The sequence below is a fragment of the Streptopelia decaocto genome (assembly GCF_964273445.1).
Source record: "Streptopelia decaocto genome assembly, chromosome: 1".
In the NCBI taxonomy this organism is placed as follows: domain Eukaryota; kingdom Metazoa; phylum Chordata; class Aves; order Columbiformes; family Columbidae; genus Streptopelia; species Streptopelia decaocto.
Genome location: NC_138663.1, coordinates 134,210,919 through 134,351,014, shown reverse-complemented (window position 1 = coordinate 134,351,014; position 140,096 = coordinate 134,210,919). Strand labels below are relative to the sequence as shown.

The following is a 140,096-nucleotide window of genomic DNA, read 5'->3' as shown; positions in this document are numbered from 1 at the left end:
GGTGAGGGAGGAAGGGAGGGAAAGAATTGTAAGGAAAACAAAACTAAACATTCACACAGACAGCTGAGACACTCTTCTTCTACAGACTGTGCCGATATTGACTTCCACATAAAGTCCTATTTTTTTATAGAAAAGGTTAACCTTCCACAATTTACTTACTCATGAAATATAAGGTGAACAGAGACACTGATGCAAACGATCCAGTATATTAAAAAATGCATTGAGCCAGGAAACATTCAAAGTTCTGTTATAAATTATCTTTTAAGGTCTGTGATAGTAGACATAGTGGCTGTGCCAAGCCCTATTAACTGGAATAACTGGATTTAGAAGGAATCTGCTTCTGGGGTTGGTCTCTAAAAGAGAGAAGGGCTTTCTGTCCCACTCATCCTTTAAAGATTATTTTTTTAAAAAAAAAAAGTTTATAGATAGTCTATCATGTTGTTAGGAGCTCAGTAGCAAAGTAGATATGGACAACTGGAATTACATATTTCAAAGAAGCAAGGTATAATAACAACTGTTTGATCCCTTCCTATTCTACCCTATAAATGTTATTGCTATCATTTTTAACAGTGAGGGAGAAAGAGGCTAAGTTGGCTTGGTTAGCTTTTGGTATGAACTGAAAATATTAGGCTGTGGTGTTCTCCTTCCCCTATTGCCCTCAGACAGCAATCAGAGAAGTAACCAAAGACGAGCAGGGAAGAACTGAGTTTATACGCTGCTGATCTGAATAATAAAGTTTTTCTGCTTCTCTCTCCATCCTAGGACACCAGACAGATGCGTTCACACCCCCTCCTTTATTTTTAACTACTATTCCACTGAGTCAGAGAATCTGTGGTAATGCTGGGAGTTTGAAAGAGCAGAAGCCTATGAAGAAATTCCCCAAACTTCCCACTTGCTGGGGAGCTGAAAGGCTTGTAGGTGAAAGGTTCTAACTTAAAGCTTGATTGCATGAAATAGCCCATGTGGGGCAGTAATACTGTGCCAGGTCTCTGCGCAGACAATTTTATCCTGCTGTAATACAGTAATTCTTTCCTCTTCATGAAGAAACTGGGGTTATGGGGGAAGGTTTTGTACAGATCAGTTCCATTTAATCAAAATGTTAATGCACATATTTTTTGGACGAGGCAAATCTTCACAAAGAGAAAATTGCTAAACTCCAGAATCAGAGAGCTTAGAAATGGGATGAGTCCCTCTCCCTATAGAACTCTCCCTTAGTAGTTAGGTTTACAACTTACCAACATTTGCTGAGATGAGTGGAAAGGTTTTGATACAGAGTGGAATGGTCTTCAAAATGAATTGAACTTTTCCTTTAAATATGAGTAATGTGCCTGCTGGTGAGAAGTGAAAGAGATTAAATCAGCAAGGTGAAAAATATTTTCCTTGGGCACAAGATCTGATATAAAGATATTTTCTAGGCAGGCTGTGCTGAAAAGCCTCTAATGCTTTGGAGGGACCATTCTTGTCCTGCTTACCTGCTGTGATTGAGGTAGAACAGGGTTAGCATTGGGATAGCAAGAGAAATTCCCTGGGAAGAGGATTTCCTCTGGTGGGTGTGCTGACCCTGGCTAATAAGAAATGGCAAAGAGATGTTTGATTTGAGGTTTGAGGACACCTTGCTCCAGTGTCCCCACCTTCAGTCAGATTACATGAACCCAGCGTCCCATACCTTTCTCTGCAAAGGCAAAAGAGACAGCAGACTATGCAATCAGCTGGCTTTGGGTTTCACAGTTCTTTGCTCAATATGTGAAGCTTTTGTGAGGGCCATGCAAGTTCATCAGTCAAGCATGGAACAACCCAGACACCATGTCCTCACATGTTCAGATGCTCTTTACAAGCCACAGTATTTTAACACCGTGTGAAGAAATATGCCTCGCCAAAGCTGGTTTCTCCTGCTCCTGCCAGAAGGTAAATTAGCAGTAGCGATTTTTACAACTACACTTTCTCAGTCATTTTAAAGTCAGTTGCTAACTTATGTGGTCACTTTTAGCAAGAAAAGTGCTTGTGCAGTATCTGCCATATGTGCTCTAACTATCTGTCATTTAATCACTCTTCTTAATTTAACTGAGAAAGATAACTCCTCTTGCATCTAGTCTCTTCAGGAGGTGACTTACTTCCTGTGTAATTTCATTTTGTGCAGCATGAAAAACAACTAGGCTGTTCATCTCTTCCTGTCTCCTCATTTTCAGCTCTAAGGTATAGTGTTCGGTACTGTTGCACATTATGCCAGAGGTCTATTAAGCAGCATACTGGTGCAGCGATCTAGAAAAATGTAGCAGTCAATGATGCTGACTGCATTCAGCACGAGCCTCGTAAATTGTGGGCACGTTCTCTGCATCGCTTAAAAGGTACCGAGGTAAAAGAGAGAAGCTGTGCGACCTGCATGCATGATTGATTGCCAGCACTGAAATGTTCCCTCAGAGCACGCTGCTGCTCCTTTGCCACCTTTGCTCCAAGGGGCATGTCATCAGAGGAGGCAGCAACGAGGAGAAAGAAGGGCACAGGGCATACGCCCAGGTAATAGCACTGTCCATCCATATTCATTGTGACTAAAGCCTTGGAGATGTTGCTAGATGCTATGTGTCAGAACAGCTCTCTGGCTGCCCCAACCTGGCTGTGGGCTGGCAGCCAGCTGGGGAGTTAAGAAGCCATAACCAGTTCCTCACTCTGCTTCAACAAACGTGGACTCAGCAAAGCTGAAGCTCTGGCCCAGCGCCTTTGCTGAACACAGAGCCTGAGATGTGGGTGTATTTTTACCATTTGCATTCTCCCTTAAAGTCTGAGACTGCAACATCTATGCAGAATTCATTCCCTGAGTTTTTAATTCTTCATAGGCCAAATCATGTGTCAGCAGGTATTGTCTTGCTCACTGAAAGAAGTAATCATCTTCAGCAGCCCTTCCAGTCAGAAGGTCTCCAGGGCTGACTCCAAGCTCTGCAAAGTCAAAGGGGATATTTGAAAGAGACAGCTCTGGATTCAGCTTCAAAGCCTGTCAGACATTTTGAATATGTCACGTAGCACTCCTTGAACAGTATTGCTGTCCCTGTACTATGGGAGTAAACTATAATGTAAAGAGACACAAATTTTGCTACAGGTTCCTACACAAAACAGTGGCAGCTGCTATTATGAGCATGACTCTGTGTTTCCCTACATTCTCCCTGGATCATGTACCTCCAAGGGTATCACCACTTCAGCTCTCACTGGTATGAGCTGGGGGAGAATTTGGAAATAACCTCTTAGCTACCATCAGGAAGGAAGCTTTGAAATGCTGCTGCCTGTCAGGGGCAGCAAGACACCAGCTGTGAGGCCATGCTGTACGAGCAGTTCCCATGCTGCTGGGCAGCCCTTGCCAAGTGGCCTCACCCCTCAAACCTTCTGCACCAAGCGCCCAAATAAGTTATCAAGAATTATGCTCAAGAAAACCATTTGTGGTATGGACACAAAAACCAAAATAAAAACCCTTGCCTTGATAACCATTTCTGAATAAAGATAAATACATTCTCCGCTCATTGGGTGTGACTTAAAAAAATCATGCATATTTCCTTCTCTTGACGCTGCTATTTCTGTCACTAGCGTGCTGGTGACAGTCATCCCCTTTCCCCAGTCCTGTCATGGAATCATAGAATTGTTTTGGTTGGAAAAGACATTTAAGATCATAAAGTCCAAGTGCAAACCTAACACTGCCAACTCCACCTGCAACTATGTCCCTAAGAACCTCATCTAAATGCCTTCTAAACACCTCCAGGGACAGTGACTCCACCACTTCCCTGGGCAGCCTGTTCCAATGCCCAACAACCCTTTCCATGAATAATTTTTTCCTAATATCTCATCTAAACCTCCCCTGGTGCAACTTGAAGCCATTTCCTCTCATCCTATTGCTTGTCACTTGGGAGAAGAGACCAACACCCACGTTGCTACAACCTTCTTTGTCTAGAGCCACAGCAGACTGGGGAAACCCAATGGCCAAGCCACAAGGCTCAACTCCTGGGAGGCCAAAAGGGCAATGGTGGATCCTCACTGAAAATGGTAGGGTGCATCTCCTCTGAAGGTGGGACCTTGGCAGCACTGATGCCACACCGTCATGTGAGGTGGATTTGCAGCAGCCAACCTGGGCTCAACATTTGGTTTTACCTGAGAAGTAACACTGAACTAGGTGGTGGTATGAGGAGACAGTGGTGAAATTCCCATCCTTGTGCCTGCCTGGGGACAACCAACATGAAACTACCTCGCCAAGCAAAACCTCCTGGGGACTGGCCGCTCTCGCAGCCTCAGTCATGGCAGCGTTTCAGGGGAGGGCTGGTCCCCATTAATGGCACACAGGGCAATTGTCCCCATGGCAATAATGAGCAGCAGGCAGGACAAGTGTGAGGGGAAGGCGTGGGAGGTGACAGCCCCCCAGTGGGTGTGGGTAAGGGGAGCACAAGGCCATAGTGTGATGGCTTGTGGAGAGGAGCACTGGTGGGGTGGGATGAGGGACCTCAGAGCTTCATGGACCTCCCTAAGACATGACAGCTTGGCTGCTGGGTGCTCCTCTATATTGTAAGGAAACAGGGAGGGGAGTGTCTCTCCTTTGGAAAGGGGCATAGTTAACACATCAGTACTTAATTTATTTGTTTTTGCCCTATAAAAATTGCATTAGAAAGCTCCTGCTTTCTGTGGTGTTATAAAGGATAACAAATGGACAGAGAGACCAGAGGACCAAGCTCTGGCAGATGAGGCGCGAGCCACGCTGAGAAATGCCTCATGTTAAACAAGCAAGACAATTATTTTGCTCTACTTAGCACGGGCTAGGCCTCGTTTGGAGAATGGCATTCATTTTGGGGCACCGCATTTTAAAGCAGACAGAAAAATTGGAGCGAGCTCAGATGAGAGCAACAAAAATGATTAAAGAGTTAGTAAATAAGACCTCTGAGAAAAGGTTATGAGAGCAGGGCCTGCTCGGTCTGGAGGAAAGAGGACTGAGGGGAAGCATTACTGTCCACAAATATGCAAAGGGCTGTTATGGAGAGGACGTAGGCCAATTATTCTCATTAGAGAACAAGGACAGAACAAGAGGTAATGGGTTTAAGATGCAGCAGGGGGGAATTTAGATATAATATTAGGCAAATATTATAACTATTGGAAAAGTTAGGCAACTGAACAAGTTTACAGACAAGATTGCAGAATCGCCCTCACCAGAGAAAAAATGGCTGAGATTAGAGACTCATCTGTCGGGGCTAGGCTAAGACTGATGACAATCAGAATCCCAGTGCATGGGGATTTCCTGATCCCCTCAGGGGCAGACAACATGGGCTCTTAGTAAACAGAAAGCTATCAGTTCAGGGGAAAATGAGTGGTTTGTGTATACGCACGTGCATGTGCATGTATATAAATACTGCTGAAATTAACACTATACAACAAAAGAAATGTTATCAGTAGTCACAGCCCTTGTTGTTCTCCTATGTTTTGTCCCAAAATGCCACGTTTCCACATCAGTCTTTCTCCAGCACTCTGGATGGAGCTTGATTTCCAACAAAAAGAACATACAATGGTGCAAGTTAATGTGCTACTGCCATGGATGCTACTGCGACAGCATTTTCACCCCTATGCCCAGTTCAGATAAAACTGCACAACTAAACCCAGGTTCTTCCTACTCAATGGTTACCTTAAATGCAAGCCAGAAATCATCAAACATGCAAGCGGGAAACCACAGATGGTAATGGAAGCACTGAGTCACTCCTACTACTACCTGCAGTTTTTGAACCCTGTAGAGCCTGATAAATGCCACTTCCTTGCTATGAAAATAGAGTGCAGAGACATGGCAGTATCTGAAGATCAAATATTCCTTTAGATTTAGATTATCACTACCACTTCTGTGAAGTCCTAAATGCTTTCAAAATCAGCCTAAGCAACCACTGTGCTTTTAGAAGTTTAATAGCTACCAATACATTTGGTGAAATTTTTCTAAAACTTGAATTTCACCTTTTGCCAGTAGAAGAACCAACCCTAACCCAAAAAGCTCAAACACTTGGTTCAGCTGAATCTTCAAAGGCTATTCTGTTAATTTTTTAAATTTTGGGCTAAATAATACAATTAATTGCAGGCAGGCATTTTATGTGCCATTTAGCCTTGAACTGGGTTTGGTGCTGAAGCTATAAATTCATTCGAAGCAGAAAAAAATATGGCATGGAGCTATCATAAAAAAAGCATTAGTCCAACTGTGAAACACTGAAAAGGGTGACAATGTAGTCAAGTGCATGCACAAACTACTTACTTGCTAAATATACTGTAGTCATCTGGAAACACTCCTCTCCTTGCTGTAGGTCAGTGCTCTGCAGAGGTTATCATCACTGACCAAGCTCTTTGTAACATTTTTTGAGGCTATCGTAGAGGCAAGCAAGAAGCATGTGTTGATAAAGACCTGATTTGAAATGTTGTCCTTATGGAAGAAGGTGTCAGCACAGCTAGCTGGCTTTTTTTTTTTTTTTAATTTTTTCACAAGTACAAGAGGATTAAAACCTTCCTGGTCAGGAAGCAAACCCTGAGGAAAAGAAGCCAAAAGTCTGACAGGGCTATGAACCTCATAGCCATAGCAATAATTTTGCAAATGACTAATAATAAGGAGTCAATAATCCAAAGGTTGATCTCTGAAGTGAAGAGCACCAAATTACTTCGGGGAGAAAATCAATTATCTCCAATGCAGATTTGTGGCTGCACAGCCTACAATATGCAAATGCACAGAAGTTACCATAGCCACAAAAACCTGAATATCAAACCTGAAAGATAAAAAGCCAAAGATTTTTACAAGAATCACTGAAAAAATATCCTCTTTATGAATGGATGCATATCTGCTTTATTGACACAGCTACAATGTTATTCTAATATTCTTCATCACAAAGGCTGACAGCCATCTAGAGATGTCAGCATCTGTGAAAGAGATGCTGCACTGTGGTGAAAGCAAAATGGGGTGACTGGGTCTGGGAGGCAGTGCAGAAATCAAATTATCATCAAATACTGTGGGCAGATTTTTAACATATTTTCTCTTGATGAGTGCTGTGTTACTCCATAACTGGGTCACTGAAATTAATAGAACTACTTGCAAGTAAAACAGCACTCAATGTGCCTTAGAGCATCAGAGTCTGACCCACAGTACATATTCAAATGTCACCTTCTATTTTAATGTATTTCAGACTTGGGGAGTTTTAAAAATTATTATTAATTTAAAAATAGATTCCTTACTGGGATCAGGCTCTTTTTTTTTTTTTTTTTTCACTAGAAGCACAAATGTCTTTAGAGATGTCTGAACATTTGGCCACTTGTTACTAAAAATCCCATTTCCATGCATGTGTAATCCCTGTTCCCTGAAGGTTTTGAAAGCCAGCAGCTTACTGCTGATGAAAAGGGGGAAGTGCAGCCTAAGGGCTGCTTGGAACTCCAGATGGATGGAAGTCTCCAAGGGGAGGCTGCGTTCCTCCAGCATCTGCTGGTGAGCCAGGAAAATGACTGTACGGGACAGACGTCTTTTACATTGCATTAAGCACTGGGTTTGGGCACTTTGGTTAAAACGCACTTAACCTTTGCATTTAAGGATAATAAAATACTATTATCCCTGCTGGGGAATAACTGGCAAAAGAACTGTATTAGTTGTGCTTGGAACTAAGCGTTTCCCTAATTATAAGCACCGCCTTTACAGCCACATGAGGGAAACCTCTGAAAAGGCTGGCAAAGAAATGAGACAAGAAAAGTTTCTTCAGAACAGGAGGAAGATTTAGGAGGAAGGATTTTTCTCAGCCTCAGTGTATCACTGGTATTTTCTAAAAATGGGAACAGAATGGTGTCACTTCTGAGATGTCAAAAATTGCTGAAAGTACTTCGACTTAAGCCATGGAGAGAGAGAAATCTAACTGAGGGACACGGATAAGGACCTCCTAGCCTTGTTAAATGACCTGAGAGAAGAGACAGACACTTCTCTCAGGGTTTAAAAAAAAAAAAAAAAAAAAAGAAATAAAACAAACACAGCGAGAGATTTTTGTGTGGCACAGGTAAAATTCCCCAATTCTGGAAAACAAATTTTTAGACATAATGGAGAAGATGGAGAAAGGATTTGCAAATTGTCTCAGTACTTATGGTTGTGAGAGATGGACTGGGTCAATACTTGGAGGAGGAACTCTCACCTAATACCATTTCACTGTTTCTCAAGCTTATTCTGTGACACCTTTTATACCTGCCGAAAACGGGCTCTTCAGGGACACTCAATGCCAGTGAATACATGGAGCTGAATAACACCTTCAGAGATAACTTCATTTAGTGTCCCAAGCTGCTGGGATATGGCACTATGCTGGAGTTATTTAATATCCTTTTATTTATTTATTTATTTTAAAAAAGTAACTCCTAAAAACTTGAATATAGACCTTATTATTACCTGTAGTACTTTGCTGAAAGCATGGAGAGTTGTAAGAAGCTGCAAACTTGTCCAGTCCAAGGTCCACTCAAGCACATGTACTTCCCAGGCAACGTGCCACGAAACCAAAGATTGCCTCCAAGGATGACTTAGGTCAGCCCATGAAGTTCTGGTCTTTCAGATACCCTCCCTGCTGAGGTGCTGCTGCTGAGTTCATTTTCAATTCTGAGTTAAACTGACACTGCACCAGCACCATGAGCACTAAATCCCCACTGAGGGAATGCCTCTTTTTTTATTGGGTGTGAAATACAGCTGAGTAATCCTCAAAATAACATTTATGGCAAAAAAAAACCCATCACCAGCCAGTCATGGCCAAGACAGCTAAACAAGATCTACTGTGTAAGTAGTGCCTCAATTACACTCTTCACTTTTGGAGCAGCACTGAGTTATGCACACTTGCTTGCTATAGTATATGGCATGTTCTAATACTGAAAATATGTATATGGAAAAAAATACTAACAGCAAGATGCAGAGACTATTAATACATACCAAACTCCATGCTGCTGGCAATTTCCTTGCTTAGGCTCATTAGTAACAAGAATTACCATATTAGAGAAATAAATTGGTCTGCATAACAGAGCAAGTGAAAAGAGCTGTCTCAGAAGGAGATACTATGAAATACTTACGTATATGAATTCTGCGAGGGCACTTATGGCATACATAGGCCTTAGAAAAGTTTTGTCCTAACACCTGTTTTGTACAAGCTGGCCAACACTCTACAACTTAAAACTCAATATCCTATCTATCAGCTTCTGTTCTTATCCTTATTGTCAACCCCAAAGTCCAGTCTGAGGCATCTACAATATTTAGCCTTTAATATGGCAGATCTCATCAAGAATTCAGTTCACTAATCTTGACAAGAACTTCTTTTATTTTGAGTAGCATAGGGAGCATGAACATATATATATAAAGATAACATGGGAACTGGTTGCCTTAGTAACAGGATATTTCAGACACTGTGTTTAGTATTTACTTAGCACTGGAATTGTACACTGTATTGAAAAGAAATATGGTATTTTTATTAGTCGAACCCTGCATATATGCCCATCAACAGCAAATGCATGCTGTGTAGTTTAACTTTCCATTTCTGAGCTATCTGAAACCTCTGAGAAGAGAGCATGCAGAAATGAAACCAGGGCACCTGGTGCAATGTATTTTTGTTACAAGTATTTTGAGAAAAAGAACTGTTGTGAGAGTTTAAAGTTATTTCTTGTCTCACAATTTTATCTCCAGCAGCAGAAGAGTGTAAGAGCATTTCTGTTCCATGGTTGTTTCATACTCTGACTAAAAAAGTGACATAAAATACTTATGAAAAGCAATATTTCTACAGTGCCAATTTTCACAACTGTATTAATGTGCAATGCATATTTAACAAGCACTGTTATATGCTGTTTTACCTGACATTGCGGGGAGGAATGAGGGAATAGATATTTAAAGGGCTCCAGTCTGGGAGAAGCAAGGCATCAGTTACAGCTGCATCAATTAAAATGAAAGATAAATTAGATAGAACAGTTCTATTTAATTTTGGGTCCAGCCAGGATACCAAAAGGTTTATAACCCTTTTTCTGCAAGCATGCCATGGGATTTTTCATCCTCCCAGCAACACATCAGAGTTGCTTTTAGATGCTAAGCAAAAATCAACCACCTTAAGCTGCCCAGTGCCTCCTGCAAGGAAGCAGGGAGGGAGGCCACGCTGTCTGGGGACAGAGTGCCACCTACCGCGGCACCGAGCCCTGTCCTCCCCTCCGGGGCTGCGCAGAGCCTGGCATCAGTTGTGTCTGAAACCATAGGTGAAACTCCCCTCAGCTTTGACGGATTTTGGCTCAAGAGCTGAAGACTGTATTAACCCCTTCCTACTTGGCTAGCGAGAGCTGAAGGGATCACAGCATGCCGCCGTGGTGCAAGAGCAGGTCGCTTGGGACCTTACAGTCCCAAACACACAGGGTTGATGCTGGAGGAGACTTCACTGCGTGAACTAACCCGATGGCCTGTTTCTTGTAATAGTCTGGGCATTACATCTTTCTCCCAGGGTAACCCAGCTACTGCACCAACTAGAAATCCACTCCTTGCCTACTTTCTCTCATTATAATTTCAGATAGTGTAAAACACTTCTGTATTATATCAATGTAATATCTGATATGGCCTCTGTCACGGTATTATATCATACCTTTACAGGATGATGGACTCCAGTCTCATATGGTTTTTCCTCCTCTAACTACTACAATCCTCTATCCATTTTGCCATTCAGATGGAACAGAGCCTGCTCAAATAGAAAAGCAGAATGTTTTAGTCACATACAATAATGTAAATGTAATGGTAGACAGAACATTTATTTTATATTAAAAAAAATAAGAGCTGGGAAACAGATGTGGAAATGTGTAACATGGTGAGAGCAGGTTGAACCAGAGAGCTGGGCTGGCTAAAGCACTATCCAACAAATGTAGCCTTTTTATTTCATTATGAACAGTTTTCTCCTGAGTCCTGACTTTCTCAGTTTTGTTTAGCTCTAAATATTGTTGCATAGATGGGTTTGCAATGGACTTTCTGGTTAACTGCTGAAAACGAGCCAGCAAGACCAAATTATTGGATGGCACTTTATCAGACTGCATGCTCCCCCCAAGAGGGGCAGGCACGTGATGCACCATGTTTTGTGTGTTGGGCTCTCCCAATGCTCCATGAGCTGGAAAAGCCAGCAGTGCCACACAGCACAGGTGCAAGCGAGGTTGCAAAGCACCCAGCTGGATGGAGATCAGCAGCAGGAGGAGCAGAGAGGTGGATCAGTTTCCCAGCAGCAGTCATTTCCCCCAAGTTGTTTAAAATGTTTGTGTTTAAAAAGAAAACTGCTTTTTTTTTTCCTCCATTTCGTTTGCCATCTTTGTGTATAGAATAAATCTTCATGTTTCTGTCAAAAAAGGAGGAAAAAAAGATAGATAATATACGTTGTTTAAAAATGATATAGAGATGGTGAGCTGGTTTTCCTGACAGGTCCTCCATTAATAATCTCATTAAGATTATCGTAGCCTGCAAACTAAACTGCATTTTTCTTAGGAAGGCCTTTTACAGGAAGAGCTCTGCTATTAACTGTTTATCACACATTTGAGCTAAAATCCATCAATGTGCACTGAAAAAAATTAAAGAGTTCTTCAGAGAACTGGGGAAAGGTTTAAGCTAGTGAAGCTTTTTGACTGATGAACTTACCACAAAAAATAAATAGGCTTTGCTTGTCCTGATCAGATATTAGGGTCATGCAATTCAAAACTAAAATATATAAACCAGTCACACAGAAACAGGCTTATCCATAGCACACACAGAAATCAGAATGAAGAAACAGAACGGCAGTGAATTACTAGCCCTCTGTGACTGCAGGTAACAGTCAACTCAATGTTATTTTATGGGAGATCTACTGTACAAAATCAAATAACCAAAGAGGTTTAACTATTTGTCTCCCAATCACATACCCTTCTGAACTATCCAGACATACCGTATTTTCCCTATATTCAGCTAGAATGTGTAAGCCAACTTCAAAAAGCTGCCTAACTGTGCCCATACACAGTATGACATACAACTGCTGTTTTGTTTTAAATGAATGTAATCGTAACAACAATGCACACATATCTTTCCACATACAAATATTGCAGGTATTGTAGAGGTGTAGCAGTTGCCTAACTATATTCTTTTTGAGTAGCACATTGTTATATTTCTATATCTATCCTACAGTTCTTCTGTCATACCTAACTGCTAATGAAATGAAAGCATGGAAGATGGTCACCGTAGCATACAGCAGACAGAGGACAGGTGGCATGTTTTACTGTGCCTTGGATCCTTTTCAGCAAAGTGAGGATAACACACTGATGTCGCATGACACAAACTGAATTTATGTCTCCTTGTGAGTGAGAGGACAGCTACGGTGGGAGTAAACAGGTAAGGAAAAAAATAAAAAAGGAATAGGTTTGTTGTTCCTGCAGCTGAAGCTGTCAAGGTCCATAGGAAAGGGAAAATCTGAAAGAATCGACATGTGTCAGCTCTGCTCACTTTGGGACTGACTGACAGGAAGAAAAGAGCTATTATACTGAGATGGAAAATATTTGGGCCTTCTCCAGAACACATGAAGAGATTCACTCTCTGTCCCAACAATTCAGCAGAAATGAATATACTTCTATTACATCTTTCTGAGATCACAAAATCTGTCCCTCTCACCACTGTTTAATTGTAAATCATTGGTAGTGTGGGAGCACCTCAGCATGCCGAAAGCCCCAGCCCTCTTTGTGCTTTGTACTGCAAACAGAAAAAACAAAACAAAACAAAAGCTGTCCTTGCCCGATGAGACTGTTTGCACATAGTCAGAAACATTTCTTAGAACCACATTGTAAACATACTGTTGCATTTTTATCAGTATTTTGTATTCAGTAAAAATATTCTGAAGCTTAAGGGCTCAGTGCCCACAAATATGCTGGCATGCAGATTTCACATATCTTGTAAAGTCTACTACTGTGCTGGTGTGTGCATATGCAATAGCTGATATTTCAAATAGGCAAAAGCATGCACTTGTATATCTGAGCAGCAGGACTGAGCCAAAAGCATGGCAAAGAATTATTGGCTGCAAGAAGGTATTGAAGCAGTCCAGCAGACCTGTACACAGCACAATCATTCAAGAAAAAGAGGGAAAACTGGCATGGAACTTTTACTGTGATCACACAGAAAGACTCATTTCTGCTTCTGTGGATGGATCATTTTCAGTAGTAACGCAGGCTTTTTCCAGAATGGCTCTAGCTTTACAGTATCTGCTTCTAACAAACTTCTCTCCAGGCTAAACAGACACTTGCTACTCACATGACAGTGCATGGGGGAGTGATGCTGAGAAAAGAAGACACGCCGTGGCTAACATCTTTGCTTGTCTTGTAAGAGTAATCTGACTAATGTCGGAATGATTCCATCAGTATTGTCAGAAATAGGTTTAAAAGCCCTCCAGGTACATTGCAAGCCTTGGCACAGGCAAAGTCTAATGTGAAGTGGATGCCAATTGTCCAGAGGTTCTAGGAAGGTACAAAGCAACACTAAGGACCTTGACTGAGGCAGATGACACTGAGTTTTCTTCTTCTCAACATTTCTTTCCCTATTTCAGATGGACTAGAGTATGGAAGAGGCATTGTGTAATACGCTGTCAAGTGCTATCGGTTTCACGTATCACTTTCAGAAATAAAACCAAACTGAATTTGTGTAGCGGTAGATGAGCTTGCTCATATCTTAGTCATCTTTGAACTATGTATTGAATAAACTGAAGTGTGATGGATATTCATGCAATAATGAAAAATCTGGTTCCTGCAGGACAGATGTGCTATAAAGATCATTAGGAAATGCCACTATCACTTTTCCCAAACAGCAATTATAAATGACGACACTTCTCTCCCATCATATTTTTGCTGACACTCCTTTATACAGATTCCTTTCCTTAAAAGAATGGAAGAAGGCCGGTGTTCTCATCAGCTCTCAGGAATGGTGTTTGACACATCTTGCTTCAAACTGTATTTGGCCTCCCAGGCTTGTTGTTTGTTCTTGGCTCACCGAGTTTCTGTGTTCCTCCATTTCACACTGTGTAAAGAGGAATAACGCATGCTCTTACCTATTATTTCTCCTATATACTTGGATTAGAAATAATTTGGGTCTGGAACTAGCTCTTCTATGAAAATATGCATGGCACAGTTCCTCGTAAAATACCACAACATTATTTATAAGGGATAATTGAAATAGATCTGTGCCAGTGGAAAGATTCATTGCAAAAGTCCAAAAGTTCTTACCCAGTGTACAGACTCGCTCAAGTACTCTAAGTGATACCTTCAGGAAAAGAACAAGTGTAAAAATTGATATTCTGAGACTTTAGCTGCAGTACCCCACAAAAAGAAAAGCAGGACTTCTCTAAGCACACATATTGCAAAACCTCTTTTCCTTTGCCTACGGAGCTCGCTGTTAAAGCAGCTCTATTTGAGTGCATTCCTCTGTTTATCCTTTTGTTGTCATTCCTAATAGATAAAATTGACAAGCTTGACTGACGTCCATATGGATTTCATATACACAGCAACAACGCGAATGAGAAAACGGCCTCCTGGGAGACTGTTTGGACTCTTGTTCATTATCATTATCACTATCATGATTCATGCAGATGATGAGACTCCCAGTCATATCCTCCCCCTTGTGCTCTAGGTTGCACTTTGCAGCCCCTTGTTGTCACCAAAGGGTTGTACAAGCAAGCGGTCTCCCTGTCACCCCCGTAGCTTCTGCAGTATTGTTCTCCCTGCTTCCACAGAGGACACCCAAGCTGAGCAGAGCGTGGATGATGTGCTCCAGACATCAGCACAGATCCAAGCAAAGAAACGATTAAGCCCCACTAACCCAGGCTGCCAGTGGCTGGGGAGCATTCAGCCAATTTCACAGCTGCCATTCAGCTGTTGGTCTTGCAACACTTACCCCAGATGGCACAGAGGCAAAGCGGAAAGAGAAACTCTCAGTTACCAGACCAGTAAGTGCAGTAAGTGCCAAACCTGCTTTGCCTCTTCAATAAAAAAGCTCTGCTTTTTTTTTTTGTTTGTTTGTTTCACATCACAGCAAGCTGTATGAGCACACAGACCAACTGAAATTCAAGTGGAGAAGTGGGAGAGAAACCTGTGAAAATCTCATTTATCTTCCAGACTGTTTTTCCTGGACATCTACTGGGTTGTGTTATACTATTATCACTGCAAGTGTATTCCTGAAAGGGGAAATAGTAAATTCATTGTTAACCTCAAAAAGATTTCATGAGGGTTCAGTGAAATGGTTATGTCAAGGCAATTAAATAAACTGTAGTGAAAAATGAGGCAACATTTTCATGACTTATGCCTTTACAAGAATTTGGATAACAATTGCAAAAGGTTAATATGCTCTATATGACTCTGCAGGTACTCGTCAAACACTGAAAGCAGCATGGGGAAGTAGGGCTGCCTGGCAGAGACATCTGCTGGAAGGAAGCTCCTCACACTCGTGGTTCTGCTCTCTGGGGCTACAAATCCTCTGAGCAGCCCCAAACTGCTCCTGCTGCCTCTGGCTGGGAAGCGGGTTTCTGGCCAATGAAGAATTCAGCGCACGCCTCCCTGGCGATGGCCAGTCAGCCACTCACCAGGAGCCAGAAATCTTTAAGCTATACGCTGGAATTTAAATGGAAAGTTTTGCATCTAAATTGAAGGTTATACTTCTCTTCCAGCTGCCTGACATTGAACTGTCTGTCAGAGGAAGCCTGGGCTCTGGTGAAATCCTTCCTTTTTGCAACGGCACACAGCAGGATAAGAACGATGTTTTAACTAGGGAAAGGAACTTTCAATGAAGTTCTCTTCATTTCTGTAATTTTGATGGTGTGATTGCACTAAGGCTAAGAACCTACTTTTACTTAAGTTAAAAACTGAAAATGAGGTTTCATATTTTAGAATCTAAATAAATTGCCTCCCTTCTCACGGAGATGTCAACTACAATCTCCACCTAAGCAGTGGATCCAAATCCCTTTCCTCCTTCCTCATTCACAGTGAGAAAACACAGTTTGACCACAGTGGGTTGCTGGGCTCAGATTGTATTTTGACCATGTCCCGGCCCCCTGTGTTTTGATTTCAGACATTGGCTTGAAAATTATGAAGACAGTGTAGAAAGCACTCACAGAGTAAACCCTAGAAAAAGAAGCCCTGTTTTGTACAAAAGCATGAAAGAGGATGTTTGGCAAACCTTCGATGCAAGGATACAGATGATGCAAAGCATCCTACAAATGAAAAGCTGCATTTGTTTCCATGCACACCAAATGCTTGAACTGTGTTTAGCACATCACAGGTCTACGGTTTGAGCAATACTCCCCAGTGTAGCAGGTTTTTTTCCTGCAGACACCAGTTCACATCTGATGGGAGACAGTTTTAAAACCAGCCTCTGCTCTTACATTGTAAGAACAACTCTCCCTCAAGCTACTTGCAGACAAAAACATGTTTACCTGCACCTATCAAAGCACCAGGGGAAAAAAATACAGCCCCTTGAAGGAAATGAATCCCTGAAAACCATTTGAAGTGTTATAAACAGCTTACTATCAGAGTGAACAGATGCACTAAGAAGGACAAACAAGCACTTGGCCCAGCTGCTAGGAGTGAGTTAGCTGCGCACCCACCTTCCACTCAAGTCAGCGGCAGGCGAGTGTTGACAGCCGTGTGGGTGACCACCAGGGGCCGATGCATGCTGAACAGACAGCACAGCCTGGGCATCCAAACCTGCAGGGACCAGAAGCTGCTCAGTCCTGGCAGCCATGTCACCACCTCGCTTACCCTCATTCTGCTACACCCAGTAGCTTTGTCACAATAATGGGCTTTTTAAAAGCAGTTTTATGCGTCTGAACTTGCAGTTCCCACCCTCAGGTGAGAATGTTAAACACGGCAGTATGTGCCTTGCCTGCCAGTACAGAGAAATGGCTAAAGCACATTGTTTCAGGAAAAAAGGGCCCACCTTCCAATGTCTGCCCTGAACCATGTTTATATGTATTCCCCATGAGACAGTCTATGGGGCAGGGGCTACCCATAGCTTTCCCCACCTAGTCAAACAAGTCTGTCTCTCTAGATCAACAAATATTTAATTATTCTGTGCAAAATCAAGCAATTTTCTCCAGAAACACTGAATCTCCCATTCTGACCCTGAACAACCCACTCCTGGGTGTAGCATCCCCTCAGATAAGGAAACAAAATGGAATCAGGTCTCACTCTCCTGGACAAGAGCTCTGTGAGGGTAGGTAAAAGAAGCTGGCGGAGAAGATAATCTGGTAATGCCCAAAAATACAAGGGCAAGCTGACTAGGATTAATTCTGCTAATGTTGCAGATGCAAGAGAAGTCAGGCATCCCTGTGCAGAGTCCAGGAGTATCCATGAGCAGGTGCTGACAGAATCATAGAATCATAGAATGTCCTGAGTTGAAAGGGACCCACAAGGATCATCGAGTCCAACTCCTGTCACTGCATATGACAAGCCCACAGTTCACACCATGTGTCTGAGGGCATTGTCCAGCCTCTTCTTGAACATTGTCAGGCTTCAGGCCGTGACACCTCCCTGGGGAGCCTGTTCCAGTGCTCCACCACCCTCTGGGGGAAGAACCTTTTCCTAATGTCCAACCTAAACCTCCCCTGGCACATCTTCCTGCCATTCCCTCGGGTTCTGTCATTGGTCACCAGAGATAAGAGATCAGCACCTGCACCTCCTCCTCCCCTTGTGAGGAAGCTGTAGCCAACATGAGATCTCCCCTCAGTCTCCTCCAGGCTAAACTAACCCAGTGACTTTAACCACTCCTCATACGACTTCCTCTCCAAATCCTTCACCAGCTTTGTAGCCCTCTTCTGGAGAATCTCCAGTAGCTTCATATCTTTTTTATCCTGTGGCACCCAGAACCACACACAGTGCTCCAGGTGAGGCCGCACCAGTGCAGAGCAGAGCGGGACAACCACCTCCCTCGCTTGGCTGGCAATGCTGTGCTGGATGCACCCAGGACACGGGTGGCCCTCTTGGCTGCCAGGGACACTGTTGGCTCATATTCAACTTACTGTTGACCCGAACCCCCAGATTCCTCTCCACAGAGCTGCTTTCCAGCCTCTTGTTGCCCAATCTGTTTTGTACAGCCAGGGTTGCCATGTCCCAGGTGCAAAATCTGGCACTTGCTCTTGTTGAACTTCATGCGGTTGGTGATTGCCCAGTTTTCTGATTTGTCCAGATCCCTCTGAAGGGCCTCTCTGCCCTCAAGTGTATCAACAGGTCCCCCCAGCTTTGTGTCATCAGCAAACTTACTAAGCAATCCCTCAAGTCCTGACTCTAAGTCATTTATAAAGACACTGAAGAGCACTGGCCCTGAGATGGATCCTTGCAGAACCCGCTAGTGACAGGTCACCAGCCCACTCATGGAGATGATGTGGGAAAAAATAAGGCACTTCTGGACTTCATCTGAGCTCAGATGCTGAAGATCAAATGTTGCCTTCAAGGAACTAAAAGTATGTAAGGTGGATCCAGCCTTCAAACTACACAAAAGCCAAAAAACAGCTACAGGGAGGGAGGTGGCTTCTGAAGAAGTTTCTGGCATGATATACCTTTGTTGCAGGGCAGGAAGCCTGCTGAGATGCTCTCCTTGATTTGACTCCCAGGCAGGTGGCCTGTAGTGTATAACTCTGCAGGGAACAGTCAGGCCTCCAGGGAGCCAGAGTCAGGTGGGCAGGCTTTGACAGATACGGTGAATTAATTAAGCAGCTTTCTTTGGAAGAAATAGAATGGAAGCTATATAGGGAAGGGCATTTGAATTCTGTTCTTCAGCAGGCATGTTGTCAAGTGATCCCAATGTCTTTCGGAGTTTTAACGTCAAGGACAAAAACCTGAGCCTGACCTATACTTTAGAAAAGGAAGAAATCTCTGAAATAAGGTTTCATATCAGTATTTTTTAGAAAACATCCCTACATATCTGCATTCTGCAGTGTGACATTTCAGATGGTCCCGATGTCTTAAAGCATCAGGTTGCTGTTAAGTATCAAATTTATGGGCAAAATCCAGTTTAATTGTATTCCGTTTACACTAAACCTTCTTTTTTCTACTCACCACCCACTGACAGTTGCATATAGTACAAAGTCCCTGTGCTTGAGTTGCACAAGTGAGGAAAAATGTAAGCAACTACAATTTTTCCTCTACTTATTTAAGAAGGAGCACAATTACAATGGTCCCGCACCACAACATATAATTAAAGTCTCCAACTCTTATGTATGGAAAAAAATTAGCCATATACCTAATTGGAAGAGTCATAAGAAGGCAGAATGGCTCAACCTTCTATTCCCTTACCAAGGAGTTTCCACCTTCTCATGTAAATAATGAGGCACATCACTGTAACTATGTAAACCACAAATGGAGGATGCATATACTTTTTATTATTAAGTGATGCTGCTTTTTTGGCATATAGAAGAAGCTTACAAGAAGCAAGCTCCTGGGAATTGCTTTTGGGTTATGTGTCTTCCCATCACTTAGGAGAAACAGAGGTGCTAGACATGGCAACTGTAATAGAACTTAGCCTAACCTTTTTCCACTATGCTCTGTTACCAGCTATTCATTTATTAATATCTTCTGTTAAGAAACATGTAACTTAGACTGCATTAAAGAAGCACCAGATTCTCACAATTCATTTCTGCCTGAAACAGAAACCTGATCTGCAAGAACCTGAAAATCGGTTACTCCTTTTGAGAGCAGAGCTTAGCAGAGTGACAGCTGACAAGAAGCAAAACCACATCATACTTCATGTTGTATTTCTTGGATTAATTACTGCTTCTGCTCCTCCAGGATGAATTTGAGGGCCAGGTTTCATCTGTGTTGTCCTTACTTGGCTAAATGTCAGGTGAGCAAGAGAGAAACCTCCCCTCACCATCGATATGAAGAGGTAAAAGCTGCCATGGCTGTCTCGCTCTTGAACTGTTGAGTTCAAACAACACTGTTACGGTACAAAAATGGATCGGAGCACTTTAGGGAGAGGCGATGAAATGTTTTTCGAAGGGAAAGTGCGGACCCATCGCTTTACTGTCACTTTCTGCCCCGGGGGATGATAAGGCAGCTCCCCACTTAGCCTTAGTAAAGGGCTCCAAAACATGAATGCCAGTAATTTTATATATAAATATATAAAATAAAATATTACAGTTATTTTTAGAGGCCCAACAGTTTTAACGCGTGTGGTGTCTCGGCAGTGCCAGATCTGCGGTCTCTGACGCCTCACGCCGGCAGGAGGCTGCGGGCAGGGCGGCGGCGGGAGCCGCCGCGCCACGACCCTGCCAGGCACCACGCCATGCTGCCTCCCCGGGAGGAGGAGGGAGAGCGGGACAGGCGGGTAGCTGGGTCTCCTTACCGCCCCAGACACTCAGCCGCCCCCACAGCCTCCAGCGCAGCCCACACAGCCGTGGCAGCCACGGCCGGCGGCTGCCCCACCGCTACCAAGCGAACTACGGCTCCCAGCAAGCACCGCGTCCCGGCCGGCACTCATTTGCGCATGCGCCGTGAGCACTAACGCGCATCCTCCCTCGCTACCCGTTACTCCCCTTCTCTGCGGCCGAACGACCTTCCTCCCAGCCCATTGGCTGGTCTCCCTCCCGCCGGAAATAGCGCTTGCCCCTGTGCCTCCTGGGAGTTGTGGTTTTCCCGCCCCCTAGGGCCGAGTGGTGTCACCGGGGTGGCTGGGGCGTGCGTACTACCAGTCCCGGCGTGCCGCGCGGCGCGGCCCGGAAGGCGCAGTCAGCAGTCGGCGTTGGCGGGCGCAGCGAGAGAGAGCCGGCGGGCAGCGATGACCGGACAGATGGCGGTGCTGGGTGAGTGGGGTCCCAGGGGCCCGCAACGCGTCTCGGGCTGCTGAAGGAACGGTGCCCCGGAGGCAGGTGGCGGTGGTGGGGCCGGCGGAGCGCTGCGGAGCCCCCGCCACCCCTGTGGCGGCCTCCGCCTGGCAGGGCCCAGGCGCGTCTCGTCAGGCTGCCCCAGGCGGCGCGCTGACCGCGGCTCCGTGTTTTTGCTGGGACTGTCGCCAGCGGTATCGCCCCGGGCTGGCTTTTCAGGCTGGCACGGCGTCCTGTGGCGTGTTCGGTGTGTTCCTCCGTTTGGAAACCGAGGTGCTCAGTGGCGTGTTGCTCAGAGTCTCCTCCCGAGGTTCCCGGCTAAAAGGAAGCCTTTCTCACTGGTCTGTTGGAAAGCACAGCTGTGACAGCCCTTTCCTTCTGGGAAAAGAGTTTATCGGCTCTTTGGAATTTAACCTGTTAACATTTCTTCTTGAAATTTTTTTTGTTGGTCCTTCCCCTACCCCCAAGGTGTTGCTTTATATTTGATTTTTGGGTTTCTTGCTTTGTCTGTTGATTATATGTAAAATTGAAAAAAAAAATCACTTAAACTAGTTTACCTCTTGATTTCAAGGCATAGAAAAGGTGTGGGAAGATGTTTTTTGGGAGCTATGACTGAAATAGGAGGAGTTAGCATGGTTTTGCAGCTCCCTATTTTTAGACTTCCAGTGAAGCTAGAGGAGATGTTTGAATTGAGAGTTTGTCATCTCACTGTGATTTTGTGCAGCCTTATTAACGAGATGTCCCTTAGAGGTCATTCATAGGTAATTCTCCAAAAAGTATTAATTAGCCTATATTTTTAAAGTACCTTGCAGAGAGAAAAATAATTATTACAAGGTGGTGATATTTTTGGCTTTACCATACCTCTTGGGCTGTTTTTTAACCAGTTTAATATTTAGTGCTGAAGTTTTTTGACTTTTACCACTTTTTGTAGAATTAAGGGAGTTGAACTTGCTGGTGACCTTTGAAAAAATGGAAAACTAAGTAGGTAGCTGAACAAGCTTCAGAGTGTAAAATAAAACTGCACGAATTGTAATGTACAACACTGTCTAATTTGCATTGACTTCTAAGTTTGAAGCAGTAGATAAACTAACTCTTTTTTTTTTTTTTTAAATCTGTGTTTCAGGTTCGGCTATTCTGGTTCTCTTGTTAGCTGGCTATCTAGCACAGCAATACTTACCAATGCCTACACCGAAAATAATTGGGCTTGACCTTGGCACGACTTACTGCTCTGTTGGTGTCTTTCTTCCTGGAACAGGGGAGGTGAAGGTTATTTCAGATGAAAATGGGCACAACAGCATACCAAGTATAGTTTCTTTCACAGACAGAGATGTGTATGTAGGATATGATGGCCTAGAACTGGCTGATTCAAATCCTCAGAATACCATATATGATGCAAAAAGATTCATTGGGAAAATCTTCACTTCAGAAGAACTGAAAAGTGAAAGTAGCAGGTATCCCTTTAAGGTAAGTAGCCACTTTTTTTCTGTTCTCTCCAAGCAGTAATCTATATGAAGCTTGAAATATGTAGTGGGTGACCATATTTTCTGACTTTGGGTCATTTGGCTAAATCTGATATGCCTGAAAACTGTAAGAGGTATCCAGAGAGGGGAGGAGGAAATGGTTGTAGAAGTCATGTACCTCTGTGTGAGAGCTGACAGTGATTTTCCAGAGGACTCTGTCCTCTACTGCAAAATGTGTTTCTGGGTAAGCTTCCAGCCCCTTCTCTTAAAGTACAAATTTCAGCTTGCAGTTGTAACTGTGCTTTGCTAAAACTTCACTTCTCCCCTGATATTCTAAAGAAAAAAAAAGAAGTGTAAAAGTTATGTCTTCTCTGTCGTAGCACATTATTTCCCCTAGCACTTTTCTAGTGCTTTCTTTTCCAGCAGCAGATGTTGATAGCTGCTTTTTGAAAAAAAATATTGCATTAATTCAGCATGGTGCAGTATTTGCTGAAAAGAGACAAATTTTCAGGTACTGCAAACAGTCTTTGAAAAAGTTGTTCTAGTACCAACCTGTTTGGTTCTTTTCAGAAAGAATAACCTTTGGGAAGCTTTATCAGTAAAGTGAACCTAATGTTTAATAAGCATTACTTTTGTCTTTGAATGTGCTGTTGAAGTTGCTTACACAGTTGCTCCAACTGCTTAAGTTGCATTTTTTGCATAATACTCATAATCAAGGAATAAAAGCGATTCAGGAAGTGACAAGAGCACATTCTTATTTTTCCAGAATAAACAGACTATATGTGAATAAAAAATTTGGTGGGAGCAGGGTGGGAGAGAGTAAGAAAAAGACTTCTCACCTGTGGGTTGTGTTGCTTTTTCCTCCTAGATTTTTGACAACAATGGATCAGCTGAATTTTCTGTGACAACTAATAAAACCTTTCGCATCACTCCAGAGCATATTGGCTCTCAGCTGTTACTGAAATTGAAGAGAATGGCAGAAGGCAACCTTGGTGTGCCCATTTCAAAGGCAGTCATCTCTGTGCCAGCAGAGTTTGATGAAAGACAACGGAATTCTACCATTAAGGCAGCTAACCTTGCAGGTGATGTGTCTTTATTGCAGCATTTTTCTATGAAACCTTCAGGTCTATTTCACTAAAAATAAAGTCTTCAGGGAGGAATTAGAAAAAGTGGCTCACTAATAGACAACATTAGAGTGGATTTTTTTTTACAGACCACTAACAATTTTGAGGAACAGCAGAGAACTCTTGGGTACCAACAGGTGCAGCTGACTAATGCAGACTCAGAGAGCTTGAAGAAGTAAGTTTTACTTAAGGGAAAATAGTCTTTTTGGTAATCTCCAAACAAACTGTAAATTATTGTCCAAGGGTGCTCTGTAAACAGAAATAGAACATGTGAAATAAGTCTCCTTAGCAAGGTTTCTCTGGAAGAAATGCGTTTGGGCAAATGATGGTTCATGACTTCACCCTGACTCTGAAGTAGTAGTACTTTAGGCCTAAGTAAGGAAAATGGTACTATTTCTGTTAGATCTGACATTTTAACTTAAGGTAAGTTTGTTTGGTTTTGGTTTTTTTTGGTTTGTTTTTTTTTTTTTTTTTTTTTGGGGGGGGGGTGTGGGTGGTTGGTTGGTTGGTTGTTTTTTGTTTTGTTTGTTTTTAAAAAAAGTAAATGTCATGTTGATATGAGAACTGCAGTTTTCTGAAGTGTACCTGACTGTTGCTTGGTATCTTTGCTCTTTGTAGGGCTAGAAATTTTGCGAGTAATCAATGAACCCACAGCTGCAGCTATGGCTTATGGACTCCACAAAGCTGATGTGTTTAATGTTCTGGTGGTGGATTTGGGTGGAGGAACTTTGGATGTGTCTCTGTTGAACAAGCTGGGAGGGATGTTCCTCACACGAGCCATGGCAGGTGAGAAAAATGCTTTACTTTCTCAAGGAGTTGGGGTGGGAAAGTCAGCATTAGAGAGGCTTTTAAAAACACACCAGCCCTGTCATGAAGCATTCTCTGACTCTGTTCTCAGCTGTCATTCATGCAAATAAGATTTGTGACTACTTTGAACAATTAAGATAAATTCACAGGTTTTGGCTCACTCAAAGGAGTAAGTTGTGGCTGTTAACTTCTGTGCCCACTAGTAAAAGTGCTGGTGCATGTTACAGTTGCTTTGACTGGACTTTTGGGGATGTTACAAATCTCTCTGTTGCCTTTGTCCAAGATGGAAATACTTGCCAAATCATTGACCAGTGTTTTAAAGTATCCTCACCTTGTGTTTGGCTTCAGCTCAGTTGGGCAGGGTTTGGGAATGCACATGCTGTTAACCTAGAGGTAAGCTTTGTGATATGTGTATGTCAAAGTGATTTGTCACTTGGCAAAGACTTCTGGCAACAATGTTAGTGAAACTGTTGTGAATACACCACTGCTTTTCAGGTGACATGGGTTCAGACAGGTCTAAGATGCAGTGCTGCTTAAGTGCTGTTTAAGTGAAGTTTTGATGTGAGCTGCCACTGAGTGTAACAGCAAGAACCACCTATCATACGTTTTTCAGTGGACAACAATTATGTCTGTTTTCCCAGCTCTGTGAGCTCTTGCACTATGCTTATGGTCCAAGTATTATTGTTCTGGCCCTTGAAGCACCATCTCCCAGTAAGCTCTGAAGGTGATGAATCTGATGCCTTCTCTTCTGATGTTTCAGGTAACAACAAACTTGGAGGACAGGATTTTAATCAGAGGCTGATGCTGTATTTATATGATCAGCTCCATCAAAAGTATGGTTCTCTGCCAACAAGGAAAGAAGAAATACATCACCTCAGACAGGCTGTGGAAGCAGTTAAATTAAATCTGACTGTTCATGAGGCAGCTACACTAAGAGTGTTGTTGACTGTGCCAGTAAGGGAGCTTACAAAAGGACTTCCAGAAAGTGAGGTGAGAACAAACACTCTGCTAAAAGGCAAACCTTCACAAAAAACAAAAGATCTGCAAAATCTTGCAGGCTCTTCAAAACTAGAGGACAACTCTGCCCAAGTTGTGTTTGAAACAGAAATCTCTAGGAAGCTATTTGAGACATTAAATGAGGACCTTTTTGAGAAGATTCTTGTGCCCATTGAACAGGTGTTGAAGGAAGGCCACCTACACAAAACAGAAGTGGATGAAATTGTACTAGTCGGAGGCTCTACCCGGATTCCTCGGATACGCAAAGTCATTCGGGATTTCTTTGGAAAGGAACCTAACACCTCTGTAGATCCTGATCTAGCAGTTGTAACAGGCGTAGCTATCCAAGCAGGAATCGTTGGTGGGTCCTGGCCTCTCCAAGTCAGTGCTATAGAAATTCCTAATAAGCATTTACAGAAGACTAATTTTAACTGAGACAAAAGTCTTCCCTATTGCATTCCATCTCTCCAAAAGCATACTCTAGTGGTGCATACTTAAGCTGACTGGCAGTGGAGCCTAATCTTAGCTGTATTCTATTCATTTTTTATCTATTCCAGTTCAGTGCTACTGGACGCCTGTGTTAAAAACTAAATGTTACTTTCAAGGTACAAGTGTTTTTTGAAGTTCTGTTCTGTATTCTAGTTTGAATGTTGGATGAAATGATGACACACCCATGTCTTCTTGCTGAATTTTATTAGCAAACTCTGAAAAGGTGTGTGTTTAAAATTTAAAGGGAGCGTGACCAAAGGTTAGAGATACTGTGGCATGGTACTGTAGGAATTCCCGGGTTCGATATATTTACTTTGAAAGAATGTGAAGCAGTGTTAATGCACATAGCACTAGCAGTATTGAGCTTAAATTTATTTATCAAATTCAGTCACTTGAGCATTTAAGCACCTTTCTAAAATGCATGTTGCAGTGTTTTTCTAAAAGACATGCATTCATTTTATTGTTCTGCTGTTCATAACAGCAAAATGGTATTACTGAAGCTGTATGGCAAACTGTCTCATGTTTCAGCCAAACCGTATTAAGAAACCTAGCTCTTGATAACGTGGACTCATTTGACGTGTCTCTGAGGGCTTATTTCCTGCTCTGGTTTTGCTAGTTCACATACAGGTGCTGCTGTCCTACCACTGATGTTCTCCACAGAAAACAAGGGCATTTGCCAACTATTTATACCTCCCCCGTCTTATTTGAAAGCTGCAGTAATTTTATGTATCTTAAAGCCACACTTGTATATCTTCCCTTGAATTTGACCAACATAAATGTCATCGCTGTGCATCTACAAGTGTGTGAGGTCTTTCCCCTGGAGTACCCCAAGCTATACTGTTTTCAGAGAGAAAGTGTGGGACAGAGGGAACTGCATGGATAATATCCAGTTCCTGTAGTCCTAGCAAATGATAATTCACCCAGCTATTTCCTACTTTTTAGCTCGTATCTCTGGTTTAAGTTTTATTGTATCCCCACTCTAAACCAAACATAAATGAGAGATTGTAGCCCTTTTGAGAAGGACACAGTGTGTATAGCTCAGGATTTGAGGTAGCATTTCTTAGGGCTTTATTTTAGGCAAGTGGTTTGCTACCCAGCTATCTGGCAAATGCATACGGAGAAAAAACATTAACTATCTGGAAAAAAAAAACAAACGTGAGAGTTCTGCTCTCTTTGGAGGGTTCAATCAACAATTAAAGCCAGTTGAATTCTTTCATCTGTGTAGAACTTTGTACAATGAAAAGACTTCATTCAGCTAAGACTGGTTTCAACATCCATCAACCCAGTCTTAGGTAAGCTCTAGTAACAGGTGGTTCTAAGCTTTTCTTATATGCTCCAGAATAATTTTGTTTGTATTAAGCTTGCCAAGATAAAGTGTGGGGCTTAGATTTATTGTTTAACCTATGACTATATACAATAGGCTTCTTTTTCTCCTGGCAGTAGGCCTGATTTATGGCATTGCCATAAATCAGTTGTGCTGATTCAGCTGTTTGCATAGCTGTTGTCTAAACATATCTTTGAAGTAATCTAATTAAAAACCTCTTAAATTGAATCATAGTGGCACATAGCCATTCCATCAGCATTGTTTAACTTCACAGAGGATTCCCAAAATGCTGCTAAGATCTGTTTACTTTCCCCAAGCTGAAACAAAAGTGATTTTTTTTTTTGAGTTTTTTTTTACTTTGTACCTCTTTGAAATTGATCCTGTCTAAGTCTGTGTGGAACTTTTAGTAACTAAAACTCCTGCATTGAAAGAAGTGCCTCTTCAGCAAAACCATGGATAAATGCCAATACACAGTACAGTTCTCATACACAGTTGCTAATTGGGGCCTTTGCTTTGCAGCTATAAATGTATGTGCTTAATTTAACATATATTCCAATGTTTTTGGAGTCATTGTGGCCTTTCTTTCTGCCCTGCTGTAAATTCATCTCAAAGCCTACTGGAGTTACAGTAGGTCTTTAGTCTTCATTTTTTAATGCACTGTGTAAAATGAGCAGACCTGTAGAAGAATAGAACTACATCACAATGAGGTTAAGCTATTAAAAGCTTTTTGCAATTTTGGGACAACTTAGGTAGTAGTGTGGGAATAACTTTAAACTGTTAAACTCTCAATGCAATAAATGAAGTACTTTTTTCTTTCATATATTTCTTCAAACTGGAGGAATTAAATCTCCTTCAGTGTTAGCCTGGGTAAGGGAAGGGTGAGTTGTATTTATTCAGATTTCTATACAGATTTTTTTTTTTGAGTAAAGAAGTTACTTTACATTGGATATCTCACAATGCATCCTTATTTATTAAATAACTTTTCTGAATTCTGCTATCAAATTATTTATTTTGTTTCTTTTGATTTTAATACTGTATTTTGGCACAAACCATTGAATTTTAAAGATGAGTCCACTGTACTAAGTGGATATGTCCAGGTACACACATACACTGTTTACCAAAAGTGTCTCTAAACAAATTTATGTTTGAAGGCTGAAATCTTTCTACAAATAATCCTTAAAATCTGAGAATGGTTGCCTGTGGTGTTAGGTGTGTAACAAATTTATACAGCTAAAGCTTGTTTTGTGAGTTGAAATTCTGAAAGAATAATATGTCTTACCAACTGTGTGTTCCTGAATTGTTTCCAAGTGCAGATGATTAAATGCGTTTTATAAATAACCTTTTAGAACGTTTTTAATAAAAGCAATTTCTGTCTGTTGGACATGCCTTGTTTCAGTCTCTCTGGGAAATACTGTAACAGCACTATTTCCCCATCTTCCTCAAATTCCTTTGGAGGTTAGAGGAGGATGAGGTTCTAATCCCTCGATTTACTGAGTGGTTACTATACCCTGGAGTGACAGATCTTTGGCAAGTGGCAGAGAGGAGTGTTTAGGAACTCGGGTGGGAGGAGGAAACATCCTTTCTCTCCTCAAGCTGCAGTTTGGGGTGGAAGAAGAGAACTGAGAAGTGCAGGTTGGTACAAGGAAAAGCTGGGGATGACTGGGAGGAAGGAGAAAGCACTAAAAGGGTGGGGAAACCCTGGTCAAAGGGGGTGGCAATGAATTCCTTGCTCCTGCTCCTGAGTGAGCAGCCCCACGGGAGGAGGCTGGGACCTGATCCTCAAATGCCCTGGAGGCATGGAATTGCTGTGTGGAGGAGAAGGTGCAGGAGAGGCGAGGGGTGTGCAGGGCTATGGCATGGCTTTGGGCTGTCAAGGGAGTTGGCTGGTGACACTTGGTTTGGTGGGCTGTGATGGGAACTGCAAAATCTGAATTAATGTTTAACTTGAGGGAGCCAAGTGGTTCCTCTTTGTGTTTTAGAGTGAGTCTCTGACATCAGGCATGTGAGGAGCGTAGAGGTTGCAGCCCCTTGGTGATTCTGCAAAATTGCCTTTTCCTGCCTACCCTAAGCCTGTTACATCACTTACTTTCATAAGCTATTGGTGCATGAAAACATAGCAGGAGCATATCATGCTGCTTCTGCCTCTGCTGCACCTCCTTTCTCAAAATATATTTGTATGTGAGGACTATAGCTTGCTGAAAGAGAAGGAATCGCTATTTGGCTTTTGCTGACACTAATCTACCATTTTCTTTTCTCTCAGACTTTGCAATTATTCAGTCTGTAGCTTTTCCCAATTGTGGTCTGATGGCAAGCTGAAGCTGTAAGGCTATGTCACCCCACCAGTAAGCCCACAAAACCCTCCTCCCCTCAAATAAAATAAATAAATACAGTCAAATTTACTATGCACTGATGCCTGTCCCCAGAATATTTTCTCTGGATCTTGCAAAAGGTGTTGGTCTCTGAGGTACTGAAGTTTACCTCCTGATTAACCTAAAACTCGTTAATCGGTTTAGGAATGGCACTTTGCTTCAGTCCTTTCCAGTTCCTTCTGTGATACTTGCAGGTAAGGGTGGGTTTGAAGGGAGCACAAAACTGGGTAAGGGATGAGGACAAGGTTCGGGTAAGCAGTTCCCCAGAAGAGCCTGCCTGGGGCACTTTGAATGTTGTGCAGAAGGTAAATGTTGGCATGAGAAGGTTCTGCTCTGTTGGAAAGGCACTGCTGGCCTTGCCTGGGGGAAAGGTGAAGAAAACAGTTGAAAAGCAGGAAGCTGTTCTCCTGAGAAACTTTGTCACAGCAACCTCTCCAGGACTTTCAGAAGGCAATTAGTTACTTGAGAAGGGTTGTTCCTAACCTAAAATCATAATATACTCCTAATAGTTTTGTGGAAGTGACAGTATATTTAGTTGTCTTCTGTAGCCAATTAAACTAGATAGTACTCTGTTCAGAACGTAGGAAGACAGGCTTTCTCTTTTAACCTTCAGGAAAGGACAGAGAAGTCATTCACCTTCACTGCAGTAGAATCATATCTTGGAGGAACTCCCTTCAGAGTCTCCAGCACTTGCCATTACCTTTCTAAAACAGCAAATATGGTTTGCCTGGTATCAGACAAGAAATCAGGATCCTACTTGATATTAATCAAGTGCCAATAGTAAAGCAATATAACAGGGCTGTAGCCTGAAATTACGTTCATGTACTTCGGGCTTTTCCGTTTTGTTGTTGTTTTTTAAGCAGTTTATGGGGAATTTCTCTTAGTTTTTGAAGATAATATTGTATTGATTGAGTTATTGAATGTGAAGAGTTTCAAGAACTGTAATAAAAAAGAAAATTAATATTTATGTGGCCTACAGAATCACAGGCATGTTTAAATGGTGCTTTCAGCAAATGTACATAACCTGCCCTGCTGCTGTAATTAATACTGAGGTTTGCATAAAAACCTACTAGCAGAGATAGCTCGACTTGACTCCATTTTTTCTGGGATGCTCAATTCGATATGAGATGTGGTTTTCAGTAATTTGAAATCCTTTTGCATTTATTCAGAAATCACAACATCAAAAGGAAAATTAAATAATGTGGCGAGTTTATTGCCTCAAGAATTATCTAAGTATACATGTAAATATGCATGTCGTAAAAATCATTGAAATCTACCTGTATGTTCACACAATAAACAGTTTTGGTTTTTTATGAATTTGCAATTACAATAAAAATGTATTAACTGAATGGACATAATGTCAGAGCAACTTAATTATTAAGTACTATTTTAAATTTAAAATAGTGTGCAAACAGCAATATTTATTTTTCAATCAGTCTTTGCTAGTGCAAGAGTTGAAATATGCCATGAAAATTACTGCTTCAATATGTTGTTCCAGTGCCAATACAATCAAAATAAGTGATCTGTATAAAATCAGTGTTGTGGTTTAACCCCAGGCAGCAACTGCGCACCATTCAGCTGCTCGCTCACTCCCTTCCCAGTGAGATGGGGGAGAGAATTGGAAGGGTAAAAGTGAGAAAACTCATGGTTTGAGATACAGATAGTTGAACAAGTAAAAGATGTGTGCAAGCAAAGCAAAACAAGGAATTAATTCACCACTTCCCATGGGCAGGCAGGTGTCCAGCCATCTCCAGGAGAACAGGGCTCCATCACGCGTAACAGTGATCTGGGAAGACAAATGCCATCACTCCAAACATCCCCACATTCCTTCTTTTTCCCACAGCTTTATACGCTGAGCTTGATGCAAAATGTGTGGAAGATCCTTTTGGCCAGTTGGGGACAGCTGTCCCAGCCGCGTCCCCTCCCAGCTTTTTGCGCGCCCCCAGCCCACTCACTGGCAGGGTGGTGAGGAGCAGAAAGGGCCTTGGCTCTGTGCAAACACTGCTCAGCAGTGACTGGAACATCCTTGTGTTAGCAACACTGTTTCCAGCACAAACCCAAAACGTAGCTCCATACTAGCTACTATGATGAAATTCAACCCCAGCCAAAAGCAGCACAATCAGAAAGTTATTTTGAGAAACCTGATCAATATATACAGATAGTTGTATTGATAACTACAGTAGTTGTAGTTAACAGCAATGCTGTGAGGAGCAATTGAGTAAGCCAGTTATTTTATATATTCCATATATATGTGTAATGCTAGATGTGCCTCAAGTGTTTACTGGAGTAAGGAATTCTCATCTTGATTGAGAATTAAAGCATTAGTTTTCTTTATCTTCTTATCCCAGCTTCTGCAACCATTTCAGAAAAGGCACCATTTCGCTGTAACAGATTATGTGGTGTATCATATTCTAGAATCCTTCCTGCATCCAGAACAAGCACTCTACAATGCAAAAGCAGAAAGATTAAAGGAGAAGAAAAATCAGCTCTTCAGCCACATTTTCTAGTCCTAATACAGATATCTCTGGATAATGGGAACTCTTATTCAGAATAAATTCTTTGGTTTCTAAAGCTCAGGACTCCTGTATTTTAAAAAAGCCTTTTGAAAATGGCATTTTTGCTTAATTGCTAAAAATGTTATAGTCCATTTACTCTAGAGAATTAAGTGGTCTTAATAATAGCTTATACCTGTACCTTAATAGGAAAAACATTAAATTAATTCTGTAATTAGAAGGGGGAAACAGAACACAGGTTATCAACATTTAAAATTGATGCTCAAGTCTTTTGTGATATCTCGGATTGTACAGATATGAAGATACTATGGTAAAAAAGCATTGGAGCGTAAAATCTAGTAAAACTGAAAAATCCAAAAACCAATGCATTTAAAGGAAGCCATTTAGTTTTAATATGGCTTACCAAAACTTACTTACCTCTCTGAATCCATAACTGTGTGTAACCTGTGGGCTATTGTTAATATTGTGCAGTTGTAAAACTCTCTTTTGATGGTGGCCTGCACCAAGTTGTCTGTTTCCATGTCAACAGAAGCTGTTGCCTCATCTAGGACCAGGATTTTTGTCTTTCGTAGCAAAACACGGGCCAGACAGACCAACTGTCTCTGCCCAACACTGTTAAAAGTACATTTGAGAAGGTCAGGTCAAGCACATTGAGGAAGGTGAGAACAATATAAAGCTGAGATTACTGCAGAGCCTATCTGCTCTATCTTTCTTAAACAACACTTGATACTTCTGAAAAGACTACTGAAATATGTTCACCTTGTTTGGAAGTTTTGATTTCTTCTTGCTTAGCATGCCAATAGTAGTGAAGGTGTGACTCTTAAATACCTGTGGCTGAACTTTGTAGCATAAACCTAGTATTGCCTTCAGTTTCTGTATTCAGATTATAAAGGTGACTCTGAATATACCAGACTGAATGCTAAACCACTTTTTAATAATGTTGAGTGTCAAAGCTTGGATACACCTGTATGTTAGCAGTGCTGCATGTCTTCTAAGAACTGCTTCCTGAAAATGATCTGTCAAAAAAAATCAAGTTGATATTCAGTACACTCCACTTAAGACGTGCCCCTTTGCTACTGAAAGCTTCAGTATTTATTGCCTAGATCTCAGAGTCCTTTTATTTCAAGCGTCACCCTCTTTACATAACTACAGGTTAATGTTTTACAAAGGGAAAATGAGTTGCTCTGGCTTAGCAAATAAAGCAAAGGAATAAGCTCTCTGCAGTTTTACCTTCTTTTGAGGTTTGGTGTTTTGGGGTTGGTTTGTTTGTTTGTGGGGCTTTTGTTTGTTTGGAGTTTGGTTTTGTTTTAATTGAAATAAAAGAGCAATTTTCTATCCAAATCTAATTAGGCGGTACATGAATTTCTCCCCCCCCACCCCTTTCAACCTACTCATATACTTGAGTTGAAAATAACTTACTTCCTTGGCTTCCAACACAACACAGGCCAGAGGACTTTATACAGTTGCAAACAGTTCACCACTTCAAAAAAACTTGTACCATTAATATCAGAACAATTCTACTTAGAATGAGAGGAGAAGTGTCATTTTTATATTGATATTTTCCGAAGTAAATTCTCTGGAAGGAACACATAGTTTTACAGTACCAGAACATTACTGCAATAGCACTTTCTTGTTTATGTACCTGAGATTTTCACCACCTTCTGCAACCTCATGAAGGAGCTTCTCTGGGAGTGACTGGACAAAATCCTTTAAGTCACACAGTTCCAGTGCCTCCCACAGTTCAAGATCAGAATGTTTTCCAAGTGGATCCAAATTTGACTGCAGTGTCCCAGAAAACAAGACGGGGTCCTAAATAACAGCAGAACGTGAGTCCATAATTCCAACACAAACCTAAAGCAGTCTGCCATAAATCCTTACATTAACATAGGGAACCTTGACAAATGATTTTGTAAATGAAATGTTGCGAGGGCAATTGTAACATTTTGAAGCTGGTGGATGAGAATGCAAAAATCACATGGGGTCTCAGTGTGCTCAGTTCTTCATTAAGGTGAAATGGAAAGAGTAGAGATTTCTTATGCATTCTCTGTGCTACTTGTTCTACAGCTGATTAAAAGACCTTCCCAGCACCTGGCGACTGCAACAACATAGGAATTATTACTACTGTCAAGTTTGTGAAGCTCTGTGGATATTACATTCATGAGCACTGCTAAAAATGAGAAGGCTATGACTGTTCATCAAATACTCTCAGTTTCCTATGGGAAAGGTGACGTTCAGCAATAAGAATGAAAGCAATTATTGTGTAAATGAGCATCACTAGCTTCTGTGTCCTGAATACAGCAGGGAGTGTCTGGAAAAGTACACGTAGACTAGTACATGCCAGGATGCATATGAGTCACATCCAGCACTTAGGACTGTAGAAATACATTCAGTAGTTGAGTCTAAACGCTTTTTTTGGATGCACACAAAAGGCTTTTTCTTAAAAAGGCAAATTTAACAAGTCAGTACTAGAGAATATATGAATACCTGCACAGATTTATAAACAGAACTGATGTATTTAGAGGCAGCAAACAGACATCTTGACTAAGTGCAGTTACAGTCGCTGTGACCCAACAGGTAGACTGCAATAGGCCAACATCATTCACTAGCAAGTTACACACAAGTGGAACAGAGATAATTTTGAGGCAGCTAGGTGACCAAAAATGACTGTTGAAATGAGATCTTGTACATATTCTTTGTTTAAACGTAATGTCATTTGCATTCGAATTTCATTACATTATTTTGTAAATCTGTACTTTAATATGATTGTTAGAAACTGCCTGTATGAGATATAGTTGATGAATCTGAAAAAGTGTGTGCCCGCTGAAAGCCTGGTATCTTGCCATGCCCTTTTTTCTCTCCCAGACTTTTATCTTCATCCAGTTCCATTCTCCCAATCTATGCAGTTCAACACTCCAGACTCCACCTACTCTCCACAAGCTCCAGTCTCCATTTTCCCACCCTTCCAGTTCTAGTTTCCTTGTCTGAGCTCAGCTTGTGAGTTCACTGAGCTTTCCTGTCCCTCTTTCAATTTAGCTGCCTTGATGTGGATCCAAAATACTCCATTCACAGTAAATTAGATCTGCAACTGCAGTTGAGAAAATACTGTGCAATTTACGACTGTCCGACATTGTGCAGATTTGTAGAGTATTAGTGGCTTAAAACAAGAAAAATGTTACAACTGAGCATGTATGAATTGTTGTGTTTTCAAGTCCTACAGCATAGTCAAATTTGGTTGAGGACTGTCATTTCTGACCCAAAAGTTATATCATAAACTGTAAATTTATCATTCGCTTGAGCAAACACATTTCTGAAAGGAAAAGCAGCTAGGGATTTGAAGAAATATATGCATACTATTTTTCTATTCCGTTCATTCTTAGAACAACCCAAGCTTTTTGATTTAAATATTAGCCTTGTCTCCATGCACACTCCATGGCAGAGACACACAGGAAATATTATCAGTGTTGAAGTGCTAGAAAAGCTAGGAGAAAAAAAATAGACCTTCTTTTGGAAAAATCTCAGATAAACTCATTATAATAAGTGATGTTAACATCATCCATGCACAAAAATGGTTCTATGAATGGCATTCAGAGAACATGCAAAAATTCTTCAGGTGACCACTAAATTTGTTTTCTAGGTGCTACTTTATTCTAGAGCATTTCAACATAAATCAGTTTACCAGCATGAACACAATCCTAATGATATGTGAACTAATCTTGAGTTTTCTGTCCTGTTCTGAAGTAAGCAGGGACATCTTTATATGACAGACCGTAACAGATTAATTTAAATACGTATTTATGATTCATGTATACCTCACTTTATTCCCTAAATTCTTCAGACATATTTGGAGTTATTTAAAAACATTTTCTTCCTTTGGGTGAGACTTGAAAACACCGTATGTAGCTATACACATACAGATTCTGGAGGATACAAGTTATTCTAGCTAAGACTGTTAAACTAAACCTGGCAAAATAAAATGTAATATCATACTTGTAGTCTCCCTGTTTTGAGGCTTTTTCCTTATAATTGCCAACATGCAGTTGTGACATTTTTAAGGATAGCATTTTTCCAGCAGTATTGAAGATTACTGTCTAATCAGAGAGCTAAGATTCTCAAAAAAATCCATTATAAAACCTGATAAGCCATAAGAGAGCCTGGTTTAAAAAAATCAGTAAAATTCTCTTGAAGCTTTGTGCCTCTGTCTCTTGGCAGCCTGTCAACTTTGGGGTTATAATTTCTAAAAAAAAAAAAATAATAAAAAATGAAGTGTCTTATGTTAGTCAAAAAAAACTCAACAGTTATCTCTAAAACACATCTTACCTGTGGAATAATGTTAAGATTTCCACGTAGGTCATGGAGTCCAATAGTTGATATATCAATTCCATCAATAACTATTTTGCCTTCAGTTCCCTCTAGAACTCTAAACAGGCAATTTGTGAGTGTTGATTTACCAGCTCCTGTTCTTCCAACAATTCCAACCTGAAACAAAAAGTCTTCTGATAAAGATTGAAACTTTTCATGCGACATATTCTATATGAAAAATGATTAGTGAATACAGTTTCAACTTTCAGTTCAAAACTTCTATTTTTTTAACCAACAGGCAATCCTATAGGCGGATAAAACCTTAAAACTCACTTTTGGAACACATGATTTACAATCAGAGCTCTCCCTCAGAAGCTGTACAGTTTATGGCTTGTTCAGTGGGAATCCTTTCCAGTTCCCCTCCCTTTTGTCCAGCACCTCTCAGCTCAAACCAATGACTCTAAACTAGGTCTCGCTTGGTTGATCCCAAACCTAATGTTGATTAGCACTAATCTGGCAGAGTATTTATCTACATAAATATTCAACACAGTGAACAAGAGGTTTAATTTCAAATTTAGATCTTCCTTAAAACTGCCAAGTTCATAAAACATGTCCTGACAAACATCATCTCAGCTTCTTACAGGCATAAGTATTTCTACATAGTAGGAGAAAATAATTTTCTCTCTTCTTTCATGTCTTATCCATTTAACATCTTCCCTGTTCAATATCATCTTGCTGTATCTAGTATTGGAGTCTTCTCATATAAAAACTTTCTGAAGTGGAAAGGTGGGAAACAAAAGTTTATACCTCCGATGTACTTCATATTATATACAGTACCTTCTCTTTACTCTGTGTCTGAAAAGAGACACCATTCAGGGCTAAACCAAGGTTCTTCCTGTACTGAGCCTTGTAGTTAACAAATTCTATTATTCCTCTATCGGGCCACCCCACTGGTGGTCTTTTTGACATTATCCATGGTTTCTGGAATTAAAAACATTGGCATTTTGGTATACAACAGTAAAAACCAGTTCATAAAAACATTAGGAAAATTATATGTATCTTTAAAAATCCTAGCAGGTTTAGGATAATTCCAATGCAATATAAGGAAAGGAGAACCTACTTTTATGAACACTGTGCAGAAGCATTCCAACTAGTTTTTCTAGGGGTTTTGGTTTTAGGTTGTGGGGTTTTTTTTTAACAACATCTTATACACTCATTTAAAAAAGTAAACTCAGTTTAACTGGGTAGTTGCTAATAGTCTGGTATCTGTTCCACCAGCTGACAGGAACTGAATTTAATCTGATGTCTAATCTTCCAGATATTCAGAGTGCATATTTTATAATCAACATTTTGTTTTAAGGAGTAGGAGAGAACAGAAAGATGTGAACAAAGGTTAAGAAACATAGATTTGGAGGAAGGGTAAAAGAGAATGAAGAAGTAGAACAGTCTTGCCTCTGAGACAGACCAAGGCTCTTAGACCTCCATACTTGATACAGGCACTACTTTCAGAAAAGCACAATAACCAAGGCAAATCAGTTCAGAACAAATGTCTCTCCAGACACGAGGTGAATAACAGCTAGAGGTTTGACAGGCCTCTCTTCCCCTCTTCTCTTAAAATGTTCCTCTTGGTTGCACATAGCATAGAGAGTTTACCTGAGCTGTAGCTGCATTAGTCTTACTACAAAATCTATTGCTAAGAAGGATGCCAAGAAATTTACTGGTCAAAATAGGAATAAAAATGCTATGATGATAAATATAATAAAGAAGGTACATATTATTCTCCATGTAAAAAAAAAAAAAAGTCTTTAATAACAAATTATGAAAATTATAACCTGGTATTACCACTCACCAATATTAAACTCAACCTATGTTAGTAATTTTCTACAGACATATATTAGATATTCAAGAAGAATGCTCACCTCTTTATCCAGGTTTGCATATTCACAAACTCTTTCAATGGAAACAGCATTAGTCTCGATTTCACATGCTTTACGCACCCAAAAATTTAGACTCTGAATTATCTGGGGAAACAGTTGCATTGTAGAACATAAAAATTTGACTACTAGAATACAGCATGTTGATTTCCAAACTTACCTTGAATTTAATAATCTCATAAGCTGGATGTTTAATCACAGAAGCCGAAAAGTGCATAGAAAACGATTGCACGCCAAATGAACTATCATTTAGAAAATCACTGATCTCAGTGTTCCTCTGAGCACTTCTTGTGTGCTTTCAGAATGCCCAATGGCTATTGCAATTTTCACTAATGTAATAGCTCCAGAAATCTGAAATGACTTCAGGATCAACAGAAAATGCACAGTAGTTGTATGGTATCTTGAAAGGAAAAACATATATGGCTCACATTATGGGTGCATCATTGCACTAAACCTAGATAAAGTAAACTAGGAATACAGAACAGAGAATTTGTAATGGAGGCATGCAATTGTCCTATTATGTCTGTTAAATTTGTTGCCTTCAAGCATTGTGAATGCTTCTACAGACAGAATTGGTAACACTTCTATGGCACCAACTCTGTTGTTAACTATTCCCACTTCTATAGAAAAAAAGTGAACCAGTTCTTAGGGACAACCATTTTGAGATGCTGTATGTAACTAAATAATGGTGCCAATTTGACATCAGATGAAGGTGAAAAACTCTGCACTACCTGCAACTGTCCTCACCAAGTATATGATAATGTAAAGGAGATTGTTCTATCTGAATAATAGAAAATGCAACTCCTGTGAGCTGGAGGTGATGTGGATACGCCATGACAGGTAATTGTCTATATATTTTTTTGTATTTCTATTCATTAGTATTTGTCAGCTGTGTTTCTGAAGCACCAACCACAGTGAGAATCTGGACACCACTAGACTATGGCATCTCAAGATTAAAGAAACTTGGATGCTTAGTTTGTACATACATAATACTTAAGATTTATTTTAACTAGCAATTTATCAATACAGTTTACCTGACTTCAAGACATGTTTCAAATGTGTCTCTCACAGATTACTTACAATGCTAAATGATTTTACAAAGCTTTTAAGTAAGCATTTCTACATAGCATTCAGTAAGTGTACGAGAACAAGAAATCAAATACAAAGTATAGTTGTACATGACTAGGCTTCTTATTTGGCTTAATAAAACACTTAATAAACTAAAAAATAAACCTAGTTTCATTGATTTGATTTTTAAATATGTTGTCATAATTATTATTTCATCTAAATTCAGAATTGGAAAATAATTAATGTGAAGCTTCCTGGAATTAATGGAATCCAAAGGACAACTCTGTTCTGCCCATGAGATTTAGGTTCATTGATGCCACTACGTATATTCACCTAATCAACGTCATTGTATGTATTCTTCCCTTTTCCAAATATTACACCATTACTTACATTTAGAGCATACGATATTGATAAACCCACTGTAGAAGAACTCACTGTATTTCCAGCCAGTACTACAAACAGTGCAGCAAAGAACACCATTGAATTTCCCAGAAATTCAAGCCTGACAGATAGCCACCTGTAATAAATCAAGGCAAAGATAAAAGTGAGTTACCTACAAAATTTTTTAGAGCGAACACATTGCTTATGTCTCTCTGAGATCATTATATTAGTCTCTCTGAGACTATATTATGTCTCTCTGAGATCATTATATTATATTTACCCACTTTACAAAAGAGGTAAGTGATTTCATTCTCATTTTACATATAGACTGGGGAGGGAATATGACATATCTAGAACTGGTAGCACCACTAAAAACAAAATGCAGGTCTCTCAACTCCTGACTAGTGCTCCATTCACTCCTCATCCTGCTTTTCTACACTTATCTGGAAATTATTCACGTATGTGACTGTAAACAGAACTGAAAATCTCCTTGCTAATCTCTGCCTGTAACTGAACTGAATCACAAAGGAAAGAGAGGAAATGGACTTATTCCTTAAACCTAGGATTGCACTCTCAAGATCTACCTGGTGCCGGTAGGTTGCAGACATCTAGGTACTTCCACATGAACTACTGAAATATAAATTAGATTTGTTCATAAACTTGTAAGAGGAAGTTAAAATGTAGTATAGTCCAAGTTCATGATCTATTTGTAACTTTTTTATTTTCTGTTTTTTTTTTTTTTTTTTTTTTTAAATATTCTTCTCCCAGACAGCATAAACATATTTTCTATAAACCCGCTATTTTGTGGTACATAAAGAAGAAATCATCCTAGTGCTTAGACATAATCTATGCATTCATTACAAAGAGCAGTGGATAAATTGCTCTTGTCCTTCTGTTTCTCAGTGGGTTTTACTCTGGTTAAGGCTAAACACTTTGGTGTGGGACTCTACACAAGGTCTCAGCCACAGATGCAGAACTGCTGTAAAGTACCTGTTTGAGATGACGTTGTTGTAGAAGTAAATTAAGTTCTCATACACAACATCATGATTTTTTCTAATGAATCTCTCCTGGTGGCCAAATGCTCGAATGGTTGATCGCCCTGCAAGAGTCTCACTGAAGTGGGAGATGACAGGAGAATGCGATGCTCCTGCTAGCCGTCGAATTTGTCGTGAACTTGCTACATAGTATCGCTAATAAAGCAGTACAGATAAAACAGACATTTTACGTTGCTACAGTTTCTTTTACATTGTTTAAAATACTTTCCGCATTTGTTTCCATTTAAGTAATCTGTTAAGTAATTCCTGCAAATTTTGAATATGAAAAAGTTGGAGGTGTCTATACAGAAAAAAAGCTATTCACAAACAGTATAGAAAAAAACCAATCTGTTTCTTGGGACACACCAACATTGTAATGCTGACGTAACTGCGATATATAAATTTCTGGCAAGGTTAAAAATAAGAGCACACTATTTCCAAATTCTGAAGAAAATGTGCTATACCATAAGAAGTGTCTAACAACCAACTAGAATTCCTACGTAAACTTTCAAATTAGAACATCCTGCTTCTTTCTCAGATGAAAGTCAGCCTTTATTCAACGTAACGATGTCTGATTTAAATTCCCTATCAGAGACTGAATCCAGGCATTATTTTTCTTCCTCTATACTCTTATTTTAAGAATCTTTTAAGGTCTTTAATCACAGACCATACTATGAGCATCAAGAAACAGGAATGCAGCCATTAGTCTTTCTGAAACATTACTTTTTGGTTTCTCAGTAGCATAACTGACACTTTGAACAAAAAATAGCACACGTAGTTTAGAAGTCATTCTATTTTACATCTGTTGTTTCAGGGTTACCCTTTAACTTTTAATTTTCACTATGATATACATCCCATTTTTTCCAGGTAACTTCATCACATTTCTTGCTGGGATCTATATCAACATTGTATCTTTATAAGCAAAAGGAAATTATAAAGAGAAAAACATTCAGTCATCATAAGTTCCCAAGCATTACAGGATATATTCAAAAGTGTTCTAATTTCCTTTTAAGAAGCCTGAAGGTTTTTTATGAAAGCAATTTCAGATGTGTTCTGTATGTATATGTTTGTATTGTTTGTTCTTCTCACAATAAGAAATAATTTAAGCCTGTGGCATTTAATATCTTGAACATTTCATCCGCATACCTCTCAAAATCCTTGTAAAAGCTTAATGCACTTACTTGGACAGTTAAACACAAGTAACCCAGGGGAACAACTACCACTATGAATAGTGGTGAGGCAGATGTGATAACTAGAATGGTTCCAATAACTTCTAGTGTACAATTTAGCCAAGTTCGTAAGTAGTAATGGAAACGTATGTCCACTATAAATAAGTCCTGTAACAATGCACAGAAGAATCAAGATTTTGTGAGTAAATTCCACTAAAATCTTCAAGAAAACATCTTTTAAAAATTGAATCAAACTAAAATAGCTTCAATAAAAATTAGTAACCTAACAAAATGTATTCATATATCACTATTTGTCTAAAAGTGAAGTAGACATAATAGCTTTTAGACTACTCATGGTGTGTCAGAGAACAGGCTCAGAGTGTGCAAAGTCAAAAAGAGACAGCCTTTGCTATTTTGCTACTCAATACTATCTAACTTACATAAAGCATATCGGAGTGAAAAGTAGGCCAGGAATTCAAATCCTACCTTTTTTATACTCCTGTTAATAATTATAGGGGTGTCCAGAAAGATTACGAAACTTACTGTGAATGGTAAAGCTTTGTCAAACCCAAATATAATATTTGAGTTTCAAATATCAATTTTCAAATTTTCAGATTTTCAATTGCAAATTTCAGATATAATATATTGCTACAAAGGCAATATACACTCAATAGGGGTTTGAGTGAAACCTAAATCAACTGATCGTTATATTGTGTTACACAACCACTTTTGGGTCTATTCTAGAGGACACAGCCATCAACAGTAACCCTATTTGAAGTAATTGGTAATGCATTGCAATAATCAAGTTATGAATAGAGTGGGAAGTATTAAAGTCAAAGTAAACAACACTTGTTTGTGTATTAGAGGTTCCAGTTAAAACCAAAACATTACAAAAATAGAAAATAATATTCACTTTAAGTCTACATACCTCTGAGAATGTGAATTTAATGCATCAATTTCTTTCGACAGTAACATTTAATTCTGATATGCAATATACTAATGAAGGAAAACATATTTTTGTCTGTATTTTTTTGGTTTGGTTTGGTTTGGTTTGTTTTTTTTTTTTTAATGGATCAGATGCAGGTCTGGTAAAGGCATCGCACTGCAGGAATGGTCTTTAAGGAATGGCCTCCCAATGATCTTGGATAGGGTCTATGCAACTTCTATTAATAACGTGTTTTGATGATTTTGCAATAAAATAGCTTGAGACAGATCTTTAAGTTTTTATACACTGAAACAGCTTTCTATTGCTAGATAGTACATTCACTTTGATATCTTTAATTTTTCAACAGTACTAAATGGACTTAAATCACTCAAGATTCTTTTTTATCAAATGGAAAATACACAAGAGTTTTCCTTTTACCTTTGTGAATCTATTGATGATCTGACCAACTGGATTGGTTTCAAAATGCTGTAGAGGAAGGTGTAATACATTGTCTAACAGCTGATGATGCAATGCCCGAGAAGCAGATAGGGATCCTCTAGTGAGCACATAAGCACCACAGCAAACGAGAAGACCTTGTGAATGAAGAAATTAAAAGACATTATGAATGGTTAGGGAGGGAAAGGAGATGGAGCTTGTTTCTATCACTGTTTTCTACCACAGTGAGCAATCCAACACTCACACTTCATATCTTAGTTTTACAAAGGTACATATTTGTATTTTGTTGATACATTTTACTACTTCATAACTATGTTTTTCCTGCAGTCAGTCTCTCATGCAGGCACACCACTACACATCAACACTGATTTCCTTCCTCACTGAGATGCCAACATAACTTCATTAGGTTACGCATGGGCATTTCAAGAATTCACAGAAGTATCACAAAATCGGTATTTTCTTCTACATGTCTGTATATCTCTTCTCCTCTCCCCAGGTTAAACTACTGTACCATATTGCATACAATTCTGTTTAAAAAGCAACCAGCATTATTTCTTCATGATTACACATTCAGGCAGATTAAACTTGGGAAATGGTGAGAAAACAGTCATAAAAGCTCCTCCTTGCCTTGTGTGAATCCCAGAAGTCCATAGATACAAAGTTTATAGTTTTGTGATTGTTTCCACTCTGTGAAATCACTAACTTCTGCTGTTTCTGCAGCCCAGATGCTAAGCCATAGATTTTGTCCAATGGCTAGTGCATTTTGTCCTAAATAAGCAGCTATCGTTAGCCACATCCATCGCCACTTGAACGCTTGGAGGTATTTCAAAACAACTGACATTTTCATCTAAATATACATACATAAAATAAAAATAACACATAAAAAAGGAGTTATTCTCAAAATCATTATCATTGTTGAAAGGAAATACACATTATACAATGGGAATTGGATGCATTAAATTCAGCATAAATCTGAATAGTTTCTTAATTAAATCTGATAACTTAGGTGTATAAAATTGTACTGTAAAAAAGTTTCCTCTCCCACTACATTCTGTTCTTTAATGATACATATCATAGGCAATCTTGCTTGTGATACTTTTTAGTGTCAGACTTAAGGAATCTTATATATATAGATTATACAAAACAAACGAACAAAACCAAAACAAAACCCCAGTCAACTAAACAAGAGTGGAATTCCTGGGCAGTTTGTATGAAACAAATCTTAGGCTATTCATCAATGCAACTAGAAACTTTAGAACTGCCACTCTGGGCTACTGGAGCCAAGGAAATTAGTGTCAGCAGGAGAAAGTTCTCATCCTTGGTGTACATGAGGACTAACGCGGCCAAACTCAGTGAGGCCACTTGAAAGGCAGAAAGGTAGAAGCAGAATAATTTTGGGTGCCTATTTCTACCATCTTGCTAGAAACTCATACCTTCTTCGCCTTCTACCCTCCCCATTCTTATTTTAATTAAACAGTAGCTTCCCAGGAAGTTTTGACCTTCTCCACCCTCTGACTTGTTCTTTACCCTCTCCTTAGAAACTTGCAGGTTTTTTTTTTTTTAATGGAGACTGCAGAAAGTGTGTTTCTAACATAGAACAATACTGCAGAAGCACTAACCATTCAAAAATGTCTAGTCTCTGCTCCAGCACACGGATATTTAAACTTCCTGAAGGTAAGACAGACAGATTTTTTTTTAATGGAGGTAAAAGTTTTTTTAATCTCTATCTTTCTGAAGCATGCCAAACAGACTGGACCTAGATGTAATATGAAAATACAGCCAGTAGCAGATCACCAAAATAGAAAATCTCAGACTACATACTTAAAATTTGGTAAAAACTTGTAAGTTTTATCTTAAGTTCAGTAATGACCTGTGAGGAAAACTCAAAAAGAAACAGAAAACTGCAATTGCAAAATAATACATTTTTATAAAAACAAATGTCAAAGCCTTTTCTATTAGCCATACTTACACCACCAGTGGCAACTTTTTCTTTATTGTTAGTGAGTATTTTCCATTGATCAGAGGAAGAACTGCAAACAAGAAACACTTTCAAATCTTCTTGTGAGTCATCATACAAAGAATATATCAGTTCATTCCTAAGCAAAAATGCATACTATAAAATCTTATACATTTTCCTGTGGAGACACAAACTATCCTCAGCTGTTCTGTTTTTGCTGTTAGAATAACATTATGGTTAGAAAACCACACTTAATAAGGCCTTTTCATTTCTTGCGTAATTACGTGTGGATAAAACTGAGCTTGCCCTGCATAGGTGTCAACTAGAGATATAAGACCGCCCGTTTCTGAGGCGTATAAGTGTGATGCAACATGGGTCACAGCCCTTGTCTGGGCCTGGAATTAGGGCTTACTATTTGACACATCCTGTTCTACTACTTCTGAACCAGGGTGGTTAAGCTTAAGTGTTCTGCATTGTCTGACCTTGCTAGGTTGAGTGTCTTCTATTTCATCTTTGCACTGTCTTCTACCACTGCAAATACAACACTACAGTGCTTTAGAAATTGATCTAGGGGGTCATTCAACTATTTGAAAGCCCAGAAGTTTCCATAAAGGTAGAAAAAGACAAATCAATGTTACAGGGGAAAAACAAAGAGCACAAACAACTTGTTAATACACCAAGAAGTCAAATTGCTGCCAGGGAACTGTGGGTGCATCCACATCAGCGACTTCAGTTGGTCTTCTTAAAGTCCCCTTACTTCCTGATCAACGTACTTTGGTTGACACAGTGAAGCTGCCCATGAACTGAACTTCTTGAACTCACGCAGTGCATTAACTGGATTTCTTTTGTATAAAGTGAAATGAGAAGATGAGTTCCAGATACACACTCTCCTGCCGACTGCTAACAGGCACTCAGGCTTAACCCATGTTTACACAGTGAAGCACAGTGGCACAGCCTTCAGCATTTAGGGTTGTTCTAGCAATGCATCAGTTAAGCAATGGCTATTTTTTTTTTAAATACTTACTTTTTATGTTTCAGCGGTTCTCTTTGTTGAAGACTCCTGCCCAGTTGGTCCTCTTCTTTTGAAGGACTCACTATAATGGAAAAAAAAAAAACAAAAATATTTTCAGTATTATACCATGAGTAGACAGGTAGAGTACAAGAATCTACAACTAAAAAATGGGGACAAAATGATGAGTGGGAATATTTTAAATTACAAGATCCTTAAGCCAACCTAGTCTTGGGACTCCTACTACACAAGACAGACACATTCATGACCAAATGCTAGAACCGTGACAGCAAGTAAATCTCTCCTGTGAGCCTAGAGTCTCTCTGGAATTCCATTCTTGCTTAGTGAAACTATTAGTATCCCTGCAAGTATTAACATGTGCTTATCTCAAAGTATTCTTGCATCATGGCTGGAAAATCAAAATTGCTCTTGTGTGTTAATGAAAGGAGTCAACATCTTTTTTCTTCCATGAAGGGATTTTTTCTTCTTTTTCATGTTTGATGTTATTTTTGTCAACAGATCCTTTAAGATGAAGATATGTTTCCTACATTCATCCATCCTGCTGAATGTACCTTTACTGTATAATTTGTATCACAACACATTGCATGGTGTTTCTTCTCCTCATTACTGTCTTTATTACCCTTCATGAAAAATACGTTTCCTTACTTGGCTACCTCACACTTTCATCCCAACAAAGACAGCTGACTGCTGCCCTTTGCAAATTTGCTGTTCTCTCCTTCCACTCTTCCCCATCAAACCCCAGCAAATATTTGGAAGTGCTGGCCCCAGTACAGGGCCCAAGTTAATAAGTGCACCAGACTGCATTGTACTTTCTACAAGCTCAATTCAGAGTTGCTAAGCTAACTGGAAACCAGCATTATAAACATCTGCAGTCAGTTATCTATTATAGAATTCTTCTGTGTCATATGGAGAGATTCCTTCTCTCAGAATTAAATAAACACAATTAATGTCCTCCCAAAGTACATTATAAAAATAGGTCAAACAGACTGCATTGTCAATGCACCTGTTTCTTTCCCACAATCCTATAAAGAACACACATTGAACAACCCAGGTACAGAAGTAACTCAAATCACAATCCACGTGAATTATTTGTAAGTATGCTTTAAGGTACTATGGAGTATTTGTTTGTTTATGCTATCTGCTTTTTGGCTGGAAGTATTTCATAAGAGTACTAGAAGTGTACTTTTTTTTTTTTTCTCTCCTACAAATGGACCATATTCTCCTATTCCTGCTGTGCTCCATGATTACGTCACTAAGGTGATGGAAATGGGAAGCAACCAATATAAAACAGGATATAAACATTGACACTGCAAGATTAATTTGAAATGCCCATATATTACTTGTTGGGCGATAAATCCTTAGCAGAATCAGGGAACTTTACCAGGTAATTAATATGGTAGGCAAAAGCAGAAAACATCTGCATAAGGCAGCTTTGCCATCCATTCATTACTTAAAAGAGTAAGCCATTTGATCTCAAGACATTAAAACCTGATTTTTTTTTTTTCAGTTTACAACCTATTAATTCTATACTAAAATGTAGACAGAAATGCTTTACATTTTCCAGCAATTTTTCTATTCAATTCCAGGAAGAGGAGGAATATATTGAGAAGCTTGAGTGAAAAGAAAATACTAAGCAAACACAGCATACAAATTTTCTCACCTTTCGTTGGCGTTGTCTCTTCACTCGTATGCTCTGCACTGAAGACTCGAGTAAGCTCCACAAAATTAGCTCTCTTTGAAATGAGTTCTTGGTAGGTCCCCATTTGACTTATTCTGCCCTCTTCCATTATTATTATAAGATCAGCGTGAGGCAGGACTGTTAAGTTATGGGTCACCAATATACGAGTCTAAAACACAATGTTTTCCATTTTACCATATAAATACAAAGCTTAAATTAAATGTAGACATTATATTATGATAGCTGGAATGATATAATGGAACTTTTCTGGGATTTTGCTCATTTGTCTACTTTATTATTATTGTTATTTATTGCCTACCTTACTACATCACTCTTTTAATTGCTGATTGTAATGTCAAACTCTATGCTCATACCTTCTTGCTATTACTTGTACTTACCTGTTTCTTAATGCGCACCTTTTGGTCAGGAATGGTATAGATGAGGTTGTAAAGAGAAGAGGTAGATACTGCAGCTTTTAATATCCTACATGTAGTTTGATAGTCTAAATTTTTAAACCTGCTTACAAGTCTAACATTACTAGAGTTCTTTTTTCTGCCAGATAGTTATAGCCCATGGAGCAGGCAAATGAAGAAAAGAGAGAAGGGAGAGAGGGAAAGACATTTGTTTCATAGTAAGTAACATATTAATAATAGTATTTCATAACAATACATGTGTTTTGCAGGCATCAGACAGTGGGAATAATCTACAAATCAATAACACTGATGTTTTTTACAAGCTTTCTTACCTTCACACATGAGCAGTTTTTAAACAGGAGAACCTATTCCTTTTGATTCCACTTTCCCCTAGGAATTTCTTCATTCAAAAGAAGCCTTTCTTTCTATAACCTATACTGGATACAACCTTTTTACTGCAGTAAGGCATCAAGAGGGACCACAAAGGGCTCCACCCTGCCTTCTATATGCTGATCACAGCACTCCTCAAAAAACACTGGTAAAGAAGAAATGAGCAAATATTATATGCATCTTTCACACTCCCAGGTCAGGCCAGCTCTCAATCTTTTTTACAGTTTATCCTTTGTGTACCCAATACGCTTCAAATTGGCACAATCAGCTGTGCTTTTTATTTAGCCTCTTCATTCATAATAATTTTAACCAACACACTAAGTGAGCTTTTGCAGAATGACTGGAACTTCTACTCTGTTGCATTGTACAAAGCAGTTCATCTCCAAATTGAAAGTAAACCACTGTATTTTACCTTGCTTCTTAGGAGACCCGAAGGTCCAATTATCTTCTCAAAAAGATGTTTCCCAACATGTACATCTACAGCAGACAGGGGGTCGTCCAGAAGATACAAGTCAGCATTGCTGTACAAAGCTCTAGCGAGACTCACTCTCTGCTTCTGCCCCCCACTTATATTGACACCCTAAGAAAATAAAGCAAAAATAATCCACATTTAAATATGAAATACTAAACACCAGCATAGCACAGTCAGTCTCAGCATTATTTTTTTCAGATAATCAAAGTAAATTTTATACTAGATATGAAAATAGGAAGGTAACATTTGAATTTTCAAGCAATTAGAACAAAGTTTGGGCTCTGTTGATTAATTTCCCACTCCAAAATGGGCAAATGCAAGGTACTTCAGAAAATTAAGAAATATATTTTATTTACAATTATACAGGCATTTTTACAGTATAGAAAAAAACCCTGGAGAACCAGAGAGGGTTGACTTAAACTTCTGTACAGAAAAGAGCCAATCTAAAAATTAATAAGCATTCAGATCTTCAACAGAAGTTAAATTCAAAGTAAGTAAGATAAGGAGGTGGGCTAGATGTACTTGGCAGAGGACTGACTAGTCATCAGTGTAAATTATCAAATAGATAATATAGAAACACATAAAAGCCATAACTTATTGCATAATTTCTGACACCTCCAACTCTCACCCTTTCTCCAATTTCTGTTTGGTCTCCATTCGGTAACTGTTCCAAATCTGGCAGTAAAGCACAAGACTCTAAAACAAGTTCGTAATACGGCCTATTTAGATTTGTACCAAAGAGAATGTTTTCCTGTAAAGTGTCATTTTGAATCCAAGCTTGCTGAGAAACGTATGCCACTGAACCCTAAAAAGAATTGAAAACAATTTTTTTACTTGGGCCTTCTGAACGTAAAAAATAGCATTTAAAAATACATTTGAAATTCCAGCTTGACCTCAAAGTAACCAGTAATTACTTCAAACACTTGAGCATTATTAAACTGTACAAATTTTGACTAATTCAGGTAAAAAACCCAATCTGTTGAATATTCCAGTATAATAACTTGCTTGTAATTATTATTATAAATAACTATTACTTTGAATAAAACTGACAGAGCTGGGACATACATTGAGGAAAGTCTTTCAGGGAAATAGCTCAGTACAACTAGGCATCCATTTTAAGATTTATATCTAGCAAAATGGGTCTGTATTAGGTATATATCAAAATACAATTTGATTGTTTGTCTTTTTACATAACATATTGTGAAGTGTGTCAGACATTAGAAATTAGGCACAGGAATGATAACTGGAAATGCTCCTAGATCTTTTCTTACATTAAGCTACATGCCCTGTGAAAACACAGTAATTTTACAACAAATAGATAGTATGGATACACTTGTTGGGTATATGCCTTCCTTATTAGATTCTACACAGCTGATATTTTTCCCATTAATTACTACTCTCAGATTTGGAACACCTCAACCTTGGATTCCTCCTCCATCCCCCAACACTGACATGATACTGTCCTACATTTCCACAGGAGTGGATTCTTTTTCAACACTTATTTCAAGGCCAAGACATCTTTTTACTATTGCCACAACCACTTGCAACCGAGCTTATCCATTGATCTTTACTGGCTCAACCACTGTAGTCTCTTATCAGAGAGACTTCCTCCATCTCTTCCTCCAAACAAAAAAAGCTTCCCTAAACTCTATTCTGTGATGGGGATTCTCAGTGGTCTATGTAACTACAAGACAAGTTAGGATACAGGGTATCTTATCACTAGGAGAGACAGCACCTTAATTTAATCTCTGCTGAAAGTTCATTTTTTTCCTCTATTTCTGTATCCTGTATCTTCTCTATACAAAAGCCATTGCAAGAAAGATTATCATCTTCTAGACCAGTCTATAACTGCTCCAAGTGAGTCATGTTTGTCCAGCTGTTCAAAACCAGCAACCGTTACATGTTTAGGGTCAATATATGACTTAAACACTGATGATTTTTGCACTGAACTATACAGATTATATAAAAATGAAAACAGTTTTGCAATCACTTAGGTTAAAAACAAAGAAAAACTGTTACACTCTTAACAAAGTGTCACTGTGTTCCTTTTCTTTGAAGATTTAAGAAGCTGGAGCTACTCTTGCCAGTATTTCTACAACCATAAATAGTTGAGGAGGAAAAACTTCACTTTCAAAAGCAGATCTGCTTAGTTTAGGTATTGAGGAGTGGGCAGGGCAGGGGGACACAGACAGACAATCTTACTCTTCTCTGAACTGTTCCTTCAAGTTTCTCCATTTCTCCAAGAACAGCAGAAAGAAAAGATGACTTTCCCGATCCAACCTGTCCCACAACAGCAACTAAAGAGCCTTCAGGAATGCTGACACTCAAGCTGGAAATATTGATAAAGACAAATTATTTATCCTCTTTGTAAGTACTCCATCATGTATGGGTTCGGTCACTGTAAGAAAGAAATACTTTATTTTACCCTGAAAATGATAAGAAATCAGAACTTCAGTTTGCGCATCTTTTGACTATGTACCATTCAGAAACTTGCAATAATGACTTCAAGTAAAAATGTATACATCTGGAAGTTAAGAGGTTGTGCTTTGATCCGGTCACAAATAAACCAAATGGGAAACAGTCTAACCAATAACTGGTCTTATCATATTCTTCTCAGGCCTGTGGTTCATGTTCTGTCTTAATCTGACAATCAACTGCTAGACTTCTCGTGTAACACCTACTGTAGCCAATGTGTGATCCCTCTTAAGGAAAAAAATAGCTTTTTGGGTAAATAAAAGATGACTTTTGTAATCTGCATATTTTGCTGTCAAAATAAATACAACATGTACGCAAACTTAAAGGCATATAAGGAGAGCCACTTGCTGTACCCATACTCTATGCTATCTGGATCTAAGTGTGTTCTTGATTTCTAAAATAAGCATAGTACCTTCAGACTGGAGCTTGGAGCACAAATGAGGTAGAGAAAACTGTACCCAGAGACCATACCAGACTTTAATGAAGTTTGTATATGATGCTGAAGGCAGCTCATACCTAGACACAATATTTCAGGCTGTGGTGGCTGAGATGTGGATGTTCAATGCCATGTTATGGGAATTGATACCCCCAGCCCTGAGAGGAACAGGGTAGGCAGTGGCGTGAGAGGGTTAGATGAAGTGGGCCGTAACTTCTTAAATTGTCTTTGTAAAATTTAACAGCTTTATAGAGCTTATCAAATAGGTTCTTCATTCCATTCCAAGGCTTGGTCATTGCATTTCCTTACTAACCCTCCAATGTATTCACTGCATACCAGTTTAAGCATAGCTGAATCTACATCTAAGAAATACCTTGTAAATGAATGATAAACAAAAAGAAGGGTGTTTTCAAGCAAGGGAGACCACTGTGAGAAAAGCAAATTTTTCATTTGTTCTTTCCAAAGGAAGCCACAGCCCAATTTTAAGATCAGTATCCAACGCAAGGCTGCATAAACTACTTTTGCTTACTTGTCAGCAATATAAAACGCTACAACAAAAGGGCATATTGCCAGTTAATGCTCCCCAAAATGAAATTAATGAAAAATTGATGTTGCAGTTAAATCTCCCTTGTGCAAACTGAGGCAAGAAGTGGTAAGAAAGAAGGAATGGAGAAGGAATGGAGAAGGAATGGAGAAGGAATGGAGAAGGAATGGAGAAGGAATGGAGAAGGAATGAAGAAGGAATGGAGAAGGAATGGAGAAGGAATGGAGAAGGAATGGAGAAGGAATGGAGAAGTAATAGAGAGCATGGGTTTCCCATAGCACTTACACAGCGCTATGTTGGAGAACATGCACTTTATGTGGCTCCTCTTGGAGTATCAGGGAAACTAGGTCAGATTTGGCTCTCCAGAGCACACTGATCACATGGGACACCCTGGAAACAATAATCTATCTTCTTTTTGGTGTGTAACATCATGAACCAGTCTGAATTGGAATACATTAAACATGAACAAATCTCTATAGGCATCACATTCTGCCAAAGGAGCTTATAAAAATAAGTAAGAAATATCTTACTTTTTTAAGACTGGCAGGCCATTTTTTTCCCAGCGGAAAGAAGCACCAATAAACTCAACAGCATGATCTGCTGAAGTAAAGAAAAAGAGCAATGAGTTGCTAATACAGCCCCTTAGTTGAGTTCCTTAATGATCATCCATATAAACTCATTATCAATTACAAATTAAAAACTACTGCTTACTTCCATTGTAGTTTGTATTGACATCCTCAGGGTTAAGATCATCAGCACACAGAAAATCCTCTAAACGGCTCACAGAAACCTTAGTCTGCAAGATTAACATATATATACACAATATTTATAACACGCCTGTGCTCCCTAAATGTTTAGATAATATTTTTAAAGTTCTAGATAATATGAAAAGACATATTCTTATGTCTTATTTGAAGACAGACAAAAAAGGTGTTTAGATATTTTTAAATTATTTTCCTTAAAGTACTAAACAATCTAAAGTCATAAATAAGTATATTTTTTTCCTGAGAATCTAGTGATTGGTAGTTATAAAGTAACAGAGCATGCCGGATATGAATGTCTGGTTCCTCTGACTCAACTAGTTTGCTTTCATAAACTTGTGGTGAAAATACTTTAGCTTTTTTTTTTGTTTTAAGAAATAGTTTACAGTAACTCTCTCTTCATATAATGATGACAACATTTTATCGTGTGTGTGTCATGAGATGTCCACTGTGTTGTGAAGAAGTGAGATGCTAACCATAAATGAAATCAAATCGGGATGATTATCTGCTCACAGTGGCCCCCTTCCTTACAAAAAGCTGAGCTGTGTTCAAGCTTTGACACAGTGCATTCATGAGCAGCTCATATAATATACCCATAACAGAGTCTTAACAGCTAGAAGTTCCCAACTCATATGGTAACCATTAGGACTGAAGGCTGCTGATACGGTATTCTCAGCAGCTCTACTGCTTTTTTTTTCTACTTCCTTCAGTGGTGACTGGACAAAAACAGTATTGTAGAGTCCACAATGGGTCTCCTCTACTTGGTACCAAGGCCTCCAAAATAGAACTATGACTGATTTAAACACGTGAAGCGAAAATTGTTCATACTTTATCTTTGGTGGACTGTGAAGAAGAGAAGTTGAGAGAGCAGGAGAAGCTGAGTCTAGTCCACCAAAGGAAGAAAAGTGACAAACAGAAAGCTTGGTCACAATTAGATGCAATACATCCTTTAAACAGCCTTCATGCTTCTCAGTCCATAAAATTAATGTGCAGTTTCATCTCAATAAAATGTAACTTAAAATAATTAAATTACTTAGTCATTCCTAGAAATAGATGAAACATGAAAGAGTATAAACATCAGCCTTTTATAACAATTGTTCATAATGTGTTTACCTGGGCTACAGCAGAGATCACGGATGGTAAATCAAACAAAGGCAGTCGCAAAATATTAAATAAAGAAATAGATGTAAAAACCTTAGTGGCTGTTAAAACATTCTCTTTGTCCAGATGAAAGAAGACTCCAAATGTAGCCAATGATACCTTATATATAAATAAATAATAATAAAAAAAAATTAAAAAGAGAAAAAAAAAAATCCAAAAGCAAAATTGCATTATAGCTAAAATTTATACACACATACTATTTTCGTTTGATTTTCAAAAGCGTAGGATCCCATTTCTGTTCTTGTATAAATGGGGACTTTGCAACTGCTGCAGATGGAAATTATTGCATATCTGCAATACTGATTGCAGAAATACTACGATTTTAGTAAGCAAAACACGTGGCTACTGTGTTTGACCTGACACATGAAACTATATCAAATAACTACCATCTCAGGAATTGATTCCTTCATTTTGAAAACACTCAAACATTATGTTTCAAGAAAATCACTTTAAAAAAAAAAAAATTCTTCTTGCTATTCCTGTGATACTGGAGACAAAATATAATTATTTACTGCAGGTATTTTTATTTTGACCATTTGGATTTTTTTTTCAAAAATCTAGTGAGTAGTCATCAGATAATAAGCTGGGGTCTTACACAATGGATACTCAAGCCTTCAAAATTACCCAGAAAAGCCTATATTTAAGAATCTGTCCTATGGGTCTCTTCTGCCTTCTGTTGAGTTCAGAAGTCTTAAACTAGGAGTCCTAAACTAAACTGGTCATATAGAAGAAGGACTCCTAAGAAAGTCCGAAATAAGAAGTGTGATTCTTCACTGAATTTAATTCAAAATTTGATTTTTCTTGCTCACTGCTTCAAATAATTCAGTTATTATGAAGATTACAGACTGAAGGATGGCCTTAATCCTCCCCTTCACTATTCCCAAGGAGAATTCCTCTTCAACTCCTACATATCTTGAGTTAAGCACTAGAAGGTATCAGTTTATGTAACCGAAGTTAATGGTAGTCATTTATCCCTGATGAAGGTTTCAGTTTGACTCATAGAATAATTTAGGTTGGAAAACACCTTTAAGATCATTGAGTTCAGCCATAAACCTAACACTGCCAAATCCATCATCAAACCATGTCACTGAGCACCACATCTATATGCCTTTTAAACACCTCCAGGGATGGTGACTCAACCACTTCCCTTGGCAACCTGTTCCAATGTCTGACAACCCTTTCCGTGAAGAAATTTTTCCTAATATCCAATCTAAACCTCCCGTGGCACAACTTGAGGCCATTTCCTCTTGTCCTATCACTTGTTATCTGGGAAAAGAGACCAACACCCTCCATGCTACAACCTCCTTTCAGGTAGTTGTAAACAGCAATAAGGTCTCCCCTCAGCCTCCTTTTCTCCAGGCTAAACAGCCCCAGTTCTCTCAGCCGCTCCTCATCAGACTTGTGCACCAGACCCTTCACCATCCTTGTTGTCCTCCTCTGAACTCTCTCTAGTACCTCAATGTCTTTCTTGTGAGGGGCTCAAAACTGAACACACAATTCGAGGTGGGGCCTCATCAGCACTAAGTAAGGGGGGCAGGGGGGCAATCACTTCCCTGCTCCTGCTGGTCACAGTATTCCTGATACAAGCCAGGATGCTGTTGGCCTTCTTGGCCACCTGGGCACACTGCTGGCTCATGTTCAGCCAGCTGTCAATTATCAGTCTCAGGTCCTTTTCTGCCAGGCAGCTTTCCAGCCACTCTTCCCCAAGCCTGTAGCGCTGCCTGTGGTTGTTGTGACCCAAGTGCAGTACCCAGCTGAACCTCATACAATTGGCTTCAGACCATCAATGCAGCTAGTCCTGCCCTCCAGCGGATCAACACTCACATCCAACTTGTTGTCATCTAGAAACTTAGGGAGGGTGCACTCAATCCCCTTATCCAGATCATTGATAAAGAGATTAAACAATACTGAGCCCTTGGGAACACCACTCGTGACTGTCCGCCAACTGGATTTGACTCCATTCACCAAAATACTTTGGGCCTGGCCATCCAGCCAACTCTTCATCCAGCAAATAGTACGCCTATCCAGGCCATGAGCTGTCAGCTTCTCCAGGAGAATGCTGTGGGAAACAGTGTCAAAGGCTTTACTAAAGTTTAGGTACACAACATCCACAGCCTTTCCTTCATCCATTAAGCAGGTCACCTTGTCACAGAAGGAGATCAAGTTGGTTCAAGCAGGACCTGCCTTTCATAAACCTGTGCTGACTGGGCCTGGTTGCCTGTTTGTCCTGTATGCATACTCAAGATAATCTGCTTCATAACTTTCCCTGGCACCAAGGTCAGACTGACAGGCCTGTAATTCCCCAGATCATGCTTCTGGCCCTTCTCGTACATGGGCATCACATTTGTCAACCTCCAGCCAACTGCGACCTCCCTGGTTAGTCAGGACTGCTGATAAATGATTGAAAGTGGCTTAATGAGTACCTCTGCCAGCTCCGTCAGAACTCTGGGGTGTATCCCATTCAGCTCCATAGACTTGCCTGTGTCTAAGTGGTGTAGCAGGTCGCTAACCAGTTCCCCTTGGATTATTGGGGCTTCATTTTGCACCTTGTCGCTGTCTTCTGGCTCAAGGGGGTGGGTACCTGCAGCACAACTGTTCTTACTATTAAAGACTTAGACAAAGAAAGCAGTGATTACCTCAGCCTTTATCACTATGTTTCCCCCCACATCCAATAAAGGATGGAGATTCTCCTTAGCCCTCCTTTTGTTGCTCATATATTTATAGAAACAGATTAAGTCCTAGTTGAGCTTTGGCTCTTCTAATTTTCTTCCTGCATGATCTCACAACATCCTTGTGGTCCTCCTGAGCTGCCTGCTCCTTCTTCCAAAGATCATAAGCTCTCTTTTTTTCACCTGAGTTCCAGACAAAGCTCTCTGTTCAGCCACGCTGGTCTTCTTCCCCATCAGCTCATCTTTTGGCACATGTGGATTCTCTGCTCCTGAGCATTTAAGACATCCTTCTTGAAGAATGTCCAGCTTTCCTAGACTCCTTTGCCCTTCAAGACTGCTTCCCAAAGGACTCTGCCAACCAGTTTCCTAAACAGGCCATAGTCTGCCCTCCAGCAGTCCAAGGTGGCAGTTCTGCTAACTTTCTCCTGACTTCTCCAAGAACTGAAAACTCTATCATTTCATGATCGCTATGCCCAACATGGCCTCCAACCATCACATCACCCACAAGTTCTTTTCTGTTTGAAAACAACAGGTCCAGTGGGACACCTTTCCCAGTTAGCTCACTCACCAGCTGTGTCAGGAAGTTATCTTCCACACACTCCAGGAACCTCCTAGACTGTTTCTGCTGTATTGGATTTCCAGCAGACATCTGATAAGTTGAAGTCCCCCAAGAGAACAAAGGCCAGTGATTGTGAGACTTCTCCCAGCTGTTTAAAGAATATTTCATCTGTCCCTTCATCCTAGTTGAGTGGTCTATAACAGACTCCCATCATGGTATCTGCCTTGTTGGCCTTTCCTCTGATTCTTACGCATAAACACTTGAGCCTTTCATCACCATCATCAAGCTCTAGACAGTCAAAACACTCTCCAGCATACAGGGTTACCCTGCTTCCTCTCATTCCTCGCCTATCACTTCTGAAGAACAGACAGTCATCCAATGCAGCACTCCAGTTGTGGGAGTCATCTCACCATGTTTCTGCAATGGCAACTATATCATAGTTTTCTAGCTGCACAATGTCTTCCAACTCCTGCTTGTTGCCCATGCTGTGTGCTGTGTGCACTTCAGCTGGGCCACCTTTTTTGGTGGAGAGGCCCCAGTTCCTGTGTGACCGGTCTCAGGTGCTTCCATGGTTTCTAGCACATCAATAATCTTTGCATCTTTACTGCAGCATGGATCTCCATCCCCTACCTCCACTGAGATGGCAGACCAAAGGATCTTGCTAGCACCCCACCCCTCAAGCACTGGCATGCTGACCCCCAGACTTACCTTTAGTGAGCCTGGTTTTATCCCTTTTCCCTTTCAAATCCAGTTTAAAACTCTTTCAATGAGTCCTGCTAACTCCTGCGCAAAGATCCTTTTACCCCTTTGAGAGAGATGTATTCTGCCCGTTGCTAGCAGACCTGGTGTCCTGTAGAACAACCCATGATCAAAAAAACCTCAAAATTCTTCCAGTGACACCAAGCTCAGAGACAGGTACTGATATGCTGGGTTTTCCTGTATCTTCCCTCATTGTTCCTTGCAACTGGAAGGACAGGGGAGAACACTACTTGTACTCCTGAACCCTCAACCAGTTGACCCAAGACTCTGAAGTCTCCGTTTATTTTCCAGTGGATTTTAACAGCGGGATTTAAAGATCCAAAGATCTGAATAAATCTTAATAGAATTCCACCAAAACAAGGCTAGGATGAATTTGTGGGTTTTGGGGTTTTTTTTCCTTGTCTCTGTGGTTGTTTTTGTTTGTTTGTTTGTTGGGGTGGGTTTGTTGGTTTTGTTTTGCTTTGGTTTTGTAGGTTTTTTTGGTTGGTTGGTTGGTTGATTGGTTTTTTTTGTTTGTTTTCTTTGGTTTTGTTTGGGTTTTGGTTTTCATGTATATAGAGGTTTAGTGTTTGAGAAGGGATAGCTAAAATTTACAGAACAAAAATGTATTCCCTTAAAACTTAAAAAAGGAAGAGTATCATGAAGGTAGTTGATTACTATGCAAAAGATACAGTATGACTAAAACAGTGAAATGAGATTCAGGAGCTTTGGATTTGGTTTCTGACTTCCTAACAGAGGTCTTTAAAAGCTTTGTCAGGCCATAATCTCTTCCATTCTTCTCTAGTCATATACATACTATTAGAACCTGAAAATTCAAATATATTGTGTTGATAAATTTAATGTTTTGAGATGCTGTCAGGCAATATTTGCAAGCCATTCAGCTACTAAAGCAACAGAGATAATGAGAAACAGTCCTGCATTAATTAATATTTTTATAAAACAAACCATAAAAGGAATACACGTCAATGTTAGCATGGAGTAAGTCGTCAGATGCCCAGATGACTTCAAAACATCCACTTCACATTCTCTAATGCTCATGACCTTCCTCTGATATGCAGGTTCCCATGCATAAAGTTTGAGGATCTAGGCAATCAAACAAACATATTTTAATAAAATAAAAAAACAGTGACCATGCTTCAGAAAATAAGCTTATGCTCCAAATGTCATTTTCAAGTATTTAGCAATGCCAAACTATAAAAATCTGAATGTTTTACAAACAAAAGCAAGACCTGAGATAAATGTAACTTAGGTTGTTCTTATGGAAGATATGCTCTAGTCACTCTTATTTCTTCAGATTTCAACTTGTCCCCTTTGTGTCATAAATGATGAGCTGATTTATTTCAAAACAGGACAAATAACATAAAAATGAGACAACTTTTAAAAGTGCTTTTCTTCTACACTAAAATTTCACTCTGCTTAAGCTTTTCAAACATCTATTAACATACTTTCCACTCTCATTAAAAATGTGACAGTAAAATTCACAGAATCACAGAATGGTTGGGGTTGGAAAGGACCTCTGGAGATCATGTAGTCCAATCTACCTGCTAAAGCAGGTTCACCCAGAGCAGATCGCACAGGAATGCGTCCAGGCAGGTTTTCAATGTCTCCAGAGAAGGAAACTCCACAACCTCTCTGGGCAGCCTGTTCCAGTGCTCTGGCACCCTCAAAGTAAAGAAGGTTGTCCTCAGATTCAGATGGAACCTCCCGTGTTTCAGGCTGTGCCTGTTGCCCCTCATCCTATTGTTGGGCACCACTGAAAGGAGTCTGGTCCCATCCTCTTGACATCCACCCTTGGGATATTTATAAACATTGATAAGATCCCCTCTCAGCCTTCTGTTCTCCGGGCTGAACAGACCCAGCTCTCTCAGTCTCTCCTCGTAAGAAAGATGCTCCAGGCCCCCGATCTTCATAGTTAGACCCCCTCCAGTAATTCCTTGTCTTTCTTAAACTGGGGAGCCCAGAACTGGATACAGTACTCCAGATGTGGCCTCATGAGGGCAGATGCATTAATGCATCATGGATAGGAAGTTTTTCAAGCCAAATTATACCAGTAAATATTTTCCAAAACCACTTCAAATATATTATGTTAAAAGACAATTTCTCCGTAAACTTTTATCATTATCAGCTGAAATGTTACTCACAAAAACTTTGTTTTTTTAAATAACTTACTTTCTGTCTGTACAATCTAACAAAAACAAAACCAAAACAAAAACCTTATTCGTTGTGCTATTACCTTTATTCCATGTAGCATTTCACTTAGTAGCTTCACTCGTTGATCTGAATACCTCATTTGGCTTTTCTGGGTAAAAGACAGAAATTTTTTTCAATATCCAATAAGCAAAACTTTTGGAAAGTAAAATACACAGTGTACTGTAAACAATAAACAACTTTTATGGGTTTTTTACCTTGGTGAAAAACACACTAGCACTGCAATTATACCACTTTCATATGTATATGTAGTAAAAAAAAATCACTACACTAAAAGATTAAATATATTAAAATTGAATTTTTCCCCTAAAATATTCTAAGGAGTATATTTCAATTTTTGTTCATTTTTCTGCACACTGAATTAAGATCTTAACAGGCTCTAGTTCCCAGGGTGTTCAGCAGTCATAATATGGTTTTAATCTTCAAAATCACTAAGCAGGTGAATAGAGACTCAATAACAATATCATATAATATTATATATGCACATAATTGAATATATACATAATACTATATGGATATAAAACACTATATACATGTATATGTATATATACAGGAGTCAGGAAGAAATGTTCTTCTGTTAGTGGTTAATACATTGTTCCTGAAAGAACCAATCAAATAAACACAGAAATTCTTCTTAATCGTATGCTATACTGAGGCTCTTCTGCATCTCACATTTCTAAGACAGTAATTAACAGCCTCTTTAATGTTTTGAGTCTTATTCGTATACAATAATTTCCAAACTTTTAGAATTATTTTATTGTCCTTTGTATTTCTCCTCTGTCTTTCATATCACAGTAGGGACCTAAGTGCCTATGCAGATGCTGCACCTCACCTGCAAAAGAGGTGAGAGGCTATTTGAGGGTTTTTTCAATGTTTCTAAACTGTCACAGCCTTACAAAGGAATTTACGGAGTCCCAAAGTCTTCACTGCATGTGGCACCATTAAGGCAGAATCAGACAGAGAGAAATAATTGTCTTGATAGCAATGCAAAACTTAAGGTTGTAGTATTTTTTTTTTTCAGTGTAGCTCACAGAAATTGTCATAGTAACAGGCGATACAGTGTCAAAAGAACTGTAGCATCAGAGAAGCAGAGAAGAAGTCAGAACACATGCAGTACCTCTATGGGAATTCCAATTGTCTCAGGAGAATGTGCTAAATTTGAGTAAGCAGCTTAACCTGAACAATAATAGAGGAAGAAAGCCATAATCCTACAAAATCCCTTATTTAATGGCATTAAGTCACACGAGACAGAGCCATTTCCTAAAATGAGCCATACAGTAATTTTTACTAATATAAAGGTATTGTTTGAGTATAATGAAAATTTAGATATTCAACCTAAATACTAGGTTAGCTAAAAAACATATGGCTTTCTTACTGCAGTTATGTTTTTCCTCCGTCAATGACAAACAGCTGTGGCTTGGTGTTGTTCATGTGTTTTGGGTTTAATTTAGATGTACCAATAGTATTCTTATACATGCATAATTGACCCCCCAGTTGTATTATGACAACTTAATCTATTCTTACAATGCTTATTTAAATATCTCACCTGCATTCTTGTTACTTTGGCTGCAATGAGTGCATTTATAGGTATAACCAAAAGAAGCACCACAACACCTGCTAGGACTGAGAGACCAAGTTCTTGCCAGAGAAAGATGACAGCCATGACGATCTGAAATGGTGCTGACCACAACAGGTTGATGTTTACAGTTAGGTCCATGAATTGCTGAGCATCTGCTAACATCAGGTTCACAATTTCCCCAGTTGTATAGTTTCGTCGTGAGGAGTTTGCTAAAGTTAAGGCCTGCAACCACAAAACACAGATGTCATAAATCAACAATTTTGCTCAGTTTAGCTGCCCAGGAGAAGATAAAAGGAGGATTATTAGAGGAAAGCTGAAACAGACTTGCAACACTTTATAGTACACAAAGAGGTGCAAAGAGGTGCACATGGTGCACATGGTGCACATGGTGCAAAGAGGGTTCAGAAAGCCTCAGCCTTGGTCTAGCTTAGAACCTCCCTGAGCAGGCACCAGCAACAGCCAGCTTCACAGCAAACACACGTATAATCTCACTGTGGCAGGCACCCAAACACACGCCCAAACAGATGTACACAGACACACTCTCTCTGTGTTAGTGCCTCACATTTATCATTGTCACCTGCAACTCCTGCATGTACCAAGACAGAGCTGCAGCAACTTGCTCCACCATCCATCCAACATGCAAAGTGCAGCCTGACCCAGCATTCGCTATTCGACTCCACTCAGAGAGAGGAAAATGCTGTATTTCTACCCTGTCTCTTTGCCTTGTAGCTGTGAAAACCTGCCAGAAGATGTGCCCCCCCTACCTGGAGCCTCTGTTCCTCTGTTCATGATCTGACATACTGACACACCTTGATATGTAACTTGAGAGAATGAATTCCTTTATTTTTACAACCTGCAAGTGAAATTTTGTGTACTGGTTCAGAAAATACCTGAGAACTCAATGTCAAAAGATTGATGTGACTCTCTTGGGAAAAGAGACTGTATTTTAAATTAACAAAGACAATAATTTATTTCAGATTTGGATTATTTTGTGGCTTCCTTAACTTGTTCAATAGTTAAATACTGCAGTAAAAAGACCAATGTGTCATGTTCATAACAAAGTAAACTAAAGGTTTACTGGAGGCTGGCTAAGAAACTGGCTTCATCTCATTTGCTACATATTAACAGTATAATAAACATTTTTAAGTTTTGCAGGTCAGAAAGCTACTTTTACGTCTACTATATTAGCACCTGCATTTCTCATAGTTAATCATGCTGCCACTTCAACAGATCTTATTAAAGGTAGGATAAGATATAGATAGATTTCCACAGTAGTTAGGCATCTTTTAAACATCTGAAACACACCAAACCTAGTGTGTATTCAACTCAACAGAAAATCCATTTCACTAAAATCAGGAGGGAAATTTCAACCTCCAAAGGAGACGATGTGGCAAACTTCAGCTTGTCATATTCACTACTACTATACAGTAAAAACAGCGATCACATGTACCCTTACTTTTTATCGGACATGCAACCTAAAATGTTTCCACAGTTCATTCAGTAAATCTGGGAAATCAACCCATGATCAAAAATAGGAAGAGTTCAGTTTCTACATATATCTCCAATATTATGTGTGTACAGGTGGCTGACAAAAGTATTTAATTTCAAGATTAGAGTCTTATAATAGCAATGCTGCTGACATTCCAAATTATTATAAATAAATAACCATCAAAATATAAAGTCAATCTGTTAGCCTGTCACCAGTGTATAACATCCTAGGTTTTGATCATACTGGTAAGCATGCTGTCTTTTAACACTGTGTTTATTTCAGTTTTTGTTTTGAAAGAAAAGTAGAAGAATACATCATTACCTTTTTGTATATCAGGCCAACAACTGCAGTCTTGATTTTGACTGCAGTAAGCATGTTGTTACGCTGGTATAACTGATGGAGAAGACTTTGTGAGACAGCTACAAAAAACAGGGCAAAAGCATAGCCATATCCACTCCCATAAGGACTGGGATGATTTTCATTGACCATAATAATTGCTCTGAAAATGAAGGAAAAGAAATTTTAAATTCTGTGCATTAAATCAACAACCAATAATAAAAAGTTCAATTAACTGATATGCTGGCAACTTGTTTAATTAAGTCAATTTTGGATCCAGATGTGGTAGAAGGTTACAAAGGAATGTGATGTTAAAAATAAGGCAGGTCTGATCTGTGTTTTTGAACTTGTTAGCTTACAAACAATTCTCAAATACTATTCTAGACATGAATGTGCTATTGCTGACGTCACTGAAAAGGGAGTACAAATGAAGAATGGCATTAAAATGGCATCTTTGTCCTTAGAAAGGTTTCAACTACCAACCATGAAAGTGAGAGAGAAAACAAATCTAGAGGAATATTTGTACTTTTGTGTTAGTAAAAAGTTATCTTAAATAACCGACAACCATAATGTCTTCAAATAGATTTTACGGTTAACAATTTTGTTCAGGATTACAGTGATTCAGGGTACAGATTGGGGGTTAACAATAATTCTGTTCATTAACTCTTTTATTTCTAAACACACAGGTATCTGATAAAATCTGAACACTTCTGTGGTAAGCACCATTTCTAAAAACCACTTCCACCAACCTCATGGTACCAACAACATGATAACAACAGAGTCATTGCAGTTTTCCATTAAATGCTGAAGCTGTAGATATTATTTTACATTTAGGTGTTTGTTTTGTTTTTTAAATAGTCATGCAAAAATATTGTCAAAAAAGAGGGGAAGTTAAATATCTTGGTACTTCATTTTTCTTAACATTGTGGAATTGAACTTCTACTGATTTTATTACAGGCCTTTGGCTGAGAAATTCCTGATGTCTTTGAGCTTTCCCTGATTAGATCATCTTCAGATAATCACTGGAGCAGGGTAGGGAGAACAACTAAAATCTTTACACATCTAAGCTGTTGCTTAGTTTGGTTTTAATATTGGTAACCCTTTAGCTTTATTATTACTCTCTGAACATAAAGTGAAACACATTAAAAACTTACTTCATTATTTGTGGACTCATGAAAGCCAGAATGTCAGCTGTAGCTTTCAGAAATGCAACTTTAATCAACAAAAACTTAAATGTTTGCCATAATGACAAAAGCAAAGATGGTCCATGAAAACTTGTTTTCTTAAATAGCACTCTTTGGATGTAAGAAGCCTGCAAGTTTACAAAAATATGTACAGAACTAAGATAATTTTTTATAATTTAACTTCATCCACATTTACAAATAGAAAACATGTAATATTAGACTGTCCATCTAAAGTCATCACTGTACTTATGATTTCTGCAGTAAGAAGAAAAGCTTTGGAGTAAGAAACAAAGTCTGGTTTTATTTTTCCTGGCTAGTAGTCTTTCCAGAAAGGATAAATACAATTTCTATGGTTGACCCAATCATCCACTAATATAATCAGAAAATAATTGAATCCTCAAATGATTATCACAGGTCAAAAAAACTGTATAATAGAGGTAAGCTTCAACATAAATACGTTTTCATTTATGGAAGACTTACAGCCATTTTATATTTAAGGTTGAATAACTGGTCTATTCTTCCAGATTATTTTCAGTTGTCAAGGAACTATTTTTCTCAGTTTGAATTTAGCTCAAACAAGTGCAATTATTCTTACAAAGGCTCAAAAAAAAAGAAAAAAAAAAGAGCCCTCTTAATTATGACAGTGAGGAAGGACAGGATATTTTTTACAGATTACTTGAATGATAAAAACTATCTGAATTCAAAATTATGCTTACTGAAAAATACTTTTTTAAATACCTTGATAGAAAGGGTTTTGGTGTGTATACCAGCAATGAAAGAAAGGGCAAATCTACAAATAGGTAAGAAAAATACTGAAGAGACGCAGTAAGGTCAGACTCTGCAGGAGCCCTCTTCTCAGTAAGCCAATAAAAACCAAAAGCTACACTCTTACTGGACTTACAGATCAGGTCCTCTGTCCTGTGAACTTCCTAACACTACAGAGCTCCTAGTGCACTTTAACTGCAACAATAAAATAATAACTGTGACTGAAAACTGTCAAGGATTTACATGAAAGTCATATAGCATAACTCAAGCAAAAAAACCCCAAATATCTGTAAAACTCAATATTGTTAAAATTAAAGAAAACTGAAGCCTGTTTTCGTGTTCTGTAAACCAGAGTGTCTACTGATAAGCATGCTGATAACAGACTTCTCTACCTACCTAAAATACAGATGCAAAGATAAGATACAGGGAAACAGACAAGTTATTAGTTGGAAACTTTTGACAAAGATGACAATCACCAAAGTCCCAGATTCAGTGTCAGTCACAGTAGATTCTGTGTCACTTGAAGTGTTAAAATGTAACTAGATGTCTTTTTCAGAGGTAAGTTTGAACTTAAACAATTTAGAAAAAATCTTATAGCCATACTAGAGATCACCAATCACAACACTGAGTGGCCTTTGTCATCTACAAAGCGTAGGCTGTTGAATAAACAAGATCTTAGAAATCTTCTCCAGCTTCTAGACTCCTTAAATTCAGGAAAGGATATTGCCTCATCAAAATTATAGCTACCATCAATCCTGTGGTAGACTTGTGGATTTCTTTTCTCCATTGCTTTTCAAAGTTAGGACACACAGTGTATGGTGAATCACTTTCATTCAGTTCAAACAGGTCATCTCTCTCCAACGGCTTCTTGTAGCCTATAGATATTAGTCTGAAAGAAAGCAATGAATGTAGACAGAATGAAATACAGCAGATGAAACAAGCAGAACTAACTCAAAAAGTTAATGATATAATTTAGTGGATACACATAAACTCTATAATCAAAATAATATATGTAATCCTATAAAGGCTCCAGACTAAAGAGTGGAACACAGTCACCTTAAATACACTGAAATTCAACTGAAGAAGGGCCCAAGCAGATTGTTACACCCCAACAGCAAATTCTGAGGAACCTTTGTACCTCAGAATCTGTCTACATTTCTCATCCCATATTTTTTTATAGGAAAATATACTATGTCACAAACAAACATGTAGCATCACTACCCACTTACTATTGTGATCTGGAATTAAATATGTTTTCTATCACAAGACTCTGCTATCCCAGAATCATGTTGGTTGGAAAAGACCCTTAAGATCATCGAGTCCAACTGTTAACCTAACGCTACTGAGTCTACCTCTTTTAAACACCTCCAGGGATGGTGACTCATTATGCTGGGGCTCATCTTTAACCAAGGTAACAACACTGAACTACTGAGTTTCAGCACAAGTACAATTGAAGTTTCCTTACAGCTGTTAAAAATTTGTTTCAACAAGTGCTTTTACCCACCTAAGTGTCAACAAAAACTGAAACTGGTCTTAAGAATGGCAAAATAGGGCTGATGAATACACTGAATCTAAAGGAACCCTGAAAGAAAAACATACGATTTGGAATTTTCTGATGAGCATGTCAGGTTTATGACAACTCAAAGCAAACCATGCCACACCATTTCTGAGGCGAGGAAAATACAAAAGGATTAACGTTGACAATGTTCTCTAACATCTAGGAATCAACAAGAGACACATACAGAGACACTGGAGCATGTGTCCTCTCAGTGGCAGCTCTCATACTTTCTAGCTGGTGGGCATTTCCTGCCCTGAGGGCTGCAGTATCAGTGCAGTGTCCGTCATCTCCAGCGTGCACATCCAGTGTCTCACTCCTTTGCCAGTGAGTGCCAGCACCGGGCTTTGGGCCAACATGTGTGCCGTGGTGCTGAGCACAGGCCAGAAGATACGACTCTAAAACACTTTCTTGGGGCTTGTAAAATTCTGGTGGGGTTGGACCTCACTATCCCCAAGGGCTACGCAAACATCTACTGAAGCTGTAACGTTAACACAAAGTGAAATTTGCCTTACGCTTGATAAATTAAGGCAAAAATAATACAGCTTTTCACCAAGAGTGCCAGCTTTTGAGACGGATGAGGAAAGCAGATCAATTGGTACTTGAGTGGCAACTGTTGTTTAAGAATTCTACATAATTCATTTCAATGCTAAAACTCACTGCTGCCAGAGGATAAACAGATCTAACAATGCCCCCCACACAATAATCTCCAGATTTCCTGAATTCCAAAGAAATTATTATTAGATATTATTACATACATATCTACATTATTATAATATTATGGGTTTATTATGTAACAACTAATTTGAGACTTCTTCATTTAGATTGCAAGCACTTAAGGCAAGTATATAATAGCCATAATTCATTGTGTTTGCTGGTGATGAGAAAGGGGAACATATCTAACATTGACAATACTTGTTTAATTGCATCCAGTTATTTCATAGCTAAATAAGCTCTCACTTAATAGAACTGTTTGGTTTTTGTTTTGTTGGGTTTTGTATTGTTTTGTTTGTTTGTGGAGTTTTTGTTTATTCATTGTTTTGGTTTGGGTTTTTGTTTGTTTGTTTTCCTATCTTCTATTAAACACTGTGAAATTGGTTAAAAATACAAAGGATAGTCTAGCTTCAACATTTAGATGAATGCTGTGATGTGATGAACACATAAACATCATATGGAAGTACTGCGCTTAGTACACTGTATAACTTCCAGAAAAACTTAAAATTAGTATTTATGGTGTAGAATGTAAAGACTGGTAAAAACAAAGCTACTTTGAAACTGATGGTGGACTCCTAACTTCAACAGGACCAGAGTTTAACTGAATACTTTGAATCCTTGAAACAATCTGACTGTTTTGTCTCAGCTTATTAACAATAAATACCATTTTCAGTTTTTCCTTCCTTAAAATTAATAATACTGAATAACACAAAAACCAGTTATAATACTCCTAAAATGTTTTTTCTCACTTTTAGGATTTTGAAGTGTATGTGTCTGACTCAAATGATTTTTAAAGAAGAAAAAATAAAAATGTTAAAAATTACTAACAGTCACAAGACATAATGCATGAAATTGTTAGATAAAACATCCAAAATATTAAGTGACAGGAAGCTGTCTGACTTGATATAGTTGAGCTTTCAGTTCCTGTTTTTCAAGTAGACAGTCTCCCAAGAAGTGAAGGGACTTTATTGGTGTTTATGAGCAAGTGATTTACAGTAATAACATGCGGCCTGCCATAAAAAAGGAAGGAAAAGGAGCATGAAATCAGCTACTTAGAAAATACCTTAAATGTACTACTGAATATTCGTTCCTGGAAATATATCAAATTGTTGTATCACAATATGGAGTATAAAGGAAACCTGTCTATCGCTGAACTTTACACAGATAATAAATAAAAAAGGATAGCTTAATTCGGCCTTTTATGTCCTGTTGTCTACAAATATTGCCTATTGTGACAAGAATGTTGTGCTTAGTTGTCAAAATATTAATGTTTTAAATAGTGCCACAAGATAAGGTAAAAATGACTGTTACTACATATGAACAATACTTTTTGTATAAACAAACAAAATATTTGAATATGAGCTCTAAAAGTCGTAAGCTTTGATTTTTGTACAAAACAACAATCTCAGGCTCGAGCCAGAATGATGGTGTGGAATGTAAATGCCTGCTCTGTAATTCTGAGAGCATCAATGAACATCAACAAGCAGACTATTAAATTCTCACCTGCTAAACCAGGAATATGTTAATTTACTGAAGAAAAAAACATTTTCTTCAGGGCTACATTTCTGTTTAATAAAGAAAAAAAGGAAAAAGTATTAATGTTACTTGAAAGACTGAAGAAAAAAGTTGTGTTTTTTCTTTTACTAAACATGTAGTTTTCAGGAGCTATTTAATTTGGAGCTATAATAGCTTTTATACCTACAGTTCTTTCTATTGTCTTCTCTCAGGAACACACTCTAACACAAGGTACAAGTAATGAAAGAGATCTACAGTCTCATGACTTACTAGAACAACTTAACTCACTGTAAGAGCATATTAACCACCATCTCCGCTCGATTTTACACTGTTTACACATACCCTAGAGTATGATCACACCAACAGTAAAGCACGTGAGTTTTACTCGATGATCCTCATGGCTCCCTTCCAACTTGAGATATTCTCTGATTCTATGATTCTGTGTCCAATACACGCAAACCTTTCTTAAATCTTTGCTGGTTAAAATCTTGACTTTTTTTTCACTTATTTGAAAACTTAGCTATTGGAAGTTATCAACTTCAAAGCAAACTTCTTTCAGACATGACATTAAGTACCACTATCATGTACTGTACATATAAAGGAGGAGAAGGATATGAGGTTTGTGCACTGCTGCCAATTTCCTAAGTCACTGGAGATAAGTGCAATAGAGGCAAATAGATATGAACTCTCCCATACTTTTTGAGGGATGTGTATCCACACCCAAGAACGACTTCAGCACACCTAGACAGGAAATTCTGTCCTTTAGTAAGTACCGGCTTCCGGCTTAAAATAATTTCTAACATAAAGACGCAGTTACAGATCTTTTCAGCAGGTGGTGTAAAAAACCCACCTATATCAAAAATGTATGTTGAGGGAGCTCTGAGATCCTGTATGTTTTCCACAATTTTTCTTGTACTTCCAATGAAAAGCAAATTATTAAATGATCAGCCAAGAAACAAATAAACAACAAGTATGTATGCCCTCCTTCTCTAATAAAGATATCTTCTTGTGCCTCTGCTTGCTCTTCGCTATCAGATATAAACGTTCACCATGGTCCATTACGATTTCTGAATTTTACATCCAAACAGCATCGTTTGTCTAACTATCCATTTTACTACTGAAGAATACAGCCGAAGTCATGGACACAAACACTCCTTGCTCAAATCTTATTCCTACCCGTGCCACAGCTCCTATTCCCTTCATTATTATAAGAAATACTGGAACGAAACGCTGGCCTAAAGATTTACTCCCTCCTTCGAAATTCAAAGGATACATCCCAGTCGCCATTAGCGGTGATTATTTTATTTTGACGCAGCTCTATCATGAAACCTACGCGAAACCCCATTAAAGCTGGCACTGCCAGTATCCCCGGCAGGGAGCCGGCGGCTGGCTCTCTCCCTGGTCATCAGGCAGGCTTCCGGGGGGGAGGTCGCCCACCCTCCTCCCCGCTCGCCCCCTCCGCGCTCCGTCACCTTCTTGCCGCTGGGATTCAGGCGCTCGTAGCAGCCGCTCTGCCTCCCAGGGGAGGCGGCCATGGCTCCCGCCCGAAGCGGATGCTGCCACCCCGGGCAGCCGGTGGCGGAGGAGGGAGGCGGGAGGCGGCCGGCGGGGGAGGCGCGGTGAGGGCGGCTGCCGCGGCCTTTCCCCGGAGCTTGGAAATAGAGGGGACTGTGGCTTCCCAGCCCCACGGGGCCCGAGGAGGGAGGCAGCCGATAGCTCTGCAGCCACGGCCGAGCCCTACGTTTTAGTGCATTTAAGTCATTTTGTGCCATAAAACGCGACCTGCAGCTGCCGAGGGAAGGGTCTGCCTGTGATTTTTGTCTCGTTGGTGTTATTTCGTGTGTTGTGCCAGTGAGCAAAGTGAACTGGAGAGGGAACTGTATGCGGTGGTATGGGCAAATGGGTGGTATGAAAGCAAATGCCCTCTTGTCGACCAAAGGACTCCAGCTGGGACTGGCAAGTGAAACTTGGGCATTTCTGTAGAACCTGCACTAGGAGCTCTGGCAGATTGTGTATCAGATCAGCAAATTTTGACCTTTGTTACTTCCTAATACTCTGTAGTTTTCCTTTTTGGAGGCTTCATACAACTTGTTCACTAGTATTTAAGTTTAGGTAGGAAAGAAGCTGTAATAGTGATTTCCATTGCTGTATTTTTTTCCTGAACATACAGTTTTTCCAAAAGTTAATAAAAATTGGTATCTTTTACTCTATAATTAATATAGCACCTCCTCTTTGACTCTTGTTACTTACCGCCTTAAATGAGAATGCATTATTGAGTGCAGTGATACTGATTTGTCAAAAGTTTGGGAGGTTGTAATGGAAATGACCATGCACCACATTCCATAAAATAAAATACAGAGAAACAAGTCTAAACACAAGACCTACGTGATAGCAGGGGAAGCAAGGCCTTGTGGCCAGCCAGTAGCATGGGAAGTGAAAGACCAGGACAAAATAAAAATAATTTAGAATCGGAACTAACATAGAAAACATTAATTTCATAAAAAATTATAAAAGTGACTGAAACAGATGGGGCTTTAAAAAATATTTGGGCAAGGCCAAACTCAAGTGATATTTTTTGTTGTTGTTTCCAGTATTTCATTTCTTAAACATGGTGACAATGTAATCAAAATATCATTGGGGCCCTTACTAAAGTGATGTCTGAAGTTAACAGATGTACAAAAGAAATTTAGTTATGGCTAAAGTAATTTTAGCACATTCCCACATGCCCAGCTTTTCTTCTTCTAACACACTGATGAGTTTTCAGTAAGTGGATATTGAGAGGTGTTAAAATCCATACGTCTCTCAGGAAGCAAAAAAGAAAAAAGAAAAAAAAAATAAAGATGGGAAGAGAGAAGGTAAGAAAAATTACTTCCTTAGAAGAACTGTATTTTTTTTTTTTATCAGCCATATGCAACATGATCCTCCTTGACATTCCTTTTGTAGAGTACAGTTGCACAGAACATATTATCTATCCACTAGGGAAGCCTGATAAAGACACATTAGCATAGACCTGACTAGGCTTCTCTTTCTGTAGGCTGACTGGTTTGGGCATCCATCTGTTTTCTCTTTTGTCTGATGAACTTCACTGCTAACTCAAGCTATTGTTAGTGAACATATTCTTCCTCTACTTGATTATATTTAAATGTCTTTAACATAGGAAAAAGGGTAAAAGAATACGGTGTACTTTAATTTTTAACTTTTTCTATTGTGGCAACTTTTGTGATCAGTGACTTCCTGGTATAATGTCAGCATATAATGTCAGCAGTATCATCTCTGAAGAGAAGTTAGATTACATCTACATAGCTTAGTCCTAAAGCTACTGGGGGTGGGGGGAAAGGGGAAAGTTAAAGAGGCAAGTGTTTGTGTGGAAGGCTAGAGGGAAAAAGGGAAAGGGACTGGGCAGACTTGGCAAGTTTCTTAAAACATAAGGCATAAATCATATTTAAGGCACAAACCTTTGTTATGTAAGTTCTCTCTGTAGAAGGTTGAATTAACTTGCTAGTGGCACTGCAAGAGTGCCATACTGTGGCGTTATAGGAATGTCTCTTAGGCTCAAGAAGTAATCCTTTTGGGAAGTAAAAAGCTGTGTCTTGATAAAGTGATTGTATTAGCTGTGATTTATCTTATCAGACAAAATAGAAATCACTGCAAGCTAAACGTTCTTCCATTTCTATAACTTATTTAGGCTTGTAAAACACACTGCCTTTAAACCAGTAAACTTGGATATTCTTTCTCAATATCGGTGTAAGGACGAAAAGTATTCCTTTCAAGCAACCCAATCTTATAACCAAGAAAACTGAGTTGGACAAAACAAAAATCCATTTTTACTGTGAGGTTTGCTTTGAAGCCTATACCTAATCTGGAGACTTAACATTAAGTAGTATTAAATAGCTTAAAACTAAGTTTTTTGCTTTCTCATATAATAGGATCTTAAAAGTGTTTCACCTGTGCTTGGTATTGTATAAGACAATACCTCTGTATCTGTCTATAGGTTGTTTGTGGCAGTTGTTAAAGACAGAAAATAGGTCATTTCACTATCTTGATTTATCATGATATGAGATTTATTTTTTTGAGTTTATTGTTCCTCTGCTAAACAAGGGAAAAACTCTTCTTAAGAGGTAGTACTAACTCCACTGACTCATGTTTTTGTGCCATCAGATATTAATTTTTTCAACCAGTTGTTACAATGAACATTTAGACTCGCAAATAAGCAAATAAAACACCAGAGAGTAACTTGAAAGATGCATATATATATGCATGTAGTTCTAGTCAGTACATACTGCAGCCATAAAGTACATACATTCAGGTATTCATAGATATGTAAGTCTCAGGTGCAAATGTCCATATTTTACCTCAAATTTACTACTGGAAATAAACAGTTCCAATAACCAGACAAGGTGATCCTAATTGAAAGTAACAGCAGAGCTAGATCAGAAAAAAGTTATAGGTGTTGATACTTCAGTGACAGGCACACCTCTGATGTGACACTTGGAATTTCTAGCCCACTTCAGTTCTTCAATGGCTCCATAAAATTCTTACACCATTCATAAAAATACCTTCCATAAGTGGTGGAAGTGATATATAGGCTTCATGAGTGGCTGAAATTATGTGTTTTCATAAAGTCTCCATATTGGTGAAATAATAGCCTTCCATGATTCTTAGAGGCGTGGAACCAACTCATTTTTTTTCCTTTATTAGCAAAACTTTATCTTCTTAAATGTTTTCTGTACCTTAAATAGTACTTCCCTCTTTAAATAGGTTGAGATTAAATAAAGTATCAGTACACTTTATGCATAACATATTTCAAAAATAATGTGAATCTTGAACATTCCTTTTTAATAAAGTGCAAAGATGAAAGACTGAATTTCTCCCAAATAAAAATATAAAATATAATTTAAAATTTAACAAAAAAAAAGAAAAAAAATGAATACAGTTATCCAGTATTAATGTGTCTTTTTCTTGGCTTTGTGCTTCTTGTATTTTTGGTCACGTTCTCTTTGTCTCATTTTGTCATCCTCAATACTAGTGTCACTGTCACAGCTTTGCTGTTCTCTCTTTCTTTTAGAGGTGCTTTCATCCTCCTGGTGCACTTCACAGTCACTTGAATGTGGCAGGGCCAATTCAAAAGTACTCTGTGCAGACTTAAAATTTGCAGCTTGATTCTGATAAGGAGAAAAGGATAAATTTGAAGGCAGTGGCGGAGTCATCTGATAGTAAGGAAATTGTTGACCCATTGGACTCTGCACTGTGTACTGCTGTGCTAAAAAATAGTTCATCTAGAGAAACAGAAACTTGAGTTGTTAACATTGTAAAGAGGAATTCCGAGGAGTTTAATTTTGCATGCATTACAGCTTCTACAATGAAAATACTGATAAGTTATGAAATAACAACATATAACGTTTGAGAATAAAGATTCTGTATTTTATTATATCAACTAGTATGGTTGGAAAAGGTAGACAGTCTTTCATAGCAACGTTGGAACAGAGACGTAATCTAATTTAAGATTAAACTGCCAGTTAGTCTTTGTGTAAGGTAATCAAACATGGCATTCCTTTCATGTCTTCATCTATGTATGTTATAAACATTTGTAACTGTGATGCCTATTGTTAATGTAAAGACATGCACATATGCCATTTTTTTTAACCTGGTTTAACTAATTTTAATGTGGAACATAGCGTTCCAACAAGGTATAGCGAATCCCTAGATCAAAGCACTTGGAATGATGCAGGAAGTGCCCAGCTTCTTGCTACAGCCCCTGTAGTATCCCAAGAGTCCCTCTCATATAAAATGCAAAGCCCAAATACAGAAATAGAATTACAAAGAGCGGCCTTTTACTGACCGGCAGTGACTGGAAAAATTATGGGTAGCATGTCTGAGTCTGTTACATGTACAGGCAGACTCGAAGTGAGTAACCTGCCTGGCTCATGTAAATAACAGTGAAGCAGATGTGTGAGAGGGCACATGTGAGGAACTCGCTTCCTGCTGAGGCTGCAACAAACTATCATTGGAGAAATACTGAAATATCATCCCTCCCAGTAAGCAGAAAATGGGATGCTGTTGGTCATATGTGCTGGTCAGCTGAGTTTGCTCTCAGTGTTTACGTACAGCATTGCAGCTAGGAGTGAGTTTATTGGTGAGTAGAATGGGGGAGAAGGTACACTCCCAAGCCTTCCAACCAGAGCGGAGGGGATGGGAAAGTTTGTGCAAGCACCAGCTCTTCTGAAGGTGCAGCCTGGTAAGAGGGGAGGCAATCTGCCACTGCAGCTGTGTAAGGAGGAACAGACCCTCTCCATTTTGCTGCTCAGATTGGAACTAGCAAGAGTAATGTACCCAGACTTCATCCTTGCTACAGTTACCAAGGGCTGGCCATCCTCCAGTCAGACTGGGTGGCTGCAGTGCTGTCCAGAGCTGGTACCTCACACTAAATGCTGGGTTTCTTCAGTCCTACAGATCCATACTCATCAGATTCAGAAGCTCCATGATGTGTTTGGTGAGTAGGGTTTGGCCCACAGGCTGCCATCTGAAGAGACCAGATCACTTGCCTTGTAGAATATCTCAAGACTGAAGAGATTAGGACAAGAATTGCTCTGTGTGCCAGGGTCTGTGGGAGGGGAAGTGGCACATGGGTTCTGTCTACTGCTGTGAAATTAAATTGTGAATGTGAGAACTGCAGGGACATGAAGAACTTCAGGCCAGGAACCCTCAAAGTGTTGTTGCCCTAACTTGCCCAGTGGCGATTTGTTGGGGGAGTTTTAGGACATCTGAAAGCTCTGCTGGGCATTTCTGAATTGAGTAGAAGAGATAAGAGGTTCCCTGAATTAATTAGCCATATATGAAGAAGGTATTGCTTGCATGATTGTAATTTTACTAGGTTAGGTTGTCTCACAAAGGAGACTTGTTTTGGAACACAGCACAGGAAAGCACTCTGTCTGTAGACTGATATTTTTAGCCTCCCTAAGCTATATATCTTTAAGACATTCCTGCACAAAGAAAATAGTTTGGTTTAGTAGTACCCATTAGTGCTAAAATAAGCACACCTAACACAGTCAAAGTTAGCAGCCTACACCACATTTTGAAACATTAAATAAGCACTGTTGTTTGCAGAAATGCAGAATACCTTCAGCTTCATTAAAAAGCTCCCAAATTTTAACTTTTAACACAAACTCACCATCTTTTGGAAGCCTGAGTATTCATAAGGTAAACTATTGTTCATTGGAAAAGGAGTAACAGGAAATGGAGGATTTCCATAAGGCTCCTGACACCTAGGAAAAACAAGCAAATGTACAAACACTAGACATCCACCACAAAATGCTTACCAGAGTGCTAAGTCTTAACTCTTGGGCTATAATGAGTATATCCAAAAGGACGACTGAGATATTAACTGAAATTGCATGAAAAACATTGTAAGGAAAATACACCCAAAGGCTCAATTAATGAGTAATCCTCACATGTACTTAAGTGGAGACACAAAAGTGTTCTGGATTTCACCATGGGAGTTCAGCTTCCACAGAGTTCTGTCACATTTGTAAATAAAATGTTATAACATTGAAAATATTTAATCTGGGGTATTCAGACTTCCATTATAACAGATTTATATCTCTGCATTCATATGTCCATGAAAGCTGCTTGTACATATACACACAAAAAATACAGATATAAACTCAGTGGGGTTTAAAAAGATAATCTCTGTTGTCATATTTTTTTTCCTTTAACAAATGCAAATATTTTTAGTACAAGCACCGCATTTCAGTATTCTCTGATGGTCTTGTATCTTGCAGAAACAAAGAAAGAATGGAAAATTCAAGCTAACTGAACTTCTGGCAAGCTAAGCAACCAAACATTAATTAGAGCCTGTTGCAAGTCATCAGTAGGGATGCAACTATAGCATGCAACAGCTGTTCTAATGAAAAGCCTAAAGATTGCTCAGTTGCATCAATTGACTTAATAAGATTTTTAAAAAATTATAATCATGCAGTTCATTCACAGGTTATCTTTGTTACCTATATGAAGGTGAATATAAGTCAATATAGTTCTCAAAACCATGTGTAGGGCTGTTTAGTTCTGAGTGAGAACTCCCTGTAAATAAGACAAAAGCATAATGACTATTCAGTTACAACTATTCAATTAAAAACTTAAAACCACAGAAAGTGTTCTGTGTCATTTGCAGTGTGCTAGTGTATCTAAGCTAGTACATAAAGATATGGCACCTTTTTATGGCAGATAATCTATACCATCCTTGCTGCTTGAAAATGTTCATTTATCATTTATTCACTTACAGAAGCATAAATCAGGGCTGTTAAAGTAATCAAGAACAGAATAATTCCCATTCAGTTACAGACACGGGAGATGCTTCTGATTTTAGGAACCTCAGCCATTTTACTTAAACCCAGCAACTGCTCTTTACAGCCTCTGAGTAAGGACTGGCACAGTGGGAACATGAGTCCTTAATGTTTGGGTTGCCAAGGCTGCCTGATCATTAGCTTTCTAGGTGGTTTATTTTCATAAACATAAAACAAAGAATGTGACCTTGATTTGACTATATTCCTCAAAATATAATACAATCTCTTCCATTTAAGAGCTCTGGTAACTCTGTGGCTTTAGTATAAAAACTATCAAACAGGTTGATAGTTGCTGCACTTGCCAAATCAACTTTTCCTGCCAGACTGTAAGTTAAAGTCACAACCTGACTCATAAATGTAATCTGGCATGAAAACCTGTGTTGCTATGTTTTCCATATGGTGTGGTCTGAGCTGGCTTGCAAGCTATGCTGTTCTGAACCAACCTATTGTATTCTCTTAGTAAACAAAAAAATACAAAGACTGAATCCTTCCCTATGCAAAAGTCACAAGAAGTTTTTGTTTCTTAGAAAGAATGGACTGTAATTTGTTCAACTGTAAATCATCATCTTCATAAAAGACTATAGGATTCAAAAATAGTCACTAAAAAGTAAAAAATTTACAAAGACTTGGTGAGACTACTAAACATACCAAACCGATACTGCACTTTAATTGGTCTTCCATACAAGCGGATTCCATTCAGCAAAGCTATTGCATAAGGCACTGACACTTTGTGCTTAAAGCAGACAAATCCAAAAGACTTAGGTTTTCCTTCTTTGTCCTTACAAATCGTCACTTTGGTTAAAGGTCCAGCCTGAAAGAAATTTGTATTATTTTCTCACAGAAATTAACAGAGATTGACACTTCATTCTGTTTTGAATATTTAATAATGATGTATATTTTGTCATAAACAGTGTAAGTTTCTAAGAATCTCTACCTAATTTTGAAAATCTCTCTCCATATTCCCCAAGCTCAAATTCTACAAACAAAAATCAGCTCCACAAATGTTAAATGGGAACCAAGCATCGGTCTACAGCTAATGTTTAGTCTTTAATAATGGGGGGGGGGGGATTATTTTTAAAATATAATGATGATTGCTGCTGCAAGGGGAAGACTAATTTACTGACTCCATAGCAGAAGTCATTTTATGCATGTACAGCTGTTAGTACAACTACTACAGAGAATTTTTGGACAGCATAATAACTAACCTGACTGATAATACTAGCTATGCAGAGTGACCTACTCCATTAATATGCTTCTCTTTTACTCTTGCTTGAATTTCTAAAATGGGCAGCATCAACACTGTGGGAAAGCAAACCCAAGTAGAGAGAAGTGCTTCTGGAACCACCACAAGTTTTCTGTACTGCCTGACCCTCATCACAACTGCATGGCAAGGAATCAAGAGACTCCATCATCTCATCAGAGATAACATATTGTTTCTGCCCTCCTGCCAGACACCTCACAATAGCCCCCAAACCCCACCAACAAAACAGAACTCCAAACCCTTTCGCTGAAATATCTTCCATTGAAAAGAAGTTCCATCTCTGCCTACACACACCATTTTAATCCTTGCATAGTACTTCTAGAACCAAATTAAAGCAGTGATATTCCATAAATACTGGCTCAATTTTCAAAGAAACTGTCATTTTCATAACAGATATCAAAGATGATTAGTTTTCTCTACAGAAGACTGAGTCACTGCATTAATCACTGAATTAACAGTTTCTCATCAAAACAAACAATGCATCTGTACCTCTGATTTAGCCGAGTAAAAAGAAATGGCCAACAACAGTCTCCTGCCACAGCTCAGGAGTATTAAGGATGCCACAAGTTAACTTTAGGAGGATATAATATCCAGATGAGCAATGAACTGACAGAAGTTACAAAAAATCCACTAGTAAAAATAAAATTTAAAAAAATCACCAACTGTCTAAATTACTGTAGTAGATGGAAAATTCATTGTTCTGAAGCAAAAAATAGCACTCATTGGTAGAAGTGGCTTCCACTACTACTGCTGACACGAGATGTGCTTTTCAGTAAAAGTCACTCAAAAGTCATCTATAGCTTCAGGCAAATACAAGTTAACTCATACCAGCTTTACAGCAATTAAACTGCATAAACAGTTAAACATTCAAAATAAACACACAGCATATGCTCAGATGAAAGAAGTAAGGCACAGAAAGTAATTTATTATTCTGCATTTTCAACAATTACTGTCAAACAACAAATGTGTAATTTATCTGCTTTGAGCATTTAGTGATGATGTGGAACCATCTCCCTTTGTATACCCTCCATGTTGTCAGACTGAAGACATTAAGGATTGTCATGTGATAATAATGTTGCGTGCTTTTGCCACCTGTGTATAAACTACTCAAATGAGGTGCTTTTGCTGAAAAATGAAACACTCCCCTCTCTGCCTCCAACCCTGGTGAAAGTAGGGAAGTCATAGAGACAAACATAAAGGATCAAAAATAATGTACCGTTTTTTATTATTGGTGCAGAGGGTAATCAGGCCATACAGAAATGGATACTACCTAGGTTGTCCTGTGCAGTGAATCTTCAAAATATTGATCTTGTCTTTCCAAATATCTTGAAGTTTGGTGGAGGTTTTTTGTTTGGTTGGGATTTTTTGTCATCATTTGCTTTTTTTTTTAAATAATGGATTTCAGTAAGATTCTGACATGCTTATTTTTGCTTGAGTTGATTCTTTTTATGTTGTTGTTCTGCACTACACTGCATTTTTAATAAAAATGACATCTCTCCAGTCTTCTGGTTATTATTTGCCTAACGAAGAGGATGTGGTTTTTCAAGAACTAGAAGCAACAAACTCAAGTCCTTTGCAGATCAGTCTTTTAAGTATGTAGTCTTCCTGTTCATAAATAAAAATATTAATAGTTTAGAAGTAATAATAAATACTTGCTCCCAATTTGATGGGGAAAAAGCTACAGGTCAGGAGTGCATCTTTAGGACTATACCACAGCAGGAATGTTGAACTGTGTACTTCCCAGGAAAGGACTTCTGTACCAGAATTTGTGTGGTATTACTAATGTCCCCTGGTAAGGCAAGCTTTCTTAACATCTAAAGTTAAAAAACAGACTACTGTTTAGTATTGGAAACAGGCAGGAATACTGGATAGAAAATGGGAAGGAAAAAAAAAAAAAGAAAAACCAACTGTTTCTTTGATAGTTTTATGGAAAAATTAAAAGCTGAAAGTTAGGAAGAGAGGGGAAGAGATATAACTCCAAAGGGTTAGAATATACCAAAACAGAAAAGCTTTTCAATGCAAATAGGGTAACATGCTTAGATCTTGCCTAGTTAACAAGACAGCTTAATCAGTGGAATAAAAGTGATGAACAGAAATAGTTCTGATTACCAAATGAAAGAGCAAGAGAACAGATGATTCTGCCCACCTCTTTTTTCGCACTCTTTATTTTGCAAACACACCAGAAGGAAGCAATGTTCATTCTAAGACTGGGGGCAATTAGTGGATTGCAAGAAGCAGGTTTATCACCAAGCTGTTGGCTGAACCTGTCCAGTCAGAGTCTGGATGTAGATCACACCAGAAGGAAAAATCAAAACAAAACTCCAAACCAAATACACCATAAACAAATTCAGGAAAAGCCCATAATGAGCAACTATTGTCATCTTGAAATTTGATGTTTGTTTTAATGATATAATGCTTCCTCCTCTCCATATCCTGGCCGCTCTTTTCCTTACTACTTTCAAAGTAATAAACCCAGCTGTCAATACAAGACCAAAACTGAAGCCATGTCTGCGTCTTAACATTTTCTGTCTTCGTGGTTTTCCTCCCTCCTTGGCATAGTTTATTTCCAAAGAGAGAATTAAGCTCGGGTTTGAAACAGCCCAAGCACCTTATTTTTTTCCCACCACCTCCATGAAAACCTCACTGATGGAATTTTTAATGTCTTCTCAAGCATTAAACCATTTTGACACAAAGATCATTTAGGTGGAAGCCCAGAGCCAGAACATTACTACCGCCTCTCACACTTTATTAACAGTTTCAACCCCGCACAACACATTTTCAGGTTTTACCCTGAAAATGTTATTGATCAAAAGTTATTGATCAAAAATATTTTATTCACAATATAATTTGTAAAAGTGTAAAAAAGACTTTTTTTTTTTTTTTTTTTTACCTTTAAGATTTTAAAAACATCTTTAAACTATTTAACTTCCTCACTAACTTGGGGCCCACCTGCAGCCCCAAAACTTGCACGGCCAGGAAGAGCTAAGCCGAGGACGGAGAGACAGGCTCACGGAGCCGCAGCGGCGGCCGCCAACAGGCCGAACGGGGCAAGGGCTCCCCGCGGCCGCCAAGCGCCCTGCGGGCAGCAGCCCTGGCCCAGACGGCCGCCTTTCCGCTTTTCGGCCACTCGCAGCGCTGCGCTGCCGTAGCCGCTCCCGCAGCCTGAGGCCTCGCCTCGCCCCTGCCCGGCCCGGCCCCAGGGACAACACGGCCGCTGCGCCCGCTGGGGCCGCCGAGGCCTCCGCCCTGAGGGCCCGTCCCGCCCCTGGGGACCCGCCCTCCACCTGCAGGAAGAGCTCGTAGAGGATCTCCTCCCGCACTCGGCTCTCCAGGTTCCCAACGAACAGCGTCCGGTCCGCCTCCTCGGACCGCCCCGGCGAGGACATGGCGAGGCCGCTGCTGGTTCTCACCGAGAAAAGGGGTGGGGGGAGAGGCGCCCCCGCTGCCGTAAAGTGCCGCACGGCGGGGCGCGTTGCTAGGCAGCGGGCTCGGTGTCCTAGCAACGCGGGCGCGCGGGCTGCCGGCCGTCGTGTGTGAGGGGAGGAGCGTCGCGAAGAAACGGGGGCATGACCATGAGCCAGCAGTGTACCTTTGGCATCCTGGGGCGTATTAGGAGGGGGATGGTTAGGAGGTCGAGAGAGGTTCACCTGCCTTTCTACTCTGCCCTGGTGAGACCGCATCTGGAATATTGTGTCCAGTTCTGGGCCCCTCAGTTCAAGAAGGACAGGGAACTGCTGGAGAGAGTCCAGCACAGGGCAACAAAGATGATTACGGGAGTGGAGCAGGCTGCCCAGGGAGGTTGTGGAGTCTCCTTCTCTGGAGACATTCAGAACTGGCCTGGACGCCTTCCTGTGTAACCTCATCCAAGTGTTCCTGCTCTGGGAGGGAGATAGGACCAGATGATCTTTTGAGGTCACTTCCTAACATTCTGTGATTCTACAAATCCCACACCAGGCAGCACAGGCCTTTCCGGAGGCCCTATCACAGCTGCTGCAAGGCGTGGGGTTTATTTAACAGTGTTTTTGAGTGACACTAAGCATCCACTGAGGTGGTGCTGGGCAGGGCTGGCACTCGGTAGTGCCGTTATACTGTGGGGAACTTTGTCGTTTTAAGACGCTCATTTCATCTCCTTTTTGGCTTTTCCCTGCTGACCGGAAGAAAACGTTTATTATTGTCAGGCCCACGTATGTGTGTGCCCCCCGCAATGTTTCCTCCTCGGCCGTCAGGAGCCGCCATGGAGCCGTGAGGGGCTGGAAGGAACCGGCGTCACCTCAGGGGAGCAGGGCCCCCGCGCGGAGCTGCGGGTGCTGCAGCCGCCGGGGTGGGGCCGGAGGTCCAGGGCGTCAAAAACGTTCAAAGCCCCCGAGCTGTTTTCAGTCATTGGTATGATAAAGCATTGTGATAGTTACTAATGAAATACATATGTAAAGTGTCACGTGTTGTACGTTTCTCGATATTTAAAAAGAAAGGGAATGTGGTTGCTGTCTTAAGTTACGCCTGCCTTATAACCCACTGTTCCGTGGCTACAGTTTTCAAGCACATGCACACATTTAACATTTTATATGTATTTTTAAAGTGTTATTTTGCAAAGGAGCACATTTTCAGAAGTCATCCTGATGACAGCAATGTTAAAAAATTATTAAAGAATTTTTTTTCTCACCCCTCCAAGCCTACTACTTTGCCTCAGTGCCCATTATTTTTTAATGTAGGCTTAGTTACGGACTTGCCAAGTCTATTTGAAAAGGGATTATCAGTTTATGGGAATTACACACTTCAGTGTAAAATACACAGTGAGCCATAGTCATCTTCCAGCCAGTCAGGGTTTTTCCTTTTGTAATCTTTAGACAGCCTTTTTTCATAGTTAAACACACTGCATTGCAAAAGCCAGGTGTGATTTCATCTTGTCTGATAGGGAACAGCGCTGTTAAGCTAGTGGCTAGAGAGGAATTTTTCTGGAGAAGTGGCTTGGTTCATAAGAGAAATGAGAGTTGTTATGAGTATTGTTATTAGAATGGGATTTCCCAAGATTGCGAAATCCTTGGGGGTATGCATAAGATTAGAAGGGGAAATACATTTACACATGACCACAGATCAGGATATCAAGGCTTGCGTAAGAATTTGATCTTAATCTTGAAAACCACGCTGTAATGTTTTTAGCTGTTATGTTATCAGAAACTTTTTGGGGTAAACAGAAGTGTAAAAGTGCCATCCTGTTACCTGTAAATTGTAATCTTGTACTGTAATAAAATGAAGTTTTTATATATATGTTTTTTTCAACTTGAGTACTTGTCCAATCTTGAGAGTTTTTCAATAGCTAGTGGACTGTGTTCTCTCCCCAAAGCACCAGGGTTCATTCAGGAGGTACAGCTCCTGTGGCCCTGAGCACGATGGGACGCGGAGCGCTGAAGAGACAGTGCCGACAACCTCTGCTGCTTTACATAAGGCACTTTTGGGACAGGTAACTCTGAATTCCAGTGTGAGAAGTGTATCCTTGTGAGAAAAGCAGTGGATATAACAATATGCAGCAAAGCAGGGTAGGCAGTAGCTGAACTTTGAGAGCCTTGCGTCTGTTTGCGACAGTGTACTTGGAATTCAGGGTCTCCTTGAAGGATTTACCTGACAGTGGGATGTCGGTAGAAACTGCACTGTAAACAGTAACAGTTGTTAAGATTTATGAAATTCGAAGTGGCATAAGTGCCACTGTTGGTGAACAAAGTCCCCTTGTCATATGACAGAGAGGTGGGTCTGTCAAGCATGAGTTCAACATCCTGATTAATATCACAAAACTTTCTGGGTGTTGATTTAGTAAAGAAGTCCTTTCCTGAGACTGATTTCAGAGGGCTTTAAATCTGTTTCATGAGTCATTGTATCGACATGGGTAGTACAGTACTTTACTTACATGCGAGCTGGGCTTCTTGGTTTTCAGTTTGGGAGGCAACTTAGAATTTCCTTTCTTTTCCCCATTCATGCGTAAAAGAACAAATGTTTATTTATTCACAACTAATGGCATTAGGTATAAAGGCATATATGTAAGGTTTTCTTCTAGAATCAGGTGATTTGCTCTGGAATGAGCATGGCAGGTATTTTACTAGGGCTTATTAGCAGTTTGTTTTCGGTGGTGGTGAGCTCTCTGTGCTTTAACTGGTATATGAAAGTGTACCGTACATGGAGTGCATGCTGGGGCTGCCTATCTGGTGGTTGCTTGGTTGCACTAAGCTGCTGTTGTAACAATAATCTATGTTAAAATGTAGAGAGGGGAAGGAGCCAAAGTGATGCCCTACTGTTACTTGTTTTAAGTAATAGGTAATGTCAGTAGGGCTGGACTTTTATAATAGTAGTTGTGAAAAGCATCAAAGATTTGAGATGAAGAGGCAATGCAAAGGAATAACAAGAGCTGCCTTAGTGTCGAGGGTTTTGATTGCGGGGTGACAATAAAACTGTGGCAGATGTATTGTTAACCCCCTCCCCTCCCGCTTCCCCCCTCAGCCTCTCCCTCTCCCCCCTTCCCACTAAGGACAAGCAATTGGGAGGAAAAGAAGGACAGAGAGAAGAGAGTTGGAAAGATTAAAAATGTTTTACTAATGCTACTAAAAAGAATAGAGAAAATAATACAAAGTACACAAAACTAATCTTGAAAGTCCCAGCAACGGCAGAGCCAGCACCCGGAGTCCTGGACTGGACTCTGCAGACAAGCAGAGCTGGATTCAGTCTGTCACTAGGCCTCAGTTTGCAGGGACGACTAGCAAGGTCCTCTCCTAATGTCGGCCATAAGGAAATGGGACGAGATCCTCATGATCTCCCACTTTTATATGAAGTATTCACGTGAATGGGATGTTATACACAGCTGGTCATTTTCTTGGTCGCCTGCTTCTCATTGCCCCTCTCGCGAGAGGTGCATCCATGCTTATCAATAAATTCACATTCCATTGCTATGTTTACCAAAATATGTATCTGGTTCTCCAGGAAAATGCAGCTAATATGAAAGCTTTAGCTGACAAGCAAATTCACTAAAAGAGAAACTTGTTTTTAACAAAACCAGGACACTTATTGAACTTTACTGAGAGTAGGGGGCAAATTCGAGAAATGGAAGTAAAAAATAAAAAGTCACTGGTTAAGCTGAGTAAATTTTCATACGAGCGGACATACTGTATCTTTGTCTCCTTGTGGCTGCATTCAAAGGGGAAAAGACTCTGAAGAGATTTCCTAATGACTACCTGTTGCAGGAGCTTCTGTAGGACATCTTTGTTGAGCTGCTCAGAATCATAAAACCAGCTGAAGAGACTGACCACGGAAGAGTAAATAATGAAGCACCCCCCTCTGCCCCCTCCCTCCTTAACTGTTGTGGGTGGAAAAGAAGGGCACCTAGACCTTATGTTTACAAGCACTATGAAGGATATGCTATGCAAAAAAAAAAAAAAAAAAAAAAAGCCCCGTTCTGGGATGCATCTCTCTCATTTTGAGTGGTTATGGTTCATTTTTCTTTCTCCTGTAGTGGAAATAATTGGGGGCCAGATATAAGAAAACATCCACACATCTCGTTTGAATAATGAAGAGTTTATCTGCCTCTTTACCTCACTGTGAACTCCAAGAAACCGAAGTTTGTCCTTTTGCGTTTACCCAGTGAATTGGTTTGCAAATAGATTAGCTTCACAAAAGTAAATGTTTCTTCATCTGTTTTGTAGCAGGGGACACAGAGGGAATTAAGTTAAGTTACATACCTAAAACACCCAGCACCTTGGTGTCTGGGTAAGATTTGTGGGGCTCTAAGCTCCATCTCTCTTCTATCTAAGCAATTTCACAGACCTCTGGATTTAGAGAATGACACCTTGAAAAAAGCTCAGAACATAGTTTTGTGCAAAATTAATCCATGGACGTACAGTTCTCAGAATTATTTTCCAGTTCTTTCAGGAAAATCCTCCTGTCACCAGAATGACTTTTTGTTCTGTTTATTTTGCCCATCTTAGTGCTTCTAACTGCAGTTGAGTGACACGCTTGAAAAAAGTCACACAGTGGGTTTCTAAGTACCTGTAGTTATTCTGCTTCCTAAATTCCATGTGTGTGACAGAGTTGTCAGTAATATATAGTATTGATTGCTTATGTGTAAATCTGCTGATAGCCAAAGAGAGAGGGAAATAGATTAAAAACTAGTCCCAACCCTTAAAGACCAGAAACCACCCTACCTACTGAAGTCATTCAATAGGAGGAGTCATGAATTGCAGAAGCTGGAATATAGCTTTGCTTTCTGCTTCCTACTCCACATGTCACTTACTTTGTTAGTGGCAGTCAGGTCAGAAATCTAGCATACTACAAGGAAACACTAGATTTGCCACTTGTCTGTGGATGTTGCGTATTGCTTTTCTCCATTTCCACATGCTGAAATTGTGTTTCTTCATCTTTTTGATATACTGGGTGAAATCAGGTAAGAACCATTCGCTTATTCTTTGTGGTGTACTCTCTTGGCTTTATTCAAATGTAAAAAAATCCCAACAAATGAGTATTCTTTCATTTAAATTGACCAAAAGATTAAACCCAGTGAATTATAAATAATGGAGCAGATGATTAGTAAAGAGAATTTGATCACTTTGAGACTGAGATGTAGGGTTTGATTTTAAAGTAAATAGAGCAAAGCCTGATACTTTATCTCTGGCTGTACTTTGCACACAGACACACTCGGCTATTTGCACTTTGTACAAAGTAAAGAGGTAATTGTGAAATAGTTCTGAACATAAGTTTATTGTTTATTTCACATTTGATAGGTTGACAGGTTTTCAAGTTATGCGGTATACTTTAAATAGCAAAATTTAGTTACAAGCAAGTCAGTGCGCACTTAAGATTTTCCACTTTTCAATGACAGAAGATGATTACAATGCTTACAAAGGTACACAGGGAAGTTAAAATTTTATATTAACTGAGCTAAACTACATATGTAACTGCCCAACATTTATCTGTGTGTTCTGACTGTACAGAGAAGTGTGTGTGAGTACTCCCACAAGTGTGCACAAAGGGCAGCTGGGTATTCCTTCCAGTAATCGATGAGAAACAGGAGTTTGAAAAACCTCCCCTCGATGACTCCTTGCTAAACAATCAAAAATATTAAATCTATAAATCTGTTTATAGTGCTTATCGAATTCCACAGTGAAGACATCATAACTTTTTTTCTGTTTACCTTTCAAAGAACAACTGCTGTCATTTCAGAGCCATAAGCAAATGAGTTGTTTCCCTTTGACATTTGCCAGCTAGTAAATAGATTTCATCAATGAAAATAATTTCCTTGTGATAGTTTTCTTAGTTCCATGGACCAGACTGTGTCTCTGTTGCGTGTTGCTGTCATTTCACTGGATTAGAAGAATTAATTTTTATTTCTACCAATCAAATGATAATAAATCAAAACATTTAAATGGATATGAAGGAATACTTGTACAATATCTTAGCATGAATCTGTTAGATATGTAGGAAGGAATTTTAAGGATCGATGATTAAACTTTGATTTAAGAACAATGTTAGGCAAAAATGAACAAGTTTCATGTCACAGCTTTGAATCTGAATAGCAAAAATGTGACCAAGTGGCTGTTTATTATCGTTTAGCTGTGTATGTGACATTTGTGTAATAGAACTTCTAGTGTTAATGTCATATATAATTGTATGAAAGCTAGAGATTAAATGTAACACATTCTATTAATATCTCAGTGTCATGTCACATGTATGACATTTTACTAGGTTCTTGAATATTATTTTCATACATTCAAGACAACTGCAGCTGATCAGCTCTTAATTTCAGAACTTCTCCTTGGATGTCTCAGCAATGAAACTGGAATGCATTCCTGTATTAGTAGTTTGTTAATAACCCTTCCAGTAATCTCAGTAAAAGTTACTTAAATTATTCAGTGTCTAAATGAGGAGAATGGTGATATTTATTTTGAAATATAGATAATTCTAACTTTTCCCAGATATAATAATTGTAGCTGTTGTTGTAAGGTCATGATAGGTACGAAACTTCTGTCTGGATGATTTGAGACAGGACGTTTCAGGCCATTTCACAGAATCACAGGATGTTAGGGATTGGAAGGGACTTCAAAAGATCATCTAGTCAATTTCTAACATTCTAACTTCAACCCTGCTCTGCTTTGGAAATATCCGTTATTTTTTGTGGTGTCCAGTCCAGAGGTGACTGGTCTAGTAATTGTAGATACATGGTTTGGCCTAAAGGTGATTAGTCTAGTTCCCTAAATGAATTAGCATCTTTACCATATTAAGTGCTGTACTTCACATTGTTTAGCTTTGTTTAGAGCTTCACTATTGTATCAAATACCTTTTTCAGATATCTTGTCACTCCCCCACACTTGCCCTTCAGAGCTTGATAAACCAGTGAGGGCCCTCTGTCTGTTTCACATGTGCAAATGTGATGGATTCAGTTCTGCCTGCTAGCCGCTTGCTGGGGAAAGGAAAAGAGCTAGAACTGCCTTTCCTGTAACTCAAAAATTCTGAGAATTTCGGGTTACTTTCTTAAATTGTTTTTTAAGGAACTGAGTAGGCACTATTCCTCTTCTTACTTTTGCTTTCCAGAAGTGGACTGACTCTTGTTTTACAAAGGTGTTAATGACAGGAAAATTGAGAAAGGTGCCATAAAATATCAGACAAAAGCCTTCTGTAAAGTAGCGTAGTGCACTAGAAGCCAAAATATTGGCCCAAATTTCTTTGGCCGTAAGCCCACTGACACCATGGCAAAGGTGAAGAGGCCATGCAGAAGAACTGTGACAGCTGTCAGCGTTGTGCCCAGAATATTGAAGTGGCTTATCCACGCAATGTGAGCTTAGCAGCTAAAGGATTTTTTTTTTTAAGCATTAACTTTCCATGTTGAAAAGCACACAGAGGAAAAATTAAGTCTCTTTAGACAATTTTAAAAATCTCCACCCTCTTGTTGATGCTGACTGATCTACAGCTGAACCTTGTATACCATAACTCTCTTGAGTACTGAAATGCTAAATACTACAGGCTTTCTTGTGCCACTATGTATATGGACCTTGTAGATTCTTTTTTTTTTTTTCAAACTCAGAAAAGGGTCCTTTGTTTCTTCTTTCTTTTGTTTCTTGCTAATGGCATCCTTACAGTGATCCAAAACTAGGGAATGGTTCTGGCTCATCACATGCTGTCGGGCAACTGTTTCTTACTGCTAGATCAAACAATAAGGCCTAAGGGCTGGCAGCTTTGACACCCTGGCTGAACAAGGAAGAAACAACCGCAGCGGTCTTGTTGATACAACACACACTAGTTGTGAAAAATTTTGAAACCTAGATTTGATGGTTAAACAAATGATCTTATCAACACTGATTACTAATTTGTATTTGTTATGGAGAAAATACATGGTGCAAGAACAATTAGAAAGGTTAATTTTGCATTTGAAGGGTTCAGAGGAGCACACTGGTGTCTTCAGAGGCATTAAAACTGTGTCTTCCTGTTGTTCAGTGCACATTCTGGCACCTCATTCCAAAGGTCTGGAAAAATTCTTCACTTTTACTGGAAAAAAGTGGAAAGAAAAGTGAAGAGGTAGCATTTCAGGTGTTCTAAATCATCAAATGACTGTCTAACATTTTAATCTTTTTTCAGATGAGGAGGAAAAATGTCCTGAATTTACAGATCTTAATATAGGCAATGCTTTGTCTGGAACAGAACTCCAAGTCCAGCTACTGCTATACACAAGGGAAAATCCAAATTGCTCTGAGAGACTCATTGAACATAATGTTACTGCTTCTGGGTACCTTGATACCTCCAAGAAAATTGTCTTTGTTATTCATGGCTTCAGACCAACGGGATCTCCACCAGCATGGCTAGGTGACATGAAGGAGCTTTTACTGTCTTCAGAGGACATTAATCTCATTATAGTTGATTGGAATCGTGGTGCTACAACTGTAAATTATATAATTGCTGTTGAAAACTGCAGAAAAGTTGCAGAAATACTAAAGAACTATATTGACCAGATGCTGGTAAGGCAGAGAGTTGCATTTGTTCTGAATAAGTTTAGGTAGTTTGGGTGGGACTGGATATTTAAGAAACCTCTGCATATCTTTAACTCCACCTAAGTTCTTATTTCCCTTTCACGGGAATATGTCAAGAGTACATCTGGTTTCTTTAGCCAGCTGAAAGTTTTAGGTCTTCTGGAAAGTATGAATGTACCAGTGGGGAAGTGAAATGAGAGATGTTCAAACAGTATGCAGCATTAAGATTTTACAAAAATATTACACTACTTTTTTCACTATTTAAGGACTGTAATTAAGGATTTTAAATGAAAAATGAATCACTCACAGAGATACAAATATTTGTTCCAGCACTCTAGAGGGAGTTGCTTAAACAATTGCTGATGCCAGTGGTCTTAACTGGGCTTTATATGATGATGTTATAATCTCATTTATGGCATTGTTAGATTTATAACTTGATTTTTCTTCCATTCTCACCACTTTTTTTCCCAGCCATTCTGAGAAATTTTGAATGCTGTGCAGTAAGAAAATATTGATTTGGAATTTGAGTAAAAAACCCAGCATTCTGAGGAAGGATGGGGTGAAAGAAGAGAGACCCTACCAGTATCTGCCCTCTGGGACTAGATGTGGTGATAATGATTTGTGATTATGACAATTAATTTATTGTTATGGAATTAAAAAAAAAAAAAAGTATAAGAACAGTGGCCAATCCAGAGTGGGTTAAAAAGGTGCAATTTGCAAATTTCTTGATGCAGATTTTTGGTTGATTGCTGGTTACAGATATGCCTGGCAAAGCAATGGCTGCAAGGCATGCTTGGGCTGATCTTGTGTGGATCGTCAAAGTGGTGGTGGTGGGGTATGTTGCGTCCATAGCTATCAGTTTCACACTTGCAAGCTGTCATGAGGCCTTTGTTAATTCACTTTGAGATGCATTAATATTTCAGGCCCCACGTATTTTCCCATCACTTTGTAGAGATTATAACAAGTCTGCTGATACTATTTCAGAGTTCTTCAGTAGGTTTTTTGTTTGTTTGTTTGTTTGTTTAATACTGCCTACTTTGTAAAATGGGCATATTTAGACTTTCCTGCAAGTGTGCATTTGTCACCATTATTCAGCAGATATGTGGCATAAGTGTTAATAGTATTATGTTTTAAATTTATAGTATTGGAAGGATAAGGCAGGGGGAGATAGATTTTTTTTTTTCCTCCCTAGTTCATAGTTTTGGTTCATCTTTCTTGTTATCTGGTAAATGTCTTCCTCTTCCCTCCCCATTGTCCCCTTCTAACTACTGTGACAGTTTGAAAGAAATGACTCAAGCTTCCTTTTTACATTTTTCTAGTCAAATAATTTCGTAATTACTACACTATTTAACTAATAGAGAATGTCAATGTGAAAAGAACTTTATAATTCCTATTTGTTTTTAAAGTTAGAGAGTTAGAAATATAAATTAGAGTACTAACAAAAAGTGAAAACTGAATCAGTCTGCTGATGTCTGTTCAGTTAACCATTTGTGTGGTTGTTGCTTTGTTCTTGTTTTTTTTGTTCCTTGATAGGTACATGGAGCTTCTCTTGACGCTATCTATATGATTGGTGTTAGTCTTGGGGCTCATATAGCTGGCTTTGTTGGCCAGAAGTATAATGGCAAAGTTGGCAGAATTACAGGTAAGGTTTTTAATCCCAATTTAATGTACTTTGTATTGTTGTCATAGCTGCTAAGCACACAGATGATAGCACTGAAATACTGACAAATGAGAACTGATTATTTAGTTACATACACAAGGAAAGATGTATCCCTATTAGTAGTTCAGAAAATTGTAAAGTCTACCTTCAGGACATAAGTAACAGCTGAAATTTTCCAACCTGTTTACCTCTAGTCTCTCAAATGAAAATTGAGTGCTGCATCCAAATGCCACTCAAGTTCCATGGCATACTACCTGAGTTTCCGTCTAGTTGATGGAGCACGACAGGTCCCTCTGAAGAAAAGTTCAAAACCTCTTGGTCAGACCACAGGGATCAGGGACAAGGATCTAGTTTCAGTGTGAGGTATCTGAACATGGTGTGGGCTTCAGTACATTGGGCTGTCTGCTACAGGGTGATTAAATCAGGTGTCCAGCCCGTGAATGGATACTTCAAATCTTACCTTATACTTGTTACATCTTTCACCATTCTAATCTGCGGGAAGTGGTGCATACAGTGAGAATGGGAGCATTGTCATTTGGGTACATCTTTCCAGACCAGCGTTGCATGAAGTTTAGGATTAACTTTTAGATGATGGTTCTAGAGCAGAATCCACAGTGCCCATTTGGTTGCACAGGCTCCAGATACTTCTTGTGGTGAAGGAGCAAAACTCACTGCAGCTCACTAAGAAGGAAGCTCACTAAGTTAATTATCAGAAAAGGTGCTAAGCAAGCTGAAGAATGGAAACTTGAGAAGAATTGTGCTGGGTTTTGTTCTTATCCCAGGAAAATGAAGAGTCACTGATGAATAATGCTTAAATGTCAGTCTTTATATCTGTAGAAACAGACCACAGGGTTTGTAATGCCTGTGTTATTTTCACTTAGGTCTTGATCCAGCGGGCCCTTCATTCACTCAACAACCACCAGGGGAGCGACTGGATCGTACTGATGCACAATTTATTGATGTAATCCATTCAGATACTGATGGTAATGACATAGCCTTAACTTTCCTATTTCAACTTGAGAAAAGGCAGGAAAGCAAAAGAGAAGGGACAAGCTTTTTCCGTAACATCCAAATAGGGCTGCAAAAGTATGTTTTATGTTATCAGGTGGATTCCTGTGCTGTTGCTTTCTAACAATGTCTATACTTCAGAAATCATACTGTATGTTACTATACCTGTTCATCAAGAAACTTAAACTAAATTTTCTTAATGGCTTAAGCAATGATGGCCTGTTTTGTTCAGTTCTGACATGAGTAGCCATGTTACTGAGTGAAGTTTCATAACCGAACCTGAAAATATTGAAATAACTTATGTCTAACAGCTAACTGAAGACATATGTAGATAACCATATAGTCAGGAGTCCATTAAATGTCATGCAAAACTAACAATTATGCCACTGTCATTTATGTCTTGTTTGTTATAGTCTGTTCCTTCTGAATACAAAAATCCCCAAATCTACACATTGAATAAAGTGTACCTATTGCATTAATTTATGATACTGCTATTTCCAAAATAGTTTAGCATTAACATTCTTTTGCTGTGCTAGTGCGTATGAACATAGAGGTTGTAAGCACATGATTATCTCTGAATTAGTCCCTTCTGAGACAGCCAGTCTCAGCTGTATCATGGCAGTACACTACAGATCAACTGCTTAGAATTCTAAATCACATTACTGTAAGGTTAAAATTAAAAACACTGTAAAGTCTGCTTCATCTATGCTATAATCTGGTTTATTTTTTTTTCTCAAAACTGTTAGTGAACCTTTCAAACCCACCACACTTGCCCCATGATTTGTGTAGTTTGATATCAGTTTCTTTAAGAGTATAAACATTAACAATTTAACTGTACAAATTTATATATGAAGTTTTAAAGCATCAGTTTTTGTAATGTTCCAATTATGTCAATAAAAATAATTTGTGGTGAAATGAAAGGTAGGTCAAATTATGCTAAATCTCACCCATGGTCTTTTATAGGACAGATACAGATTTTTCTGTGTTGATATACTGCTTAAGTTAGTGTAGAATCCAGTGTCATGTGCAAAAAATTGAAAAATGTTTCCTAATGAAAATTAAATTGATAAAGAATTTTGGTTGCAAGAGAGAACACAAATTTCATAAATTGTGTGAATAACGTCTCAGCTACAGCACCGAATAGTTGCTTCTGTTCTTTCCTTTTTCTTCGTGGCAGGAGGAATCTTAAACAAACTTGTATACATTTCTGTACTGCACTTTACATGCATATAATTTTCTTAAAAAGAAAAAAACTCACGGATTTTTACTAATAACACAACTTCTGTTTACAGAACAAAAGAACTGTATAATTGCAAAAGATTTCTTAAATGCTTCCATGCTATTTTGTTATGAATGTTATGATAAATAAATGACTGCATAATTCTGCTTCTCTTTTTCTGATTCATTATGTTTTTACTTTAGCTCTAGGTTTCAAGAAACCTTTAGGAACCATTGATTTCTATCCAAATGGTGGAATGGATCAGCCTGGTTGTCCAAAAACAGTATTCAGTGGTAAATAAACATGTGTTCGATTAATGAGAAAAGAGTTTGAGATCAAATAACAAAAAAGGTTAAACTAGATTCAACGGACACTTCACATATCTGGTAATATGGGAGCTGAGGGCATTGTATTCTGTCTTTTCCATCCCCACTCAGCAAATGAGAAATAACAAAGACATTTGACATTTTTTTAAAAAAGATCTTCCGCTAAGCCTACACATTCCACCATACCACTGTTATTGGTATGATGGAACTATATTATTATATTATATATGTGATCTGCATATAGTGATAATTATTTTTCGGTGTTTATTTGTGGCTAGGCATGGGGGAAGATGTTTGTGTCCAAGTCATTTGGACAGGGTCACTTGCATATGGCATGCAAGGCAAAGCTTTCAAGTCTTCACCATGTCTTAGGTTCCTCCTGGTTGGCAATGCTGAACTAGGTTTTGGATAGGTCTTTCAGGCTGTAGGATGAAAACAGTTTTATGACATGATCTTTTGCTGCAGAATTTTGCTTATTTCAACCTCTGTAAATCCTAGGCAATGTTGCTGCCTATTGTTTTTGCTCACTCTTTTGGATATGTTTATGTCTGTCTATGTTTCTACTACTAATCTGCACAGTGCTGTCTGGGAGTATGGGAGAATCCCTTAAGACTCAGGATTATCTTCACCTGTACTATATATATATTTTGTTTGTGTTGGTTTTATTTGGTTGGTTGGTTGGTTGGTTGGGTTTTTTTTGTTTGTGTTTTGTGTTTTTTGTGGTTTTTGTTGTTGTTGTTGTTTTCTAGGAGAGAAAGAAATTTAGTACCTCTGAAAAAAACTAGAGATGAATCTCTGAAGTACTTCTCAGAGTGCTTTTTCTGCCAAAATGTTCTGCACTGGATGCAGCAAGACAAATTTTAACTCAGACTCAGCCTTTATAACTAAAAATTCTGTAAATTTAATGTGACTTGGTAGACTATTTCTTACATATAAAACCCTGTAGACTTTTTTCTATACCTGTAATATTCAAAATAGTCTTCAATTTCTTCTTCTTGTGTGTGTGCGCCCATTTTTCACACTTAGAGGTCAATTAACCAGAGAATAAAAGCGTGGTTATCTAAGAATGACTCAAGTAAATGGGATTACTTTGATAATGTCTTTTCTTTCGTAAAGAAAAATGATTACATATTCTTTGTACTATTTTTTTCTTTCCTGAAGGACTTCAGTATTTTAAGTGTGACCATCAAAGATCTGTCTTCCTCTTCTTAGCATCTTTGAAAAGAAGGTGCAACATAATAACATATCCTTGTGACTCTTACTTGGATTACAAGAGAGGAAAATGTGTTGATTGTGAAGCTTTCCAGCCTATGTCCTGTCCAGTACTGGGTGAGTGTTATGAGATCTGCTCTGGGCTGGGTGAGATTTTCTGGCAAGTCCAGCTCTTTCTGGGGCTAATCCAGAGATCTGTAGAGATAGATCATGTGCAGAGCTGCATGTTGCTTAAAGTAGTTTAAAGTTCATGTCTTTGCTTTATAGTTTTCTCTGTCAGACACAGGTACGGCATGTTCCTAATCTCTGATTATTATGCCTTCCAATCTGAAATGAATCCACAAAGTATTTCCTTTCTACAGAGAAACTGCTTCTACTTAGCTCATCGCTTTAGGCTTTCACAGTGTGTTGTCATGCCTAGAATGCCAGTGGTTTTTATTTAGCAGTAATAACCTTTATAGCAACTTCATGTTTTGTCTGGCTCTTCTTTTGGAATCGAGCTTTTATTTGGAGAGGGTTTTAGTTGTTTGGGGTGTTATTGCTTTTAGAGAGGATCTGGAGACAGTTTGAGAAGAGCTACAATAGTGTGAGCATTTCCTAATTGGCAGTTTTCTTAGGAATGAAATTTCAAAAATATTTAATTAGAAGTTGACTTTCAGTTTGTACCTTGTCTTTTTTACATCCTATATTAGAATATGCACCCTATAGTAGTTAGATCAGGTTTGAAGAAAAAACATAGATAGTAGTTCTGTATGCTATTTTATAAGTAAACCCAACCATAATTGGACCTTATGGTAGGGCAGAAAGTCTCCAGGATTTCCCCAGCATTGTTATTAACCATTCCTGATGCACTTACTCAGAATGCACAGAATGCCTGAGCTATAAGTGAAGAAATATTTGAGCAGTCAGCTGCCCTTTTTTTTTTTTTTTTTTTTTAATAACTGTAAAACCTATGAGGAAATGGCAGGCAGCTGAATCTGGGAACTGAGAGGAGAAGCAGCATCTTTCTGCTGCAAGCTTTCCTGCTCACTGCCTTGCAGTGGCAGCTCTGCAGCCTGGAGCTAGCCCTCATTGTCCAGACTAGGTATAGAAATCAGAGGCAGACAACAGGATCAACCGTTTTAGAAACAAGGATTGTTACGAGCCCCAAAGACAATAAGCGTGGAATTGTATAAACTAGAAGTTTTTTCTACTTTACATCCATAAGCTTATCTAACATTTTAGTAAGTAACATCCACAATAATAGACTAAAGGGTTTAAAACATATACTTTAGTGATTCAAAAGAGAAAGGAAGAAATTTTACCTAATGTGAAGCTGTAACTGTTCTCTGCAAATATATGGGCTACTTTTTTGGGCTTGTTTTTATTGCCTCTGCAGGAGTTTGTCTGCACTATTTTTTGGAGTTAGTGCTCTAGACTAAATAGATTCCAACTATTACATTATTACAATTTTCATTATTCTAATAAATTAGAAGAACAAAATGCTTGTGTATTACATTCTATTATACTCAGGGGATTCCTGCATTTTCCAAGTCAATTTACTTTCTCAGAGAATATTTAAGAAAATTAAAGCCAAATCTGTCACTTTGGGTGAGTTTCTTTTGTGTAATTTTATGTGTATCGGGATTTTGCTACATGTCTGAAATAAAATATTTAACTTTGGATTTTAGGTTATTATGCTGATAGATGGAAAAAAATGCTAATCCCAAAAAGTTCACCAACAAAAGCTTATTTTGATACCTCGGACCAAGACCCATTCTGCAGTGAGTGACTGAATGCAAGCAGAGCAAACTGTGAAATATTTTGGCTGTTTATTAGCTGATCTGGAGTGAAAGCATGTTAAAAGTAGAATGGTATTGTTAGCTGCTGTGTAAAATGATGTAATAAACCATGAGCTAAATGTCATTTCAAAGACTGGAGGAAAAAGAAGAATGATTGTGGCAGAAGAGTAAGCAATACATGAATTGAGAAGGAAATATGTCTTTACAAGTAGTGGGATGGGCTGCCAAGAGGAAGAAGGAAGCCAGAAAATGAGAATCAGGTGACAGGGAAAAAGCTGGACTGAGAGAATCTGCTTAGATGGGATCATTGCTGCCATTTTCAGAGAATAAAAATAGGAAGCAAGACTTCCCTGAGTGGGAGACGGAAAAGAGACATCTCTGTGTTCCAGTCCAGGAGGACAGCACCCCACAGTCAACTAGAGCTGCTCCAGCTTTTATAAGTCCATGTCTCCCTAGGAGTAACACCACGGAGGAAAATCTTAGCTGACTGTTTCAGGGTTATACTCTATGGGTATGAATTCTCATGACATGGGCTTTAGCTGCAACAGTTTAGGTATCTACCCATGCATGTGGAGGTCCAGTTTAGATCCTTGTCCAATTTCTGTTTTTATTAACAGACTTTACCACCATAAGCAAATGTTAGCAAACTCTTCCTCTAATTGGTTATGTTAAAGGCTCTTTGATTTGGGATGTGGGGACAGGCTTACAGGGAATTCAAGTGAAATCAAATTTTCCCATTAGCTTTTTCCATCATCTTGGCAAGTTTTGTGACCAGGGACTGAATATCTCTTGTTATAGTGGTAATCATGGTTACTCACAACACCATTTCTTCCAAAGGGCCAAGGAGATGTTAACAAAGATGTGATCAATTTTGGGGCTCATAATTTAGGAGTAAAGAGTCACTATTCCTATCATCAGCCAGTGAATACTTTTAACAGTGTGATAATAACAACTGTATCCTGTTGAGGTCTTTCTTTGAATCTTATTTCGTATTTCTTTTTGCAGTGTATAACTACTTACTGGAAATTACTACCTGGAATAAAGGCACTAGGAGAGGTTTCATTAAAGTTAAAATAACAGATTACGCTGGAAACACAGTAGAATCGGAGATGAATAGGTATGTTGTGCTTTGTCTCTAAATCTTTTTTATTACTCTATAGAACTAATTTTCTGAGCTTCCTAAACCTTTTCACTTGCTAACTTGTAAGTCAAAAAAGTATCATGGGGTTGTTAAGACTTGGCCACAGCTCCTTTTCCTGGATATGGCTCAGTGTCAGAGGCAAGGCTTCTCACACTGAAGAGATCCTCTCTCCATTTATGAACTACCCCAGGTCCTTGCATGGTCCTGGTTTGAATCCAGTTCTAGTGCCCTTGTTCTGAATGCTCAAAGTCAATACATCTTACGTGATTTCTGATCTTAATAATAATGCTTAGCAATGATTAATTTTACTCAGTTAACAAAACCCTGACTAGAAATAATATTTTTCTTCAGTGAAGCTTCGACATTTCAGCAATATAAAAAAGTCAAAATACTAACTGGATTTTACCAAGACCTTGACAAAATATCAAAAATTTCTTTGACCTTTTCTACGAAGACTTTAATAGGCCCAAAACACAAACTTAGGATTCTCCAGATGAGGCTGAAATCCCTTAATAATCCAGAAAGGTAAGTGTTTCTCATGTATCAAAGTTGTTTATGAACTAAACTGTGCAGGATGTTTCCTCAGAAATCTGTATTTCCCCCTATTGATTTTTTTAATCACATATTCCTAAATGCATGAATATCCTTCTCAGCCTACCTAGAATCAAATTTATCATGTGGAAGAGCTTCTCTGTATTTTAACATTTAGTGCACAGCACCCTTTTTACATGTGGATGTCAGGATGCTGCTTGTTACTGTAGCCTGCTGCTGTTGTCTGGTTGCAATGGATTTTCAAGGACCACTTAAGTAGACAAGCCCGACTTACACCTATGTGGTTAAGTTCTCTTCGAGAAGATAAATTTTATTAAGCACTTTTCTGATTTTAATCATGTGTCCGTACACAGCTTTTCACGCTTAGGTGTGAAATGGAACAATTCAGCTACTTCTGTGACTGGAACAGGTTTTTGGTCTTGTTGTTGAAGGTAAAGACCTTCCAAGACCAAAACAGAGTCTATGGTTGCCTACACTTAAAAAGAAATCAACTGCATTTTTTTTTTTATAATTAAGTGTCATCGCTAAGCTTTTATTAATTATTTCTGGTTTAAAGTACTTCAGCAGTATTGCCATATGTTCATTTTTTAGATCTCCAGAGTTACTTGTACAATACCACTAGCAATTAAATTTTACATTTTCATCTTGTGAAAATAATGTATTACATGGAATAGTTAAGAAATACCCAGGAGTAGCAGGAGAACTTTAGTTTGAGTTGTTACAATTATTTGCTTCATATGAATGGAAGGTTCAACAAAGTCAGAATTTAAAATAATAGTTATCAAGTAATGAGTGGGAATTATATTACGATATTAGTAAGACTTACTTACTTATTTTGTTAACTTGAGAAACAACATTTAAGGCTTTCTGACTTGGTCTATGATACTAGTTTAGTAGGAATTGGGTATGATTCTTCGTAAAAATTATGAAACCTTGTAAATTAATCTACTATTTCATATTTACTGGAAAAGAGGACGAGACAGGTAGGAGAGTCTTAGGAAGAAAGAGAACACTCAATAATCAATAGTATCCCAGAATGCATTTACATTTGACTTTGCTAACTTGTTGAATGCCGTAAGTCTCTAGCTCTCAGGTGAACTGACATGATTTTATTTAAAAGTATTTGGTGAAGAGAGATAGTTAAAGCTCTAAATCATATTGCAATTTGATTTCTCAACCCCATGGCGATAAATCAGAAGATACATTTCATGGAATCCTATCAGCATTCAGGCATTTTTCAGATAGTGAGCAGCCCTTACTGATTTTGAGTTTTCTTTCTGTTACTCTGACTCTTGTTAGTTTTAAAGTAAGATGCACTTGATTTGCTTTAAAATAGGACCCACTAAAGTCTTTCCTATGGAACCTCATCAGATGGGAGCCATATAGGCACATTAGGTACTTTCACATAGCAATGGAAAATAGTGTATTGAATCAGCAGGTGAAGGTAATTTAAATGCAGATGTTATGAGACTATTGGATTTTGTAATTACATAATTGCTCATTGTAATTATAACTACCTATATTTACCTTATTCCGTTACATATAATTACAACAATTACTTGACTATAGGATAATCAACTAGAAACTACATTAAAATATTTAAATTATTCATATAATAAAGTAGTAGGTAAAAACCAGGGGACAGGTGCAGGGATAAAAGACAATAGGAGTCTCGGTCTTCCCAGATCTGGGTTAATAGCAGACAGTGGGAGTTTGGCGAATATCACTGACAAAGGCCTTCTGGGCTGGTCCATTATTCACACAGGTGCTGTGTGAACGTGAGGGTGCTAAAAGGCATGTATAATTTTTAGACTCTTCTTCTGGCCTCACAGAAAAATCATTCCTGCTAACTCATAAAACCAGAAGACTTTCCTGACTTGTGTGTGTCCAGGTGTCAGTTCTCCCAAAGAGCTTTTGACCCTGTCAGTCAATTCAAAATCAACTGATGGAGAAGGTGAATGTCTCAAAGATACTTAGCCCAGCCACTCTTGGGGTTTTTTTAATCAAAACAAGAACACAGGTTATAAAATAGAAGACCTTATTAATCCCTCTACTGAACAGGAGAGTGGTGTGCCCTTGCAGACAGTCCTTCTAGACAGCAGAGAAGCCACATGGAATGAGGGACTATGAAGACTCACCTAACCAAAAAAAATATTTGTGTTTTGCTCCTAATTGGTGAACAGAACCTGCTCCTTTCTCAAGGCTTCTCTCCCATAAGGCATTCCTGGTACTCAATAATCATAAGCTTTGGTGTGTTGCATGTCAAATGAAATACAATATTTTGGAAAACATACGTTTTCATTTCTAGTATTCATTGTTACTGTTTGCCTAAGTATTATATCCCCTGGGGTCACATAGAGGCCTTGCCAGGTGACAGCTGCTGTTGAAGAACTGGCTGTGCGAACACATTGTGCTGCTGTGTTGCAAATACTGTTGCAAATGTGCCGAAATACAGCATTGTATTGTTACATGGGATATTGAAAGTCAAGTCAGGAAACAGATACATATAATAACCTCTAATTTTTCTATTTGGAAATTTGTCCTGTGATTTATTTCATGATACTTTGTAGGGACTTTTAAAGTGCTGGCAATTTCTGTGCTTTTATGTCTTTTTTTCTCCCTCTACAAAAATCATAGTAAACTCTTAAATTCAAATCAGAACAAATTGTGAATGAAGGACTGAATGAAATTCTATGCTTTGCGTCATACAGAATACTGGAATTTGTCTTTAACTTCTTAGTCATAAAATCTACTATCATAGCTTTGTGGGGTCCTTAAAGGGCCTCAAATTCTTATCTAGAAGTCCATCAGTCCTTTCACATACAGACAGATGGCGCCTCGACTGGTTGGAAATGTCACACTAATGGGCAACAACAGAAGTGCCTGGTGGGACGTTCTTTCTCAGACTTTGTCCTTCAGCTGTTTCACTGTATGCTGCATCTCAGGCCAAGGTGGAATGTGTTGTATATACACTTCTGTGAGTTCAGAGCAATATAGAAGATAATTTTAAATAGAGTAAGTATTGTAGCTTGTATGCCCTTAGAGGTGTCATCAGAGTCTATGCTACTTGTTTGCCTGTTCAAACCAGCTCTCAGCATCTATCTGTAGTAGCACATGAAGGGCAGAGCTATGAGCTATCTCTGCCCTAAAAGGCAGAGTATCTGTGTTGACCTTAAAAAGAAGATTTTGTGTGTGCGTGACTCCCTTTGTGACCTTTGCTTGTAGTATTATGCAGTTCTGAGTGTTCTAGGTGTTTACATGACTAATTACTCTCTTGCACGAAACTTTCTTATGCATGCTATCATTGCAACCGAAAGAGTTAGAAGATATAATGGTGTGGTTTTCTACTTTCCTCTGTGGAATTAAAGCAGGGAAACTTTCATACCTAGGGAACTCAGAGTAAATTACTCAGGCTCAGTGTTAACGGGAATTGGACTGTTCTTGGACAATTGTTCTAAAGAATTAATTTAAATGCAGATTAACAGCTTTAATGGATGAAGTACTGCATCTTTGTATTTGAGACTAATGTGATACACTTCTTATCATGCCACTTTGCACCATTCAGCTGATTGTTGTTCTGTCTGGCAAAAAAATAGAGTGATGCATAAAATAAAGTGTAAGCTTAGACAAGAAGACATTCTTGTCCTGAGTACCATCTCTGAGAGGTGGTAAATGCTGGAGGTTTCATAAATCAAATACTGAAATATTTTTCTATTAATGTTAACTTTTTCTGTTGTGCACATTTTTTTTTTCTGCTTTTGTAGGTTGCAGCTGTGCAGATACGATTTTGTACTGATGGAGAACACTGAACTGACCTTCAAACCTATTCCTTGCCCAGAGAAGGGTACATGAAGAGAGAGCTTCTACTAATTTAATTTGTCTTATAGCAGTGACATTTTGATTCTTCCTCAGGATAAAGACTGCAATAAGAAAGGAAATGAGATAAGCTAGATTTATTTTCAAGAGTCTACCTGGTAATATACATGACTTACTTGGAGTGCCTTAGGGTGAAATTACTTGAAAAGTTCAGATTCTATGTGTTTGGGAAATTTGAATAAAGTAAGTGTATCATGGTCTATTTGTTATTATTTGTTAGCAGTGAAGCAACCGCTGAATTAAATACAAATTATCTACATAATCCTGACACATTATTTCTCAAGTCATACATGTATTTAATTATTTATTATTTGTAATGGCTTTTACATGGTAACATTATTATCTGTCCACTGAGTGAATTTAATATACTGTACATGTGATCTGCAGATCTAATGCACAGCAGTTTTGCTATGCTATGTTTATAGGATAAATGAAGTCACATTTTCTCATTATAGAATCGCTCAGTCTCTGAAAACTGGAACAATGAGATCTCTGGGCACATATGTAAAGTTGCTATTTAAACAAGTTATCTTTATGCTCATCATAGATGAATATTATTGCAACTGTTCAAATTTTTTTCTATTAAACCTATGGGCAGGGCAGTGTTTCAGATATGAAGCAATTCTAAAGTCTGTTCTGAAGATAATAACTTAAAGATGAAATAAATGCATTTTCATTATGTTTCTTTTTGGGCCTCCTGAAATTAAAGCTGCTGCTCAGGCTGAGATTGATGACAGCTCTTCACCTATTGAAATGTGAGCAGGAATAAGCCCTACATAAAGATTTCCTCCTCCAGTTAAGAAAAAGGTTTTCCAGTGCCAGATTGCCTTTCCTGATGGTACTGATTGAAGAACGGATATGTATATTTTTCTTCTTCAAGGTTGTTTTATGTATTTAACCCTGGTTTCTCGTGTAAATGAGTCATATGCATGTTATCCTTTTCCTTTCTTTCCTATGCCATTGCTGTCCCTGCTCTTGACAGCAACACTTAGTTGAACCTATTGATCAATTTCATTTGAATGTCAGAGTGGGATGTCCAGAACCTAGGAATTCTAAGTTTTATTGAAAGTCAACAGCTGGCTTAGAAAGAAGGTGGACACTGGTGTCCTAAGGAAGGGAAAGCAAGTTATGACTTTGTGATTTCCATTGCAAGAGGCAGCTCCAGCATGCTGGTCAGTGTGTGCAAAGCTCTGAACCAGCCATTGCACATGCTTTTACTTTGGCTAGACAAGCAAGTGCAGACTTTCTCATAGACTGACTTTAAAAAATATATATTCTATAGAAATGTTAATTATGTTACCATAGATATTTTCAGGTGTTGTCTTTCTCAGCTTTATCATTTTATTGTACACCTCTTTGTTCCTTGCCTCTGACAGAGTCATTAGGAGACACACAGGAAAAGACATTTTTCTCTGCTTATATGCATGTGGATGGAGAGGTGTTCTTGTTTTTATTTTATTATTTTATTATTTATTTTATTTTATCTCTCTCTTTTCTCTCTTTTTTTTTTTTTTTTTTTTTTTTAACTACTCTTATTCTGCTTTTCATTCTGCAGGTTTTTGTCCAGCCTTCCTCTCATTACTCCTAGCTTCCCATTTACAGGTCTCTGAGCTGAGCCTTCTTTCTTTCATCCCCTTGCCTCCAAATACCCATTTCTTATGTCACTTTAAAAAAGCATAGAGACTTGAGAGTAAATTTCAGATGTCTTGAACTAGAATCTTTCAATGGGTGACACAGATGTTCAGGCATAGAAATATATCAAATGTCTTTTTAAATTTCCTTTTAAAGTTGCTTTCTACATCTTCTGTAAAGTTTTATATTTTTATATGGTTTTTGTTTCATTTTTATATTTCATATCCTCTTTTTACGTTTGTTTGTTTTTTTCATTGATTTTATATCCTGCTGAGAAGACCTTAAATATGGAGGTGTGAATATGCTTTTTGACTGTAAACTTTTATTTTGCTTGAGATACTCAATTTCAAGTTAATATCCAGAAAAAATAATGAAATTGTATTAGCTCTAAATTGGCAGCATAAAGGGTAGATATACTGCTCTTTCCAGTAATGGAACTGAGTGCTTTTTTACTACCATAGCTATTATTAATGTTGTTGTCAGATGAGTAGTTTTTTCCCCTATTTTGTGGATTGTTTACCCATGTAAGCTTGATTTTGAACAGCTCACTCTATTTAAAGACAGAGACATATAAATGTCTACCTTGTCAGCACTTGCTGGGGTCAGCATTTTCACTACAAACTATACACTTTGCCATTTACATGCTCCCCAAATTAGGATAGTCCTCTGGTATTGCAGCCCTTGGAAAGGTCAACTTGCACTAATATATGTTTTTAGGCAGTAGTCATAACTCATGTACAATGGAGTACTAGCCTCATGCATCCTTTATCTACATTGTAAACATATTGGCGAAGTGATGGCTACACAAGCAGTCATGAGGTGTTGAGTTGTGGGGTAGAGCATAAAACATGAGCGAGGAAAAGTGAAGGACTGAGATACTTTCCTAGAACTTTTCAGTTATAAATGCATGGAAAAATGTGAGGTAATGTGCTGTTGAAAAGATGCGAAGAGACATACAGACATGAATAACAATGTTGCACGGTGGTGCGATATAAAGGTAATAATAATATTTTCACACACTTTAGGCATACCTATAAAAAAAGGTAGGACACGAATAGTGGTTTGTTGCCTTAATTTGGGTATACTTTGGATAAAAAGCAAAGAAGCAGTGGGGTTAATAAGGAAGTTCCTTTAAAAAACATGAGACAGAAAGAAACTTTCATTTTCTAATTTCCCATCTTAGTTGGTAATTTCGACTTGTAAGAGGGACTGTTCCAGGCAGTGCATTTCCATCACTTAATTGCACTTCTCAAGTGGCTAATCACTTGGAGTGTAGCCTTGTGTCTCCCAGCACCAGCAAAAATGTACCGTAATTGTTCGGAAATGCATTGCTTTTTATGGCTCACTGCCACATGCTACTTTGTACTAATTCTGTCAGCTCCCTCAAGCTCAGCAGAGAATACCACAGAAAATGAAAACCTTCCAAGGAGTTCCCTGTTCTGAAGCAAGTGGTGATGACAGTTCAGTGGAGCACACTTCTGCATCAGAGCTGAAGAGAGGTTGGACTCATTGCAGTATTGTTTTGCATTCTCTGTCAGAATACAAAATATCCACCAACATTTTTCATTTTACTACGTATGTTTTCATTAGGAATATTCAGAATGAGCTGAAAACCCCCAAATCAATTTCTGTTGAGAAAATCTCAAGTGGAGAAATAGGTCATTTCAAACTACACAGTGTTTCAAAAAGATGGACCCAATTTCAAAGCAGTACGCAAGGTGCTTCAAAAAGACGGAACCAGTTTGAAATCACTATATCTCTGCAACCACGGACCACCCATGAATGAAACTCTTAACGCTTGAAAGGATGAGACGTAGCATTTCAAATTATTGCCACTGAATGCCTCTGCCAGCACACAAACAGCCCCCAGCCTCAGTCATTCGCAAGATGATGACCCTGCAACACAATTGACATTGGGTCCATCTTTTTGAAGCACCCTGTAGTTTGACTTGGAATGAAATATCTGCTTTATAGAACTACCCTAAACACTCCGATTTTCTTCTGGTTCAGTATTTGCAATAAGGACTGGACTGCTGTGTGGCCTGGTGATACTGTTGTGCTTTGGTTTTCTCACCTGTAAAATGGAAAAGTGTCCATTCAAGAAACGCTTTCTCAATTTGTAATGTTAAATTTTGTTAACTTTATTTTAGAAGTTTGCTTGTATCTAGTGTGTTTAACTGGAAGGAACAATCTCTATATATGTGAAGAAAGATATATCCCGTGAGTAAATGTAGACTCTGTAATTAATAAGTATATTGTAATAATACCAAAGGGATCTCATTAGTATATACTTATAGTAATGAACTCTAAATTATTTCTATCAAAAGCAACAAGCTTGGGAAATTTAATGCAATATTTATATTTAGTGCTTAGTCACAGGGAGATGAAATTGTTAAGTGGTGGGTTTATAAAACTAATATAAGCTTGTTTTTCTTGCTTCTTTTAGACCTGATTTGTATTTGATAATATCATCTTTTCTTTTAACGATACTATTTCAAATGACATGGCACTGAGGTTATGTCAAGAAACTTATTAAATGCTAATAGTAAGTGGAGTAAGCAGCTTACATAGACAAAAGACTGTATAATACAGATGTTCACTGCATCAGTCTCAAATCACAATAGGTTGAAGCAGTCTAGATCAAAGGCATGTAAAAGAAGACCATTTTCCAGTTGAATTTGAGATGGCTTTATTGATTTCTGTGATGCTATATACAGTTAAGGCTGTTGTTTATGATCTCTGCCTCAGCTAAGGATTGATTTCACATTGGGTTTGCTTATTTCTGTAAGGTGAAGTGCAGATATATGTTGGTGGAATTAATGGCTAAGTTTATATACAGCCAAGTGGAAAACAATTTAGTAAGGAGATGCCGAAAGCAGGTTAGGTATCTTTTTAGGAAGAAGAAAGTCCTGTAAAAGCATCTGCTCTTTTTATGTGAATTTTGTAGTTATGGGTTACTTGTAAAGGAGCATTTAAGGGTAATTAGTAATCACTCGAGACATTAATGTCTGGATGGCAAGTGATGGACCAATACAGCACTGCTGAAATGAGTGAGGAAGGAAGGATTCAGACATGGGGACATAAAGAGGTACTAAATCTGGATTTATGCTAAGTCCAGAGTCACCTACTGTATTTGACAGCTGCCTCTGATGGCAGTCAGTGGATACCTCAACTTATTTTTTCACTTTGAAGTTTCCAAGATTTCTTCTGAAGCATATCCAGATTTATGCATCAGTTTTAGTGCTGAACAGTTTGACAATGCCCACTACCTAGCCAAGATCTCAAGTCTAAGCATGCTTACACCACCCTCTTCAGACTGGTGGGCAAGCTTGGTGCACATCTCATGCTTTGAACTGAAGTACACAGAAAAAGTTGAGACAGACTCTGCCTTCTGTTAAAACAGTGTAAGAGAAATTATATGCTGCTGTTCCCTACAAGACATAGTTTAGAGTTAAGAGACCCTGTTTGGAGTACAAGCTAGTCATCCATGGGATCAGGGAGGTTTAGGTTTACATCCATGGATTCCCACAGGGGTGCTGGTGTCCTCATGCTCTGTGCCCTCCTGGTCTGGGCTCCCTTTCCTCCCTCCTCTTGCAAGTGTGCTGGTGTGCAGAATGGGACTAAAATTGGCTGAGAAAGGGAAAGCACAGGTGAACCGAGTACTCAATGGGAGTGGGACTCTTTAGCGACAGGCCTTACTTCAGAGCAAATGTGTAAAATGGGCTTCATGGCAAATGTGTAAAATGGGCTTACTCTTAAAAGTCTGTGTTCAGTTGGTCTGAATTCTAGACGAACTGTCTGTCCTCTCCTTCCTTAGGGAGCTACTTGAGTGAATCTAGCGCAGAGCCACAAAGATGATGAAGGGAGTGGAGCATTTCCCCTATGAGGAAAGGCTGGGGGAGCTGGGCTGCTTTAGCTTGGAGAAGAGGAGACTGAGGGGTGACCTCATTCATGTTTATAAATACATAAAGGGTGAGTGTCACAAGGGTGGAGCCAGGCTCTTCTCAGTGACAACTAACAATAGGACAAGGAGCAATGGGTACAAACTGGAACACAGGAGGTTCCATTTAAATATGAGAAGAAACTTCTTCACAGTGAGGGCACCAGAGCACTGGAACAGGCTGCCCGGGGAGGTTGTGGGAGTCTCCTTTTCTGGAGACATTCAAAACCCCCCTGGACACCTTCCTGTGTAACCTCATCTAGGTGTTCTGCTCCAGCAGGGGTATTGGACCAGATGATCTTTCAAGGTCCCTTCCAATCCCTGACATTCTGTGACTCTGTGACTCTGTGTGACTTTCTAAAAAGGTGAAGAACCAGCTTGTATGCCAACTGCCACAGAACCCTGGATGCAAGATCTTGCTTCCTGCTTGACTGTTTGAGTAATGGAGGAGTGGTAATTTTATCATGTTTATCAACTGCAAGCAGTTTACACATTAATTGCATAGTGTATTTAACCTTCTCATATCTAAGTTTCTTATATTGTTCTAAATAAGAGTGTAAGGAAAAGGGATTATGGTCCTAACAATACAATGTACAGAGAAACAAAGGATGAAGTATAAATGGAGATGAGAAAAATGTTAGGATTTTAGAAGAAATGAAAAAGTAGTCAGAAGAGGGCAGCGTTTTCACATAAACTATAAACGAAGAACAATACAGAAAACATCTGAAATTATTCCTTTCACTATAGCTAAGCATGCCAGTGTGGGCTCAACCTTGTCAAGGAAACTACAACCTGCACAAATTTTGATCACAACAAGAATGCTTCTCTTTTGTGCTACCTGATCTTCAAAGGACAGAGTTCTGGATTTGTAGTAGTAGTTTTTGCCTGTTATGTTCAGGCATTAGTGTAAGCAAAGGTTCTAAGATAAGTAAGAAAAGGGAAATGAGATTTTTTTTTTCTTTTGTTACAGGCAAATGAACTTTGAATACTTTGGATATTAAGGTCAAAATATACTTGCTTAAATACTATTGTAGAGAGGTAGGCCAATATTTAGATTAAGAACTAACAAAGCACTAGTAAATTAAATGAATGATGCTTTATTAATGTATTCTTAATCATATCAACCTGTCTCAGTATTTATTCTCATTCAATATTGTTGTGGTTTAACCCCAGCCAGCCACTAAGCATCACCGAGCCCCTTCCTCACTCCCCACTGGTGGGATGCGGGAGAGAATCAGAAGGGTAAAAGTGAATAAACTGGTGCATTGAGGTAGAAGTAGTTTATTAGGTAAAGCAAAAGCTGTGCACACAAGCAAAGCACAACAAAGGATTCATTCTCTGATTCCCGTAGGCAGACAGGTGTTCAGCCATCTCTAGGAGATCAGGCCTCCATCATGCACAATGGTGTCTTGGGAAGACAAACGCCATCACTCCAAACATTCCCACATTCCTTCTTTTTCCCACAGCTTTATATGCTGAACGTGAGGTCATAAGGTGTGAAATATCCCTTTGGTCAGTTGCAGTCAGTTGTGCTGCCTGTGTGCCCTCCAATCCTCTTGTGCACCCCCAGCTCACTTGCTGCTGGTGTGGGGTGAGGAGCAGAAAGGGCCTTGGCTCTGTGCAAACACTGCTCAGCAGTGACTGAAACATCCCTGTGTTAGCAACACTGTTTCCAGCACAAGTCCAAATCATAGCTCCATACTAGCTACTACGAAGAAAATTAACTCTGTCCCAGCCAAAACAAGTATAAATATATAGCCATGAAGACTGCTTCAAATAGTGAAATTTATAGCATAAACAATTGGTAGACTACACTGATCTTACACAGAACTTGTTGCAGTCAGTAGACTCCAGCTACAACTAGTCTGTAACTATTCCAGTGAGTAAATCACTGTAGTGGAAAAAGAGAAACCTCAAATTTGAATGAATATAATTTGTGAACTGATAGAAGAGATTATGAAGATGTGCTTGTTCTAACTTTGACTCCTGAGTGGAAGGAGTAGCCTTGTGGCCATGTCTCTTTGCAAGTAATTTAGCCCAGAGTAGGTCAGGGCAATGAAGCAGGAACCCCTAAACTGTTTAGGTAAGGCTTTCTGAAGATCACCACCAGTGTAAGTAGGCAAACTTCATAAAAATTTAACACAAACAGGGCAGTTACATGGATTATCTATTGGTATGTGTTGGAACTTTTCCACATGAAGACCTTTCCTCAAATCTCAAATTAAAATGTCCAGCATCTTAGCAAAGCTTCTTAACTTGGCCATAGTTTCCAAGTGACTTCAAGACAGGAGGCACATCGTGGTCAGCAGCTCAGAGGAGTAGAGGGAGTTCTCATCTACCTGTAGATACTCAGTCTGCAGTTTGTGGAAAAGGGTAAAATGTAAAAAATACAGACCAAAGAGGAAGACTGTAGTCAGCTCTGTAGCTATACCTTCAATCAGCAGAGTTCCTTGAACATACAGGGATTTACACCAGTAAAAAGTAACCCAAGTGTTTTCAGAACCATCGTTCCAAACAGTGTATGCAGAATATACATCTGTTGTGTTCTAAGAATGGGAACCCCATCTGCTAGCTGTGCAAGATAATGCAATTTGAACACATATAATCTATTCAAAAGAGAAAGGAAAAAGCAAGGCAGTTAAAGGATTAGGAGTCTTGACTTTCCAGAGACTTAATATGCTTGTGTATATTTAAGATGGGAACTTTGCCCATTTTGAAGTGCTTCTAACTAAGGCTGTTATGTCCTTTTAGCTGGTATGTCAATGAATCCCTGCAAGATGTAAGATAACACAGCCACTTCTTTCAAAAATCCTTAGTGAATTAAATTCTACAGTGTTTTAACAAAATAATTTGAAATTAGGAGAATTAGGCTGCAGTTTTTTGTTTTTGTTTTTGTTTTTTTTTAAGAACTGACAAGCATCATCTCCTGCACATAGTAGTAGCTTGATGTTCAAACTTTCAGCCTCAGAATGTTTTCTTTGTCAATTAAGTTTCATGAATCAAAGCAGATTCTTGTAGCTTTCTGGTGGGTGAGAAGCAGTGACAAGGGATTTCCAAGAATGAAGTAAAAACCCCTAGTAGCTGAAATAAAGAAATATATTCTATCAAAGCAAGCCTGGTTTGGTTTTCTCAGTGTTTCAAAACAAAGTCAGATGTTGGGCAAGCCAATGCTAGGGATGCCGGACCTCTCACTTTTAAAAACGTAAATCAGAAATATCTTAAGTGAAGGCAATTATAACTCTAAAATTATGTTGCTGGAAATGCAGTGGGAATGAAGGCGGTGAAATCAGAAGAAACATCAGCCTAACATCTGACTATTTATTGATGCAATTCTGTAACTCTAAGTGTATTTTAATATGTTTCACATGTCAAAAAAGTCATTTTCTTAAGGTTTGGAAATCTATCTTGAGTGGAAATTTGGATATAGACGCTTGGCTGAGTGATGACTCAACTTCAGTTAATGAAGTTTTTAGAGCTTGATTCAGTAAAGCACTTAAACTCCAGGTGATCTAAGTGAAAGATTAAGGTGAGAATTAAATAAGCACTCAAACAGGAGCCTACCTAATTGCAGTCCCGAGCAATTAAGTATTTTTTGCTCAAAGATCAAAGATTTTCTTGTGCTCAAAACTGTCACAAACCATTTAGTTTGTGTATAATATATATATTATGTCTCTATTCCAGTTAAGAAAATATTATACATAGCATAAGGAAGGAGCAAAGGATGTTTTAAAGGCTCTGCTGATCTCCCCCTCCCATCCATCTACTCCAAGCTCATGTATATGTTTAGTCTGTAGTTTCCACTGTTCAGTCAAATCTAAGGAGAATGCAGAGAGTTAATCATAGCATGGCATACTGCTCAACACAAGGTGCATTGTCATGTATTGGGTGCCAAGGCACACCCCTAATCCTATAAAATATAGCTAGACGTCTTTATTATGGAGGAAGAGCAGATGGGGTTTAGCTTTTCAGTTCTGATTCAACACAATTCTTTCACTTTAAAGTCTTTGATTTCCAGCTGATTTTCCTTAAAGGAACAGAGGGCCGTATGAAAGGTGCCAGGAACTGTGCTTATGGTTTGAAGGTGTTGTGGTGTATATAATGCATATTATCGCATTTTAAGATAGATAGCTGAATTTTGGATATTTCCCAATGTTTTGACTAGCAAAACACATGGGATCCTGGGAGGGCCACATTATTAAAGAGACATGTATAAATTGGAATTTTTCCAGAAACAGCATGACTATCTGTTGAGATCTGTATCCTTCTGAGCCTGGTTGAATTGGAGGCAGTAGACTTCTATACTTGTCCATGTATACGCATGCAAGAAAAGCTTCAGGTCTCATATAGGTTATTGTTAACTTGTCAATAGGATCCCTAGGCAACCCCCATTATCAATAGCTAGATCTAATTTAAAAAGTGGTTTCTTTTTCCTTTCTCATTTTTGCATTCTTTTCTTTCTGAAATAAGAGACAGTTCTGGTCAGCAAAATTGCCAGATTTACTGTGAAATCATGTGTCCTTATTGTGGAAAGAATACTTTAAAAAATGTCTTAAGCTAAAACCAGTTAGTAAACTAATATAATAAACACATAATACAATATACCGGGTGTTTCAAAAATATGGATCCAATTTGAAATCACTATCCCTTTGAAATTGGGTCTGTTGCTTTTTCCATGCGAGACACAGAACCTAACACACCAATGGGATGTTCACAGAGTTCGCTTTATTGTCAGACTGGGCTAGCTTTATAGCAAAGCTGCCCTGTCCACGTGCCTTACAACAATGTGGTTGGTTGTAACTCGTGCTATACAATAACGTGATAGGCTGCATGTACTGTCCACGTGCTCTGCACGCGTGCGTCCGGCGATTGCTCACTCATTGTTACCTTCTAATGGTGCTCCTTTAGTTTCTCTTGTCTCTGGCTTCACCTCTCAGCCAGGCTGGGAGGCTTCACCTCTCAGCCAGACAACCCCATCCCCCCGGGGCGGGGGGGGCTCTGCCACTACATGGTTCCATCTTTTGGAAACATCCTGTATAATGACATAGTATATAGCTCTACCAGGTGAAGGACTTGTGCTGATTTATGTTTCAGCTGGTCCATCTGCCCTAATTTCTGCAATCAAAAATAGTGTAATTGTTGTTGTTATGGGTTGTGAGGATTTTGGGGTTTTTTTTTGTTTTTTTTTTTTAATGTCTCTGAATCAAACTTTTTTTTTTTACCCCTTGCTGTTGCTATCTTTCTGGTAGTTCTTCGAAGTACCTACATCTGTATTTTATTAAATATGGTAAACTGAGGAAAGAAAACAATATGATTGGATGAAATGAGGTCAAGAGTTTCACCAGCTGTTCAACAGCTCACACAAAAAGGCTGTGGGTTGTTGCAGTTTGAGTGGGGAGCCTCGGAGAGGTCAGTGGGGCAGGGAACATGCAGATAGGTATCTTTATTGAAAAAAAGAAAAAGACAGAGGCTTTATCCAATATCTGCAAATAGGTGTGGAGACTTGAACAGAAGCTGACCTCATTGCTCTGACAGGCAATGCAGAGTGATGTGGACAAAGTGCAATTAGTCACTGGGACCACCGGAAGATCCCTGCTGATAACCCTTCAGACACCTACCTTCCCTGCAAATGTAATTGCTACCCAACCTACTTCAGTGTATTCTGATTGGTATCAAAACCCTACCGTTTAAACTGTTCCAGCTAAACTGTGTCACCTTTATTGGAACAGGTTAGGTAGCTTGTAGATTTGAAGACACAGTAACTACCGAAAGGAGACTGATGACAAGTCTCAAAGAGTGGAGCCAGAAAATAATGCAGATCTTCAACCTCCTGATCAGCAGTGTGAGAGAAATAAATGAAAATGTAGGAAGTCTTTCAGAAGGAGAGACAGTCATTAGACAAAAACAAGCCCTGGAACGTGCTCAGGGAAAAGGAGGAAGATTTTTGAGTGCAGTGTTATCTGTGAAAAGATCTTTGAATTGGTAAATAGGGATCTGTCCACCAGGGGCACACTGTTCATAGACATAGTTGCATCCTGACCTGAGCCAGATGGGGTTTGTTCTAGTTCAGATGAGTGGGTTTTGCAGCCAGAGCTGGATCCTGAACTGTCTGTCAGCTGAAGAAGTGCTGCCTCCAGTAAGCATTGCTCTGCACCCTGGTACACTCTTTCCTGGGAGTCATGCCACCCAAACTTGGCTCAGCAGTCAGCTCCTCCTTCTCCTGCCCACGCAAGCACAGAACAAGAAGTCCCCATCCCCAGAACTGGCTCTGTGTCTGGCATCTCACTTGTTCCTGCACCTCCCTTCAGTAGCAATTTTTTCTCTCAACAAAAGCAACCCACAGGACCACCAATGCTGCTTTACTGCTTGGTTCTTAAAGGTAGATGCTCAGTGACTGAATAAACTTTGTGTCCTTCTCACAAAAAGAACCCCAATAGACAGTATCATTATCAACATTCTTCAAAGGGTAAAGGCTGAAAAGAGAAAGAAAGAAGCATTATAATATCTGCTCATGAATGGCTTTCAGGTCACAACTGAAGGACTGGAGCAGTGGGACAGCTAGTGCAGATACTCCTCACTCCATGTCCTCACTGCATATTACATAGGAAGCTCCAAGTCTGTTAGGTTGCAAGGTAGTCTATTTTTTGTTTACTAGGTCTTGATGAAGTATTCAGCAGAGCCAGTGGACAGACTTATGCTGATTGCAATGGACTCAAATCAGCCTACATTGACATTCCCCATGCCCACCCTCAAAAAAAAAAAAAAAGAAAAAAAAAAAAAGAAGGATATTATATCAACATCCAATCTAAAGCCAGAGGGGGAAAAAAATCTATAAACACCTACCTACATGAGGTACAATGTTAATTAAACTTTGAAAAAGCAATCAATTTAAAAAAATAAATATAACTAGAGCTCTTTCAGTAGTTTTATCCTGTTATATGTGGGGCCATAAACACATAAACATTGCGTTTGGTTTCTGTCTCATGCAAGACTCACAAAGAAGAGATAGTGCTTTGCAGCATACAAATCACTAGAAAAAAGATCCAAGACTGAATAAAATAAGCTTGAAATGATTCTCTAGATGCAGATGCAGCTTTTGCCTACAGCATTAATATATTACAGTTTGACATCTCTAAAATATAGCTGTGAAGAATGCTGTGAACCTGCTAATTAATAAGACTCCTTTCATTTGACATTTCATTAACCTAAACTTTTTGGTTTTCTGTAGATTGAATGCATGCATGCCTGTTTTTGACCTTTGTACAATGGCTCCTAATGTTATAATTAATTTATTCCTGCTAGCAAGAGGACAATATTGTGCTGTAGAAGTAATTCAAAGTGAGTAATGCATAATTTTTACTAATCAATATTGTCAAGCATAATATTTTATTTTCTCTGATGACTTTTAATTTTATAGAAATAATGTATTCTCAGAAATACAGAATTCTAACACTTAATTTAGCTTTAAGCAGTACACAGGCAAATATTTAGAAGGGTTTGGAGCAGACATGAACATAAAGAGTTAAAAGTACCTTACTTGCCCTGGTAATATCTCCAGTTCTCCAGACTACATCCAATGTCTTCTAACAGCACAATGTGTGGACGCGCTTTTATTTATGTAGTACAGTAAATTAGTCTGGGGTTTTCTGCAGAGAGGCCACTCCTGAATCGGTTGCATGTCTACCTGGAAGGTGAGAATAACTGGCCAAGAGTGTTATCCAAGAGCTGCAAATGTCACATCATGTGCACGGTGGAGATCGGGTAACAACTACACCTGGGTCCTTTGGACTCTGACGCTATATCACTTCTAAAGGCCAGATTCACTCCTCACTTTCCCCACCTATTTGTTCAAAAGAGGAGCATGTTTGACAAGTTGCACTCTGTGAGGGATTGAAAAGGAGCTAAGGGGAAATTTTGACTTCTTACAAGACTAGGCTGGTCAAGTTTCTTTGTTTTGTTCTGCTTTGGTTTTTTCCAACCATGCCCATGGTACAGGAGGAACTACAAGGTTTATCTGATGAAGCAGGCTAGAAATGGGCTGTTAGAAAGAGGGTGAAGGTCATCAAAATACCTATTATCTGTGAGGCTGCAGGGTAAGGAGTAACAGTCACCAGCTCTTCTTTCATTTTTAGCCAAGTAGAGACAGAAGGACTGACATCATGTCAGCGGGTTAAGAAGCACCTTCCCAAATAGGTTGGGGCAATCACAGGAGAAATGATTTACTGTGGAGAAATGATCTCTAATTTAATGAAGCTGCAGCCTAATTAAACTATATAATTTGCATCTTGTCCTTCTTGCCTTTTACCTTCTTTTCTTCCTTCTTGGTGTTATTGCTGATGCCATCACTTTGCAGAGCTCCATGAGGGGAATTTGCTAGTTCCTTGGCTACCTGCATTCACGGGCAATGCTGATGCTAGATGAAACAGAAGAAATATTGTTCTGGAAATTACTCACGTGTGAAAAGCGATCAGTTAGTTCACACATTTGTCATTAATGTTTAAGGTTTTGTTTCCTGTGACAGATGCAGTACTAAATATAACTAGCTGGTTACTTCTTTAGCACAGGCATCAGCTAATGTGAGTTTTACTACTGATTTAATTCCTTGTGAAATTAGATTTAAGGCCTCATGATAACAAGGCCTTCATTTGATGGGCAAGGGAAACAAGAACACTCCATGTTTGGGAAAATAAAAGATACTTCTGCAGGAGGTAACTGGTTTAGTTATGGTGATCAGGAGCTTAATATGTTAGTAAAAAGGAATGCAAAAGAGGTAGATTGATACTGGTTAGAAAGAGCGTACAGTAACTGTTATTGATGTAGCCTTCTGCTCTCTATATTTTGCATGTCTATGATCAGGTGAGACACAGAAAGAAGATGCTCAGTAAACTTTTATAAGCAAAATAAACCCTGTTTTTCTTGTTAATGTAGTAGTTTAATATTAATGTAGGTTAGTGTTAAAGAATTTTGTTCGGTCTTGGTAGTGAGTTATTTTAAACAACTGATTGGAGGAGCTCTTACTTTTTTTTTTTTTTTTTTTTAATCTTAATCTCCAGTGTCTTTTGTGAAGCAATTTCCTATGTAATGCCTGTATATTAATGTCATCATGATCGGAGAATTTTATAACAAGAATGTTGTTGTTACGATATTCTTTCTCCACTTCTGTCCAGTGTGGTAATAAAGAGGTTTCAGGTATTTGGTTATGCACAGACTGTTTTGAATTCATGGCATTTTTCAGTGTACAGATGGCTTTGGTTTTCCTGCTTTAGTGTTCATTTTTTTATTCCCCTTGTGATTGTTCTGGCTTAATTGGTGTTTATTATGTAGCACTCTTCTAATTACATGCTTCCACATCACAGAGTTTAGGGGTTTGAATGTCTGTTCGGTGCCTATTCTGCAGCTCTTCATAAATTTTTTTCAATATGCTTTGACACTGCAGTCATTCCAGAGAATATCATTAGAACTATTCTTAATGTCTTTTAACTTGTTAATGGTGGCACTTCAAGTTTGCTTTCTTTGTCATTCTTATTACATATTTTCTTGCCTAGCACTTTGACAAAGTGAAATGGAAATTGCAGAATGGCAAGAAGAGTAAGCAAGCCAGTAATTATCTACTTTGTATGCTTATGTTGTGAAGTATTCCATCCTGAGTGTTTTGAAGATATATGAATGCCTGCTTATTTAGAGGTATGTAGGGTTACAAATTTTTTCTCAAGAAATTGTCTTTGTGCCTTCATTGATTTTCTCAGTTCAGATCTTGTCTCACCTATTTTTTTTTTGAGTAATTAAGAATGAAAGAAGCTGAAATTCCTGTCTAAATGATGCTCGAACTATGGTTTCACAACATCACTGAATTGAACTGGGAAACAGACTGGCTTGAAAATACTAGCAACAAAAGCAGAAAAAGAGCTTTTGCAGATCCAGGTTAATTCGCAGATGTAGTTCATAGCATACCCTCAGAAACAGTCATTCTAACTCAGGTGAGCCCCTGGCTGTTGTGGCTACAGTTACCTGTCCCAAAAGCAGCTAGTTTCAAAGTAATGCTACCAGAGCTTGTTGAGTGCACTCAAACTCTCCTTCAAGTTTGGAAATCCCAGCTGTGGTTGGAGCAGTTTCCAATTGTACCAGTTGAGTCAGGCTTTCTGCAAATTAGGCTCTTCAGCACTTGAGCTTTCTGATCTGACAGCTTTTTTGAAATTGAGAAGCTGATCTGAAACATCCCATCTCCACTTCTTTTTTTTCTGCCTTCCCTCATTGTATTGCTTTCTAATTTCTGCCAGCACCTGATCAATGGAAAAATCTGTGTGGTAAAAATAAGCTTAAAAACATCTCTAAAACACTTTAAACCCAGCAAATTACAGAAATCTGTCTCATTGCACTAACTTCCAACAAATTGAATGGTATAACTCTGGGAAGATGAAATGAAGCAGGAGTATAAGAATGTTCTGGTTTTACTGCAAGAAAGAAACGTGTTTTAAAGCACATTTTTAGTCCATATTTTAGGTTTTCTTTGAAATCATTACAGCTAGTTGGTAAGTAGTAGGAGTTTTGTGAATCAATACAAAGACGCCTGGGTATGTGCCTGTTGGAGCATTTCATTACAGCAGACACAGGAGGCATATTTCCAAAGAATATAACAAATCTTCGTGTCTTATGAGGTGTCTATCTTGAATATTTCAGCATTTTTTTTTCCATCTGAAGATAACATTCAATTGGTCATGTTGGTTTTAGAATGAGGAGTAGCAGTATATTTCAATTATGATACCGGTAAGAGTTATTGCTACTTGGATGTCATGTAATAATATGAAAAATACATAAACCCAGAAAGAAAATAAAATATTTTAATTTCGGTCTCCCATGATGTTTTAGAATTTTCTGGAGCAAACTAGAAAATGTACAAATGGCAAATTCCATTAAAAAATCTATAAGAATTCTTATTGAAGCCAATGTAATTATACATAGATATTTGTCTACTCTAAATACTTTTTCAGCAAGTAAACTGACACAATAGATGTACGTGTATAAGTAAACAAGAGCATTCAGCAATGATCTCAGAATTTTACTGTTCAGTATACTTCATTGTGCAGGTGTCTATGATAAGCTGGGCTATGTATTAAAGTAATCTGACTATCTATATGTTATGGTCTCATGACATTTTTCCAAACCTAGGGCATTGCAGCTAAGAGAGATGACAGAACTAATTCTCCCTGAATTTCACTCTTCCAAGTTGGATAGCTTATTAGGTGTTTTACTTGTTAAATAAATAGCCTTCATTCCACTGCCCATGCTTTCTATATGTTAAAAAATTCAGTATCAAAGTACTCAACCCTTCTGCAAACTTCTATTAAAATGAGTATGAATTTTGCCTGGTTACAAAGCACTGAGAAAGGCCTTATCTGAATGCTGCATAACAGCTCTTATCTTTCAGACTTCCCAGGCTGAATTGCTTTGCAAGAGTTTTCTTTTTTAAGTTAAAAATGAGCTAATAATTTTTATTTTTCAATTATCTGTAATACATTGGAGGAGCTTTAATTTCTGAAAGAGGAAGAATGCAGAAATTTTTTTTTTCCAAGTGCACATCCCTTTTATCTTATTAGAACCATACTGAGTGTTAAAACAAAAGATCAGAGAATATAAAACAAATTCCAAGAGACTGATAATTGTAATAATATTTTTTGACGTTGAAGTGCTAAAATTATCAATGCAAGCAATGACTAGCTCTGATTACATCCACTTGTATTAAGCATTTAGAATCAGTACAGGTTCATGAACATGAACAGTTTAACTAAAGTAGTTCACATCAGAAATAATGTAGTTGATTCCTTAAATTTGTATATTTTTGTTTTATCTAGTAGAAATACAGACTTTAAAAAAATGAAATATTTTAACCTACAGACAAGGATAATAGATGATAAAGAATGCAGTAAAGCTGAAGAAGAGTTCAGCATTTGGGCATATAGAAATAATATGATCTATACAGATATACTATAAATACGTGTATATATCTGTCTGTGGAGAATATCATTCAACAGAAAATGTTGCAGGAAAAGGTAGTGGAAAAGTTGGAAATGTTTCATTTGTGTAATTATTTTGTATTATTTTCTTCTATAGAGGAAAATATTCTCCTTTATTCTGGAATGAAGTAGTATGTGTTTGGAAGGAGGAAGAAATTCAGGCCCATTTATAGGAGGCCAGAAAAAAAAATACAGCATTTTGGGAACATATTCTGATTCTCCCTACTGCAGGTGCCATTTCCTTTGATACTGGTGGCTTAAGACAGTAGCAACATGGAAGCCACAAGTAAGGGTCTGTAGCATTTTCTTCGTGCTGCTCCCCATGACAGTTTTTGTGGCAAATCCTATAGAAGGGATCTCCATTGTCTCTGTTCCTTCCTCATAGTGACACCTGTTGGCAGTCAAAAGATGATGTGATTTAGAGGTGCTGAGACACTTGTTGTTGCAAGAGCTGTTGTATTAGAGGATCAAGATGACTGCAGGGGAAAGAGGTAAGGATGTTAAAGGTGCTCACTAATAAGCATACACTATATACTTGTGCAGCTAAAGGTAATAACCTGCAAGTTGTTTGCCTCCATTTGTGAATGAATGTACCTCCTCACTGACTGAGTCAAATCCCAGGCCAGGTGTTGTCTCTTCAAGGGGAAAGGTGCTGTATTTTCTCTCTCCCTTGCAAAGGGGCTATTGTGGTTTACAGGATTAGTGCCAGGGTGCCTACCTGCTGTCTCCCACTGTCTTAATGTGGTCTGTTCTGCATTACTGTAGAAGCTACATGTGTTCAGCAAGAGCATGAAACCATCTTGGTTCCAGGTCCTTATCCTAATTTCATACACTATTTTTCATATCAAGCATAACTTTATTTCATCAAGCTAATAATACACCTGTATAAATAATACACCTGTATGGCAGCAAAAGAGTTTGCAGAGCTGCAGTTACCAACAAATCAAAAATTTATGTTGCATAGGGGTGAGCGACAGGCTTCTATTTACCAGCCCATGTTAAAGCACAGGTCTTTGTTAACCTACATAGACCTGTAGCACAGGTTGGTGGTCATTTGTCTGGTTTCAGTGGTGCTTATACCTGGGGTACCATCCTGTTTGCCAGCACTGGGAAAAGTGCTGTGCCCTCTAGTCCTGTATCCCTGTGTCTGACAGTTGCTTTGGCTAGCTGAGTGAGACTAGATCCACACTGCGTTCAGGAGACATCCTGTTGCTCTGTATCATTGCTGGTGGTAGAAAGCAATGCCTAGTATTTAGGGCAGTGTCCCAGGAATCTAGAAATGAAGATTCAAACTGATGGCTATGGTCAAAATGTTGCCCTTCCTCTGCCTCAAGTCTCCATCTGTAAAATGAAAAACAATGGTATTCCTCTACCTCCCAGAAATGTTATACATGCGCTAAGGCCTGTGAAGTGCTTGCTCGTTAGCAATGGGGAATATAAAAGTGCAGAAGATTGATCTCCTTGTGATAAAAAGCTTTTTGCTATTAAGGAATTCTCCATAGCATTTATTTTGCCCCTAACAAGCAGTTTTAGCTGACAGTGTTTTAGTACTAGACCTTTCAGACACGTCTGCCTTTTTTTTTTTTGTTTGTTTTCTTTTTCATTAGAAGTGCCATCAACATTTCCAAGTTAGGCCAAGCTGTACTAGACTTGGTGTCAAATTAAGACCTTTACCTTATAAGATCCCTCTGCATTCGCTGCCTTTTGCAGTGATCAAGCTTACAGTATGCCTGGACATGCTGTTGACATAGATGGTTTACTCCAAAACAAACCCTCAAAAATCCTTGACCATCTTTAATCACTACAGCATAGATTTAACTTCTTATTGCACCGTACTAAGCAACTAGTGGAAATAGTACCTTGGGGTTAGTTCTTTTCTGCTGCTGGTATAACTTTGACTGTAGTGTTTACAAGGAGGTAGTTAATCAACACTGATAAGGGAAATTTGGTCTCTGGCTGTTACCCAGGGGAAGGAGTGACAGTATTCAAACCAGCCTTGCTGAGCTGGCAGGAGAGCTCTGCAATTCCTCAGCGCTTCTGCTAATGGAGTGCTATGCTGGGGAGGATGGTTGTGTTCAGCTGTCATGGACAACACAGAATCAAAACTTTTAAAGCATGATAAAATGCTATGTATATTGGCTGGTTTCACTTAGGTGAAAAATCAGCATCTGGGCCATGAGCACCTTGGGGGCTGCCATCGGCCCCTTGCCTGCCCCTGGGCCTTGCTGGGCCAGGCACCACCCTCACCCTGACCCCATCCTGTCCCAATGGCTGCCATCCCAGCTGGGCTGGGGCTGCAGCGGTGCCTGGGGATGGCCAGGCTGTGGCTGACCCCAGTCACCTTCTCTGGCCAGGCTGGTGTTCCTGGAGGCTGAGGGAGGTGATGGATTGGGAAATGAGGGCACCAGGGCCTCTCCTAATTTTGCCTGGCACAGTCTGATCCACCATTTTTTATGTACTGTTCCCATGGACTGTAATATTGTAGACTTCCTTGCAAATAATGTTCCCAAGGTTTTGATAATGTCAGGAGGTTATATTAAGCCTGCCTCTTCTTCCTAGGTAGCAGTAGCATTATCTATCTATCTATCTATCTATCTATTTACTTATTTATTTTTGATGTATTTCCAAGCAGGGGGGAGATGGCAGCAAGCAGGTGATGAGCAGCTCCCTCAGACCCCCGTGCCCATCACTGGTAGGAGAGATGTGTAGTTCCCACCGTGAGGCTTCGGTATCCCAGTGCTGGGAACAGCATATGCAAGGTGTGAACAGGCTGCTTCCAGCTCTGGCAGAGACTTCACAGCCAAGAGAGAGGTCACCTCAGCTACTTGCTGTGATAGCACTTCGTGGCACGTTGACTTTCCAAATCCTCCTGTGAAGAAATATTCTATACACAGGGTACTAACTGGAGGCAAAAATGCTTCTGCACCTCTGTATGATTACAGAGCTGCTTCTGTAAACAGGTGTAGCAGGAATTATATCCTAATGCTTGCAGGATTTGATGGGTGCTCTGATGACTTCTCACCCAAAATCTTTGTGATGGGATATTTTCCGTGAGGCATACTGAACGAGTAAATCTGTCATGGTTTGGTCTGGTACCATGTGGAGTTAAAAACGAAATTGTACAGTCAAATAATGGCCTAAGATAGGAGGAATTGTTTTGAGCTGTGGAGCCTGGTTTATTTTTGTTTCATGTTTTAAGACTGATTGGTAAACTATTTCACACATCTGAGACTTTGCACTGCAACGGGTATGCAGCTCATCATTTATATGATTAAATAAATAGATCAGAGATCCAAATATGTTGAAATGCTGCTCCAAACAATACAGAGTCTAATACTTCCTATGGAATTGAGTAAATGTAAGCCTGTCACTTTAAATATATGGAAATCTCTTGACTTTAATGAAACAATTGCAAGAGATTCTTAGAGCTGCGAAGCACATGACTCGTCTGGTGCGAGCCTTTTGAAGTGCAAATTGTACATTTCCCACAAAACACTTGAAGTAAAAGACGGGAAACATCAATTCGCACTACTGACAAAAAAACCCTCCAGTATTTCACATGAAGAAAGGTTTTAAATTTGCAATTTTCATCTACAAGATAAGGTGTTAATGAATTTAATATTTTATCCAGATGGGTATGTAAATTTCTTCTGAACTTTGTTACAGAGCATCTATTGTGCAAGTACTGAAAAGGGTGGAGACTACGAGGATTTTTTCAACCACAGGCCATCTCCTAAGTGCAAAACTGAGTCCAACTTAGCTCTATCTCATCTATGGAATAAATCATGGATGAAGTTCATGCTTGGCTACAGCAGCACAAATGTAAAGTAGATTCATTGAAGTCAGCTGGACAACTGCAGATTTATGCTGCCATTAGTGAGAAGTGATTTGCTGGAAATGTATGCTTTTTCACTCCCTCAATTCTACAGTTTCTATACTAGTAAAATGTGTAACAGTTATTATTTGGCCTTAGAAGCAGTCTAACAGTTAAATACCAAGGAGGTAAAACTTGGCATAAACAGTTATTTCAGGTGCTTTCTCCCTGTAGGTCGTGGGAAACCTGAATTTTCAAGGAGGATTTGGTTATGGCGTCAGGCTGTTTCTCTGTCCAACCATTTCTTTGAAATTTAACTTTTCTGATAACAAAGATACTATAGCCTCAGAGACTTCTTCCAGAATTCAGATGTAGTTATTACGCATCAGAGAGCTCAAATATGAAGCAACATCATACAATGCTTGGTTTCATTAGATTTATTGTTCCTATAAATTGGCAGATTGGTGAACAGTAGCTTCTCTGAGTTAATGTTACCTTTTTTGTGTAGCTGGGGGAAATCAAGAGCATGTCAGAGAGGCAGTGAATCACTGCAAATTGTGAAAGAACTGTTTGGCTAATCCATTCTTGAAAAATTCTTTTCCATATTCTAATAATAGACACAAGCAGTATGTTTCCTAACTGCCAGAAGCATGGGATTTGGGGTCTGTTGCAGGATGGGGTAGCGGGGGAAGAATCCCAAGAAACTTCAGCCTTTGCCTCTTTTTCAGGCCCACATTTCTGGCAGTGGCCATTAATGACAGAGGCCATTGGAATAAAAGAGCAATGGAAAAATATTTTTCAGGTCCACCTGAGAGATGTTAGATATAAACTTTGACATGAGCATCTCAAGAATGTCTTTGTCTGTTAGTATTTATCACTGTAATAGTTATCAAGCTACAACTGCTATCCCTGTCACAGAAAATACAAACCACCAGCATTAATTCAGCAGATTGATAGTGTGCTTTTGTTTATTGCAATCTTACTGGTCTGCAATGTATATCTGCCCTTGTGGCTACATTCATTGGAAAAACACTTTCAATCTAGCAATTTATTGCCTGATGCACTTCCAAATATGTCATATAAAATTGAATTTTAATAGAGATGGTTGCTAATTATCAATGACCTTTTAGGAGATATTGTGCCAATAAGTAGTTACAGACTATCTTGTCTGAAATATCTGCAATGATCCTATTCTTTCTCCAAATATCTGAATAATTCCTACAGGAATTTAATGAAAAATTCGAAGGCTAGTAGATAGGGTAAATAATCTCTTTCGCCTTGTGACTGTGCTATCTGAAAATGTTTTTATGAACAGAGCAAATGTGTAGACTAAATTGTATAATTTTTGTGTTATGAGAGACCATATACAAGAGTCATCACATGCAATATAGGTTGTGGCTGCACTGAGATTTTTAAAGTGAGTTTTTCCATACCCCAGCCACCTTGCACTGGGTTTTTCTGGCTGCGCTGAGCAGAGCTACAGGTTTGCCTGGCTGAGCACCATTTCTGAGGTGCCAGGTGAGTTAACTCTGATCTGCTATGGTTGGATTGTTAAAAATACCCAAATTAACTAGTGCAATTACTCCTAAGATTGTGTTTCAAGCAAACACTGAAATAAGGATTCTGCTATAGGTGTCTGTGCTAAAAATATCCATTTATGTAAGTGGAACTAACTGTGTGCATTTAACAGTGGGTAACTGCCTTTCTCAGGGAAACAATTTCATTAATTTAAAAATGGTTTACTGAGAAGGTGACACTAGGATCAGCTTATATCATAAGCTGTGAGCTGCACAATGTTAAACTTTGTTAAAAGCTTGGTGTCCTGTGTAGGACATTTCACTTAATTTAACAGGGTACTATGAGACAACTTAAGAGAGGAGGAAATTGCTCTCCATGTGATGTCCTTCAATTCTGTCCCCGAGAAAGGACCTTGACCAAGCCTGGGGAACAGGTTACTGGGAATGCAGGCAAGAAAACATACAGGAAAAGAGAAAATACAATAGAATAACTAACTTAGCAGGTATTGTGGGTTGACTCCAACCAGCAGCTAGGCACCCACATTGCTGCTCACTTGCTCTCCCCCTCCTGGTGATGGTGTAGTAGGGGAGAGAACAAGAGGAGGAAAAAGTGACAAAACTCATGAGTCAACATAAAGAGAGTTTAATAGGTGAAGGAAAGAGGGGGGAAAAAAAACAACCAAACAAAAAGTGATGAAAAAGCAATCATGAACCTCTTCCTTCTAGCAGACTGATGCCCAGATGACCTCTGAGCAATAGCCACCTTGGAAGCCAGCTTCTCCCTGCCCCTTCTTGTACCCCAGGTTTTATTGCTGAGCATGATGTTATATGGCATGGAATATCCATTTGGCCAATTTGGGCCAGCTGTCTCAGCTGTGCCTCCTTCAAACTTCTTGCTCATCCCCAGCTCATTTGCTGTGGGGATAGAGTGGGGGAAAAAGAAAGGCTTGACTCTGTAGAAACACTGCTCAGCAATGGACAAAATATTGGTGTGTTATCAACACGCTTTCAGTCACAAATCCAAAACTTGGCACCACGCAGGCTGCGGTGAAGAAAGTTGACTCCATCACAACCAGACCCAGTACAGCAAGAAAGCATGGTCAAGGTAAAAAGAAGAGATGGGCATTTGTGATGAGTTTTTGATGTTGCTAGAATAAGAGAAACTCAGTGTTATTTGTCCCTAATGGAATCCTGTATAAATAAAAGAGACGTTAAATGCCCAGTTCTTGATGTTTTCTAGCTCAAAATAATGCAGTAGCCAGAATTTTAATTGTCAAATGATCAAGTGAAGACATCTGCAAGTTGTTTTTAGAAAGAGTTTCTATACTTTTCTGAATATTCTTATATTTTATCTGTGGATATCATTCTTCATGTTCAACATAAAGTAAAACTTTAGCTATAGATGCAAACTGTTAAGAAGTATGGCTCATCCTGCCTATGAAGGTAAAGATTTTTTTGTCTTAAAGGAAACAGCCAGATTTATAACTGTGCAAGTCCAGAAAAAGGTGCATAAAATCCCTTTTACATTGGATGGGTAGATTATCTCTTTAGGAGTTCAACAAATTCTTCAGTGGGAAATATGGTCTATCTTTTTTGTTGTTTAGTTATAAAATGTGTTTATAGTTCTACATCCACTACTTATGACAGTCTAGCACAAATAACTGTGTGATAATTAATGGTTTGCCAAAACATTTTTTTAACAAAAAATTATTCAAAGGAAATTTTAAGCAGGCACGTTCAATGATCTACTGAATGTATATCTTGGCAGACACTATTTATTGGCCCCACTACTTGAAATATAATGAGCAAAGCTTGATACAATGCAGGGAGAGAAATGGAAAGAAAGTACAAAGCACAAAATGAAAGTATCAAAATGCACTGAACCCAGCAAAATGCACTGAAATACATCATATTACTGGTAAGGTGACAGTGGAGGGAGGGTTTTATAAATGAGCAGTAATGAATTTGTAGCCAATAGAATACTGTTTGGTTTGTTTTTCTGTTGGAGACATAATCATACACATCAGGAAAGAGATATAAAACTAAATAAGACTTCTTTTCTCACCATAGACACTTTTGAATGGGAATGGGGAGGGGTAGGAGGGTGTGTCTTAATGTGCTTCAGGTATTAAGCCCTTTCAGTTATTTTTAATGAAGTTGCATCTTGGTGTGGAGTTGAAGTTGATAGCTTTATTTATTTTTGTAATGAAATAACATTGAAGTTTAAAGAGTGCCCAAACAAAGCATAGCTTGAGTTTATCAAGTTATATTTGGTATGTGGGGTAGCCGTGACCTGACAGAAATGGTTTGGTCTTTCACCCCACCAAATGAATAGATTTCTCTTACTTTAATTACTATGAAGGATGAAAACAATTATCAGGATCAATTCTGTCTACCACTTTGCTTACATAGATATAAGCTTCTGGGCTTCTGCCTTTCAGGTAAATGTCATTCCTACTATGGCTGACAACTGCTTTCTCCATTTTTATTCAGATAATTGCTGTTTGTTAAGTGGCAGATTAGCTATCAGGAATTCTAAGTTCCATGACAGCTTCTGCTATTATTGATTTTTTTTTTTCCTTAAATTTCACTCTAACTCAGCAGCTCTGCATTTCATTTTGCTTAATAACATGTATCTGTCAGGACTGTTGTAAGGTTGATATCCTTAACATTCATAAAGCATTGTGCTACATAAGTAAAATAATGGAAATTAGTTTACTATAACATAATAATGAAAGTAATGGTATCACACAAAAGCCTCATTATTCCTTTGGATTTAGACTCAGATTAATTGGGATATCAGGCTTTTTGAGTTGAAAAATCTAACCTAAATACTCTTCCTGTATTCAACCGTATCAACTTTTCAGAACTCAATTTCCTGATTTAAAGCATGGGTTCCTCATTCTTTGTCAAAAGGTAAGAAAATTAAGAGAAGGTGTGGATGGTGGGATGGGTCCTTAGTGTATGGAAAGAGCTCAGGCAGTCTATATTTGGTCCTCATGTATATGAACCAGAAATGTCACAGTTAGAGGAACTGAAAATGTATATGAAATTGCTAGTGAAATTGCTTAACAAACATCTCTCTTTGATCCTGCCCTGCTTTCATAGCAGAGAGTCATCAAGGTGAAAGACAAATGGTTGTTAGGAGTGTAAAACTTAAATTGCACAGTTCATTGAGAAAAGGAGGAAAACTTTTAGCATAACATCATAAAGAATAGTGATAGGTTTCCTTTTCCCAGCATGTAACAACAAGATAGATGCAAATAACAGAAATAAGTTACTCCCTCCACTACTGCTGGCTTGATTTTTTTTTTTTTTTTTTAAATTAATAGAATTATGTGCATAAGCAATATGACACTGCCATACCCACTGTAGTAAGTGATGTGTACTTGCTGAACTGCAGTTAATTTGTACCACCTCACTAAGTTGCATTTTCAACCAATGCTTTTACTTTGTCTTTCTCTTATAGCTACAGTTTCAGGAGATTTTTTTCTTGCATGGCCTTCACTCTACATTTTCAAAACTGGGCTAATGACACACAGAAAAGGACTCTTTGTGAGTATTTTCTGTTAATGCCCATATCCCTTTAAAATTTTTGTAAAATGTAAGCAGTGAGAACTAGAGAGTATACTTGCGTCAACTTGAGTTAATATTGCTTCACAAAAGGCAGAAGTTAGAAAAGTAGACATTTGTCCACCTGTGTAAAAATTGTCTTTTGCCACATTACATTTTAGTATTACAAGTCTTACACTGAAATTATAGCATAGTTGAAATGTAAATATGAGTTCCCTACCAGTCATAACCTCAGTTAGTGTGCCTTTAATAATAAACTGTTTTTAATTACTGAACTTTGTTATCATTCTGTTATTAGTAGCTCTCCTTTTGTAGGGCTGTTTTTAGGGTAAGGTTGATGAACAATGTTTTGAAAACAGCCTTTGGGAGGGCTTATATTTGTCTTCTATGTGTTTGTGCTACAAAAACAAATGTGTTCGTCTCTTACTTTTTCTGCTTTTTATTATTTTCATATGTTCATTTTTATTGGAAAAAGTAATCTCCATTCATATGCACCTACGATTACTGCAATTTATACAACAAAATGGCATGGTTTTGGACACGAACAGCAAAACCACTGCAGTGGCTTCTGTGGAGCTGAGAGAGTTGCACGAGCCTGTCTAATCTAATTTCAGAGTTCCAGCTGTTCTGAGGTCAAGGAGGATGGTGAGATGGAAACAACAACAACAGCAGCAGAAAGTAGGAAACCATTAACTAATTGGAAGAGAGAGGTGTCCATCTCCAGGTCAGAGGGAAACCCCAATTAAAATATGTCAAGGGTATGGCTAAGAATTTGTTGGGAAAATCATCATAAAATGCCTTATCGAACAGTATGATGTGAAAGGGAAAGTTAGAAAAATTGCCTGAGGCAGTACAGAATTATTTTTGATACAAGGGGAGGCATTATTGTAGACTGTATACTAGTTCTAGATAGTGATATTAGTATGGCTATGGGCTGCTGTTAGAAGATGGGAAAAGAGTAGTTTACATAGTGTATTAGAGAACTAGGGAAATAGTGTTTATTTTCCCTTCTCAGTCATTGATATCTGCATCTATTTTCACAAGGTTTTCCTAAAGAGTCCTCCAGCTTTAATCTTTCATAAGTAAATGCTCACAAGAAGGAAGAGGAGGTTGTATTGACCAATTCCTTGAAGAGCTTGGAGTTGGCTTTCCTGAAACTCAATGTCCTGACTTTTCTCCTATCCCACATCCCTCAGGACTGCCAACTCCACAAGCACGTGATCACTGCAGCCCAGGCTGCCTTTAATTTGATGTCACCGATTAGCTCACTTGTATTGATGCATTGGTGACCATCAGGTCCAGTATTGCATTGCTTCTGGTAGGGCTGTCTATTACCTGTCTTAGGAAGTTTTTCTTCAATGCACTCCAGGATTTTCCAGTCATGGGATCTGTTTCACCAAGTTTCAGTAATGGCAACTACCTAGTAGCTTTCTAGCAGCCTAGTGGCTTCCAACTTATTCTGTTTGTTGCCCATGCTGTGTGCGTTGATGTAGAGGCACTTTCACCTACACCTTAATTCCTTTGAAGTATTTCACTGATGTTTCCCTATTGGTTTCTATTACCTCAGGAGCCCCTGACTCATCTCTGTAAGACTTCAAGTCTGCTGCAGTGTACCCAGCACATCTCAGAAAAACAGGCTGAGGGCCCTCGCTAGCACCCCATCCCTCTAACCTTGGTGTGTTGTCTCACAGCTTGTCATGACCAAGTCTGATATTATCACCCCCTCCCTCCAAGTCTAGTTTAAAGCTCTGTCAGTGAGCCCTACTAGCTTGTGTTGTAGTTTGTACTACAAATTTCTAGTAGTAGAAATTTCCTTTTTAAAATCAAAGAAGTTATATTCATAAAACTTTCTGGGAAATTGCATAAAAGGAACAATGTTGAATCATAATTTTCAAATCAGAAAATGTGTTTCAGTAGCTTTCGGATCAGTAATGTCTCAATGTGTTTTTCTAAATGATGCACTTCTATTGGTAAAAAGGTAGTTAACAAATATGAAAATTATAATATTTATCACTGTCTCACTTTGATTCAGAAGGAGACATGCTTTTAAGTTATGAGCAGTTTATAGGTAACAAGCTCTATTTAATGTAGAGGATCAAATAAATACTTTTAAAGCTGCACAAAATCCTACCTAATTAAGTGAGAGGTAGCTTCTCTGCAGCCAGCTCCTTCCTATCAAGGTCATTACAACGTGTTATGGGATACGATTTTATTTTCCATTCCATGATGACTAGCTCCATTGGTTTTCTCTGCCATACACAAAACATTAATCTTTCTGAAGTATATATTCATCTATTCCTATGGTACCTTCTTCAAAGCTTTCTATTGATTTATGCTTTTCATCTGTCATTTACAAGTAACTGTTCCAGCCCTTCTAATTTTTTTTAATTTATTCCCTAGATTTCTGTTGCTATCTATTTTTTTAAAAAAAACTTTTGTGTGCTGTATTCCAGAATTAATCCTTTTTGCAGCTTTCCTTTTTTTCAATACGTTTAATAAGAACACTTGGACCAATCGCTTGTGTTTCTAAGAAAGTACAGAACCAATAACTATGGTGCTATACTTCTGACTCTCCATCTTTCAGAAAGATATTAATGATTTTTCAGTACATTTATTACAGAACAGTAGGAAAGGGAATTGAAGTTTTTTTTGAATATACTAGTTCATTCTCTTTGTTGCCTTGACATAAAAATGGTTCATAGAAATAATTGAAAATCTAGTTTCACTTTTGAGGGGATTCCTTCCCCCACGCACACTTACATTCCCTTCCTCCTCTTTACTGTCCTTTAAAATGTTTATTCTACTTCTTTTTTATTCTGCAAGCCGGCTGGTGGCCTGCAGTATCTATGATGGAGTATCACACTTAAAATCTGTGCATCATGTGCCAGCAAAAACAATTGCAGGTCTGTAAAGGTTCACACGAGTTACTGGTGTTTTGATAGTTTAAAAGCCAATACAAATACCTCAGAAATGCCTCATAAATTGTTTTTTTATTAAATTTGGTAATTTGGGAACAAGAATAATAATTTTTAGTTTCCAATAAATCTCGAGCAATGCTGAGGTACAGAGAACTGTACTTGTCTCTGCTCTAAAATACAATTGGAAATTTGTTTTCTTCATACACAGTGAAGAAAAAAAAAAGAGTTTTTTTCAGGCTATATGGCATACAAAAATTATTTTTTCCTGTCCTTGAAATGAGGTAGCTAGCATATAGGCATGTGAAATTTCTTGCCCTGCAACAAAGGAAGAAAGTAAACTTCTGCAGGCTAAAACCAAACCCAAACAACCTTCCATATCACAAAATGTCCTCAGATTCACATGTGTGTGAATATGGTCCTAGCAACATTGCTAAGGTTTGAATATAAAGAGGAGAAAAAAAAAAGAGAAACCCAGCATTTTTTGGTTTGGTTTTGGTTGTCATTTAAATGCCAGAATCCAAATCACTATTTTTCAGTGATTTTTTTTTTCCCTCCTAATCCAATCCCTTCATTGAGCACTGCTTACTGGAAAATGTCAGAAATAGCACGTCTTCGTTACTTTCTTTTGTCAATGCATCTTCATATTTTACATATTACATTGTAAGGGTGTAATATTTGCCTAAACAACCCTTTTATTAGGGGCAGTAATCAGCCTTCTCAGTTGTTATGCTTTTTCCCACCTGTCCATCTGGTCCCTGCAATGTGTTTTCCCAGCACAACGTGACCTACCCAACCGAGGAAAGCCCTGAGATTCTCTCCCTCACAGCGCAGCAGCCCCTTGTGTTTGCTCCAGCACCACGCTCTGTCACTCAACTTTCAGTTGTCGTGTTGGTGACAGTTGTGCCCTGAAAAAGGTACAGGAGAAGTGTTCTTTTAAAAGGAACCAAGGCTCACTCTCTGCTGCTTGAAGTTTTTTGCTTCTGAGGCAGTAGAGGAAGTGTTTGAGGTTTGAGGTTTTTTGTTTGTTTATTCATTTTATAGTTTTAGGGTCAGATTACTGGCTGATACAAAACCAGCACGGACTTTTGATTTTTTTTTTTTTTAAAGGAATTTTGCTACTAAAGAGCTGAAAGTATGAGCAAAGGCTTTCAATTCAGTGGATAGAGTGCTCATTGTTTTCAGAGAATGGGAAGTAAGAAACAGAGCTTTTTTTATGAAAGTTGCTGGTCGAAAGAGAGAAAACTAAACCTTTGTTATGAGTAAATTATAAAAAATTATAAAAAAAAAATGAAAAAAAGTCTTATGTGCTGACTCATTGCTTGGAGTTATGAACAAAGTGTTCGGAAGGAACATAAGACAGGTAGATGCTGTGATATCCCCCTGGAAGTAAGATTCCCTCAGGCATCAGAATGCTTTTAATGGTCATCACTGGGGGGAGATCTGGAAAGTGCTTTTTTCATGGGGAAGGAAAAAAAAAACAACACAGTCTCAACTTCACATTTAACAGCCTTGCTTTAGGTATGAAAGGCATTTGACAAGTGAACCCATTACGATAATCAGGAGATCTGCTCTAACAACTGCTGTCAGGGAAGGAGCTTCTGTTCTCTCTCTCTCCCCTGTCTTCCTACTCCTTTACTTAACAGCTAAATTCAGTGAACAGACTCAAGCTGTAAATAAATAACTCTTAAATGAACTGGAACTTTGGGGCCTGGCTTTCAACTTCTACCCTTTCTTGTCATGTCTGAAAAAAAAAAGAAAAAAAGTTTTCCTTTAGATTCTGATTTTGCATTATGAGAAGTAGCTACATCAATTAAAAAAGGCATTATTGCTAAACATAAGCTTACTCCTTTAAATGCCAGGATACAGTAGGTTGGAAAATACCCATCCAATGTGCTAAAAGCTGTATTACCATAGTTTAATCTTACATAGTAATGAAATAACCTATAATGTGTTGCATGTGTATTTGTTAGACTTATGCAAGATAAGAAGTATACCGGTACAACTATTTTGTCAAAAAAACCCCATACTCCTACTAAAATAGTTAGGCTGCTCTAGTAAGTATATACAGATTCACTTATATATTTGAACTCTGTCCATTTAGAGATTATGGGGTTATTCAACATGTGGTTTTTGGTTAAGCACCAATTCCAAAATTGGTAGCTGTGAGAGTATTTAGGATCATTATCTTACTATTAAACATTTCCAAAACAGTGTACTTGAGACCAAAATTTAATTTCTTTATTCCCTCTAGTTTTATTTGTGGTTTTGTTTTCTATTTGGAAGTGGAGCCAAGGTCACAGAATATTTCAATAACCTACAGTCAATGGCTGCTAAATGTCATTCCCTTGAATGCAATTACAACTTCTAAAGAAAAAAAAAAAAAGTGCATTGTCCATTTGCTCTAAATGCATCTTTGATGGATGCTTCTGTATCTTAGTGATAGATTTTTTCCTCCTTTCCTCTATAACTCAATTAAATGAGTCTTACATTGTTGTAATATTCAATGGTGATATAAAATCAATTAGAAATAGGTTGGGCATTATAAAACTGAGATTCTGGGTTAGATTCTAGGTACAAAGTAATCAAAGTGCTTAACCTTCTACACTATAAGTGTTTTAGGGGTTAATTTTTACTCAAAATCATGATTATATTTGTAATTAGGTTTACTGTTATTAGTAGCGTAACTACTTTTGACACAACTCAAAAGTATCATTCAAAGCCTTAATTGTTAAACTGAGCAACTGGAAAAAGGTAAATGACCTCTTAGTTCATCCTGGTAATCTAATACTTTATTTTGTACTAATATGACTCATATCACAATGATGAGTTTGCTCTTATTTGTCCCATTGGTTTTCTGTTGGACATGTCAGATGCCCTTCAAAATGGGCACGTATTTTGGGCAATTATAATGTAAATCTGGCTTTTAAGTTCATGTTAAGTGTGGGGAAAGAAACAGATTAGTAGACATGTTTCTAAAAAGAAAATCTGAATCACAGCAGTGAAGGTAATGCTTTGCATATATGACTTGTTAGGTCTATTTAGAGATGTTGTTACATATATGGTCTGTTTTCTATCCTCCTCTCATTCTGTTGATGCATTCCTACCTCATAGCTACTAAAAATTGTTTAATAAAATTCTGATCCAGCTGAAATCACTGCCAAAATACCAATTAATTTCATTGTGCCAAATGTTCATACATGAAGTTCAGGCTTTACGAATTTTGTACAGATACATATGCATTAGCTTATTGAGAAGACATTTGCTCCAGCTGATCTGCCTATTTTGACTACAAGAGGTGATTACTTGCTACCTATCAGTAATACTAATATTATTAAAAAAAAATCAAAATTAAAATAAACAAACAAAACAAAACAAACAAAAAACCCCACCTAAACAAAAGCCAAAACAAGAACAAACAATATAATGCACAACCTGTCCAGAAAGGTACACTTTACAGCAGCACTAGGATGACTCTTTAAAGAATGTTCTTGAATAGACTATGTGTGTTCAGAAAGACTACATGGCACACAATTGGTGCATAAAGGTGAGCATTTCCTCTTTGCTCTGAACAGTCAGCTGTTGATACCTATCATATTTAGACCCTTATCCTCTGAGAACATGTGAGCAATAAATGCTACTGATCTTGCATGGCTGAGCCCCAATGACAGTAATTGTCTAGATTTTATTTCTCTTCCTCTCTGTTTTGTGTATTTTCAGTCCTCTCCTCTCCTCTCCTCTCCTCTCCTCTCCTCTCCTCTCCTCTCCTCTCCTCTCCTCTCCTCTCCTCTCCTCTCCTCTCCTCTCCTCTCGTCACATTCAAATTTTTTCATCTGCTTATATAATTCCAAAACCAGTTCAAAGCCAAGATTTGATTTTGAGGTTTTTTTCTTGGCTTTCCCACCAATCTGTTTAACCATTTATTAAGTGTCTATCACTGCAGTCTCTTTCTTACCCTGTACACATATTAGGAATCATTAGCTTTGTCACTAGAGGATAAGCATCCATGAGAAAAAGCTCTGTAATGCACACAAGGTGCACTCTATTGACATTACATCATATGCCTTGTTATATTACCAAAACAATTAAGTTATCTGAGTATCAACACCACATGTACACATCAGATCATTTTTAAATCAAAGCACTTAGAAGCAAATAAATGAATAATTAAGAACACATAAAACTTAGGCTGCCCACACAGTAAGTACATTATTCCTATAAAGATTTTTACCTTACTAGACTATAAGCTCTTCAACAAAGATTTTTGCTGTTCTGTTCCATACTTGTCTACTCTCTATCATAGTAAGACTGTGTCTGTTCTATAACAAAAGAAGAGGAAACCAAGGAAGACTCCTTGTCTTAAAAATAATATGCAGTCCACCTAGTAATTTTAACTGTGATCTCATTCAATCCCTAATAATTTCTGAGTATAGCTGCTTGAGCATTTTTTTAGCTTTGATTTTTACTACCTGAGGAAAAAATTGCTCCTGTGGAAGCCACACTGAAAACATAGGTGCCAAGAACTCAGTCCATATTAGAGCAATCTTATCCACACTGCCAAATGTTAACCATAAGGATGTGTTTGATTTTCCTGTAAAATAAGCATACCAAACTGGTCACTACCCTAAACAAGCATCCTGACTGGGAGTTAGTGTTTAGCAAAGGAAAACAAAGAAACTCCTTTCTGCCACAGTAGGATATGTCATACATTTCTTCATGCAGTTGGTCCTATTCAGTTCATGACTTCTGCCACTAGCATTTTTGCTTTCTTTTTCCATGCTTCATCTCTCAGACCATCTGTACAACAAGGTGACTTAAGAGTCTGAAGCCATTGCAGCCTGGATTTTGACACGATCATATCCATAGTCATGTACTAGTACTGGATATGCTCCAAGACACTTTCACTAGAGCGGCCTGTATCTTCACTGCGCAATCTGTGATGAGCCTAATTGGCACACCTGCTTTCAGGCTGTTGTTGGGAAAACTTGCATGATGTGATTTTAAGTGTGTTACTACCCTGAAAACCTTTTTCTGAGCTTATGTTCGTGTCTAAATCTCAAATCTTGAGATTTCAAAGTCTATCTTTCCTATGGTTTTTCGCCTTTTTGGAAAATGTTGTAAATGCCTGGCATTAGGTTTTGTCATTTGTGGATAAATGTGTGTGTGTGTGTATATAATTTTTTTTAACTAACAAAAAGAGGCTGAGTAAAAAAAGAAGACATTTTAGAATATATTTAGACAGTAAAAATCTTGGGAAAGCTGTGAAGGATTACATATATAATAAAAATAATTAAAACTATATAATATATATAATTGCGTATATAATGAAAATAATTTAAAAAAATCAGTTCTCACAGTCCCTTTACTTTAAGATTCGGCAGAAATTACATGAGCTATCACAGTTTTGTAGTTATTTAGAAACCTGACTTTTTTTCATAAGATTTCCATCTGTTTAGCCTTCCATACTGCCTTCCATTTTCACAACTGTAATTTGTATTCTCACGTCATACCTGTATTTAGAAAATATATGCATATAAATAGGCCAGTTAGATGTTGATGAACTGAAGAGTCACAAAGTATTGTTTTTAAGATTCACCTTACCTACCTCTTGTTCGTCTTCATCATTGATGAACTTTCCCCAAGCCTGCCTTTTTTTTTTTTTTTCCCAGTCTCTAAAGTATTTCCTGCAACCAGCAACAAGCAGGTTCTATATGTTTACTCTGTTTACTCTTTATATGAATTATTAGTAATGAAAATTCCTTTCTCACTGTAATATATCAATATTTTTTTTCCAAAATAACTTAGCTCCACTCCTGTAGCAATGCTTATTCTACAATGTTGAGACAAAGCTTGTTTGTTGTTCTGGGATACTTGTTTAATATTTCATGAACTCTGGAGAGAAGTGTTTAATTTCAGAAAAATTTTGTTTGCTGAGATTTACAAAAGGTGAATTCTCTCACTTCTACTTGAGAGACACTAAGCTGTGAATTCTTATCTCACTTGCTTAACACTCATCTCTGTCTAGTTGTATTCTTATGCTCATAATTGACTGGTCCTTACAAAACCGTTCTTCTTTGTTTTGGGGTATTGCATTCACAAGAACAACTTTCTGAATTTGGAGGACCTCAAGTCATATTTCAGTGTTTGAGTGAGGTCTATAAAAGCTTCCGGAGTTGATGGCCAAGGTATTGCTTGCAGTGCCATTGAGGCAATATGCTTACACCCAAGGAGCAAAGAGGATGGAAAGAAATGGTCTGAGGAGGAAAATGATCCCTGGCGTCATGTATGTAACCTAAATAATTTCTTAATCTCTCTATATGAATGTCCTCAGCTGCAGAACACAATTAACAATATTTACCAACCAGTGATAGTGGTTCACTTATCAGTCAGAATACATGTAATAAAATATAATTTATGTGTATTGGCAGGATATTAGTGATTCTTCAGGCAGTCATGACCTGATGCCTATTTTCAGCTGGTGATGGCTGGCAGAAGCCACTTGGCAAGTTCCCAGGA

The 140,096-nt window shown here is 38.6% G+C and overlaps 4 protein-coding genes across 15 annotated transcripts; 2 read left to right on the top strand and 2 right to left on the bottom strand.

Moving 5' to 3' along the window:
• Positions 1 to 20,725: 20,725 nt before the first annotated feature.
• Positions 20,726 to 27,418, top strand: HSPA13 (heat shock protein family A (Hsp70) member 13). The gene is made up of 5 exons (XM_082070587.1): positions 20,726 to 20,795; positions 21,940 to 22,280; positions 23,145 to 23,358; positions 24,019 to 24,186; positions 24,968 to 27,418. The coding sequence occupies exons 1-5, from the start codon at positions 20,771 to 20,773 to the stop codon at positions 25,636 to 25,638; spliced, it is 1,419 nt and encodes a 472-aa protein (XP_081926713.1). The 5' UTR covers positions 20,726 to 20,770; the 3' UTR covers positions 25,639 to 27,418.
• A 3,155-nt stretch (positions 27,419 to 30,573) lies between these two features.
• LOC309439024 (multidrug resistance-associated protein 1-like) lies at positions 30,574 to 71,393 on the bottom strand. 10 transcript variants are annotated; one of them, XM_082051122.1, is made up of 28 exons: positions 71,286 to 71,393; positions 69,802 to 69,863; positions 66,777 to 66,918; positions 65,235 to 65,392; positions 64,066 to 64,243; positions 62,223 to 62,477; positions 60,702 to 60,767; positions 59,414 to 59,551; positions 54,434 to 54,580; positions 53,271 to 53,355; positions 53,090 to 53,159; positions 51,307 to 51,433; positions 49,733 to 49,909; positions 49,045 to 49,212; positions 47,812 to 47,998; positions 46,146 to 46,215; positions 45,134 to 45,194; positions 43,792 to 44,011; positions 43,147 to 43,301; positions 41,796 to 41,951; positions 40,571 to 40,770; positions 39,590 to 39,716; positions 38,117 to 38,218; positions 37,035 to 37,178; positions 36,216 to 36,374; positions 33,541 to 33,707; positions 32,316 to 32,510; positions 30,574 to 31,828 (listed from the first exon to the last, which is right to left on the bottom strand). In XM_082051122.1, the coding sequence occupies exons 1-28, from the start codon at positions 71,346 to 71,348 to the stop codon at positions 31,717 to 31,719; spliced, it is 3,891 nt and encodes a 1,296-aa protein (XP_081907248.1). In that variant the 5' UTR covers positions 71,349 to 71,393; the 3' UTR covers positions 30,574 to 31,716. The 10 variants fall into 10 exon arrangements, with proteins under 10 accessions (XP_081907248.1, XP_081907251.1, XP_081907250.1 ...); XM_082051125.1 differs by having other exon boundaries at positions 39,635 to 39,716; XM_082051124.1 differs by having other exon boundaries at positions 53,090 to 53,156.
• Positions 71,394 to 73,974: 2,581 nt separating this feature from the next.
• On the bottom strand, positions 73,975 to 82,799 carry RBM11 (RNA binding motif protein 11; the record flags this gene model as incomplete). 2 transcript variants are annotated; one of them, XM_082076034.1, is made up of 5 exons in its annotated part: positions 73,975 to 75,089; positions 76,982 to 77,075; positions 77,814 to 77,889; positions 78,801 to 78,963; positions 82,698 to 82,799. In XM_082076034.1, 5 exons carry the CDS (start codon positions 82,797 to 82,799, stop codon positions 74,757 to 74,759), a joined length of 768 nt encoding a protein of 255 aa, XP_081932160.1. In that variant the 3' UTR covers positions 73,975 to 74,756. The 2 variants fall into 2 exon arrangements, with proteins under 2 accessions (XP_081932160.1, XP_081932161.1); XM_082076035.1 differs by having other exon boundaries at positions 73,975 to 74,975.
• A 4,844-nt stretch (positions 82,800 to 87,643) lies between these two features.
• Positions 87,644 to 104,378, top strand: LIPI (lipase I). Of its 2 annotated transcripts, XM_082053275.1 has the most exons (10): positions 87,652 to 87,832; positions 91,018 to 91,394; positions 92,940 to 93,048; positions 93,948 to 94,049; positions 95,497 to 95,586; positions 96,781 to 96,948; positions 98,502 to 98,594; positions 99,618 to 99,729; positions 100,105 to 100,278; positions 104,070 to 104,378. In XM_082053275.1, the coding sequence occupies exons 1-10, from the start codon at positions 87,754 to 87,756 to the stop codon at positions 104,155 to 104,157; spliced, it is 1,392 nt and encodes a 463-aa protein (XP_081909401.1). In that variant the 5' UTR covers positions 87,652 to 87,753; the 3' UTR covers positions 104,158 to 104,378. The 2 variants fall into 2 exon arrangements, with proteins under 2 accessions (XP_081909402.1, XP_081909401.1); XM_082053276.1 differs by lacking the exon at positions 100,105 to 100,278 and having other exon boundaries at positions 87,644 to 87,832.
• Positions 104,379 to 140,096: the final 35,718 nt, after the last annotated feature.

Excerpts from the sequence above, each read along its gene's own strand:
- HSPA13 (XM_082070587.1), top strand. The coding sequence starts at position 20,771 with ATGACCGGACAGATGGCGGTGCTGG. Across the intron at positions 20,796-21,939 it reads CGGACAGATGGCGGTGCTGG|GTTCGGCTATTCTGGTTCTC; the intron begins GTGAGTGGGGTC and ends TCTGTGTTTCAG. Across the intron at positions 24,187-24,967 it reads CCTCACACGAGCCATGGCAG|GTAACAACAAACTTGGAGGA; the intron begins GTGAGAAAAATG and ends CTGATGTTTCAG.
- LOC309439024 (XM_082051122.1), bottom strand. The coding sequence starts at position 71,348 with ATGGCCGCCTCCCCTGGGAGGCAGAGCGGCTGCTACGAGCGCCTGAAT. Across the intron at positions 60,768-62,222 it reads CCAAAGTAACAAGAATGCAG|AAAAGCCAAATGAGGTATTC; the intron begins GTGAGATATTTA and ends TCTTTTACCCAG. Across the intron at positions 38,219-39,589 it reads CAATATCGTATGCTCTAAAT|ATAATTCAGAGTCTAAATTT; the intron begins GTAAGTAATGGT and ends CTGTTTCCCCAG.
- LIPI (XM_082053275.1), top strand. The coding sequence starts at position 87,754 with ATGTTGCGTATTGCTTTTCTCCATTTCCACATGCTGAAATTGTGTTTC. Across the intron at positions 93,049-93,947 it reads CAAAGTTGGCAGAATTACAG|GTCTTGATCCAGCGGGCCCT; the intron begins GTAAGGTTTTTA and ends ATTTTCACTTAG. Across the intron at positions 100,279-104,069 it reads TCCCTTAATAATCCAGAAAG|GTTGCAGCTGTGCAGATACG; the intron begins GTAAGTGTTTCT and ends CTGCTTTTGTAG.